General features: G+C 39.4%; 1 long non-coding RNA gene across 3 annotated transcripts; it reads right to left on the reverse strand.

Annotated features, from left to right (window-relative positions):
- Nucleotides 1–30,717: 30,717 nt before the first annotated feature.
- Nucleotides 30,718–94,688, reverse strand: LOC126065176 (uncharacterized). 3 transcript variants are annotated; one of them, XR_007514740.1, is made up of 7 exons: nucleotides 94,039–94,688; nucleotides 92,130–92,285; nucleotides 72,825–73,181; nucleotides 64,285–64,421; nucleotides 61,865–62,005; nucleotides 60,988–61,089; nucleotides 30,718–30,899 (listed from the first exon to the last, which is right to left on the reverse strand). It is a non-coding gene; the product is annotated as an uncharacterized LOC126065176 (long non-coding RNA). The 3 variants fall into 3 exon arrangements; XR_007514738.1 differs by lacking the exon at nucleotides 30,718–30,899 and adding an exon at nucleotides 58,230–60,225; XR_007514739.1 differs by lacking the exons at nucleotides 30,718–30,899; nucleotides 64,285–64,421 and adding an exon at nucleotides 58,230–60,225.
- Between the last annotated feature and the right edge of the window lie 49,491 nt (nucleotides 94,689–144,179).

Consider the following 144,179-nt stretch of genomic DNA (forward strand, 5'->3'; position numbering starts at 1 on the left):
AGACAAATTAAAAATCAAGAAAAAAAAATTTTTTTAAGCTTGCTTTTTGGAGGTAGCCTGCATTGTAATTATGATTCTGACAATCTTAGACAAACCACATAATCTCTCTAGATACATTTTTCCTTAATTTAAAAAAAAAGTGTATATTTGATGTAGGAAGATAAACCAGATGACCTTAAATGTTCATCCAATTTACTGCTGATTTATAATTGCACAGAATTAATAAATGCATAGAATTAATACTCTACTCCCCTTCCTGGACTTCTAACAGACGCTCCTACCATATGCTCCCCCTGTGCTTTGTGCAGTGATCCATTGTAGCAATTATTTGATTGTATTGGGATTTTGTTTTGTATATTTGTCATCCTAGGAGCTTGGTAACTTCTTAAGGCAAAGGTCCAAGTCTGTTGTTTTCATCTTCACATTCCAAGTTCCAAACATATAGTTAGCACAAAGTAGTTCTAAATATGGATTTATTAAGTGAACTGAAGAAACAAATAAATGCATTGGTGAAATTAAGCCATTAGAATTTAGTTAATCATGATTCTTAATTTGAATTTTAGAAAAAAACTTGTATCAGGTTTAGCCTTACCAATAAGCAGCCACCTGGTAGAATGGTCAATGATTCCTATATTAATATACACTCTCCAAAATCCTGGAATTCTCCAACACACTAATCTAGATGTTACTTAAAACCTTTTTGTCCTCAAGAGTAATTTGTGAAAATATAAATTCCTAGGACAGAGTAGAAAGCAATTATCAGAAAGTGCTGAGTGCAAGGCAGGAAGGGAGTAACAGTGAGAAGAGTGTGGGTGAAAGGTGCCCGGGAGAAGGAAGGGCAGAGAACAGGATCCTTCTCTTCCTTTTATTCCTTGTTTGTCTGTTTGAGTGTCTACTACGTGCCTGACATCATGTTAAATCCTGGCCCACACGAATCTTACGGATTAGTGGGGAAGGCGATTATTAAGCAGGAAAATACACCACAGAATGATCAGTGATGTGCTAGGTAAAACATGGAGGAGGGTAGCTTAGAGGTCAGGGCAAGCTTCTCAGAGGCAGTGTCATCCTAGCTGAGATCTGAAGAACTAGAAGAAGTTAATGATATGAAGAGACGGGGAGAGAGGGTCCCATTCAGGACAAAAATATACAGAGAAGATGGAGAGTGAAGTGTAGTCTAAAAATGTACAATCCATGTGAGGAAATTTAGAAAATTGGGCAGGGGTGCAGAGAGAGAGAGAGAATAGAGAATGAGTCTGGAGAAGTGAACAGGAAATGTAGGCCCCTGATATAATATGTTACCTAAAATCACAAATACAGGAATTCCTGTATGCCTTTCACCTAGCTTCCCCTCATAGTAACATTTTACATTACCAAAAAACAACCATCAAAACCAAGAAAAAATGATCAAAATCAGGCTTACTAGTGCTAACTAAACTACCTATCTTATTTGAATTTTGCAATACTATAGACCTTCTTTAAGCCACAGACTTTATATAAATTTGAATAATTTTTCCACTAATGTCCTTTTTGGTTCCAGGATCCAATCCAGGATTCTACATTCTATTTGATTGTCATGTCTCCTTACTCATGGCCATTGAGTTGATTCTGACTTCTAGCAACCCTATAGGACAGAGTAGAACTGCCCCTATAGGGTTTCCAAGACTGTAATCTTTATGGAAGCAGACTGACACATCTTTCTCGTGCAGAGCAGCTGGTGGATTTAAACTGGCTGATCTTTCAGTTAGCAGCTGAGCACTTAACCACTGTGCCACCAGGGCTCCTTCATGTCTCCTTAGTCTCCTCAAATCTGTGACATTCCTCAGTCTTTCCTTTTCTTTCATAACCTTAACATATTGAAGAGTTGTTGTACTCCATGGAGTAGATTCCGCCTCATAGCAACCCCATGTGACAGAGTAAACTGCCCCAAAGCATTTCCTAGGCTGTAATCTTTAGGGAAGAAGATCAACCAGGCTTTTTATTCTGCGGAGCTGCTGGTGGGTTTGAACTGCTGACCTTTCACCATCATACCGCCAGGGCTCCTTTGTTGAAGAGTGCTGGTCTGTTATTTTGTACAATGCCCCTCAATTTGGGCTTATCTGATGTTTTCATAAGATTATATTGAGGTTCTATGTTTTAGGGCAAGACAACCCAGAAGTAATGCTGCGTCCTTCGCAGTGTATCACATCAGGGGTACACGATGCAAATATGACTTATTAATAGTGATGTTAACCTTGATCACTTGGCTAAAGTAAGTTTCTCCACTGTAAATTTATTACTGTTCACTTTGTAATTAATATCTTGAGATACTTTGAAATTATGCAAACATCCTGTTTCCTCTCAAACTTTTGCCCACCAATTTTAACATCCATGGGTCAATCTTGCCTGTGACAAAAAGACTGTTGCCTACAACTACGATTGTGGTGTTTGCAACTTTTCTCTAGGTCTAAAATTTTTCCAAAAAAAAAATACTAGGGCTTATGGGAAAAATAAGGTCCCCATATCTATACAACCTTGTCGTTGAAATAAGAACAAAAAATATAATTGTTTCCTATGGAGATTAAGTTTTAATGCCCAGGCAAGCAGGCAGTCAGAAGCTGCCACAGCAGATATTAACAATTGTTTGAAATTGCCAGAAACTCTTTGCTTAGAGCAGGGATGGCAGATGCTGAAACAATGCAGGTGAAGATGTTATTTCTAAGGCATCCCAGGAGGCAGGGCAAGCTGCCACAGGCAGAGAGCTCCACAAGGCTGCCTTTGGCAAAGGTCATTTATAAACCTAAATAAAAAAGATTCAAGGGAGGACATGCCTTTCTTTTGTACTCATTGTTATCTTGTCCAGGTGCTACCTTGAATCACTACAGCTATCCTGAGACCAAAAGGGGAGGTAGTACTGGAAAGTGGAAGACAGAGTAGAGAGATGGACAGCTTTAAAGTCTTTGAAGATGGCAGTGAGAGGCCGAACCATCCAAACCTGAAGCCAGCTACTCCCTTGATTGATTGTTACATCAAAAATAAACTTTCCACTGTATTGGATATTTGGTCAAGATATTTTTTTAGTTGTGGCCAAAATCATCCTAACCGACAAAATCTATGATGACCTTAGTGAATGGTGTTTCAGGGAGGTTGCACAGGAGGTTAGGTGTGCCAACTGCCAAGATCTGGTCCAGACGGCTCAGAAAGTATCTGGTCTAATGTATCTTAGGCTCTTTTAACTTCTTTCAAGCCAGAGAGAGAGACAGATTGATTCAAAGAAAAAGGAAAACTTACCGTGATATTATACATGAGAATAAATGTAGGAACAACACAGCTAATAAAACTGAATTCCATTTTCACAGATTCCCTTAAATTTTATAAAATATTTATAGATAAATATATATGGAATGTATATTAAATTACACATAACTTTGAAGGATATAACATCTTTTACTGGTTAAACATGAAGTTTTAAACAATAAAAGTGAAAGTCCTGCTTTGCTCAAGTATGGGTAAAATTTCATCCCTTCATGCTCAACCCAATAGCACAGTGTGCCCCAGTTCTTCTTTAGGAGAATCACATTCTAGTATCTGTGCTTCAGCAGCTGTGTCTGTTGTCTGTAGGACACAGAGTAAAAGGTGAAGCTGGGCTGAACCCATCTGTGTGAATTAACACGTAAAATAGGATCTCTGCTTACGGGGACATCAGAGAAGTACCCTGTTTATTCCACAATTATTCTTTCCTCCTTCTAGATCCTAAACTTTTTTTCCCGTATATATGTGTATATTACAATTTGGTGAGTTGGGGATTATGTGGAGAAAGCTTTAGAGTCTTGATAGTGCAAGAACTTTCCTTTAAGTAGCTGTTATTTTTGTTTTCGTTGATGAAGAAAGTTGATAAAAGAAGTAGGTAAAAGGAGAAAAATAAAGGCTTGTTATTGAGAAACTGATGAAAATCAGAAAAAAGCACAGCTCTTATTCCAACCATCCATTTCCTGCAAGTTAGAACAGCAAACTGTCCAATTATTTTGGAGGTAAAAATGTCAGTTAGATGATAAAATTCCAAGAAAGCAAAGTATAAACAGGGTTTGGTTCCTATACAGTCGATTGTCACGTAAATGCTACAGCTAGTTCTTCTGGAGGACGCGTGAGGGTGTGGAGGACATTTTGCTATCAGTAACTTTTATAAGGATCTGAGGGGTCATGTAGCACAACCGTCTTTTGATGTTTCTGTGTACTCCACAGTAAATCTTCCAAGAGGGCATTTAGCCTTTACCAAACAAAAGGAATTATAAGAGTGAAAAGAAAACTAGCAGTTTCTAAGCCTGGTTTCTAAGAAGAATCCCATCAAACAGTGATGACTCATGATTGCACTTTCAGATACACCTGCTCTTTGACTAACGTTATTTTTACCTCTATATCAATGGAATTATTAATAGCATTTTTTTTAAATCGCTATGATATTTAAATCTTGAATGAAATGGATCACACTCAGGATGAGCATACATAAAACTGTTTAGAATTAGGAAAATGGGAAAAATAATAATGACTGATCTTGGCAGAGCATTTAAGTTTATAAACCATTTTCTCAAAGATTTTATTCATCTAGGAAACCTTATGAAAAGAAGACAGTGAAGACCGATGACGTAGATTTTTAAATGGCGGAGTTGGAACTCAAACGCCATATTCAGAACCGTACTGGAGTACTAGACACTCCCAGTGCACTGCCCTGGCTCTCACGGTATAGACACTGCTGGTGCTTCATTAAGTCTAAGATAGAGTTTCTCCCTTTTGTAACTTGCCAAAGACTAAAACGATAAGATTGAACTATCTCAAACTTCAGAAGCAGGCCGAAACATTTATTTTTGTTTGTTTTCTCTAAACTGTGCTTTCAGGGTTCATTTCTGATTATGTGAGATTTGTGTGGGATTTGAAGAACTCAGCCAAAAACGGGGTCCCTAGTAATTTAAATGTGCCATCGAGTCAATTCTGACTCATAGTGACCCTATAGGACAGAGTAGAAATGCTCCATAGCGTTTCCAAGGAATGTCTGGTGTACTCAAACTGCTCACCCTTTGGTTAGCAGCCACAGCACTTAACCACTACACCACCAGGGTTCCCCCATGGACTGAGAACCAGAGGGTGAGTTAGTGAAACAAGTGTTCTCCTTGTCCTTTGGTTTGGTGACTTCATTTGTGTCTTTATTGTATTTGCTGTGACTATTGCATTTGCAATGGCACCGGGCTGGTGGTATTGCATTTGCACTGGGCGTGGTGTGTGTATTGCATTTGCTGAACGTGTGGCCACTAAAAATTATTCTGTTCCTGTTGTTACAGGTGGAGGTTCTTTACAGACAAAATGCCACTGGGCGGGGGGGGGGAGGGGGACTGAAACAACGTGGCCAGAAAGATTCAATAACTTAAAAATGTCAATCTTACGGTGTTGGGGTGTCCTAAATAATTATACAGTAAAGCCCGTGAAAGCTAGAACCTATGTCTTAGTTATCCAGTGCTTCTATAACAGAAATACTACAAGTGGATGGCTTTAACAAAGAGAAATTTATTTCTTCACAGTAAACTAGCCTAGAAGTCCAAATTCAGGGCGTCTGCTCCAGGGGAAGGCTTCCTCTCTCTATCAGCCTTCTCATCAATGTTACCCCAGACTAGGAGATTCTCCATGCAAGGACTCCGGGTCCAAAGGACGCGCTCTGCTCCCGGCACTGCTTTCTTGGTGGTATGAGGTTCCCCTGTCCCTCTGCTCGCTTCTTTCTTTTATATCTCAAGAGATTGCCTCAAGACAGAATCCAGCCCTGTAGATTGAGTCCTGCCTTGCTAACACACCTACTGCCCATTCTCCCTCATTAACATCATAGAGGTAGGATTTACAATTTATAGGAAAATCACTCAGTACCAGGAATCATGGCCCAGCCAGATTGATACAAACATTTTTGGGGTGACATAATTCAATTCATGACATTGTGTAAGGTGGAAGCCTGTCAGTGAAGGAAAACTCAAATATCTTCCACTAATAGAGTGATAGACAAGTAAGACTGCACCCTGTCAAAGGCAGAAAACTTGTGAGATCCGGAAAAACAAGGCAGTCCTGTCGAGCTCCGGCTCTAGAAGTTTTCACTGTATTTACCTCAGATGGGTATGGTTTCTCATGGGGTTATTTGTGCTCTTTTGGGGTTGGGAGTGGCCAAATAGGAGACGTATTTATTGCATTACTATACTGAGGATAGTACAGTACAAGGTGTTCCTGAATGGTGCAAACTGTTAAGGTGTTTGGTAGTTAAATGAAAGATTGGAGGTTTGAGTCCACCCAGAGGTGCCCGAGAAGAAGGTCCTGGCAATCTACTTTTGAAAGATCAGCCACTGAAAATCCTATGGAGCACAGTTCTACTCTGACATACATGGGGTCAGAATCAACTTGCCAGCAACTGCTTCTTGTTATAGTACATAACATACAGGTAAGTATCTAACAATATTTGAAGCAATTTGTAATTCAGAAGGATTTAGGGTACTGAGCAGATCATGCTGTCACTTAAAGAAGCACATTTTCAATGAACAAATAGTTGCCAGATACGAAAATGGGCTATTTATGTGTTTGTGTACATGTGTGTATGTAACCCTAACAATTTTGAAGGTTTCTTCATGATTTTGCAATTAGGATGCCGCAATTTCATTATTTACATTTCACTGTGGATCCCTACGTTATAGTTTTAGGAAATACTATATCCAGTTAAAGGATGCACGTGTCCTCAGAAACCAAAGGTAGCGGGCTTCTCGTTGGCATGTACAACTTTATTCAAAGGGAATTCAAAGGCAGTTTTCATCTTTGGATCAGTTTCCATAGAGTACGTTAGAATATTTTAAAATTCATGGGAATAATCAACACCCAGAAGAATTACCTTTGGCAATGAAAAATACATTGAGAGGTTTTAGAGCCTTTGCAAACTGCCACTCGAGCTTATTATTTATGAACTCTTTGCTCTTTAAAATTGAGAACAAAGCAATTAACTACAATTTCACACCTTCGAGAAGACTAAGAACGCAGTCTGCCATCTATTGTAAATTCCAAAGTCTATTCTTTCACTTAAATTTATAGTTCCATTGTGTGGAAATTTTCTTCTTATTTAGAAGAAAGTTCGAAAGTGAGTCTTTTATTTTGTTCGCTGAAAATGGGGAATGCATGGCAATTATGTTCTTAAGAAAATAATTTTAATAGTCCCCATTGGAAAAATAATCGCAAAGCCAATATTTAAGATGATGATACACACAGGCACACCATATCAAGTGGTAAATGGACTCCTTAGTATGTCTGTCACTGAATGCACTGCTCAGAATTTTGGAAATGTGTGCATTGATGTGTGGGTGTAGTAAGTGCTCACGCGCACTAACTAGTATGCAACTATCAATGCATACTCCATCAATGATATCAGTGATGTACTATATCAATGATATCATACTATATCAATACTAGCATGATAGCTTGCATACTAGTTAGCGAGTATGAGCACTTACTATGGGTCAGGCACTGTTTAGTGCTTCATGGATATTCCTTAATCTTCACAGGAACCACACTACAAATACCCTCATCTTCATGCACTTGAGTCAGCTGATATAATGGGAGATAGAGAGATTAAAAAAAAAATTATGCTCTCAGATTATGTGTATGTCTTTATTTAGGAATTTGAAATGTAAGAATCAACAGCTTTCATGAGCCTTTTTTTTTTTTCTGATTTCTTTCTGGAGAATATAATAAAAATCATGTGTGCTAACCAAAAATAGCCTGATAGCCTTATACATGATGAAGCCTGCAATGAAGAAAAAAGAATGAGTCCACAATTAATTAAATCTTATTCCAGAGCCAACATCCATATTTGAATGTTGGGACTTGAGAACAGAGTAAATTTTTAGGGGAAGGACACTGTCTTTATCATATGTCCTGCAGAACAGGTATTACAGAAAAAAAAAAAAAAGGGAGAATTATAGAGTGAAGGGGAATATATTAGACAGAACACTGTTAGAAGAACTCAAAACAAGGAAAAGCCTGAGGAATAGGAAGACATGAAGGGCTAACTGGCCAAAAGAAAACTATATTTCAAGATTGACAATACAGTAAACAAATAACTCTAGAAAGATATTTTTGATGACAACTCCTGTTTCTGCACAATATTGATCCAGCCTACATGTCTGTCTCCCCAGGCATTCTGAGGCAAGTGAATGCTTTACATAACTGGGGACATCTCATGGTTTCGCTCTTAATCTTAACATTCTTGACACTTATTTGGGTTTTCCTATTTGCATTTTTGCTACATTTTAAGTTTCTGTTCATTTCCATCTCCTTATGAAATAGCACATCATGTCATATCATATCAATAAGTTCAAGATTTATTTTGCAATCCCCTAAAGTTCAACAGAATCATGTTAATGATTAAACATAAATTGAGATCTAAATCTGCTTTCAACACTTAACCTTAGTGTATGTCATTTCAAAGGCATTTCTATTTCCTTCAGCGTGTCAGACCTATCACAATGCCTGTTCTTTTCCATGGATGGTCTGAGATTATTTGCTTTCAGGATGAAAGTAGATATGTATATATTAATTTGTACCAAATATTGGAGGTTAATATTTGAAGCAAGTAATACCAATTAGTAAAGAAGAAATGAAATTACCATATATACATTATTCTGTATATTTTCCAAACTACTTCTTATGATTTAGAAGGGCCCTGGTGGTACAGTGGTTAAGCACTTGGCTGATAACTGAAAGGTCAGCTGTTCGAACCCACAAGTTGCTACACAGGAGAAAGATGTGGCAGTCTGCTTCCACAAAGATTTACAGCCTTGGAAACCCTATAGGGCAGTTCTACTCTGTTTTATAGGGTCACTATGAGTAGGAATTGACTCGACAGCAACAGGTTTTTGGTTTTTTAAATAATCCAAACTTCACCTTCCCCCACTTCATTTGCACCCCTCCCTTAGTACCCCAGCTCCCTTTCCATTTCTCAAACATGCTAACCTTTGATCATATCCAGATGACTGCTTATATTTCTTCCCTTCCCCGAAATGAAAGTGCCAGATTTTCACATGGTGGGCTACTTAGATCTAGAGCCTTGGTCTAAATACTACCTCCTTGAAGCACTTCCCATGACTACACTTTCTAAAGAGGATTCCAACTGGAGTATTCTCTAGCATAAGACTCATCACATATAATTGTATTACAACGTGAACTTTAATTTTTATCTGTTCATTTATCTACATTAGACTTTGAGCTTCCCAGGCAGCAGTCATATACTTGTTTTATTTACCAATATATGTTTGATTATAACATCATGTCTGGAGCATAGAAGCCATTAAGAAATATTTTTGAATAAAATGAATAAACCCAGCAAACCAGTGCCGTCGAGTCAATTCTGACTCATAGCAACCCTATAGGACAGAGTAGAACTGCCCCATAGAGTTTCCAGATTTGAACTGCTGACCCTTGGGTTAGCAGCTGTAGCACTTAACCACTACGCACATCTCTTCAATCAAAACCAATATTTTACTAATAACCCTTTATAAAATCTCACTTGTTTTTTCTTTTGAAAATCAGAGAATATTTTAAGTCAGTTTTACAGAGGTTTTCTCTTATCACCTCCCTGAATGATCAGCTTGCCTAAAGCACATTTTAGGGATGGAAGTCAAAGCATCCCCAGCAGGGGACTCATCATATATGACCTCCATGGACACACTGGGGAACAACATGTCATCATAGGTCTAGTACGGCAGATACCACACACTGAAATAATTTCCTGAAAAAGGAATGGAAAAACAAAAAAACACTAAGAGTATGTTCCTTTTAAAGAAATAAGAGAGTGAAACTTCCAGCCAAACACCTATTTCAATAGACAGCCATGTACTGGAATGCCAAAGATATTTCTTATTTTCATTAAATCACATGGGAAAGGCCATAAAGAATCAAAAATGGTTCTTTTATATTAAATATTTTACATAGTTTGCTATATAGCAACAGAACCCTGGTGGCATAGTGCTTAAGAACTCAGCTGCTAATCAAATGTTTGGCAGTTCAAATCCACCAGTCACTCCCTGGGAACCCTATGGAGCACCTCTACTCTGTCCGGTAGGGTTGCTATGAGGCAGAATCAACTCGACAGCAACAGTTTTTTTTTTTTTTTTTTTTAATATGTAGCAAGAGTGACTGGACTAGGCTTAGTAGCCTCATTGTTCTGTCCTCTCATTTTTACTGTTTTTACTGTTTCTACTCTTCTGCCATCACAGAAACTCTTCTTGCCATCATCATCAGTGATTTATATTTATGGTGATTACTCCGCCAGCTCACACACATAGCCACTACTGTCCATTTGTAGCAAAAACCAGTGAATAACCAATGGTCATTTCATTTTCTTTCCCCCAATACGTTGCAAACTCCTAGGAGAAGCTCACTGGATACTGTCAATTACTTTAACAACTAAATCTGAAAAACTTCTAATTATATAAATATTAATCAAAATGTACATTTTGTGGTGCTTTCCTATAATATTCTCCTATGTATAGGAAAGGCATTAATTCAGACATCATTCATATTATTTTTTAAAAAATTGTGGAAAGTAAAGTTCAAACCTGAGAAACTTTGTTCCAGCCTAAGAATTCTTAATTTTCTTCAACCAGAGAAAAACAAGAATCAGACTAGTTATAACACCTGTCCCACAGGTTCAGAGATTAATTAACTGCTACTTAGAGATCACGGAAAAGACAAAAAAACAGCAAGGGCATTTCTTTGTAATGACATTATATAATAAAAATATATAATACTTGGGATAAAATTGACATAAATGTAATTCATTTGGAAGGATAGATCTAAAAAATAAAGTTCTCATAGATATATAGAAATATATATAGATATATAGAAATAAGAAAATACTCATAAGAGACTTTGGGGAATTCAAAAGCTTATTTTGAAACTTAACAACTATCGGCTCTTATTTATGTCACACTTCTGTTTAAAAGTAACATTGACATACTCATGTTTATTATTAACAGTCTCCTTTTCTTTGTTCCTATGATGATCCAGTAAACATAAATTTCTGATCTGCCTAAATGGAATATAATAACAGATTAATTGTGAAATCCCAATTTTACAAATGAAAGAAGTAAATATGCATTTTGTTTTCAATTTTTACACAGCCAGGACCAGTCTCGGATTTCTGTGAATTCTGGCACATAGAATAAAATGAGTACATACCATTTCAGACAACCCTACAAGTCACAGTCTGAGTGTGATTTATGGGTTGTGAATTGCTTTGCCAGAATGACTTATGTGAAAAGCCAAAGGAATCCAAATCTCGCCCCAGGGTCTCAAATGAAATGCTGGCTCACAGATTTATCTGACTTTTGACCTGATGCCTATGTGAGGAAACAGACATGATCACGCCTACCCAAGTAGTCTGCAGGGAAATTTTAGGATTTTTCTACTGGAAATTTCCTGTTTCCATTTTCTTACGCAAGAAAAAATATCCCATCCCCCTACACTGGTGGTTACAAGTATAATTGCTAACAGTGCTGTCTTGGTTTCTCTAAAGAAAGTACAGTGTCATTCATGCTAGCATTACACTGTAAAAAAGTACTGGGTCTGAAATCAGTATACTAGAATTCCTATTTTAGCACCTAAACTAAAGTGAGGTTCAAGTCACTCACTTCTCTGAGCTTCAATTTTCTTTATCTGTAAAATGTAGCTAAAATATGTCTGTATTATATGTGAACAAGTATAATATCACTTAAATAAATTGAGATGGCTTAAAGATCTACATATATGCACTAATATAAAAATGATAACATTATATACAATATAGTATATATTATATAATGTTATATATATAATACATTATAATACCCTAAAAAAAAAAGCAATCTCTAAATAAAACAATGAATAATTATAGCTAAAAAACCAACAAAAGAGGTAACATGGAACAAAAAAATACACACTCAATACAAAGGGAAGAAAAAATGAACAAAGAACAGACAAGACTAGCAGAAAACAAATAGCAAGATGGTAGATTTAAACCCAACCATACAAATAATCATATTAACTGTGAATAGTCTAAACATGTCCATTGAAAGCAGAGACTGTCAGACTGCATAAAAAGGTAAGACTCAACTATTGGTGGCCTGCAAGAAACCCACATTAAGTATAAAGATGCAAATAGGTTAAAAGTAAAATGATGATGACACCAATCAAAAGTCAGTGTGTCCATAGTAACATCAGACAAAGGAGATTTTAGAGAGAAGAGCACATCTAGGGACAAAAAAGGGTCAATTCATAATGATAATATGATCAATTCATCAAAAGGACATAATCCTAAAGCTTTACCCAATTAATAACAGAGCTTCAAAATAGATGAAGGTAAAAGTGAGAACTGCAAGAATAGAGAAACTTACAATTATAGTCATGTATCTAAATAGTCCTCTCTCAATAACTGATGGAATAGTCCTCTCTCAATAACTGATGGAAGCACAAAGAAAATCAGGAAGATGTAGAAGACTTAAACAGCATTACTAACCAACTTGATCTAATAGATATTCATAAAACACTGCACCCCCAAAAAAGCAGAACACACATTTTTATGAAATGCACATGTTTATGTAGAAAATTTTATGAAATATACAAAGAAGCTGCAAAAATTACTGAGTTTAATGAAGTTGATGCAGGATCACAATTTAAAAAAATCAATTGCATTTCTATGTGCTAACAACTAAAATTTAGAAATTGATATTAAAAATAAAACAGTATCATGTATAACAACATCAAAAATATGTAATACTTATGGATAAACTGACACAAGGTATCATTAGTCATGAGACAAATGCAAACTAAATCCACTAGATAGTACCGCACATCTATTAGAATATCTAGATTTAAAAAGATTGATCGTGCCAAGTATTGGTGAGAATATGGAGCAACTGGAACTATCATACACTGCTGGGGGCAATTTAAAATAGTGCAGCCACTTTGGAAAACAGTTAATAGTTTAGCATTTTCTTAAAAAGTTAAACATGCACCTATTATGTAACTAGGCATTCTACTCCTAAATATTTAACCAAAAGAAATTAAACATATTTCCATCCAGATACTTGCATATGAAGGTTCATAGTAGCTTTATTTATAGTAGTCAAAAACTGAAAACAATACAAATTTTTATCAACTGGTCATCGATAAATAAACTTTGGTATGTGTATACACTGGACTACTACTTAGCAATAAAAGGAGTGAACTATAGATATGTGCAATGCCACGGATCAATCTCAAAATGATTATATTACTAAATGAAGAAGCCAGACAAAAAAAGAGTACATACCATATGGTTGCCTTCATATAGAATTCTATAAAGTACACACTATTTTATAATTACAGAAATTAGATGAGAGTTTGCTTGGGGATGGGGGCAAGGGGAGTGAAGGTGGGGGGGTTAGTAGGAAAGGATTACAAAGGATCATAAAACACTTTTAGGGGTAATGGATATGTTCATGATCCTGGTTGTGGTGATGGTTTCACGGGTATATATAACTATTTCAAAGTTTATCAAACTGTGCTCTTTAACCACGTGTGGTTTGGTGTATGTCAATTATATCTCTTTAGGGTTTTTTAGAAAAACTGAGAAGTGCAATCATAGCAAAGCTTAAAAGGAAATTTACGGCTTTGAATGTATACAGGAAAAAAGAAAGCATATATTCTCCCAAAAGTTTAATAAACTGCATTTCTTAAATGTGATTAAAGACAGGTCCTGCCCACAGGCACCTCACAAACCTCCTCTGTTTTGAAATACGGTGGTTGTTTTTTCATCTGAACAAAAACACCAGTCAAATTCTTAAAGGGCATAACAGAAGTCTGGCCTAGCCTACAGCTCATCTGGCTTTTAAATTCTTTCTTTAATCAATAAGACAGGAAATCGGGACTTCAGGCACTTCTCACAGAACTCAACCTTTAATTGATTGTTGCCATTGCTGAGCAGAAAAGGAGCTAACGACATTAGAAAGCACCCATCTAAACAGCATCGCAATGATCCACTTGCCCGGATTCCAGGAACCCGGTATTTTGTCCACCCAGTTCTGGGATGCATTTCTAGGGTTTTTATCATAAATAATCTCTCTTAAGTGAACACCAGAAGTGAACTATCAGGCACATGTGGTTAATAATACATATTTTATGTAGCTCTGTGTGGCTTCTCATGGCCAGGGGCCACATGCTTAGATTCCACATGCTCAAACTGATATTGCACAGAGATGATGAAACATCTCCTGGGGAAAAGTATCTTAACTAAATGTGACTGGAAAATGCTGGATTAAACAAATTTAACCAGCTTCTTCACAGTAGCACTTCTTAGATCCTTTAAATAGCTGCAAAGTCAACATGAGCGGTACAAAATAGGAAGAACATTCTCAGGCTTATTTGAACAGAGAACACTTTTACAGAAAATAACCATTAGCAAATTTTATAAGACTTCTCAGTACACAGGGTGGAAATGTTTAATGGATTATTACTGATAACCCTTGAAGGCTGTGATAATTAGGGCATTTGAGCCACTGAAATGTATTCACTAGAAAATTAAAATACTAGGGCATTCTAATAGATAAAAGATGATTGTCAACAGAGAAAAATATGAGGGGATATTTATTTGTCATTGTATCATGTTTAAATCATAGCCAATATCCAATCATCACAAAGCCCCCCCCCCCCCACACCCATAGTATTACAAAATAAAGGGCTATGGAGGTTTCTAATGTGAGATGGAAGTTTGGGCTCAATAAAATGACAACAGAGGAATTAAAAGTAAGTAGACTTGTGAGAGCAAACACAATGGGATAAAGATACTGATTGTTTAATTACAGAAACCGAAGAACCAAGTACCATTAGGTGCAGATAAAATGATCAAAATGGAAGAGAAAGACCAAGGAAAATGAGCAGAACATGTCATTCCTGAGGAGCCAGATTAAATTCTGGGGATAAAAATAACCTACATAAAAAAATTAACCTCTGAGATATTTGGGAGGATATTGCATCTATAAAACAAGAAGAAAAATGTATGAAAAATAAACCATCACAGTAGAGAAAGAGTTCTTATAAGCTAAACATACTGTCCAAAAAAAAAAAGAAAACAAATATCAGTTTAAAAAACTGTTTGAAAAGCAAAGAATATATCTCAGAATGTAAAATGGAAAGAGAAAAAGATAGATAATATGAAAGAAATGACAAGAAACAGCAAATCATTTCAAATGGTTCAAATTCCCATTAACAGTACTTCTAGAAAGATAGAAAAAGGAAAACGAAAAGTAAAGGCTATAAAAATTAACACAAGAAAATACCCCAGGCTGAAAACAGACATGAGTATTTAGATTGAAAGAATCTACTCAGTATGAAAAATACTGCTGTACAGACAGTCTTGTCACAGTTGACAGAGCAAGAGAAGAGCCTAAAAAACTGTACAAGTAAAACGGGACACACACAAATGAGACTCAGAACGGTGTTAGACTCACCACCAGCAGCACTGGCTGTTAGAAGATAGCGAAACTATTTCTTAAATGTTCTCAAGGGAAATTATTTTCAACACAGAATTTTATACCCAACCGTCTTAGTTGTCTGGAAACCCTGGTGGCATAGTGGTTAAGTGCTACAGCTAACCAAGAGGTCAGCAGTTCAAATCCACCAGGCGCTCCTTGGAAACTCTATGGGGCAGTTCTACTCTGTCCTATAGGATCGCTATGAGTCAGAATTGATTCGACGGCAGTGGGTTTGGTTTGGTTTTGGTCTTAGTTGTCTAGTACTTCTATAACAGAAATACAAGTGGATGGCTTTAACGAAGAGAAATATACTATCTCATAGTGTAGGAAGCTAGAAGTCCAAATTCTGGGTACCAGCTCCAGGGGAAGGTTTTCTCTCTCTGTGGGCTCTGGGGGAAGGTTAATGTCATCAACTTCCCCTGGACTAGGAGCTTCTCTGCCCAGCGACCATGAGTCCAAAGGACCGGCTATTCTCCTGGGTCTTGTTTCTTGGTGGTATGAGGTCCCCTTTGTCTCTCTGCTCACTTCTCTTTTATATATAGCAAAAGAAATTGACTTTAAACACACCTAATCTTGTAGATTGAGTCCTGCCTCATTAACATAACTGCTGCTAATCCCACATCATTAACATCATAGAGGTAGGATTTACAGCAGATAGGAAAATCACAAAAATTGACAAAATGGTGGACAATCACACAATACTGGGACTCATGGCCTAGCCAAGTTGACACACATTTTTGGGGGACACAATTCAATCCATAACACTGAACAACAAAAAAAACTAGTGCGATAAAATAAAGATATTTTAGGACACACAAGGACTCATAACTCACTCTGCACCCACTCTAAGAAAATGAATAGAAACACACACATGCACATACACACAAGAGAAAGCATGAAAATGAGAAAGTGAAGCTAGCCTACGCACTCACTGAAAGGAGATTCCAAGAAGACAAGCACCTGAATAAAATCAAACAGGAAATCTGGGGGTGGTAGTAACAATGACCTTGAGAACAATAGAATCTGTTGCTTTCAATAGACAGAATCAGTGAAAAGACAAAGGATCTAAGTACAGTGGTGAACACAGCATGTGTTTCTTTTTCTTTAGAAAAAGAAAGGTCAACTTGAATTTCTGGGAAGGAAGATAACAAGTACAACAATGTCCAAACATAAAGCAAACAAAACACGTTATGAATTTTAAAAACTGATACAGTGAAAAGAGAGAGTTTCTTTGAATTTGATTTTAGGCATATTCTACTTTAAGTGGTGCAGGGGCCATAAATTGGATTTTTAAAGAAGAAAAGTAAATCCAAACACTTTAATTAGCATGTCGTGAACAATGTTTACATAGTCATAGAGTGTAAATGATGTTTATTGATCTATAATATTTAGAATGCACTGATAGACAAAGCAGAGATGATAAATACTGTTATAGAATATAATACTGTCAACTGTGAAATACCAACAACTATAAAAGTAAAGTTTGGCTAATATTGTCAGGAGCCGTCAAGTTGATTACAACTCACAGTGACCCATACGACAGTAGATGTGTCCCACAGGGTTTTCTACCACACCGAAATCTTTACAGGAGTAGATCACCTGAGAAGCCGCTGGATGGGTTTGAACCACGAACCTTTTGATTAGCAGCCCAGCGCTTAACCATTGCACCACCAAAACCAAACTAAATCCATTGCCATCAAGTCGATTCTGACTCATAGCGACTATATAGGACAGAGTAGAACTGCCCCATAGGGTTCCCAAGGCTGTAATCCTTATAGAAGTAGACTGCACACCTTTCTCCTGTGGAGCAGCTGGTGGGCTCAAACTGCTGACCTTACCGTTAGCAGCTGATGGCTTAATCACTGCACCACCAGAGCTCCTATTGCAAACCAAAACCATTTGCAATATTGCTATCAAGTCGATGCTGACTCCAGGACTCCTTAAAGTCTAGATAGTAGAAGATGTGAAAGTAACGAGATGTGGAGAGAAAGGGAAAGGTGCTAATTTTCTCATTTTACGCCATGGGTTGACCAAAATATGCAATAAAACATATTATTTAGAATGACTAGAAACAGAAACGATAACGAGTATATGCTCTGCTGACCTGGAAGAAGGGAAGGGCTAGTTTTTTATTACTGTTGTATTTTGTTTGTTTGATGTTTTAAATAAACCCTCTGCACTATTTGCTTTGTTATCATACACAAGTACTGGTCGGATAGGAAGACTCATATTTTGGGAATGATTATTTTGCTTTCCTCAGTTGTTTTCCTGATTTATGATACAGGCATATTTGTTTTTGGGGCCTGATCTGCCTATCTCTTCCAAACAAATGCCATATATGAGGATTGACTAAGGAAGGTTGATTAAGAAAGCAGCCATATGAACATGCATTAGGCCTTTTTGTTAAAACTGTTGAATAAAGCATTGTCTATTATGTAGTGTAATAACTCTCAAATAAGGGTTTTTGTAAGAAATTAATTTAGTACCAGAAAAGGTTTCTCCTTATTTGTAAAATGGCATGCTTCCTTTTATTGACTAATTAAGAAATATATGATTCATTTTATTTCCCTTTCTGTCATTCCTGAAAGAAAATTTTCTGCTACACTTTGTAGTAAATTATAGAGGAAATAAGTGCCTCTTTTACTGGAAAAATTATCTACCCCCTTCAAGCAAATGCTTTTGATAATTTATCTTGTCTGTTATTTAACTCACTGACATTTAATCTAAAAAAACCCACTCTGTTAAAGAAGTAGCTGGGGAATTTAACAGGTAAATAGAGCAAGTGAGAGGCACTGATAGCAGGGGACATATAAATGAAGGGCTGATGTAAGAAACATTTCAGAAACAGAACTGGTGGGACTTTGGGAATGAGGTAGAGAAACAGGACAGGGTGAAAGCAACGCTGGGGTTTATTGCTTTGGGCAGCTGAGACGGTGGCAGTATGATGATAGAGCCAGGAAAGAGAAGTAGAAGCATATTTGGGTAACAAGAGAATGAACCCAGCTTGCTCCTAGACTCCTGACTTTCTGACCATGGAATAGAGGCAGGCAGAGTATCCCCACCAAATAAGCATTCATTAATTAATACATTAATTCACTCATCTGTGCATTCGTTCAACAAAAAATACCTATCTTCCAGTCACTTTGCTTTTCTAGATACCAACATAAACAAACAACAACAAAAAAACAGTTGCCATGGAGTCTATTTCAACTCATGGTAACTGAATGTGTGTCAGAGTAGAACTATGCTCCACAGCATTTTCAATGGCTGATTTTTCAGAAGTAGATCACCAGGCCTTTATTCCAAGGCACCTCTAGGTGGACTCAACCTGCCAACCTTCCAGTCAGTAGCTGAGTGTGTTAACCACTTGCACCACCCAGGCACTCCTTTCTGGATGCCAAGCAGACCAAGAAAGACTCCTCTTCTTGTAGATCTTACATTTTAATGGGGGCAAGACAATAAATAGCCAACTAAATATATAATGTAATAGGAACTAGTGACAGGGACTTTGAAGAAAAATGAAAGCAGATTAGGAAGATGAAGAATAACAGGGGCTCCGATCTTAGCTTCTGTTACCAGGGAAGGCCTTTCAGGGAAGCTAGACCTTGGACAAACGCCTGAAAGAAGTGAGACAGAAAAAATATGGTACCTGGAAGAAAGAGCATTTCCAGCAGAGGGAAGAACAAGCACAAAGGCCCTGAGGCAGGTACCTTGTTGGCCTCAAGGGAGTAACAGGAGTTGAATGGATAGAAGGAAAGTGGTTAGAAAAGGTGTCAAGTAGGCAGGGAGGTGGCAGGTGTTGTAGGGTCTTGAAGACCATGGGAAGGACTGTAGATTTCATTCTTAGTAATTTTTTCTTCTGAGTGAGCTTGTGTCCCTTTTCCAAAATTGTAACATCTTGCAGAAAATAATTTTCTCCAAATTCTAGGCATTAAAATCCACCTGCTTTCTAGGGATCGCTTATAAAAACAAAAAATACTACTCACATATTCATAAGGATTCTTGTTTTGCTTTTCCCTCTCCCCACTTCATTCCTAGCCCCAATCCAGTAACCTCTCTAAGAGTAGGCATGCTTTTGCATGTGTCTACATGCTCTTGACAGCAGTACTGCAGTCAGACTCGAAGTACAGCTGTTTCTGATGAGCGCCTTCCTTAAGATGCGTGTTACGTGGAAGGAATCTGCTGTCTAGAATTCTGATTCTGAAATCTCAAAACATAAGTGTGACTAAGAAAATGTTTAGGGAAATGTTTGGAGTCAAAGAGAACTTACTGTAAATCCTGACTGCACAGGCTAAAGGACTGTGAACAACTTACCTTATTGCCCTGCATTTCACATTCACATGTGTCAAAAAGAGGAGTGCAGCAAATACCTTCCATGGTTGTTGTGGAGATGAAAGGAAAGCTGGCACAGATTCTGATACAAGGTTCTCGATGAACATTAACGACTTGTTAGGAGTGTATTCAGAATAAGAATATAAGTAATGCCAGTATCCACACTGTTTTGAAATTTTAATTTGACATTCTTAAACTCTATTCTAGAATCCTAAAAAAAAAAAATTACTCTTGTTTGTATTATTTACAAATTTGTTTGCATTTTATCTGACTTTGTGTGCTTATAATGATAACCCTTTCAAATATAAGTTGCCTTATATTTTATTTTTTGAGTCTTTTTCACAATAAAATTCCTTAAGTAGCTGATAATTAATTATTTTTGTTGCCATAAATAGTAGTCTGCAGTCTTTTTCAATTATATCTTTAGTGTTTTTAGTGACTAGTTACCTAAGGTGATAAGCAAAAGCTTCACAACAAAAGCATCAAGGCCTTTCTTTTTTGGGCAAGTTGATTCTCGTTGGGCAACATCTATATACCCACTATGGACAATTATCTCATACATCTGGGCCCTGAGTCATCGTAAATCAGAGTGGATGGAAGAATGTGAATAACAGATGCAAATCTGCCTCTACTTCAAGAAACCAATTCAGAAAACATTACCTATTTCTGGAAAATCAACAGTGGTCAAGTATATTTAAAAGTGGTTTAATCATGGCCTTCCAAGTAATTGAGTCAGATGAGGATGGGGATAAAAAGAGGAAAGTCAATCCCTGCCCTGAATCAACTCATCATCTAACCATGGCAGAACAGACGCAGTTACTAAACTGTAATATTGTGGTAACAGTGAGCAGTGGAAGACAAATACATGGGATTTTTTCAAAGGAGGGCTTCCAAAAAAGGGATGGGTAATATGCTATGGACTGCCAGAAGAACAAATCAGTCTTAAAAGAAATACAACCAGGATGTTCCTTAGAAGTAAGGGCAGAGAGACTTCATCTCACTTACCTTGAACATATCATCAGGAAAGACCAGTTGCTAGAAAGGGACATTATGGTTGGTAAAGGGTCAGCAGAAATGAGGGAAACCGTCAATGAGATGGATTGACACAATGGCCACGACCATGGGCTCAAACATACTAATGATCATGAAGATGAGGCAGGACCAGCAATGTTTTATTCTGTTATCCATAAGGTCACCATGAGTTGAAGTTCACTCAGCAGCAACTAACGACAACTTACCCATGCCAGAGGCTCAGGAAATGTTTTCATAGGGAGGAAACATGTGAATTAAAGCCTGAAGGATGGTGATGCATCAGCAGCTAGGGATGGCTGTGTAGGCAGGTGAGGAAAGGGCTTCATTTGCCATTCTGAAGGGTTTTGAAGTTTTTTAGAAGGTTGAGAAGCTAAATGCTAGCAGTAGAGGAAAGTAGGAAAAGAGCAATGATTAGATTCTAATATAAATATACTGACACAGCAGTGTGGAGAATAAATTTTGTAGGAGTGAGTTTAAAGATGAGAGAACAGTAAGAATGATTTTAGCAACACAGCCTGGTGGGTAGAAGTGGGGGCATGAGCAAAAAGAGAGCTTTGTGTCCTCTTACACACATATATATATGGAGCCCTGGTGGTGCAGTGGTTAAGAGCTTGCCTGCTAAACAAATGTCGGCGGTTTGAATCCACCAGCTGCTCCCTAGAAACCCTATGGGACAGTTCTATTCTGTTCTACAGGGTCACTATGAGTCGGAATTGACTTGACAGCAATGGGTTTGGTTTATATATGTGTGTGTGTGTGTTGTTGTTGTTAGGTGCCTTGGAGTCGATTCGGACAAATACTGACTCTTACATACAACAGAACAAAACATTGCCTAGTCCTGCACCATCCTCACAATGGTTATGTTTGAGCCCATTGTTGTGTCAATCCATCTTGTTGAGGGTCTTCCACTTTTTCACTGGCCCTCTACTTTACCAAGCATGATGTCCTTCTCCAGGGGCTGGTCTCTCCTGATAACATGTCCCAAGCAAGTGAAACAAAGTTTTGCCATTTAAACAAATAATTTCTTTTATAAGGATCAACACAAAGCTGGTTCCTATGAGGCAGAGGTTAAAAATGTTCCAAAAGTCCAACTTTTCCAAGCCCCTCTACCACTCCATCATCTCTAACATCAACCACTCCCTCCTCCTTTAGTACTCTCCCCCTCATCTTTGGGTTCCTGAATTTGCTGCAACGTCTCACAGAACTCACGAACTGTATAAGGGAGATGGCTCACGCAGTTGTGGGGGCTGGCAAATCCCAAACTCCTTGGTCAGGCATAGGCTTCTCCCAACCTACAGGGCTGCAGGGGCTGATGCACCCAAACCTGCAGTTCAGACCATAGGCTGCTGGCTCATGAGGCTGTGGAAGCTGGTGAATCAGGTCACACGATAGGCTGCCGACCCAAGGGGCTGTGGAGGCCAGTGAATTCCAGAATCAACAGGTCAGACAGCAGGCCTCTGGGGAGGTCAACTGATCACAACCTGGAACTGGATGCAGGATCCAGATGCAGAGAGAGAGGGCCTCGCCAGGACACGCACATATATATCTTAGATGCAGGCTGCACTCCAGAGAAAGGTGTAAGTTTAGTAAGGGTGGGGCTTGAGTCACGCTCTCCTGCAAGACTGTGACCTAAGACACGCCTTATACCAACCCTGCCTCATCAACATGTAGAGGTCAGGATCTACAACACATAAAACGGAAGACAACCACACAAAACTGGGAATCATGGCCTAGCCAAGTTGACACATAACCCCAACCATCATAGGTTCCATATACCTTATTTGCATAGTCCCACTCAATCACTGTGTGTGAGTCACAAAGACCATGGCTAATCCAAAAAAAAAAAAAACCCGTTGCTGTTGAGTCGATTCCGACTCATAGCGACCCTACAGGACAGAGTAGAACTGCCCCATAGAGGTTCCAAGGAATGCCTGGTGGATTCAAACCGCCGACTTTTTGGTTAGGAGCTGTAGCTCTTAACCACTACGCCACCAGTATTTCCAGACCATGGCTAGAAGGGCCAATATTAAGTAATTCATTGCACTGTACCATCATTGCTTCTAAGGAGCATTCTGGCAATACTTCTTCTAAGACAGATTTGTCTGTTCTTCTGGCAGTTCATGGTATATTCAATATTCTTTGCTAACACCATAATTCAAAGGTATCAATTCTTCTTCAGTCTTCCTTATTCATTGTCCAACTTTTGCATGCATACGAGGTGATTGAAATACCACGACTTGGGTCAGGCACATCTTAGTCCTCAAATTGACATCTTTGCTTTTCAATACGTTAAGGAAGTCTTTTGCACAGGTAGATAAATACATAGACAGCTAGATAGATATAGATGCTTCCTTAATCCTATGAGGCATGTGTTCTTATTTTTACATCATAACTAAAGAAAATAAGGCTAGGGCATTAGGCAACCTCTGAAAGGTGACACGTAAATTGCAGAGGCAGGTAATAAATACATCTGACTGATTCCACAAACCATGCTTTTTTCACACACAATGTGATTTCCAGCAGGTAAGTACAACAGAATTTGGTAGAAACTGGATGTGGAAAGGAGAGAAGTTAAAGATGTTTCTCATGCTCAAGTGCCCAGCTGGTAGTATTTGCAAAGTTTGGAAAAGCAAGAGAAGCAGTTGTAGAAGGGAGGCCCTGATAAAGATTTCATTTGAGGGGCTCAAGGTGCCTGGGGATATCAAGGTAAGATTTAGAGAGTGACAGATAAATACTTGAAGCTGAGGAGTAAACCTGAACTAGAAACCTATGTGTAAGAGTCATCAGTGGCTACATGGTAGCTGAAGACATGGGCAAGGATCATTTGTGAATTAACAAGAAAAGGAGGCTAAGGGTGGTTTCCAGAAGGGTGACACCATTCAGAGAATGGAGAGGAAGAGGAAAATCCAAAGGAGAGAGCAGCTGGAGATGTAGAAGAGTAATATTTGTAAAATGTCTTTGTAAGGCTAAGTACTGTTAAGTGAATTCCCAGCATTAACTCATTTAACTTGAGAGCAAAAAAAAAATTTTTTTTTTTTTACATTCACCTGGAATAACAGAGAAAGAGAGTCAGGAATAGGAGGATATGGTATGTGTGGGTAATTGTCTCTATGAACAACAGCCTCCTTTGCCATGAGACCAGAAGAGCTAGATGGTGACCAGCTACCATTATTGAACATTTTGGTCAAAGATTCCAAAGAAAAATCCTGATCAAAAGGGGAAAATGCAGAGCAAAATTCCAAATTCTCATGGACTATAGACATCCTGAAGCTCCTGAAACTATTTCCCTGAGATAATCTTTAAACCTTAAACCTAAAGTATTCTTAAAACCAAACAATAGCTTAACTATTTTAAAAGAGCACTATGCTCTTTTAAAACTATCTACGTGGGATCAAATTGACAATAAAAACTCAAGATTAGATAAGAACCTCAAGGGGCAGTGAATTTATGTTACTAGGGGAGGAACAATGCAGAAAAGGAGGTTGAGAATGATTATACAACTCAAAGAATGTAATCAATGTCACTAAATGTAGAAATTGTTGAATTACTGTGTGTTTTGCTGTGTACGTTCTCAACAACAACAACAAAATAAATCAAATTATTTTTCAAAAATGTAAAAGGAATATAAAGTGATGGGGTCCTGGGGAGGGGGAACAGTTGTCTCAAGTCGATTCTAACTCATGGTGATCCCACGTGTGTCAGAGTAAAATTGTGCTTCATAGGTTTTCAATGGTTGATTTTTCAGTAGTAGATCTCTAGGCCTTTCTTCTGAGGCACCTCTGGGTGGATTTGAATCCTTACCCTTTCAGTCAACAGCCAAGCACTTAACCATTTCCACCACCCAAGGACTCCAGTTGTAAGTGCTTAAAAAAATAAAACAATGCAAGGGGGATAGAAAAGGATGGGGTTCTGGGGAAGAGAGGCTAAATGATAAAGAGTTGTTTTTGTTGTTAGGTGTCATTGAGCTGGTTGTAACTCATAGCAACCCCACACACAAAACAACAAAACACTGCCTGGTTCTGCACCATCCTCACAATCGTTACTATGCTGGAGCCCATTGTTGCAGCCATTGCATCAATACATCTCATTGAGGGTCTTCCTCTTTTTCACTGACCCTCTACTTTACCAAGCATGATGTCCTTCTCCAGGGAATGTTCCCTCCCGATAATATGTCTGAAGGATGTGAGAGAAAGTCTCACCATCCTTGCTTCTAAGGAGCATTCTGGCTATACTTCTTCCAAGACAGGTTTGTTCATTCTTCTGGCAGTCCATGGTATACTCAATATTCTTCACCAACACTGTAACTCAAAGGCATCAATTCTTCTTCAGTCTTCCTTATTCATTGTCCAGCTTTTGCATGCATACAAGATGATTGAAAATACCATGGCTTGAGTCAGGTGCACCTTAGTCCTCAAAGGGACACCTTTGCTTTTTAACACTTTAAAGAGGTCTTTTGCAGCAGCCATGCCCAATGCAATCTGTTGTTTGATTTTTTGACCGCTGCTTCTGTGGGCATTGATTGCAGATTCAAGTAAAATAAATAGTTACAAGGTTATAATGCTATGAAATGGCAAAATGATCCTTTGGACCAGGTGTGACTTGGGACCCCTGATTATTAAGCACCAGGTAATAGCACCACCAACAATTCATTTTAAATGACAAAGCTCCAGGTGAATGGATCAACCTGATGCTGCTGCTTCCCCATTGGCACTGGAGAGAGGTGTGACATGAGAGACATCATGATGTAGGTGGTAGCTGCAGCCATGTCACAGGTGAGTATAAGAGACACAGATAGACATGTGGAGGGACAACTGAAGAGGACCTGGGATAGAATCCAGGAAAAACTATTTTACGCACGTGCTGAACAGTGTGGGGTGATTCAGACACTGACTCAAAGAGCTTAACTTCTGATGAGAACGATGAGATATAGATATGCTCATAATTTTTTTAAAGTAGAAACTGACAAATGCTTATGAAGAGTATACATAAAATATTATAAAACAGAGAAGGAAACACTTACTTTCAGGTGGAGAGATAAAGGAAGACTAGCATAGAGGTGACACCTGAACTGGTCCTTGTTGAATTGGAAGGCCATGCACTGTGTTGATGGACGTGCCATTTAAGATTCTCCTATGTGTGTGGGTGAGCATTTAACAACTGACTGTTAGGGAAAAAAAGACCAGGCTTGTAGTGTCTGCAAATTCCCATGGTGTAAATACTTCCATCATGAGCCGATTTCAATATGCAGTTGGGAGGAGATGGTAACAATCAGGAACTTGTGATCAAAAAAAAAAAAAGGTCAGCTCCAGCACATCCGTGTATCCCCAATACCATTATCACAAAAAAGAAAATTAATGACACTTTCCTAATATTATCTAACCAGTTCACATCCAAATTTCCAATTGAGCCAAAGTATCTTTTAAAACTGATTGTGAATTGCTTTTAAACATGAGAAGACATTTAAAAAATTTAAAGTATAGATACTGAATTTGAGAATTGGAGTTCTTTTATTTTCATTTCTAATACAGTTTTAGTCAATCATATATTCTCCATTTGTTTGGAAAAGTGAATGAACGTTAGCTGTAGAATAAATAAATTTGTGCCTTGTTGGAAACAAGAGATTCAAACCACTGAGTTAGTGGGTCTCACACCTAAACTGGTCATGTACGGTGTTTAAAATAAATTTCCTAATTAATTTAATAGCTAATTTTTGAGCACTTTTGATGGGCAAGCTGGATGCTATATAAATACTGGAAGCAATCATTCCAGGTAGTAAGGTACTGTCCAACCTTTCCCAAAGCACCACGAGTACACCATGCACAAAAAGTCCATATGAAAGCAGGCATTTGTCCACAGGTGAATACAGTTCTGTCGGGGAGAGGCTAAACCACACTCCCCCCAAATCGATTTGGCTTACCATGCTTCTGCATGCACACACATACACAATCTATTCAGTTAATCAATCTGAAAGGAACATTCTGGACCTTTTCGGATTTCACTGCATCTTGAAAAAGTGGTAAGAACCACGGTAATTCAGTTGTGAAAGTGAATTTTGGAAAGGTCATAATGACTTTCCCCACCCTTAGGCCCAGGGCACCGAATGGGCATGCTCTGAAGAGTGCCTTTGGGGGAATTTATTCGACTTGGGCAATTTTTCCTTCCAAGTACATGCAAATCAGCCTATCTAAAAACGAAACAAAACAAAACAGGCCCAGAGCCCAAGAGCACTCTGTCACCTACGAGGACTCAGATGGCAGAGCCAAGAGATGGATTACTTTGCTCTCCTCTCAGTGAAGAAGACCTATGTGCTTCCTCCAATGCACCTGGGTGTGCTTACTGACCTCTATTCTTTCTTGTCATAAGCAGACAATGATTAATTATGTCCATAGCCCATCAAGTTTCATGGTGCATCCCTGACACTGCCACCATACTCTGCAGATGACCCAGTTCCAACCAGCTCAGAGGTTCTGTGTCTTGCCATCAAAGTAGGCTCCTCCACCACACACACACGCCCTCACACACGCTAACATAAACACACAGGCAACAGACTGGGAAAAGTAGGAAATAGGGAAGACAAAAGTCAAAGGTAGCATTTTATAAATATCTTTGATTTGACCACTATTAATACATGGCTTCAAAATTTTTTTGTTCATATACCTATTTCTGTTCATATCAGAATTTTGTTTTTGTTTTTTGAAGCCCAATAGTGAAATATTCACTATTAGGCTTTATACACAAAGCTCATAAAACAGTGCCTGCCATGTAAATATTTCGTACGTGTGTGGTGAGTGAACAAATGGTATGGAATATATATAGAATGGGTGGTTGCCTGGGACTGCAGGAGTCAAACAGAAGAAGGTGAAGTACAGTTTGCAGCAGGAGTTCTTTATGGTCCTGTGTGAGAAAGGCTGGGAGTAGAGTGTGAGGCTGGAGAGGCTTGGAAAAGGAAGACAGATGAACAGGAGCAGTAGGAGAGGTCAAGGAAAATGTCAGTGTGAGGACAAGTTCACCTGAAATGCAGATATCAACTCAATAGAGTGGAAAGGTGGGTCACAGAGTGATGGCTCAAGTAGAGCAGAAACAACCAGAGACTGCAACCAAAGTCTCTCCCCTCCTCATACTGAAGGTAAACAAAGTCCCTCATGCAGGACTTTGTGGCACATGTGGCAGCAAGAAGGGGAAAAGCCAAGTGAAATCAGGTATCTTCATGAATTTTAAGGGCTTAGGGAGCAAGAATTCCATGAGGCTCACCAGATAATAGGTAACCAGAGGAAGTTGATAATGTCACAAGAAAGAATCTGATCACAAATATGTTGTTGTTGTTCTTAGCTGTCTTTTTTCTATGAGTATATGCATTTCCACTTTAAAAAACCAAGAATCTTATATAGTATGTGTGATTTGCATCCTCTCTTTTTAAGTTATTAGACTCCACACATTTCCATAACAGTCTGTACTATTGTTAACTCCATGATTTTTTAACAGTGTGTAAAATTTTGGCTTTATATTATGCTATATTAATTTAAACATTTTCAAATTATGGAAATTTCTTACACACAACATTATTTCCTTAGGAGAGTTGATGTAGAGTGGAAATTATTGGGTCACTTATTCTTAAGTTTCTCGACACCAAAATCGCTTTTCAAAATATTTGTTCTAATTCTCATTATCATTTACAAATGCACTATGCCTTCTCCAACAAGGTGTATTATCAGGTTTTATTAATATTTGATAATGTTGTTGTTGTTAGGTGTGTCCAGTCAGTTCTGACTCACAGTTCTGACCCTATGTACAACAGAATGAAACACTGCCTGGTCCTGCACCATCCTCACAACTGTTGCTATGTTTGAGCCCATTGTTGTAGTCACTGTGTCAATCTATCTCATTGAGGGTCTTCCTCTCTTTTGCTGACCATCTACTTTACCAAGCATAATGTCCTTCTTCAGGAACTGGTCTCTCCCTCCTGATAACATGCCTAAAGAATGTAAGATGAAGTCTTGCCAATAGATAGGTGGTAAATTTGGGGGAGGGTAAGACAATACACAATACTGGGGAAGCCAGCACAACTTGTCCAAGGCAAAGTCATGGAAGCTCCACAGACACATCCAAACACCCTGAGGGACTGAATTACTGAGCTGAGAGCTGTGGGGGCCGTGGTCTCTGGGAACATCTAATTCAATTGGCATAATATAGTTTATAAAGAAAATGTCCTACATTCTACTTTGGTGAGTAGCATCTGGGGTCTTAAAAGCTTGTGAGCAGGCATCTAAGATACTCCACTGGACCCACACCATCTGGAACAAGTAAGAATGAAGAAAACCAAAGACACAAGGGAAAGATTAGTCCAAAGGATGAATAGACCACAACTACCACAGCCTCTACCAGATTGAGTCCAGTACAACTAGATGTTGCCCAGCTACCACCACTGACTGCTGTGACAGTGATCACAATAGAGGGTCCTGGACAGAGCTGGAGAAAAATGTAGAACAAAATTCTAACTCACAAAAAAAAACCCAAACTTACTGGCCTGACAGAGACTGCAGAAATCCCGAGTATATGGCCCGTGACACCCTTTTAACTCAGTACTGAAGTCACTCCTGAGGTTCACCCTTCAGCCAAATATTAGACAGGCCCATAAAACAAAACAAGACTCAAGGAGCACACCAGCAAAGGGGCAAGGATTAGAAGGCAGGAGGGGATAGGAGAGCTGGTAATAGGGAACCAAAGGTAGAGAAGGGGAGAGTGTTGACATGCCGTAGGATTGTTAACCAATGTCACAAAACAATATGTGTACTAATTGTTTAATGAGAATCTAGTTTGTTCCATAAACCATCATCCAAAGTACAAAAAAAAAAAATTGTGCATGTAGAAACCGTGGAATTGGTGAATATTTTGTTGGGCATATTTTCACCACACACACATAATCAAAAGATGGAGTCTCTCCATCCTTCCTTTTAAGGAACATTCTGTTTGTTCTCCTTCCAAAACAGATTTGTTTGTTCTTCTGGCAGTCCATGGTATATTCAATATTTTTTGCCAACACTGTAATTCAATTCTTCTTTGGGTCTTACTTATACATTGTCTGGCTTTCACATGCACATGAGGCGATGGAAATCCCATGGATTGGGTAAGTGCACCTTAGTCCTCAGAATGACACGTTTGTTTTTTCATGCTTTAAAGAGATCTTTTGCAGCAGATTTGCTTAGTACAATATATCACTTCATTTTTTGATTGCTCTTCCCAAGAACTTTGATTATGGAGCCAAGTAAAATGAAATCCTTGACATCGTCAATACTTTCTGCATTTGTTATGATATTGCTTATTGGTCCAGTTGTGAAGTATTTTGTTTTCTTTATGTTGAGGTGTAATCCCTACTGAAGGCTATATAGTCTTTGATCTTTATCTGTAAGTGCTTCAAGTCCTCTTCCCTTTCAGCAAGCAAGGTTGTGTCACATGCGTATTGCAGGTTTTTAATAATTCTTTGTCCAATCCTGATACCAAGTACTTTTTTATATAGTCCAGATTTTCAGATTATTTGCTCAGCATACAGATTGAATAAGAATGGTGAAAGGATACAATCCTGACACACACCTTTCCTGATTTTAAACCACACAGTAAGTATCCCCTTGCTCTGTCTAAATGACTGCCTCTTGGTCTCTATACAGGTTACGTGAGCAGATATTCGATAACAGGAAGAATAAACACACCTACCTCATAGAACTCTTGTCAGTATTCAATAAATTAATCCATACAAAGCTCACAGAACAATGTTACACATTATTTAAGCTCTTAATAAAATGTTGGTGAAATTATTACTTTTAGTATGAAAATTTGCCTCTACTTGATTATTCATGATTAAATTTAAATATTTTCTTTTTCTATATCTTTCTGTAAGTCACCTCTTCAGTTGCCTTTGTCCTCTCCTTTTTTCCATCTTGTTATTTTCTTTCACCTGGTTTTCTTCTTCCTCTCGCTTTTCCCACCAGTTTCTATTTTCACTGTTTTCTATTAAAAAAAAAAAAAAATTGAGTTTAAAACTCTTTCATAAAGTTCTTTAGAGAATTGAATACATAAAACAAACTAAACAGCTTCCATATTTCAGGTTTCCACATTAATACCCAATCATATAGTATGTATGGTTTGTGTCCTCCCTTTTCAGTTATTATACTCCACACATTTTCACAACAGTCTTTCCTGTTTCTGAAACAGTACATTTTTTGATAAAAGACAATTGGAAGAGAAAAACCAGAACCAGAAGACAAAAATAAGCCTAGAAATGCCTTCGATACTATTAAAATGTGTTCATTTTCTTACGCTTCCCCTAAATAGCTGAAATGTACCCAATTTCCTCAATTTCCAAAGATACAGTTTGCCCAGGCTGGTCTTGAAGACAACACTATCAGGCTTTCTCATTCCGTGGCTGTGCTGGCTTTGCAGGGGTTGGGTGGCTTCTCCTGGATTAATAAGAAGCTATAATTGTTTGCTTCACCAGTAGTGTCACAAAACACTAGAATTATTCTTTGTGAGGAAGACAAATGTCTTCTCCCCTCACTTTATTTTATTGGCAACAATTAAGTTGATTTAAAAATAAAATCCAAGCTGCCTCTCTGCACACTTCACACTCAAACATTCATAATTGCTCCCTGAGTGTAATGGCCTAGATGTTAATTTTAGATAGTGGAAATGGCAAGTCGTATATTTTTAAACCATAAAGTCATTTTTAATTAATGTCTATTTGTTTTCATGTTGAAGCTCTGCTGAAATAATCAATAACGAGAGTTGAAAGCATGGGCCAGAGCTGCAAAGCTACATGAATTCTTATAGGCTATAAATGACTTGTGGAATCTTTATAATTTTATGATAGAAATATTCCCTTAAATTGGTCTGAGATCTTTCCACAGATGACCAAAGTTACGGCTCTACTTGAATTTTCGATGAAAAGAGTGGGCAGGGGCAATTTGAAAAATCAAATAAAAGGGAAATGTGAGTGCTGATGAGTGCTGAGGTCCCACTTGAGATCAGCAGTCATTAATTAAAGTGAGACTAGTCAGCACGGTCCAGGTATTTTCTTCAGCCATAAGTTGCTCAGTTAAAGGCATACAGTAGGAGGAGCATTTGTTTTAACCAAGAAGGGGTCTTGCCAGTGACCCCAATGGCAGGCATCCCTGGGTGGTGCAAAAGGCTAACACGTTCTAGGGCTAACCGAAAGGTTAGAGATTCAAATCCATCCAGAGATGCCTTAGAAGAAAGGCCTGGCGATATACGTCCAAAAAAGCAGCCACTGAAAACCCAATGGAGCACCTTTTACGCTGACACACGAGGTTGCCATGAGTTGTAATGGGCTCAGCAGCATTTGGTTTCAGTGAAGGTAGAAAACGGCAAGGGAGTTGAGAGAACACAAGCATAATTATAACAATGAACTATGGAATCTAAACCACTTAAGGAGAGAGCTGAGAACTTGAGGAGAATGTGGACAGTGAAACGATGCCGAACTCCTAAGATGGGAGATGCCTGAGTGGGGGGAGTATTAATGGGGTAGAGGTACCAGTGGAAGCCAGAAAGATAGGTGGGATGGTCAGAGAGATTTTTGAGAGAGCATAGTCATTGGTAATAAAAAAACCTAAGGCCTAATTCTGGGACAGCGTGACTGAATGAAATGAGAACAAGATCTTTGGAAGATAGAAAGACTGCATATTGCATGGAACATCTATGTAGACGATAAAACCACCATGAAAGATATCACAGTTGGTGGTGGAGAGAAAATCATTAAGCCAAGTGCTATAATGCTCAATAAATCAAGGGAGTCAGAAAATGGTAAATGAATACTGCGTACATTAAGTCAGAAGACTTGTACTTCAAAGGAGTTGGCAGGGTGAAAATGTTAACTGTCCCATGAAAGGAAAGATATGATTTAACAAACTCAAAAGGATACCCTTTTTCCAGATATTTGACAGCAGTAGGGTACATTTGCAACACTGAAGAACTAAATGTATTAAATAAAAGAATTGGAAAATAATCTTTTTAAAATGGAAAAAAAATAAGTGAATACCTTTTCTCAGCAAAACTAGAAAACAAAATTGAAAGTTGAAATTTTAAAAATGACTCTAAGCGTTTATTTGCTGAATATAGTATGGTTAGAAATGTGGAAGAAAAAAACTAGACAGAAGAATATTTTCTGGGACATGAGTTCTATGAACAGACAGTATGGCTGGCTATACTTGCCTTTTTGCTCATCTAGCTAGATGACTGCTCCACCACAGAATCACAGCTATCTGCTTGCTCACTTTGCTACCTACGTGCTCACTTTACCACCCATATGCTCACTTAGCTACCTGATCTCACTTAGCTACCCATACACTCACTTTGCTACCACTGCAGAGAAGGCTGACACTGAGGCACCAACAGCGCTCTCATGCCCAGGCAATCAATCTCCACCAACATGAAGGACACAGGTTTAGGTGTCATGTAGGCTCACTGTACAATATGTTAATAACAAATCAATATCATTTAGCAAATACTAGCTGTGTAGATTTTATCGATTTCTTTCCTAGGAAGATTGTGAAAATACCATACTGTCTCATGAGAAAATAGACACGTGGCAAATTGAAAAACGCTCTAACTTTTAAATTGAGCAACTGCCTAATGGGATTCTATCATCCCAATACCACCATGTTGCTTCCTAAAAACCTCTTGAATCCATTGGGTTTTCTTTATGATTATCAAAACTTTCCTGAAAGGTTCAGTGGCTCCACAGGAGAAAGACCTGGCAATTTGCTTCTGTAAATATTAAAGCCAAGAAAAGCCTATGGGGTGGTTCTACTCTGGCACATGGGGTTGCTATGAGTTGGAATCAACTCAATGGCACACAAGAACAACAAAAGGTGACGGGTATATGAAGAGGTGGAGGAGCTGGATTCCTATAAGTGCCCCCAAAACAATTACAGTTTTCAACACTGTGATATGGACAATAGATGGAAAAATCAACACTGACCGTTCACCACAAACAATCCTGAGGAGAAAAATCTGAGGTAGAAAACATGTCTTGAAAGTCCTTCTATCATCAATTTATTACAGTACTGACAGGTTGCACGTGCCCATCAATATGTCACCTGCTCACTCCACAAATCAGGCATTATGAAGGAGATGTTTAGTAATACCCTTCAATTTAAGTAGTGAGACTGCTACTTTGCTGCAAGGTACTATGTTCAACAACATAGAAAAAAAAATATATATGTACTAAAAAAAAAAACTAGATACCATATAAGCTAATGTCCACTCCATCTGACCTGAGAGCAGGCCCATTACTTTTTACCACTCTCTATCAGATTCTTGTTGTTGTGTGCCATATAGTCAATTCCAATTTACAGTAATCTTATAAGACAGGGGAGAATTGCCCCTAGAGTTTCTTAATCTTTACACCAGGTCTTTTTTCCCGTGGAGCCACTGGTGGGTTTGAACCACCAGCCTTTTAGTTAGCAACCAAGTTCTTAACCACTGCACCACTGGGGCTCCTTATCAGATCTATAAGCCAAAAAAAAAAAAAAAAACACCAGCTGCCATCAAGACGATTCTGACTCATAGCAAACCTACAGGAAATAGGAAATTCTTTAATAATAGTAACACTTATTATTTAGTGAGAATCTACTATGAAATATCATATACTGTTGGTTAAAGTGTAAGTTGGTACAATCACTCTGGGAAACTGTTGGACAGTATCTACTAAAACTGAACACATCCACAGCTTCTGATCCAGCAATTCTACCCTTAGGGCTGTAGAAGTACAGGCGTGTGTGAGAGTGTGTGTGTGTGTGTGTGTGTGTGTGTGTGTGTAATCTCCAACACAAAATCATGCATACAGTCATGAAAGACATCTCCAAGAATCTTGATATTATTGGCACTACTAATAATGGCCAAAAAAAAGATGCAACCCAAATGTCCTTCAAGAGTAGAACAGGGTAAATAAATTTTCCTTATTAATATAATGGAATGCTAGCCAGAGATGAGAGTGAACAAACTACAACTACTTGAAACAACAAAGATTATTCTCACAAACATAATGTTGAGAGGCGAGGTGCAAATTTTTCTACTAGAAATAAGGCAAAACCAATCTATGGCATTAGAAGTCAAGATAGTGATTACCCAGTGTCTATGCTAGAAGGATAGGAGACGCATGGGTTCTTGTGGTATCCTGGTGATGATTTCTTTCTTCATCTGAAAGCTGATCACACTAGTTTCCTTTGTCAAAACATTTTGAGCTATACACTTAAGATTTTTTGCACTTTTCTGTATGCATGTTATACTTCAATAATATTTTCCCCAAAAAGAAGAAAAAAATCACTGTAATTCACCAAATTAACAAAATATTGGAGAAAATAATAAAAATAATTTCCTTTAATGTGGAAAAAGCAATTTACAAAATTCAGTTTTCATTAATGAAAATGATCTTAGCAAACTTGGAATGAGAGAACTTCATTAATCTGACAGAGATTATCTCAAAAAAATCTTTTAGGAAACCTCACATTTCATTGTGAAATATCAAAAGCTTTTCCCTGAGATCAGGAGTAAGACAAGGATACCTGTTCTCACCAATTCTCTTTGACATTTCACTGAAAGCCCTAGATAGTGTAGTAAGGCAAGCTTAGGAAATAAATAAAACTGTCATTATTCAGACATGACTTGATTGTGCGTATTGAACACCCAAAAGAATCCAGAGACAAACTGCTATAATTAGTAGATGAGTTTATCAAAGTCATTGGATATTAGGTAACTATACTGCAATACTTGTTACTTCTAGATACCTATAATTAAAATATAAAATGTATAAATACATACGATCAAAATACATCAAATTTAGGCATTAATCTAATACAAAGTCTCAAAGAAATTCTACACAGAACACTAACACCCACAATTTTAAGAAATAAGAAAACATTTTAAGAAACATTATACTTAAAGACTATCAAGACCTTCTAAGTAGTAATGCATGGAGGTTGGACCCTTATTTTAACAATGCTCATCAATGCATTTTGAACTCTGTTTCCTAACTTCATTCAGAGGTAGTTATGATTCATTGCCCGATAGTTCTACTTTGGGATTAATAAAGCATAGTCTTTATTTTTAATAATAAAAGAACCTTCAGCTTCTTATGAGACACCAATCTTACTCTTTTAGGAAGAAAAAAAGAAAAGATAATTCCATAATTGGGAATATTAACAACAACAAAAAAAGGCTCTCAAATTTTAAGTGAAATTTAAGATATCCAAAAAGATTTTGGTTTTGGGGCATCATCATCACAGCAGTGGATGGGATGGACTCATTTGGCCAGTCATCTGGTGGGTTAGGAATATTCAGTCTTCATTTATAGTTACCCTAGATCACTGATGTTCTCTCGAAACTTACTCATCTTTCAGTCATGCATTTATCCCATACAAATTTGGTGCACGCTTACTCTGTGACAGCCATTGTGTTAGGAGCTAAGGATACGATTGTGAGCACGGTCTTGGCTAGAATCTCTCCTCTTTGCCCCTCCATTTTAACTGATTCTTTTTCCCTCTCAAATATATTCAGTTTTCCATAAAGGTAATCTGTTGTCACACAGCAGTGTTGTTTAGCCACTGAAATCACTTGTGAGTTCCTATGTTTTGCTTCTAGATCAAATAAGGTATTCAGATTTAATGTCTACTAAAGATCTGACAGGATAACTAAAAACATGAAGAGGCTTACTCCAACAGATTCAAATAGAACAGGTACTGTCTTATTTTCATGGAGTGGTTGGTGGTTAGCCACATACCATAAATATGCTTTATGACTGGTTACCATAGATCACACTATGTCTCCCAAATAGAGAAATAGAAGTTTTCTAAGATGCAGTTTTTCTTATACTGAAAATTACTGATTATCATACTTTTTGATCTGACCTGCAATTTTTATTTTTTAAAACATTGAATGTGAAGGCTCTATAAAGCAGTGAATTTGGGCCTAGTATGTAATAACTTTCAGGTCACAGTCTTAAATGATTAGAATCTTTTTGTAGAAATTGGCCTTCCCATATATAACACCTATCTACATGGTGGTGCATTTACCCAGGGTACAGAATACGTATCCCAAAACCCCAAAAACCCAGTGCTGTCAATTCCGACTCATAGCGATCCTATAGGACAGAGTAGAACTGCCCCATAGAGTTTCCAAGGAGCACCTGGCAGATTTGAACTGCTGACCATTTGGTTAGCAGCCGTAGGACTTAACCACTACGCTGCCAGGCTTCCCAGAACACGTATCAGCCTCCCTTAAATTGCCTTTCTGATATTTATGTATAAATGTTAGAAAGGTTAAAAAAAAAAAAAAAAGAATGAAACAAAAAGAGATTAAAGTGCCAAGGGCAACTCCTTTGTTTTCAGGCTGCGTACTTGGCTGGATGGGGGTGACATTCCCTGAGACAGAAAACACATAGGACCAGGTTTTATGGTAAGCTGGGAATAGGATGGGGTCCAAGAACATGATTCCTATTCTGGACAAGTTGAATTTGTGGTGTCTTTGAGGTGTCCAGAAGAAGTCAAGTAAACAGTTAGCTATGTGTGTTTGGAGCCCACACAACAGTCTGAGCTGGAGGTAAGAGTCTGTGAGCTACATGTGTCTAGATGGTACTGAAGCTACAACAGTGGAGGAGGGGGCCCAGCAAGAGATTTAGAGAAGCCTACTTCAGTTAATTTAAATCTTGCATGGCTGCGGGGAATGGGTATAGCAAAAGTGGGTGAATATGCAAATAACAGAGAATTATCAGTTAATCCAATAATGCTAATCTTTTCCACAAAATCCTCTCATAGTTACAGCAAACACTACAATTGACTGAGTTTCCTACATGTTCCTACGTGTTGATACCAACGACGTAATGTTGTGTGCCATAGGGTCAACTACAACTCATAGGGAACCCATGTGACAGAATATAACTGTTCATAGGGTTTTCTAGGCTGTAACGTCCACCAGGCGCTCCTTGGAAACTCTATGGGGCAGTTCTACTCTGTCCTATAGGGTCGCTATGAGTCGGAATCGACTCGACGGCACTGGATTTATTTAAACGTTTATAGGGGCAGATCTCCAGGTCTTTCTCCCACACTGCCATTGGGTGGGTTCTAACCATCACCTTTCAGTTAGCAGCAGAGCGCTTAACCATTGTGCCAGCAGGTAAAAAAAAAAAAAGCTGTTGCCATCTAGGTGATTCCGACTCATAGCAACGCTATAGGACAGAGTAGAGCTGCCCCATAGGGTTTCCAAGGAGCAGTTGGTGGATTCAAACTGCTGATCTTCTGGTTAGGAGTCAAGCTCTTAACCACTGTGCCACCAGAGCTCCACCACCAAGTAATAGGTGTATAAAAACCAGTGACAAGCAAACCAGAACACAGTTACTGTGTAATAAAAACTTTTATATAGATATACAATACTGTTTTCCTAAAATCTTGCCTTGATAGGAAACGTGTCCAGTAGCTTTTGAGTTTGGCCAAAAAAGAAAAAAAAAAAAAAAAATGAAGTTAACATCAATACTGGTAAAATTAAGCTCATCAAACAATTGAATAATTGTTATGGATTGAATTGTGTCCCCCCAAAAATATGTATCAATTTAGTTAGGCCATGATTCCCAGTATTGTATGGTTTTCCTCCATTTTCGGATTGTAATTTTATGTTGAGAGAATTAGGGTGGGATTGTACCACCCTCACTCAGGTCACCTCCCCAATCCAAGGTAAAGGGAGTTTCCCTGGGGTGTGGCCTGCACCATTATCTCTCAAGAGGTGTGAAAGGGAAGCAAGCAGAGAGTTGGGGGCCTCACACTACCAAGAAAGCAGCACCAGGAGCAGAGTGCATCCTTTGGACACAGGGTCCCTGTGCCTGAGAAGCTCCTCGACCAGGGGAAGATTGAGGGCAAGGACCTTCCTCCAGAGCTGACAGAGAGAGAAAGAAAGCCTTCCCCGGAAGCCGACACCCTGACTTTGGACTTGTAACCTGCTAGACTGTGAGAAAATAAATTTCCGTTTGTTAAAGCCATCCACTTGTGGTATTTCTATTATGGCAGCACTAGATGACTAAGACAAGAGTATTCTATGGTTGTCAAAAAACTGTTACAACCAGTATTACAGTCAAAGCTTATACTTTTTGATGGATACCTCCCCCACAAAAAATAATTATTTACATTTTACAGGTGAAAAAAATTGAGACACAATTTTATAGGATTGGCAATATTCCCAGTGAGGCAGTGAGCCAGATTTAGAATCCAGAGCCTTGGGGTGCCTTGCTGAGTTCATTTCTATAACGACCAATTGACAGAGTCCATCTTTTACAGAAAAGGATTTTTATTCACTAACAAAAATCATTTTTTTCATGAAGTCAAGTAGCCCTTGATTCCAGTATCTCTTCAAATATGTCTTGTACATTTTTTCTCTGATGAGCCTGGAAGTCATGATTAATCCAAAACATTCATAGCGTTTAGATTAATTCACTATTTCCCACTTGTAGCTGCAGCAACTAATGCTATGGTTGCTTATATTTGAGGTATGGGGAATCCTTCCAAATTTCCCTTATGACCTCCTATTCTTCACTCTGCCCCAGATTTTACTTTTTCTTATATTTCTATCCAAATTTTCTTCCTTTGTCAAAAAAATTGAGTTGTAAATTCACTGAGGGAAAACACCATGTTTATACACATTTACTTATTACCTGTTGAATGGACCAATTGAGATACCCTTCATTGCTTTTCCTCCAAACCAAATCCCTGAAGCAATTTATGTTACTCCATTTATCTCTAATTTTCTGAACCTTATATAGAAAGAAGCCCTGATGGCACAGTGGCTTGACTGCTAAATGAAAGGTTGGTGGTTCAAATCCCCCAGCCACTCTGTGGGAGAAAGATGTGGCAGTCTGCTTCTGTAAAGATTTACAGCCTTGGAAACCCTATGGGGCAGTTTGACTCTGTCTTATAGGGTCGCTGTGAGTCGGAATCTACTCCATGACAGTGGTTTGGCTTGGTTTTATACAGAAAACCGTAAAAGAAACTTTTCTATAGTAAGGAAAATAACAATAATATTGAATTTTTTAAATATTGCAAATGCAGTGCAATGTGCTGTCAATACGTTTTACCCTATGCAACGGGTATGCCTTAATGTTTCTTTTGAAAATAGTTTGTCCTTTATCTTGCCGATCGTGCTGTTATTGTAACATGCAGGATGGCATTCACCCTAGCCATCCTCTCCTCTTTTCACCTGCCTCTCCAATCTTACCCACTCCTTCCTTTTGATTGAAAATCACATCAAGATTACTTATTCTTGAAACTCATTTTTAACAAAAATCTAGGACATCTCTCTCTAGACAAATACTAATTAAACATAGGCTAGTATCCCCAACACCAGTTTTTAAAGTCAGTTCTTCTGTAGAGTACTTAAATGCAATACCATTTTGTCCTTGCTGCATACCAGCACTCACTCTGGGGGGCCCAGATAGCCTGCAGCGCTATTAGATGAAGTGGCAGTGGGCATGGGGGCAGCACCAGCTGAAACTCCCTCCATAAACAAGCAGCCAAAAGCCCAGGACACAATGAGGCCAAGAGAAATATGACCAATACAGGCTAACCATGGAAAAAAAAAACCATGAAGACACCAACAAAATTAACACAATGTTATTGTTGTTGTTAGATGTCATCGAGTCAGTTCCGACTCATAGCTACCCTATGTACAACAGAATGAAACACTGCCCAATCCTGCGCCATCCTCACAATCTTGCTATGTTTCAGCCCATTGTTGCAGCAGTTGTGTCAATCCATCTCAAGGGTCTTCTTCTTTTTTGCTGACCTTCTATCTTAAAAGCATGAAGTCCTTCTCCAGGGAAAGGTTCCTCCTGATAACATGTTCAAAGTCCATGACACAAAGACTCATCATATTCCTTTCTAAAGAGTATTCTGGCTGCATTTCTTCCAAGACAGATTTGTTCGTTCTTCTGGCAGTTCATGGTATATTCATTATTCTTCCCCAACACCATAATTCAAAGGCGTAAATTCCTCAGTCTTCCTTATTCATTGTCTAGCTTTTGCATGCACAGGAGGCAACTGAAAACACCATGGCTTGAGTCAGCTGCATCTTAGTCCTCAAAGGGACATCTTTGCTTTTTCAACACTTCAAAGAGGTCTTTTGCAGCAGATTTGTATAATGCAATACATCACTTGATTTCCTGACTGCCACTTCCATGGGTGTTGATTGTGTATCTAAGTAAAATGAAATCTTTGATAACTTCAATATTTTCTTTATTTATCATGATCTTGCTTATTGGTCCAGTTGTGAGGATTTTTGTTTTATGTTGCAGCATAATCCATACTGAAGATCTTTGATCTTCCTTCATCAGTAAGTGCTTCAAGTCCTCTTCATTTTCGGCAAGCAAGATTGTATCATCTGCATATCGTGGGTTGATAAAGAGTCTTCCTCCAATTGTGATGCCTAGTTCTTTTTCATATAGTCTGGCTTCTTGGATTATTTGCTCATCATACAGATTAAGTATGGTCAAAGGATACAACCATGATGTACTCCTTTCCTGATTTTAAACCATGCTGTGGTGGTGCAGTGGTTAAGCTTTTGGCTGCTAACCAAAAGGTCAGAAGTTTGAATCCACCACCTGCTCCTTGGAAACTCTACGGAGCAGTTCTACTTTGTTCTATAGGGCCGCTATGAGTTGGAATTGATTCGATGGCAATGGGTAGCATCCCCTTGTTCTGATCAAACAGCCACTTGGTCTATGTACAGGTTCTGCATGAGCACAATTAAGTGCTTTGGAATTTCCATTCATCACAACATTATCCAAATTATAATTTGTTATAATCCACACAGTTGAACGCCTTTGCATAGTCAATAAAACACAGGTAAACATGTTTCTGGTATTCTCTGATTTCAGCCAAGATCCATCTGGCATCAGCAATGATATCCCTTGTTCCATGTCCTCTTTTAATTCGGACTTGATTTTCCAGCAGTTCCCTGTCAATATACTGCTACAATTGCTTTTGAATTATCTTCAGCAAAATTTCACTTGCATGTGTCATTAATGATATTGCTCAATAATTTCTACATTCTGTTGGATCACCTTTCTTGAGAAAGGGCATAAATATGGATCTCTTCCAGTCGGTTGGCCAGATAGCTGTCTTCCAAATCTCTTGGCATAGACAAGTGACCGCTTCCAGCATTGCATCTGTTTGTTGAAACATCTCATTTGGTATTCTGTCAGTTCCTGGAGCCTTGTTTTATGCCAATGCCTTCAGCGTAGCTTGTACTTCTTCCTTCAGTATCACTGGCTTGTGATCATATACTACCTCCTGAAATGGTTGAATGTTGACCAATTCTTTTTGTTACAGTGACTCTGTATATTCCTTCCATCTGCCTGTGATTCTTTCTGCGTCTTTTAATATTTTTCCCTGTAGAATCCTTCAATATTGCAAATCAAGGCTTGTATTTTTTTTTTCAGTTCTTTCAGTTTGAGAATGCTGAGTGTGTTTTTCCCTTTTGATTTTCTAACTCCAGGTCTTTGCACATTTCATTATAATGCTTTACTTTGTCTTCCCCAGCCGTCCTTTGAAATCTTCTCTTCAGCTCTTTTACTTCTTCATTTCTCCCTTTTACTTTAGTTGTTCTATGATCAAGAGCAAGTTTCAGAGTCTCATCTGGTCTTTTCTTTCTTTCCCGTCTTACTAATGACCTCTTGCTTTCTTCAGGTATGATGTCATTCCACAACTTCTCTGGTCCTTGGTCATTAGTGTTCAATGTGTCAAATCTATTCTTGAGATGGTCTCTAAATTAAGGCAGGACATACTCAAGGTCGTGCTTTGGCTCTCGTGGACTTGCTCTAATTTTCTTTAGCTTCTACTTGAACTTGCATATGAGCAACTGATAGGTCTGTTCCACTGTCAGCCCCTGGCCTTTTCTGACTGAAGATCTTCAGCTCTTTCCAGAGATGTAGTCACTTTGATTCCTGTGTGTTCTATACGGTCAGGTCCATGTGTGTAGTCACCATTTATGTTGTTGAAAAAAATTATTTCCAATAAATAAGTTGTTGGTTTTGCAAAATTCTATCATGTGATCTCCTGTGTGGCTTCTATCACCAAGGCCATGTTTTCCAACTAATGATCCTTCTTTGTTTCCAGCTTTCACACCCCAATCACCAGTAATTATCATCTTAATTATATGTTTGATCAACTTCTGACTGTAGAAGTTGGTAAAAATCTTCAATTTTTTCATCTTTGGTATTAGTGGTTGGTGCATAAATTTGAATAATAGTCGTATTAACAGGTCTTCCTTGTAGGTGTATGGATATTATCCTATCACTGACACGATAAAGCAACCTGAAAAAAGAAAATTCCACAAAAAGGTGGAAGCAGAAATCTATAGAATGCAAGAATTTATGTTACTGGGATAGGGAGCCATCTGTCCTACCAAAGGAGTCCCTGGGCAGTACATACGGTTAATGTGCTCAGCTGTTAACCAAAAGGTTGGAGGTTTAAGTAAGTCCACCCAGAGGTGTCTTGAAAGGCCTGGTGATCTCCTTCCAAAAAATTAGTCATTGAAAATCCTATGGAGCACAGTTCTAATTTGATACACATGGGCTCACCCGGAGTCAGGGCTGCTGTGAGCTGAAGTTGACTCAATAGCAACTGGGTTTTGTCTTCCCAACAGGTGAGCAAAATAAATCATAATAATTAAAAATGAAATCGATTCCCAAGGCAACCCCCAGCCCATTTGTCTTCAGCTGGTGTGAGTATAGAGATTCAGTGTCAAAATTAAATAAAGATTTCAGTTAAGCTAAGCAGCTCCAGTACAAAATACAAAAAAATAATAATAATAAAAATGTTTTTATGCTTGAAAGTAGTTATTCTGAGGGAAAAGATCAATATTTCTTTGATATATAAATGCATTCCTACACACATAAAAACTAGGAAAGAAAATTACTTCAAGGAAAAACCATACCTAATGAGATGCCACCATGTTTTCAATTGTTATTATTTTCATTGGGAAAAGGAATGCTAGGTAAAACAAGAAACACTAATTGCATAATCAGGAAAATATAACTATCATTATTTTAATTAATATGTGTTTATATTGGAAGAACTTAGAAAACATCAGTTCAGAAATGAGTATAAAGCATGTTCTATATGTCAACCTGAGTTATGAATGAAGCTCAGCCTCTGTCTTCAGGGCACACATGGTTTTGTAAAATTGTAATCATCAAAATGGTCTTGAAGCATATTAATACGAGAAAATTAAGGCTAATACATGGGGGACATGCAAACATCTGAATATTACTGTTTCCCCCTGCGCTTCTGTAACCCCCACAGCATATAGCACAGTGGTGAGTTTATTGTTTGTGTTCTGTAAAGTCTCAGAGTACATTTGAATTATGGTGTTGGCAAAGAATACTGAATATACATACCACGGACTGCCAGAAGAACAAACAACTCTGTCTTGGAAGAGCTACAGCCAGAATACTCCATAGAAGCAACAATGGGGAAACATCATCTCACGTACGTTGGACATGTTATCAGGAAGGACCAATCCCTGGAGAAGGACATCATGCTTGGTAAAGTAGAGCGTCGGCAAAAATGAGGAAGACCCTCCATGAGATGGTCTGACATAGTGGCTGCAACAATGGGCTCAAACATAGCGATGACTGTATGGATGGCTCAGGACCAGGCAATATTTTGTTCTGTTTATATATGGTCGCTATGAGTCACAATCGAATTGATAGCACCTAATTTTTTTTTTTTTAAGAACAACAATAAAGTTTCAGAAAGGAATGAGGAGGCTTCCATCTTTCCTCCTTGATCAATGCCCAAGCAGTGTTCCTTCCTTTGTTGTCCCTTCAGGCTTTGCATCTTTTATGCCAAGAAAAGTACAGTCCCTTTAAGATTTCACCTGAACAGTTCAGATCCACTAAGGGTAATCTCCCTTATTTAAGGACAACTGTGCCATATATCATAGGTCCCTGGGTGGCACACACTGTTTGTTCTTGGCTGCTAGCCTAAAGGTTGGCTGTTTGAATACACTCAGTGGTGCCTTGGAAGATAGGCCTGGCAATCTGCTTCCATAAAGATTACAGCTAAGAAAACCCCATGGAGCAGTTCTATTCTACAACACACGGGGTTGACATGAGTTGGAAGTGACTTGATGGAAATGAGTACAGATGCCATATATCATAACATGATTATGGGAGTGAGATCCTATCGTATTCACTGGTTGTTCCCGCACTCAAGGGGATGGATTATACAAGGGTCAATCATTGAGACACATCTTAGAATTTTTCCTGCCACAAGAGGTAATTCAAAATGTTATCATTATTGATCTCTACTATTTCTCATGTTAATATTTCTGAATTTTTGAAAACAGAGTTCCTCTTTGTTTTCTATTTTGAAACCCATGATGGAAGTACCTCTTTGACTCTACTTTGGTTTTGCAGTTCCCTCCAAGTTCCCTTAAAGATCTTCAGGTTTTAGTGATTCCAGACACAGAAAACCTGAGAATCATATGATCTACATCAACAAGCTCATATTACTGAATGACCCTCCATTTAGTATCCCAAAAGCAAGTCTTTTCTTCCTTTCTTACTCCTTTCTGCCTTCCTCCCTCCCTCTCTACCTCTTCCTTCCCCCCTCTCACCCACGCCCTCTCTTCCTTCCTTTCTTCATTTCTCTTTCCTTCCTTCCTTTTTTCTTTCTTCCATTCACTAACTCACTTAGAAAAATGCATAAGAAGCAAAGCTATGTAGAGTTTAGCAATAGGAAATTAGTGTATCTTTAATTCATTCCTAAACCCGGTTTTTTTGGCCAGAGGCCAAGAGACAATAATTACAGCTTTTTAAAGTCATCTCTATAATGTGCATCTGTTGTCCATGGTATACATTCATAAGCCATTCATAAATTTTGTAAGGAAATGAGGATGGAACTGTAGCAAATCCTGGCTCCTAGCTGAGTGGGAGCCAGCCTTTCAGTGAGATGCACTTATGTGTCCATGAGCATAAGACTCACTAATGCTTCTTTCAACAGAAACAGTGACAACATTTGATTTGAGCTTCTTTTTAAATGAAAGCAGTATTTTATGTACTGATGGCTAACAAGAATTTACTTCAGGTGCAGAAATAAAGCAACAACCAACAAGCTGCGGTGCTCTACTTTTTCACAAAGTCTGTGGAAGCGCTTGGCACTCACATGCATATAGATGCATCTATAAAGAAATAGCTTTTGCCATTTCAAATGCTCAGGAGGGTACACCACCCTGCCTTTAAACTTGACAGCTCTTGTCTCTCAAGATGAACAGATATGGATGAAACATCTCAATAATATATAAAGAACAGAGGCGTTTTGTACCTATAAAAGCTATCTATTTTTACTTTCTTATCTCACAGGCCATCTTAGGATGCCACAATGGCAAAAGGCCATAGTTACACTCCCAAAGCTTCCCTACTGCCAGAAACCCAACCAATATCTGACTTTCCCACCCTCTGTTTGCTCCAAGTAATTAGAGGATACTGTATAGTATAATTAAAGCCCTCCGGGACTTCATCAATGATTGAACTGTCATACGAATAAAAAATGAAGAAATTGTGTACAGGGATCATAAACCTCAACATTTCCTACCAGCAGACATCAGCTTATGAAACTCATTCTCCTAATCACATTCATCCTGGATGAGAAAATGGGGTCATATATCTGATCCACTGTTGACTATGCAGGAAACGAGGGAAAAAAAAAAAAAAACAGAAAAAGTGGTAGGTGATAGGACAATGGCAGTATCCAGCCAACACAGACTCTGGCCTGTTTCTCCTGACATATTTAGTTTCTCCATTGCATTCTGTAGCCTTTTGACTAAGAGTGACACACTATTTACCATGTTAGTTACTGGTAGTTGTGATTAGTTTTGTTTTAGCAAAACTATAAGAAAAAAAAGAAAACATGAATCTACATGATCTGCAGATGAGATAGCTGGTCGATATTAATGTGAGACTTAATCTCTCAGAAGCCTGACGATCATCTAAGCCAGAAGCCACATAGGAACTGTGGCTATGGCCAGGAGGCTGATAAATTTGCAGCATTTTCTCTGAGACTCTGAAGCAAGGTGAGTACCATTTGCCAGCAGAACTCATCACACCAGTAAGAAAATGTCCTGGATCTGAGCTCTCAAAAAGAGTACCATTTGGGCCACCATGAGAAACAAGAGTTTCCTTTGACTACTCAAGACAATAACTTATAAATACAGTGTAAGGAGCTGTAATGTTTAATTAGTCCTTTTAGTGAAGGTTAGCTTGGATGACCAGAGAATGGTGCCCATGGAGCAAATACCCTTGATCCAGTTTTCACAGAATCCTTGGAACATCACATAAAATATCCTATGACCTTAAGCCCTACCACATGTCAACTCCACACCTTGCCTGTACTAGATATTGCTTTGGCAACCAGCATCTATTCAACTACGTTATTTTGCTCTTGCCGGTGTTACAGAGGAGCTACATTTCTCAGAATCTCTTGATCCCAAGTTCTGGAATCAATTTCAGTTCTGCCAATACATGCATTCTCATGAGATTTTGGAAATGCAAGGACGACAGAAGCCATATTATCTTTCCTATATAGCTGGTGAGCAAAGGCATGTGTTGGCAGATATGAGGTTTTGCACCCACTCCGTGCGTTACCCTGATTCACTCACTTTAACTTCCTTGCCTAGGCAGCACCATCACCCTCCTGATTCTCTGGACCGGAAAGGTGGTGATAAACCTGAAAACTAGCTTCAGCTTCTGCTGCCTTACTCAATCTTTCAAAAAATATTTAAGCACTTGATTCCCTATACTAAATCTCTTTCTGCTACAAATACCTAAAGTAGTATCTGCATTACTGAGTAATACACTCCTAATCCCCTGACTCAGAGAATAAGCAAAGGAATACAGATGTCCATTTGCAAAATGATATTTTCATTGGAAAAATTGTGCAACTGTCCAAATAAGCTAGGTTAACTGGGTCATGATGATAGCACATCTTGCCAGACTGATACTATTTTAAAGGGAAGACATCTATCAAGAACCTACTTTTTTCAGGATTTGAACTCTCATATTATAGGATATCCACTATTGAATGAACATACTGCTATAAAACTTGAACAACATATAGAATTCAATTACAACCTATACAAAACAGTGTTAACTGTATCTAGGTGGTAGATATCTTTAAATTTTCTTTGTGATAATCAAACCTAAGGAGATCAGGAAACAGAGCAAGTCTTGACTTATAATTTTATAATAAAACAATAACACGTGACATCATTATTAATCACCCTGTCCGATCATTAACTGTGACCTGTGCAAATCATTTATTTTGTGATATTACCAAGTTTTATATCATTAAGCAAGATAAAACAGTTTAGTCAGTAGGAAATAGGTCCCTGGTTTCTAATGGTTAATTTGAGAATAAACAAGTGAACAAGTCCTTTTTTCTGATGCAGCAAGCTTGAGCTACAGAGATAGGGAAGAGCAGGCCTTCCTTCTGATGACAGGAAGAGGAAGACACTGTAAAATGTATGCGGTCTAGTCATAACACCATGGCTACTATGAACTACATTCTGTTTGTTAGCAAGATGCTCTGAATTTGATTCAACTCTCTACTGTGTTCTTCCCCTCAAACAAAAAATCAGCTCAGGAGCACCCAAGAGACAGCCAAACCGTAATGCAAGAAAGATCTCAACCATTTCTCCAGCCATCTTAAGTCAGGAAGTGTAGATCATGGGGACTGCCACACGGAGAAGAAGAATGGGAGATCAGACGACTGTGTCGCTGTTGTTGTTGTTGTTAGGTGCCACTGAGTCAGTTCCAACTCATAGCAATCCTGTGTACAACAGAATGACACACTGCCTGTCCTGTACCACCCTCACTGTTGCTATATTTGAGTCCATTGTTTCAGCCACTGTGTCAGTCCATCTCAGAGAGGATCTTCCTCTTTTGCGCTGACCCTCTACTTTACCAAGCATGATGTTTTTCTCCTGGGACTGATCCCTTCTGATAACATGTCCAAAGTATGTGAGACATAAGTCTTGTCATCCTTGCTTCTATTGTGCCATTAGTTAGTGTTAAAAAAAATACTAATTAAAAAACTTCTCACACCAGATTTACTGAATCAGAATCTGCCTTTTAATGAGATCCCCAAGTGATTCAACTGCAAATTGAATCTTGAGAAGCACAGATCCATGATTCATTGGCAATTACCTGTTGTACTCTCAGAAGAACTAGGCAAAGGGAATAGTACTCCTGGCTTTATAATGGAGAAATGTACTGCCAGCCCCAAGAAGGAACATTCTGAAAAATGAATACAAACATATGCCAAGGATATAGGAAGCAAACCAAAAATAGTTTGGTAAAATCAGTCCTGGATTGAGGATCCTGCTTTATGGAATAGTGAGGTGAAGATTATCAGTCCCACATCTTATAGTTAAATAGCCTTGAAACGTGTCCTATTAGGGAAGAACAGCACTATTGTTCTATGAGCCAATTCAGGTACAGTTTAATTAAGTAATATGCAAAGTCATGGAGCATGACAGGCAATGTGATTTAGAACAGAATTAACTACTCTTTTTCACTGAGGCCACTCCTGGCTGTCATTGTCCTCTAACTCTGCAGCATTGTTAGATGCCCCTAAGAAAGCTTCTGGTGTCACAGATTTGTCCCTGTAGCCAGGGGAATTGCATTCTCTCTCTCCAAAGCCACAGAAGCCCATTCCCTCTTTCTATTTTTAATCCTTTGCTGATTCTAGTGCTTTACACCAAGCAATTTGTTGCCAAACAGTTGTTCTCCTTGCAGCTGCCAAACACGCCGGCATTTGCAGCCTCGGGCTGTGCCCCACATTGGCTCTTTCCCAAATGTCATTCCCTACAAGGTTCTTCTTTCAGCTGATGCATTAGGGCCTTTGAATGACAACATGAAATTAAATGGAGACTGACATTCATGAGGAAAGATGTTCCTTTCCAATAACTGAGGCTCTCTTCCCATCTGTCATTGCTTCTTTTTCTGCCTGTCTCATGACTTTTCACAAATCCCAAGCAGCTTGATACAAATATGATCACTGGAGGATTTTCATCTGTTAATGCGAATTATGCATTGGCAACACTTACAACATTCTGCCCGGTGCAGTTGATGTTCTCCCACAGAAGAGTGTGTGTTAAGAGAGCCCAGCACCAAGCCAGTCTTCTTTGAATCAGCCCATCACTAAAATTGTCATTAAACATTTCCAATAAAATTATCAGAATCACATGGTTCCCTCAATAATGTTGAAGACATTTGTTAACTATAAAATTAATTCAAAAGTTCGTTACCTACAGAAAAAATGTATTAACGCCCATTAAGCAGAGAGAGAGAGAGAAAGAAAAGACAGAGAGATTATATGGATAGATAGAGGTGACAAATGTTGAGCTCTTAACAAAAGACTAAGAAATAGTTAACGGTACTAGTTATGATTCAAGATCCACAAAAAGGAGAAATGCTGTTTTCAAGGACTTAAAATTTGTTTCAAGAATAAATATTTGAGCCCCCCACAAAACACACACACACACACACTGGCAAAATATGTGGCAGGAATTTGAAGAGAGGAATCATCAGTATAGGTATGAATTGATACCAAAAAAAAAAAAAAACCCTAAACCCATTGCCATCAAGTCAATTCTGACTCATAATAGTTCAAGATTGAGGCGAAAATATCCACTTTGCAGTGAGCAGGAGGGAAGTAAATAGTTAAAGGAAGCCACACGAAAGAAACCAAGGTGATGAAGCAGAAAATACCACCGAGTATTTTTAGCCATTCATTAATTCAGTCAGCAAACTATCATTAATCCCCTTCTCCTAGAAGAAAGACTGAGACAGATCCAGGTCACTCCATCCCTACTCTGCAAGTGCTTATGTTATTTCTGCTGGGGAAAATAAACTCATGCACTGATGAATGAAAAGGGCATGCAGTTCTGCTGGCTTCCCCTCTAAAAAATAAATTTTTTTTTAAATAAAAAAAAAATCCCTTCTAGACTATTTTAAATAGGAGGCAATACAGAAAATGCTGGCAAGTTGATTTAAAGTGAGAGCCAACAAACATTTTAAAAGTAAGGATGCCTACTCATTCTGCCCTTGGATTTTTCCTTTGACCAAATAATTCTGTGCCCTAGATTGACCTAAAATTTCTGGTTCCAACAATGCTCTCAAAAATGCCCAATTCAAACAACAGAGCCTAGGCAACAAAACGTTGTCAAAATTATTTTCATTAATGTGAATGAACAACCAAGCCAAACCATGGCCATTGTTATGGATTGAATTGTGTCCCCCCAAAATATGTGTTATAAATCCTAACCTCTATGTTTATGGTTGTAATCCCATCTGGGAATGGGTTATCCTTGTTGTTAATAAGGCAGGATTAGTGTAGTGTGTATCTTGAGTCAATCTCTTTGAGATATAAAAGAGATAAAACAAGTGAGCAGAACAGAGCAGAGACCAGGGGAGAAAAATGTCAAGCCATATGAAGATTGCCCAGCAGCAGAAGCTCAGAAAAGACAAGGACTTTTCTATAGAACCGACAGAGAAAGAAAGCCTTCCCTGAATTCAGGCTTTTAGCCTACCAAACTGTGAGAGAATAAGTTTGTTACCATTCCCAAAGCCAATTCTTCAGACAAAGATTAGACTGGACTATTTTTTTTATAGGTCTATAGGACAGGATGATGCTTGTGGGGAGGGTGCTTCTTGGCTTGGGTGGATGCATGGGACTGGGTGGGCAGCTCCTGTCTGGAAGCAGAGTAAGAGGGCAGAGGGGGACGGGAACTGGCTGAATGAATGTGGGAGGTCCAGGGTGGAGCGGAGGAGTGTGTTGTCACATTGTGGGGGGGTGGGGGGGGCACGACTGGGGTCATATAGCAATGGGTGTATGGGTTTTTGTATGGGCGACTAACTTGAACTGTAGGCTTTCTTTCACTTGAGGCATGGTAGAGAAAAAGAAAAAAAAGAAAAGAATACAAACTTAAAAAAAAATTTCCTGTTTGTTAAAGCCATCCACTTGTGGTATTTCTGTTATAGCAGCACAAGATAACTAAGACAGCCATCAAGTCAATTCTGACTCATAGCAACTCTATAGGACAGAGTAGAACTGCCTCATAGGGTTTCCTGGGCTATAATCTTTACAGGAGCAGATAACCAGGTCTTTTCTCCTGAGCAGTCGCTGGTGGGTTCTAACTGCCGACCTTTCAGTTAGCAGCCAAGCCCTTAACCACTGCACCACCAAGGCTCCTTGGTGGGAGTATAACTTGGTGCAATCACTGTGGTAAATTGTTACCCTAGTGGCTACCAATGAATCACCTCTCCCATTTACTTGGGTATGGTTGTGTGACTTGTTTTGGCCAATGCGAAGAAGACCAGTTTAGTCCCTCGGGGTATGGAAGACCACATGAAGAAAGAGTGGTAGATATCCATGTCTGCTGTTTCAGCTAAGCCCCAGCCTAGCCAACCATCCACTGATACGCAAAACCAGCAGAAGAGCACACAGCCTGCCCAGAGAATTGTGAGAAATAATACACCGTTGTGAGCTGTGAGAAATGAGGCCAAAGGCTAGTTTGTACTTCAGAATCCTAGGAAGCTGAGGCAAGAGAAGCACCAGGAACATCCACAGGATACTGTGTAGGCTGAGAGGCATCAGACACTCCAGATGGCCTCCATAACCCCAGGCATCTGACTGACTACCCCCAAGTGAAGGGTCTGATTTTTACTTTTGAACTAGCGCTTGAGTAGCATTTCGACTAGTATTTGCAAATAACAAAGGCAACTACCTACTCTGCATTGTCAGTGAACAGGCCATGTAAAACCTTCACCACATCTAAGAATGCCCATGTATGTCTCCCGAGATGTGCGCTAATTTCCTGATTAACATACCTAATTTGATTTGTAACTCATGCTTTCTAAAAAAAAAAGTGGGGGGGGAGGCCATTGCACCAAGAAGACCAATGATCCACAACAGAATGTTCTGTACTCTAAAACTGAGTGTTCATTGGGACTGTGAAGCAGGCCTATTCTGAATAATACCAGTCAGATGAAATCCTCAAAAGACTATCTTTCCTTAACAGACGCAAAACAGCATTAATGTATTTAACAGTAATTAGGCATCTGCACATACCAATTCTTTTAAAGGCCAATACATGCTTCCTCAGTAAGAAATGATAAAAGTAGTGGTAGATATTTGTCTTGCACTGTGACATTATATTTCCTTCATTTATCAAACTCAAACCTGTTACCACCTAGTCAATTTCGACTCACAGAGACCCTATGGGACAGAGTAGAATTGTCCCACAGGGTTTCCAAGGAGTGGCTGGTGGATTTGAACTGCTGACCTTTTGGTTAGCAGCCAAGCTCTTAACCACTGCACCACGAGGGCTCCATTTATCAAATTAAATAAAAAATATATACATTATCTTTCAGTTTTGTGGTGAAAAACATACCGTTAGTTGTATAATCTGGATAGATTTAAATAGGGTACTATACTGAAATAGTTACTGGGTGGTGCAAATGGTTAAATGCTCAACTACTAGCTAAAAGGTTGGCAGTTCAAACCCACCGAGAGGTGCCTTGGCAATCTGCTTCCAAAAGGTCACAGACTTGAAAACTCTATGGAGCAGTTCTACTCTGTACACATGGGATTGCCATGAGTTGGAATTGACCTGACTGCCACTAGTAACAACAACACTGAAATACTCTGGAGGCAACATCCCTACCTTACTTTTTCCTCTGTTACTCAAAACCCCTAATGTAACTCGTTCAGCGTGAACAGAAAGTGCTCCTTAAATATATACTGAATGTAATAAAAAAAATTAAAAAGTATTTTTCCATGTAATATACTTGACAAAGTATCATTATAGATACTTGGCTAGAAGGTTAAATAGGGTGAATTCTATTTAGCCTCCTATTTAACAGACCTAAGTTTTCAAACATTTCTATTCTACTGGAATTCTACAACAATCAAGTTTGGTATCACAAAAATACCTAGACGATGCTTACAATCCATAAGGTCCTGACAGATATGGAGAGAAGCCTGAGCAAGAAACGAAATTTATCAAGTCTACCAAATTTGAAGTATACCACCATAGCCCTTTGCAATCTGCCAACAAAATTTTAGGTTCTCCATTCACTTCGTTCCAACTTTAAATATAACCACCAGCAAGGGAACAGTGTAGCATGTCTGTGCGCACGAAAAAAAATGGCCATATCTCCTTTCTTATGCATCCCAAAGCTCTACCACCTAAGAGTTATTCCTTTATTACTAATTCTGAGTCTCTGGTTGCCAACCATGCAGTGGAATGGGAGCTAATAAGCCAGTATATGCTCTTGACCTGAATGCCTTCTTGTAAGGGGGAGACTGTGGTCTTCCTTCTGCTCTTTTCTTTCCCACTGCACAGTGGAGGACGCTGCATTGAAAAAGAAAATGTATCGCTTATATTATACCTCTTCGAATGTCCAGAAATAGACTCCTAGAACAATCCCCCACCCCCATTTTTTTTTTTTTTTTTTTGGAGGCAGCTCTGAAAATATGAATAGAAGTGGGAGAAAGAGGAAAAGATAAACTAAGATTCAGGTTCTGCCATAGTGCAGGTGCTAGTCTGGATGCTTTGTAATGTGTTCGGTTTGGTCCATATTCTTGAGTAAAGAGAGGATTATTATTTCATTGCCTTGTTGTAGGTGAGTCAATCATGGCTCAGAATTTAAATCACTTCCCCAGTTCACATAGCTGGCAATTGGCAAGGCCAGGATTTACAAACCAGATCACTGGCTCCCCAAGCATTAGCCCTTATTTCCCCATTACCTGCTTTTGCTCTGTTGTCCACCAGTTAACCAGTTATGGTCTCCAATTTCCTTTTTACGTGGTTTACAATATAGAATTATCGCTTCTGATGATAAACAGAAATCCATTTTACACAGCATGCTCTGAACAACAATCTCCAAGCTTAAAGCTTTAGAACCTCAACACATCTACAATGATCACAAAGGTAACTTTATAAATAATTTTAAAAGTCAAAATACAATTATTTTAATTTGCTGACTCCATTTCCCTATAGTGCTTTTAGAAAAACAGTGAAATTATTATAAAGTCCTAATTATATGGCATTTAACAAATACAGTACTCTCAGAAACATGTAAGATAATTAAAGTATTCATCATATTCATTTCCTCCTACTTCCAAGAAAGAATAAACTAGGTGTCCTGGTTAATCTCCATTTTCCCTCTTCTTCCTATCTGCTCTGCTCTTTGTCCTGGGAAACAGGAATATACAAACTATAATTCTCAGACTCCCTTATACTCTGGCTATCAGATTTATCCAAGAGACTGATGAAAAAGCGTAGACTGTAGCAGAAAGAAAAAGTGGAAGGGTTTCTATTCCTATCCTTGCCTGAAGATGGTTCTGGCAGTGGCTGTATTCTTTTACCTAAAGCCACTGCCTCTGTTAGGCAGCTGCTTTCCCTCACTTATAGCTTCCATCTGATTCCAGTAACTGCTTCCTCTCCACAGCCCTTCAGACCTAAGGGAGGTAACAGCTTTTTACTGTTTCCAGTCCCTTGGCGATTCACTATCACATCATTAAATTCTCTTCAATTGACTCTCTGACTGTGACAAGTGTCTCAGGACAGGAGCCCCTGACTGTTAGAGTAATGAGTATTAGAGGCATTCCCAAAGCACTCTGTCAAGATGGAACAATGTGTATTTCATAAATGCAGAGAACTCTTCCTTGAAGGGGAAAACAGACTTCTGGAAATCTACTGCTACACTGCTGGTAGCATAGGGAGGAGGGTTAAGTGTCCCCAGATAGTGAAAACAGTTAACGTTCTTGGCTACTAACTAAAAGGCTGGAGGTTCAAGTCCACCCAGAGCCACCTCGGAAGAATAGCCTGGTGATCTACTATGGAGCACAGGCCTACTCTGACACACATGTAGTCACCATGAGTCAGAGTCAACTCGAGCGCAACTTTTTTTTTTTTTTAATGTAGACATATTCAAACCTGGAAGTTAAACTGCAACTTTAATCACTACCCCCAAAACAAAACAAACCTTTTGCTCTTGAGTCAATTTCACCTCATAGCAACCCTATAGGACAGAGTAGAATGGCTCCATAGGATTTCCAAGGAGGGGCTGGTGGATTCAAACTGCCAGCCTTTTGGTTAGCAACTGTAGCTCTTAACCTTTGTGCCATCAGGGCTCCTAATTACTACCAGTCCTCTTTATTTAAGGTAGCAGGAAAATACAGAAAAATAAATAATTAACATATGACTCAGCTGCTATGGGTCCTGCTTCTATTATGCTATTTACATTAACAATTATAATCACCTTCATTAAACTCTCTTCAATTGACTCTCTGACTGTGACAACTGTCTCAGGACAGGAGCCCCTGACTGTCATAGTAATGAGTATTAGATGCATTACCAAAGCATTCAAAATGGAATAATGTGTATTTCATTGATTTCACGTTCCCTTTATCTTCAGCCAGCACCTAGGCCTTCACATGAAATGCAAATCTTAAGTGATCCTTTCTTTATTGGTTTGTTGCAGTTTCCCACTGAAAATTATTATTGACATGTGAGTACTTACTGTGGACACATTATCAAGAGGGACCAATCCCTAGAGAAGGACATCATGCTTAGTAAAGGATCAGCGAAAAAGAGGAAGACCCTCAACAAGAATGAACTGACATAGTCAGTGGCTGCAACAATATTCTCAAGCATAGCAACAATTATGAAGATTGGACTGGTCAATGTTTCATTCTATTATACATAAGGTCTTTCTGAGTTAGGTCCAACTCGAGGGCACCTAACAATGAGAAGATTCTCCCCAGTAAATACCTGGGTTCCCTTGCTTATTTTCTTAGCTCCCACCTGATCTTTTCATTGAAGTCTCTCCCATTAACTCAAATTGCACCATCGATTTCTTGCCAGAAGTCTGACTAAGACACAGGTGTTTTATCTGTGAATATCAGGTCAGCTGTACGCACTGAGTCAAGATCTCAGAAACAAAACACCCCTAATAGGATACCATAACACAAGGTTTCTTCTACGAGTTAGAAACATTTTAGGTCTTGTATAAGGGAAGGTTTCATCTGTAAAGAGGTTAATGCTTGATGAACTTGTTATCTGTACAAGTATTTTATTGTAATTATTAATCTCATAAAAATATTTACTAATCATCTCCACTATGCTTGGTGCTAAGGATATAGCAGGGAACAAAATACCTGCTTTTGTGTAATATCCATTATTGTGGGGGTCATTTAAAAATAAGCAATTCATCAAAAAAATAAAATAACTACAGATAATTCCTGGTGCTAGGAAGGAATAAGATGATGGGACAGCGAGTAAACGGAGAAGCCTGTTCTATAAGCAAGTTCAGGGAAGGCTGGGGAGGGAGTTTTGGCAGCCTCCCACATCCCCCTTGTGTTCTTTGGTTCCGGTGTTTACTTCCCCATATGCTCAAGGGAAATTGTTCCTCCCCAGTACCAGGAGATGAATGTTGACGACTCTAAGCCAATCATAGTAATTCCATCCCCTCGACAGTGTATCAATTCAGGTCTGGGTATGAGACACAACTCATCCAGTGGGCCACACAGGGATACCTCCATTGACATGTTTTTCTAAGAAAAAGAGACACTCAGAAGAAAATGCTCCTTTTTCTTTTCTTTTTGTGAAGGTCACCAACAACATCTGTGATGCTTGAAAACTGTGGCAGGCAACCTGCGATTGTGAGTCCACAAGGCTGTGTCCAGCCATATGCTGAGGATGGCACAGCAGAAAGATGGCACAGCTGATCTGATAAGCCCAGGACTCACCTTCCCTTTAATTACATAAGCCACTCTTTGCGTAAAAACACTCAGGTAGACAAGACCTCAGTGGAGCAGGGACATTCAAGCAGAGACCTGAAGGATGAGAAGGGGCCAGCAACTGAAGAAGTAGAGGCCAGAGTGTCAGGTGGAGGGAAAAACAAGGATAAAGACCTAGTAGTGGGGCAGGACAAGGGCACCAGCTGCTACATAGCACTAACCCAAATGTGTGCACCAATTGTGTTGATTAGTATTATCCTTGGCTTTTTCTTATTTTCACATTATGTTTGCCAAAAGTTCCTCTTTAATATGTATTCTACATGTAATTTTGTAAGTCTTCTTAAATAATATTTGGAAAGTGAGGAAGAAGTATAAAAAGAAATTCTAAAAATGTCATCACTGTCTCAAGTTCAAATATTTTATGCTATTTTTTCCATTATCTCTCACAGAACCGGAATTCCAATATTTGTTAGGAAAATGTGATCAGTAAAATCATTATTCCTCTTGAACACCCAACCCATATTTGAGTTCAGTTTGACCCACTAGGACATAGTTCATTAGATATCAGCCATAATTTACTCTGATAACTTAATTTAGGCCATTGTAAAAGGTAAATGAATTCAGAGACCTGAGCTATGCTTCCTGATTCAACCATCTGGAGTGTGCCATTACATAATTTCCCCTATTATTTATTTTTACAGTGCCCTTGGGTTTGGCTGAGCCTGTGGAGGAAGCCACCCAGGCATCATTAAATGTGCTTATATAATCCTTTTATTAACGGACTACGTAGCCCCTTTAATAACTGCTAAACTTCGCAGCTGATAATTTGTTGTTTGTGACATTAAGGAACGTAGGGCCTTTAATAGTCAAGCAAGTAGAAAGTTCTTTGAACTCTGTCTATGCATTCAAGATTAACTCCATTCCCTGATTTTGTTCAAGATTACTCTATTTAAAAATGTCAGGAAAAAACACCACATGCCAAAGGAAGTTTCACCATCTTGCAGTCCCAAAAAAGATCCATGGTTTTACAGTTGTGACCCACAGTCCTAAGGCTGTGACTTCATGTGTTCTCCTGTTGTCTTTGTTTCTCTTTCCTTCACTTTTCTCTTTATCTTGTACTCAAGTAATTCCAGGAATGGTGCTTTGTTTTGAACCTCCAGTGACGCATGCCTCCTGAAGTTTATTATAAATTCAATACAATCCTGCAGTTGCACAGTGGGCATTTGATTTATGGATTTCAGCTTAAGAAATACACAAAAGAAGTAGTTCTTCCCTGTGTATGCAGCAAAAACTTGATAAGTCACTGTTTAAATCAGGTTGGATAGCAAATGAGCTATAAGCAGATTACAACAATTTTAAACAAACTATTCCAGAATGTACGAAGGCCCAGTAAGTGCGAAGTTACAGCACTGCTCACCATATTATGCAGTTAAGAGCCTGCGAGTGTCTCCATTAAAAATCCTATTTTCAGTGCTTTATAGCAGTTGTATAAAAATTCTTATGTGAACCGAGATTAAGGATACAAGACCACAGTGAAAGAACACAGTATTATCATTTGTTTAAAGCTTTGGGATTTTTTTCCTTTGCAACTGTTCAGTTAATATAAACCAACAATCTACACGTTATATTCATTTGTATTTTGTTCCTTTATTTATGACAACATGAAGGCTTCGGTTTTGCTGATGCAAATTGACAGGGCTCTAGATAATAATTATAAGCACTTTATTCTTATGGCATTATTTTTTATTCTAAATCACTACTTATGAATTGGTTTGTCACTGATCAAAAGTCAACACTACTTTTCAAAATTTTCTCCCCAGCAGCTTACAATTTGTACTGCATATCCATTTCAGCAAATGGCTAATGTCTAATGTATGCAATAGATGTACTTTCCTGTTTTTCCCCTAGATAAATAATAACATCTCTAATCATTCATGTTCAACTGAGGCCAAATAGCAAAACTTTTAAAAGTCTAGGGTATAAGTCCACGCTTAGATTTTTAATTACCTGTGAAACTCACAAAACAACTCCCTTATTTACAAAGAAAAGGTGAACAGAAAGACAGGAAGAAGGCTATGTTTGAGAGGTTACATGGGCAGAGGTCCCTGTTCTGTGTGGTTCTACATGAATAGCCACGCCAGGTATCACAGGGTTTCAGTCAATGGTTTCTTGTAACTTTGGACTGTTGATAGAAGCATATCTTCTTTATTACCTGTTTGAATCAATTACTACTCTCATCTCATTATTTTGGTGATTATTATTAAACCTTATTATTCTGTGTCAAAGGAGTATGTAATATTAAATTATTTAAAAGTTGCAAAGGGGATGGAAGGAAGGGCATGAGCCATACCCAGGGGGAAGAGGCAGGATTCTTGCTTCCTGCTGGATCAAGAATCTTCTTGAATCTATCTTCTGGCCAGAGCAAGGCAGAAGCACAGAAGGACACTGTAGGAGCCAGCTGCAGTGGGTACCTGGAAGCAGTACCAGAAGGTTCTGAGCACAGGGATAGGTGTCCTGGGCATCCAAGAAAGCCCAGATGACCTTGCAGACCCTCGGGGTATACATGGGAAAGGCTCACTATCACCCCAAATCTAGCCAGGAACTCCCTTTCTACGTCAACCTTGGCTGGAAGTCTGGAAGGTAAGCTTCACTCTCAAGGTAAGCAAGATGGTGTTTGCTGCTGCCAAACCAAATGGGAACTCTTTGTCACAGAACATGGGTCTCGACCCCAAAACTGGGACTTGCCCTGCCATCGTCCACCCCCACCCAGGCAGGATATTACTTTCCATAGAATGACCACATCCTCTGTAAGAAAGTGGAAGGAGGAGACTCGGCTGATCTTGTGTGGGCAGTCCAGTTCTCCACTCCTGAGAAGAGTGGATCTTTAAACAATCAGCTACGTTTGGTCCTCACAGAACTGTGTAAGAAGAGTGTTCTCTTGCTAAAAGTCTAGAAGCTGCCTGAAACCTTGAGCAGCCAAATTCCCAGAGATAGCGGAGGTAGTCTGGACAGGCGAAAGTGAAAGGGATGCTTGAAAGGGAAGTCAGGAAAAGTCATTTTTGAGGAACAGACATTTTGTGAAGACTGGAAGATTCCCCATTCTCCTTACAGCTGCCCACCACACATAATTAGAAACAGACTTTCACTTCCAGCCTCGTCCCATCCCTTGCTTTATTTCCCTGGTTGCTAGGAAGAGTCCATTGTAATGAAGTATTGCCCTAAATTGTTCTTACCTTGTTTTCTGGGTAAAAATGTTGTCTCCATGATTAATTGACATCTCCTTGAGGACAGCCACTGTCTTGGTCATCTCTTGCATCCCCCAGTGTTTAGCAATGCTGAAAACAGCAAATTTAATTAATCAACTTTTGTTACTGGAATGATTAATTCACATTTTGTAAAACTACTGTTTGCTAATATTTTGGAAATGTTGACATCCCCGCCATCCTGAGACAAGAAAAACTCTTAAAATTGGGACTTGTGTACTGCTTTTTAGACTCATTTATCATTTTTATCTTTTCTTTGAAAGCATTTTAATTATGGATATAATCTTAGAGCACTCTTGATCATCACCCAAACCTAACGGAGATTTCTAGGGAACTGATTTTCCACAAGGCTGTTGTTAACTGTCATGGTGCCATTGAGAACCAGGGCTTTGAAGTGGTTCAGAACAGTTCAGTAACTGCCAAAGCAAAGGAGGGCAGCCTATACATAGCAACCCAATCTGTTGCCCGTGTTATTTTGACCCAAGTGGGAAACAACCAGCAGTGCCCTGCTCCAAGATGGCGGCAGACCATGCGCCTTTGAGTCTGTGTTGCTCCCCACTGCCCTACTAACAATCCCATCTCCTGCATCAGGCACCTGAAACTTTTGGGAGGACAGCGGGGCGACACACATTCAAAGCGGCGTGGTCGGCCACCATCTTTGAGCGAGCACACCTGTTTGTTTTCCACGCGGGTCGAAATCCTACGGGCGACAGATTTAGTTGCCATGCAAAGCGAACGCTTCCCTCGTTGACGTCAGCAATGAACTGATTCCAAATCAGTTCAAAGCTCTGGAATTGACATGATTGGTATTAAAATGGTAAAATACATAAACCATAGCTTGCATTACCTGCATGACAGAAAGCTGCCTTCTTGGGTCTTGTAGAAAACTGTCACTGAACACTGTTCTTTTTCAACTCCCTTCTGTTCCCAAAGTAGAACATATTTTTCCACAGAAGATGTTAGTCAACAGCATAGACTAAAGAGAGTCCTAAAAGTGGCCAAATCAATATAAACAAAATTTATTTAGCAGCAGAAAATTGCTTCTGTGCGATTACCTTGCACACTGTGTTTTAAGATAAAGGGGGTGTTTTACAATTACAAACACCTGCTGACAGATTCCACACTCTGTTGGTGACAGCAGATGCTACTAAATTACTGTTCTGTTTTTGAATTTAATAGTTTCTCTTAAAGGCAGTAATTACGATTGTTTAAAAACATGGTCCTAAAATAAAATACAGACCCATATGAGAAAGCATATTGTCTGAAAATAATATAAAACTAATTAGAATTTATTTCATAAACAAAGGATTGTTTGATTTGCTATTTCTGCTGAGAAAATTATTCCTGGGACTTGATATGGCCAAGAAGTAAAATCTTTGAAAAATTTTAATATAAGGAAAATATTTTATTCTGAGCTTCACAAAAACGTTTCAAGCTTTTATAATATTTTATATGTATATCTATACTTACATTATTCAACTTAAATATTTATAATAACTTTCCCATAACCCCCAGATCGTGTTATATGGCTTACTGAGAAAGGGCACAAGTCCTGGGGACAGACACATCCCCCTTCTCTTCTATCTGTGAGCCTGGAAAACTCTGGACAAGTTAATATATCAGTGCCTCAGTGCCTTGTCTATAAGACAAGAACAACAGCACTCAGGCCAGGTGGGCTGGGACTCTGTAAACCATATTTCCCTCATCCAAACAAAAAAACCAAACCAGTGGCTGTGAATCGATTCTGACTCATGGCGACCCCATGTGTGTCAGAGTAGAACTGTTTTAATGGATGTTTTATTTGTTTTGTTTTGAAGTAGATCTGCCAGGCCTTCCTTCTGAGGCACCCCTGGGTGGACTTAAACCTCCAGCTTTCTGGTTAGTAGCTGAGTGTGTTAAATTGTTTTCATCCCTCATCCAGCTTCTCCTTGTTAGGCAATGCCAATGGTAGCCACTAGAGGGAGACTCCAAGGCTGGAGTAAAAAGCAGGGGCCTGTTTTCCTCCTGTTTGCTTCCTGTCACATCCTCAGGCATGCCAGTCTCTGTTCCTGTGAGTTATCACCCTGGCCTTGATTCTTCACCCTGGCATCAGGATTTCACCCCTATAGCAGCAACTGAATCCAGGCTGAAGTTTTTCCAGTGCTTGCAGGGTTGCTTACAACCCTCTCCCTCAGAGACACCTGCACCAAGTAATGCCTCATCTCAAAGCTCAGCATCCTAGTGCCTGGGACTCCTTCTATGGGATCAGGCACAGCAGCATCAGCTGGGCAATGACTCCTCCTCGGAGGCTTGCGTGTCAGTCTCACAAGGCTGTCCTCCAAGCTTCTAGTTTTAATAATTCCAAATTCAGTCTTAGTGATGATAGCTGCTTTCTGTAAATGCTGTCTGTGATAGCTCAGTGTTCTGTTGTCTTTTTCAGCTACCTGGCAAACAATTTTTATACCTACGTAACATTTATTTTAGGTCCTTGGGTAGTACAAATCATTTGCGCTTGATTACTAACCTAAAACTTGACAATTCAAACCCACTCAGTGGTTTTGCAAGAGAAAAAATCTGGTGATCTGCTTCCACAAAGACTACAGCCAAGAAAACTCTATGGAGCAGCTCTAGTCTTTAACACATGGGGTCGCCATCAACTCGACAGCAAGGGGTTAATAGCTATTTAAATAAAATTTTCTCTACTAAAGTAACTGGTGCGGCTTCGGTCTCCTTACTGGATCCTAACTGGCATAACACTAATCACTACATCCCATCCCTGCTGTAAAGATCACATTCACTCATTCACTATGCAGCATTATTCAGTATTAATGGACACCTTTATGTCAGATACTGTCAGGCGGTAGAGGCAGAATGGAGAACAAGGCAATCAGGATTACACTGAAGAATCAAATTTAATTTAACAATGTTGGTCACCATACCCAAAACCAAACCCATTGCTGTCAAGTCGCTTCTAACTCATAGGACCCTATAGGACAAAGCAGAGCTGCCCAACAGAGTTTCCAAGGCTGTCATTTTTATGAAGGCAGGCTGCCACATCTTTCCCCTGCAGAGCTGCTGGTGGGTTCAAATCGCTAACAGCCAAGCCCTTAACCACTGTACCACCAGGGCTCCGGACACCACACAGAATCCTGAAATGTAGAGAATCTCTTGGTTCTGACTCCAGTTTGAACACTTACAGTCAAGTCCACCGGAAATAAAGCAGATTATACATGTGGGGTGGCCAGCCCCTAGGCTTTGAAAACAGAGAGACACAAGTAAATGGGGTACCTGCCACCAAGAAATGTCGGTGCGAATTAACCTTCCATTCCAGAGCAGTGAGATTCTGCCTTTCTTTGCAGAGGCTGCCCCTGGCTTGTAGTTTAGCTCATCGAAGTGACACAGTAGTTTAGCTCATCGAAATGATACTAAAGAAGGTGACAAATGGGAAGCAGTTCCAAAAAGTTCACACACACACAAAAAAAAAAAAAATTAAAAAAAAGATTCAGAGCAGTCGAAGGGCAGAGTAATGAGGCAAGATTGCAATAACTAAATGTATTTTTATCTAGTATCCAAATAAATGCAATTGTGACATCTAAAAATAAGTGATGCAGAAAAAGAAAAAATAATTATAGGGAAGATAATATATAATCATTAACTACTGAAAAAGAGCACGCTTTAAATAATGGGATACAAGTCAAGTAGGAAGAGCTTGAGCTGACTATAGAGACTCAATTTCTCACACTGAGGTGAGAGAAGTGTTATTTAAAATTCACAGCCCTTAAAAAAAGAACAGACAAAACATGTAATTATTAACTGCCAATGGTGTAGTCTAAAATGATCTAGTATTATTCATCTGTTCCTAATTTACAAAGTCCTATATGCTTCCCAAGTTATCCAACCCATTCATTTCTGCTTAATTAAAGATTTCAGGAAATTTCTGTATATCTTGGAAATTCCTGTAATGTTCTTTTTCTAACAGGCACTAGTAAAGTAAGCATAAAAATTTGCAATTACAAAAAGTAAAATTAGGGATCTCCACAGGTATTGCCTTTGCTGTTTCTTTAATTACCATTTAACATGCAAGCCTTAACGGACTATAAATTTGAAGTATAATTAGCTCTGGTTTTAAAAATACACAATTTAACATGGATATGGTCCACAATCAACTAATAAAAGCCAATACAATATTTTATAGGAATTGGGCAAAAAATGGCAAATGTTAGAAATGATCCAAAAAAGTATTTTACCCAGATATTATCAATAGTAAGCACTTCTCTCATTTTTAAGAGCTATAATTAATAATCCATGATGGTTCTCACTATAGACATTGTCTTTATATGTGAAATAACCTTTGAGAAATATGTCTTCAGTGCCCTCTGTCATGTTCAGCATTCAAGGTCCTCTTTGTTATTGAGAAAAATGAGCCTACGACTGGTTTGAGTTAAATATCAGGTCACTGTATTTGATTGATAACACACTTTCTCAGCGGTTTTGGAGGATGTCTGTTTATTTGCTCTTTGTACATCAGCCAGATTTTTGTCCATTTTTCGAAAGGTCCTGGGTATGAAGTTTTATTTTTTCCTTGGTAACTAAAGGCTGAAAAAGAAAGTTTTCCAAAAGCAGTGAAATATAATGATAATACCACTTTGTGATATTTAAGATTTACACATATTTTTAAATAAAAACCTCTCCGTGTAACATAATATTCGTTGAAAATGGTATTTTAAAAACAGAATTATCATGTGGAATAAAAATTAAATGAATCTGACTCTAAATTTATAACTTTCTCACCTAAAGATTTCTCAAGAATTTGGGGAACAAACTACCATAGAATATTTTTTATGGTTAGATACCTTCTGGAGTCCTTGAGTGGTGCAAACACTTAACATGCGCAGCTGCTAACCAAAAGATTGGAGGGGCCCAAAAGAAAACCATGAAGATCTACTTTAAAAAAAAAAAAAAAGAAAAACAGCCACTGAAAACTCTAAGGAGCGCAGCTCTACCCTGACACACATGGGGTCTTCCTGAGGTGAAATCAACTCAAAAGCTAGAAACCTTCCAGGTCATGAATGGCCATCTGACCCTGCATTGGCTGAGCTGTGGACTATAAGGGTTTTAACATAAAGTATAAAGGCTATTTTTTCATCAGTGACTCCTTTTTGGCTCAGAGGGACATATGGATCCTGCGGTTGAGCCCACAGCACCTGTTGACCGAGCTGATGTCACTCTCCTTCCTCACTACTCCTAACGAAACCCTGCTAAAGCTCAGTGATGTGCTGAGAACCAAATGTGAAATCATATAATCATAAAGTCATAGAAGTGTAAGGGCACTTAGTAAACTAACCCCTCCACTTTAGGAGACCATAGTGAAGCTCAGAGTACTTAAATTAATTCTTAAATCCCTATAGCATGTTATGAACTACGTGTAATACTAATAAGAACAACATAAAATTCAGTATTTGATACATGTCAGCCACTAAGTTAAGAGCTACCTATATACTATATAAGAGCTCTTGGGTGATGCAATGGTTAACATGTTTGGCTACTAGCCAAAAGGTTGGAAGTTCAAGTCTACCCAGAGGTGCCTTGGAAGAAAGGCCTGGTGATCCATGTCTGGAAAATCACCCACTGAAAACCCTATGGAGTACAGTTCTGCTGTGATACACATGGGGTTGCCATGAGTCAGAATCGACTCAATGCCAACTGGTTTGGTTTGGTTTTACGTAAGATTTAATCCTCACAATAGTCTTGTGATATAGGTGTCATTAGTATCCTCATCTTATAAGGGAAAACAAACAGAGTCACAGATAAATGGTACAACTTACTTTAGGTCTCACATCTAGTACATGGAAAGATTAGAACTGAGCCTCAGAAATCATACTCTTAACCACTGTAATATACTTATCATAGCAGCAACAAATAATTATGAGCTGGGGGCAGTCCAAGGCAAAGTGTCAGGGGCCCAGATGTAATCCATCTCTATTCTTGCTCTCCTACAGGGGTTGGCAAACCTTTTCTGCCAAGGCCCAGAGAGTAAATATTTTAGGCTTCATGGGTCATATCATCTCTATCACAACTACTCGCCATTGTCCTTGTGGTACAAAAGCAACCAGAGACAACAGGTCAATGAATGCACATGGCTGTACTCCAATAAAACTTTATTTACAAAACCAGGCTGAGGGCTGGATTGAGTTTGACAGCCCCTGATCAAGTAGGATAACCAATCATATAAATGTATTACAACAAGATATACGTCCTAAGAGTGGGATATACAAACCACTGCACAATCAGAGAGAGGCAGGTGATTTACCTTGCCCGAGATGTTCAGGGAAAGTAACCCTTGAGTGAATACCGAAGAACTTGTAAAACAATATGAAGTGAGCAAGAAAGAAAGGACACTCCAGGTGGAGGTGACAGCATAAGCAAAAGCTTGAAAGCACAGCGTTTGGGAAACTGTAGGTAGAATTTGGCAAGAATGAAGTGTAGGCATGTGTTTTGAAATAGTGGAAGAGGGCAAAGAGTTAGGTGAGGAAGGGGAGCAGCCTCAATAGTGCTAGGGAATTTGAATTTTAGACAGTTAAGATGAAGAAACATTAAAAGCTCTTTAGAAGGGAAATAACATCATTAACCACGAAGCCAGTAGCTGTTGAGATGACTTCGACTTACGGTGACCCCATGAGTATCAGTAGGATTGCGCTTCATAGTGTTCTCTGTGGCTGATTTTTCAGAAGTAGGCTGCCAGGCCTTCTTCTGAGGCACCTCTGGGTGGACTAGAGCCTCCAGACTTTTAATGAGTAGCCGAGCATGTTAACCATTTTTGCCATCCAGGGACTCCTATCGTTAGACTTGCATTTTAAAATAATAATACTGATTCTGCAGGATTTCCTTCAAAGGTGAAAAGGTGATAGAACATATTTGAAAAATGCCTTCTTTGTATTGCATCTATCTGTTATAGATTGAATTGTGTCCCCCCCATAAAATGCGTGTCAACTTGGCTAGGCCATAATTCCCACTATTGTGTGGTCGTCCACCATTTTGTGATCTGATGTGATTATTGTATGTATTGTAAACCCTAACCTCTAGGTTAATGAGGCAGGATTAGAGGCAGTTATGTTAATAAGGCAGGACTCAATGTACATAATTAGGTTGTATCTTGTATTAACTTCTTTGGAGATATAAAAGAGAAAATAGAGCAGAGGAGAGGAACCTCATTACCACCAAGCAAGAAGAACCAGGAGTGGAGCACATTTTTTGGACCTGGAGTCCCTGTGCTGAGAAGCTCCTAGTTCAGGGGAAGACTGATGACAAGAACCTTTCCCCAGAGCTGACAGAGAGAGAAAGCCTTCTGCTGGAGCTGGCGCCCTAAATTCAGACTTCTAGCCTCCTATACTGTGAGAGAATAAATTTCTGTTTGTTAAAGCCGTCCACTTGTGGTATTTCTGTTATACCAGCACTAGATAACTAAGACATCATCCAAGTTTTACAATACAGCTTAGCTCAAGAAATACACCGTAGGGAGAAATAATGGTAAATGCAAAATTTAGTTTTTGTAACTTGTGTTGCTATTATGGTCTTTTTTTTTTTTTTTTTCCTTCTTCTTATAATGTTTCTAAGTTATGTTTTACATCCGATTAATCTTTATACTCTTGGATTCATGTATAGTTTTTATGTCATTCATGAATACGGCATGTCTGTAATATTTTTTTCTCTACTCCCATCCAAATAAAAATGTTCATTAGAAATTGATTTTTACAATAAGTTTATCATGTGCCATCCTTTAAAAACATATTTTAGACCTCATTATTATTGTCATATGGTTTGCTCTGGGTCCACCTTAAATGTGTTCCAAAATAGAACTCTGGTGGAAGAAAGACATAGGCAAAAAGCCATGGGCTAGAAGTCAGGAGGTAGGAGACTTCTTTAGATCCTGCCACCAATTAGCTATTTGACCTTGAACTTAATAATTACCAGGTCAGTGCTATAACAATCCATCAAAGTATTTTAAAGAGCAAAGAGCTTTTGTTAAAATATGGTAACTGGCAAACTGAATCATATTTTTATGGCTTCAAATGTTCCATTTTCCTAACTTTTCCCTTCACTAACAGGCAAAGTCTTGCCAAGCACTCTCTCAGACTCAGAAAATTATTTTCAGTGTTTTTCATTCCTTCCTAGAGTTATTGGTCTCCATCGGCTATCTCTTTCCTTTAATGAGAATGTCAGCATTTCTTGTAGTGTTAATCTAACAAATTCCATTTGTTTTCATTTATTTGAAAATATCATTTTTGAAGGAGATTTTTGATAGCTGTAAAATTTAGATTGTCATTTTCTTTTAAGCCCTTTAAGGGCGTCACCTTGCTTTCTGGCTTCTTTTGATGAAAAATCAGTCATCAATTGCATTTTTGCTCCCCTATGCAATGTGTGGTGCAGTGGTTAAGAGCTCGGCTGCTAATCAAAAGGTCATCAGTTTGAATCCACCAGCCACTCCTTGGAAACCCTACAGGGCAGTTCTACTCTGTCCTGTAGGGTTGTTATGCGTCAGAAACAACTCAATAGCAACAAGTCTGGTTTGGTTTTTGGTATGCAATGTGTAACGAACCCTGGTGGTGCAGTGGTTAAAGTGTTTGGCCGCCAACTGAACAGTCGGCAGTTAGAACTCACAGGCAGCTCTGTGGGAGTAAGATATGGCAGTCTAGTCCCGTAGAGATGATAACATCGGAAACCCTACGGGGTAGTTCTACTCTGTCCTGTAGAGTTGCTATGAGTCAAAATCAACTCGACAGCAACCATTTTTTTGCTTTTTTTTTTTAAAGCAATGTGTCATTTTTCTTTGGTTGATTTTATCATTTCCTCTATACCTTTTGTGTTTAGCAGTATGAACCTTATGTGCTTAGTTGAGTTTTTCTTTGCATTCATTCTGTTTGGCGTTTGCTGAGCATGATGGATTTAAACGTTTGTGTTTTTGCCAAATTTCAGAAATTCAGCCATTGTTTCCTCAAATATTTTTTGTTCCATCTTTCTTCCGTTTCTGGGTCCCAAAATACACATGTATTATGTTGTTTGATATGTCACGTGAGTTACAGAGGTGCTGCCCATTCCTTTAATCTTTCTTCCTTCTGTTCTTCAGAGCAGATAATTTCTACGTTAGATCTACAAATTTTCCCTGACCCCTTCTTCTGCCATCTTCAATCTGCTATTAAGTAAATTCAGCAAATTTTCAGTTCATGTATTTTACTTTTCAAAGTTCTATAATTACTATTTGATTCTAATTTATACTTTGCAATTCTCTGCTTAAATTCTTCTTGTCCCTCAGTATGGCCACACTCTCCTTTAAGTTTTTGAAAATATGTTTATAATATACAATAGTTCTTATCTGCTAATTATTATATCTGAGTCATCTCAGGGTAGGTCTCTATACTATTTTTTCTTTTGATTCTGGGTTACATTTTCCTATTTCTTCACACATCTAGTAATGTTTTTATTATATCCATGATATTGTGGATGATGTATTACAGCAACTACAGAATGTTATCTTCTCTTGACATGCTGATTTTTGTTTTAGCAGACAGTTAACTTGACTGAACTCAAACTTCAAACTCTGTCTCCCTGAGATAAATAGTAACTAATATCTCTGCTCTGCTCTTTTAGCCTTTCATCTATTATTTTTCAGTGGTGATTTTTCTTTCTTTGTTTTGTAAAGTTCCCAGGGTCAGCTAAGGATTTGTATGAAGTTTATACACAGATTTTGGGGCTTCCTCTTTTGCAGTTTCTTTCTTTCTGGGATTTCTCACCTCACATTGTACCCACTAACGAAGTCCCAAACTCCAATCCTCTGACTTTATAAGGCAGTAAAGCTGTGGTTTTCTGTTTGAGGTCTTGGATCCATTCCACACAGAATAAAACCAAAAAATAGGTAGAGAAAATCATACCCAGGGCATTTCTTTCTCTTTTTTTTTTTTTCCAAAGATAATTATGTTGAAGATTCTGATTGCTTTTGGTCATTCTCCAGTGCAATCAAATATTTGGGTTTTTTTTTAATTGGCTCAGAGTAAGACTTGCTATCTGTTGGAAAGCTAGTCTAATACAAGCTACTTGGCCATTACTAGGAGTCATTCCTATTTTTTGTTATCACCAACTGTAATGTGAAGAGGTTGAAGGACACAGAGCCCCTTTTTTATGGCAAATGGCACAATGCCTTGCATATATGAGGAATTCAGAAGATATATTGTTGAATGAATATAGGTCCTCCCATACAAAACCCCTCCCAATTTCCTGATTAAAAAATAAGAGACACTTTCTACCTTAAACTCCAAACTTACCAGCACATACCCAGTCAAGGAAGGTTACACTCCTCCTTCTCTATTCTGTCCCTTTTCTCTTGCCTGCATTATTTTAATAACCTTCCACCTCATCATTCTTCTTCTAAACTCACATCTCTCCAATGTGTCTTTCACAATGACTAATTTACCTCTCTAAAAACCACAAAGATAATGACTCCCAACTTCCTTGACCCCAAACTAATAAAAAAAAAAAAAAAATCTCTGGTAACATTGCCAGAATAAAAAGTCTGAGTTTTAAAGTGAACAAGTCATTTGTTACCTTCCAAATTCTGAGTTGTACTATTTTTTACTTTTTTATGCCTTATACATCCTGAATTCAAGTCTCACCATACTACTTCATTCCATATCTCCTGTGTCCTCCTCACTCCACACATTCGCTCATTATTTCCTACTTGGAAAGTATGCCAATCTTTTCAGTTAAAAATAGCATTTCCCTTAGAATTAATCACACTAGAGAGTGAATAAGCACTTTTGAGCCATGATTATAGTCTCTTATCATATCTATCTTCTGTCTTGTAATTCAGTAAAATTATCCCCCTACCTGCTACAAGCATTTCATAGGAACAATCTATGTTTTATTCATTTGTGTTTCAAGTCTAGAGCTAAGTGCATGGCACTAGTAATTCTCTGTTGCAAGTTCAAAGTAGCACCATTCACATGGTGAGCTCCAGGTGGTATCATCCATAGAGCAAAGTGTGAGTATGACCCCCACAATGAGCTGGAGAAGTCAGCTAGCCCTTCATGTTGTGCACTTAGCAAATGCCTGCAGAATATAATTAAAGCTACTTAAATCATATTTTACTAGAGTTGAAAAGAATGTGATGACCTACCTCCATGTCCCTCATCTATCGTATTCTCAGGTCCTACATATCTAATAGGTTTTCTATGAATTGCTAATGTACTCTTTACCATTTCATGGTTTATTAGGTTCACAGTTCCCCAAATATGAAAGTTCAAATAGCAGAGGTTCTCTACTGGTTTCTGCCACTTTCATGACAAGCATCACCTTGGCTAAAGGAAGAATTGGGCTTCCTGTCTGGGTCTGGTCCTACCTGGATAAACAGTTCAGACAATTTTCTCAGCTACTAAGTCTAGAGAAAAAAAAGCCAAAGTTGGAATTTTGAAAGCGGAAGACGTGGAACTGTGGAAGAAACTAACGCCTCATTAAAAACATGAAAATGAAAAAGTTACCTCTAACTCCCTTCATCCTTCTGCCTCTTACAATAGAGACTGGAGAGGAGCCTAAAAATGCATTTTCCCACCCTCCTTTGCATGAATCCAGTTCTTGTCCATAGGATATAGCTCAGAAGATATAACTCATCTTCTTGAAAAGAGGGAGAAAGAATACTGGTGTGCCACTTCTGCACTCTTTCATCTCTGAAGACAGATATAATATCTACAATGGAAGTGTCTTAGACTGGGTTCTCTAGAGAAGCAAAACAGTAAAGCATATAAATACAGAGAGAGATTTATATCAAGGAAACAACTCACATGATTGTAGAGGTTGGAATGTCCAAGTCCATGGATCAGGATTGAGGTCTTTCCCAGTTTACCGAGCCACAGAAGCTGGTGAACCCAAGATTAGCAGGTCAGAGAGCAGAGCTCCTGCTCACAGGCTGTGAAGGTCGAGGAATCCCAAGGTCAGCAGGAAAGACCGTACGGTTTCTCCTGATTCACATAGCTGCAGGAGCTGGCAAACCCAAGACTGGCAGGTCATGGAGCAGGAGTCTTGCTCACAGACTGTGAAGACTGACGAATCCCAAGATGGACACATAAGCTGCTAGTTGAAGTCCCAAGAACCAGAGGTCAGACAAGAGACAGTTGCTGGATCCAGAACAAGCCGACAACCTTGGCAAGGCAAGCAGGAAGGAGGTAGATGGTGGAAGGTGGAGAGATGAAGGTTGAGGGGGCGGTGAGCCTTTACAGGACCCACCCCCACCGGTACCCTCAGCAGATTCCGTCATGGGGGTGATCACAACATTATACAACTGCCAAAGCACTGAGAATCATGGCCCAGCCAAGTTGATACACAATCTTAACCATCACAGGCAGTAACTACTTTGCAAGCATAAGACAACACCAAACAAATCATAGAAATATCAGCTTTTACATGATTGAACTGCTGGCTACTTAATTCTGGACCATTTTGCTATATAAGAAAGTTAAACCTCTATTTGCTTAACCAATTCAGGTTTGCTGTCACTTGCAGTAATATCTATTTCTAAGTGAATTGTGGCCTACTAGTACATAAGTTGTCTTATGCCACAAACACTGCGTTAGCCCTTTAGTTAATTTTTTTTTCATTTAATATTTATGGCAAACCTCACATGGCATGTCGATTTTTTGGTTGGGTACAATGAAATTTAGGAAAGGCAGTAATAGAGTGGCTAAGAGCACAGACGTGGGTAGCTAACACAACTAGGCTCTATCCCTGGCACTTGCCATTTCCTAATTAAATGATATTAGGCATGCTGCCTCTTTAAGCTTTAGCTTCCTACACTGAAAAGTAAAGCTAAAATAAGTTCCTATTTATAGGGTGGTATCTAGGTGCCTTGAAAAGGTCTAGCAAGCCACTTCCAAAAAAATTAGCCATTGAAAACCGTACGGCGCACAGTTCTGCTGACACACATGGGGTCACTATGAGTCAGAGTCAACTCAACACCAATTTTTTGTTTGTTCATTTGTTTTGTTTCTAAAAATAAATGAGATAATATATGTAAAGTACTAAACGAAGGGCCTGTTCTTAGGTGTCATCAAGTTGGTTCCGACTCATAGCAACCCTATGGACAACAGAACGAAACACTGCCCAGTCCAGTGCCATCCTCACAATCACTGTTATGCTTGGGCCCACTGTTGCTGCCATTGTGTAAATCCATCTTGTTGAAATGCAGGGCCTAGCAAATAGTCAATGATAAATATTAACCACTATCGTTATTTTTGTTATTATTTTAAATATTGTAATACTACCCCAGGTCACAGAAACAAGAAGTGATAAAGAGTTACTGATCAAATATGATAAAATCAATCAATAAATAATTGATGACACAGCATTCAAACCTAAGCTTTTTTAATCCCTACACTTACTTTTTTTCTTCTATATCATGGTAAAAAAAATGTATTTAAAGAGTTGTAAATTTCACAAAGAAATCATAGGGACCTAATTTACACTCTGCTGTGACATTTTATATTCCTAAAACCATGATTTTATGTATTCAGAAAGTGGTAGAAAGTCACCCTCGATATATAAGTATGTGCGTATTTAGTATTTTATGATTTTTTTTCTCTACCAAGAAATAAAAAATCAGTGTGATCCTTAAACAACCTGAAAATTACCCTTTGCATGCCTGAATGCAAGAAGCCCTGGTGAGCAGTGGTTAAGTGCTCGGCTGCTAACCAAAAGGTCAGCAGTTCAAACACATCAGCCACTCCATGGGAGAAAAGACCTGGCAATCTGCTCCCATAAAGATTACAGCCTTGGAAACCCTATGGGGCAGTTATACTCTATCCTACAGGGTCACTGTGAGTCAGAACTGACTCAGAGGCACACAGCAACAACATGCCTTAATACAGAAATTAGGTACAAGCATGTATCTACCAGGCCAACGTCTGGGTGGATGGTGACAAGTGCCATAAATGTCCGGGTGATGAATACACTCACTTCAATGAGAATATGATGAAGCTGAGTCTACAATGTTGGCAGGCATGGGACAGGATGATAGTGACAGCACCTCTTCTCTTGTTTACAAGGGAGGATGTTAGACAAAGCTGCCTACAAGTTTACTATGAAAACTTTGAGAAGCATATACTAAAAATATTTCATGTCACTCAGCATGGAAATGACAACCAAACTAGAGTTCAACTCGAATTTCAAATAATATTACAGACCTTTCCATAAGACCTCACCCAATGCATTCTAACAAGTGCTTTCCGTGAGAAAGCTTCCTGTGTTGTGCTTGTTAAATTGAGTGAGGCCTGAGAAGAGAACAAAGCTTCTTCAGTAGAAGATTCTGGAGTTTTTTGAATTAAAATATTTGAGCATCTCTTTCCCTTCACATTCCTACAAAGATGATTCATAGAGGAATACAGTAAATTATATCAATAAATTGTGATGCCTCTCTGCCCAATTAAAGTTGCCATCTGCTTAGCTTCTTAGAGAGTTCTCAAAAAGAAGTCACCTTACAGTTGATTTATGTTATCATGGGAGCTTTATACTAAACAGAAATTACAAGTTTCTTTTCTTCTGATTTAAGAAATCTTTTCAATGTAAAAGGCACACTTCTTAAAGGTAGAAGGTATGATATAACACTTTTTGTAAACTCTAATTTCTAAAAGATCTCTAAGGTCTAATCCCTAAAGAAAAAGGTTTAACTTAATTTTATATACTAAAAAGAAAATCTAAGTCAGGACAGACCTAATCTATACAAAGAATAAATATCACCTGACAGGCTTATAAGATGAGTTAAAGGGAAAAGAGGGGCACCTGGCTGAGACTCTTAACTGGAAAATTAGTTCTTGGCTTTGGAGCACAATGTATTTGGGTTTACATTCTAACTGCCACTAATCAGCCATAATGACCTTGGCAAGTCCTTAATGTTCAATAGGGAGAAAACATCTACTTCCTGTCACAGAAGGGCTGAATGAGATTCCTCAGCATAGGGTCTGGCCTATAGTACGGTTAAACAGAAGCCCATAGAAAACTATTAATCTATTCACATAAATCCTTTTGTAAATAAAGATTGCCAAAATACGTGATGCAGAAAATAAATTATAATTCTTAGCAAAAACTATCTGGTCTGTCCAAATGAATGGATAAAAATAATAAATTTTATTAATGTGAACCAATTGGTGCCCTCCTACAGAATGTCTCGCGTGGCAGGGAATAGATGGGTCCTTATTATGGTCCATTATTGATGGTTTGAATATGTTTTTGCTTTTCTTCTTACAAATACAAACAACTACTGAAAAAAAAAACTCACAAGTGTTGTTTATCTACTTTTTCTTAGTTTATAATGAATATGTCACAAAAATGAAAGTTAATGGTGAAAATGGCCTGCAAAAACTTAATAATAACAATGTTGTTAGGTACCTTTGAGTTGATTGTGACTTACAGTGACCCCATATGACAGAGTAGAACTGACCAACAGAGGGCTTTCTTGGCTGTAATCTTCATGGGAATAGATCACCAGGTCTTTCTCCCAAGGAGCAGTCGGGTGGGTTTGAACTGCCAACCTTTCAGTTAGCATCTGAGCACTTAACCATTTGTGACACCAGGGCTCCTAATCATAACAATAAAATCATAACAATAGCTAACATTTATTTAGCGTTGGTTGAGCAAATATTCTATCATTTAATACTCAAAATCCCTATGAGTGTTCATTACAAATGAGCACTTGACAGATGGGGAGCCTGAGGAATAGATGAGTTAATGTTGTTTACCAAAGTCACATGACTAGTAGAGAAGTCAGGTTTCAAAGCCTGGCAGTTTGGCTCCATGATGCTACCCTGAAAACAGCTTTGCTGAAACCGGCTAGACTGATGGACTCTCATCCCTATTCCTCATGCTCTCCTTTCAAACCTAGCATATTTGTGGAGGGGCTAGGCATGCTTGACTCACTCACTCCCCTGGATCTACCAGCCTGTAACAGGACATTCTCATCTGCTCACCGCCATATCCTAAGAGGTCACAGCTTGACCAGTTGCCTGTGCCTAGTTGTGTCATAGTACAACATTCTGAGGGAAGTACAAGGATGCCCACTTGTCCCAGAACTGGAAAAATTTGATCTAGAAGGTTTTTATCAGTAACTAAGCACATGTGTTGATTTCCACCTGTCTTACTCCTGCTTCTATCTTTGAACAGTTTCCAAACTCAGATGGGAGGAACCCATTAATCCGCTGCTGTTGAGTCCATTCCAACTGATACCAAGCCCACAGAACAGAGTAGAACTGACCTATTGGGTTTCCAAGGTTGTAATCTTTATGGAAGCAAGCTGCTTTCTCCCATGGAGCAGCTGGTTCAAACCGATGACTTTTCAGTTAGCAGCCAAGCAACTCAATGCTTTAACTCCTGCACCACCAGGGCTCCTTGATGGGAGGACAGAGTATACAATTTACCATTTAAGAACTCTATCATGTGTCAGGAGGCAATTAGGTGGGACGCTCCTTAGTTTAAATGAGATCCTGCTCCTTTCTCTCTGTCCTTTACAAAGCTAAAACTTTGTCTTCAGAACCACAAGCCCATCATATACTACTCTATCGCTCACAAGGATTATAAATCAAGAAAACAGTACTACAGGCTGTATAATTCTGGGGGAGCCTTGGTGGTGCACTGGTTAAGCACTCAGCTGCTAACCAAATTGTTGGCAGTTTGAACCCACCAGCCACTCTGTGGGAGAAAGATGTGGCAATCTGCTTCCATAAAGAATAAAAAAAAAATCAAACCCATTGCCATCAAGTCAATCTTGACTCATAGTGACCCTACACAACAGAGCAGAACAGGTCCGTAGGCTTTCCAAGGAGCAGCTGGTAGATTTGAACAGCTGACCTTTTGGTTAGCAGCTGAGTTCTTAGCCACTGTACCACCAGGGCTAACCGTAAAGATTATAGCCTTAAAAATCCCATGGGGCAGTTCTACTCTGTCCTATAGGGTTGCTATGAGTTAGAATCGACTTGAGGGCAAAGGATTTTATAATTCTGGGAAGAGATCTGACAAGGTACTAAAAACCTGTTGCCATTGAGTTGATTCCGACTCATAGCAACTCCATAGGACAGAGTAGAACTGCCCTATAGGGTTTCCAAGGAGTGCCTGGTAGATTTGAACTGCCAACCTTTTGGTTAGCAGCCGTAGTACTTAACCGTATGCCACCAGGGCTTCCAAATGACCACCAAACACATGAAAAGATGCTCTTTAAAAATCTTAGCCATCCACAAAAAAGAAAAAGAAAAAAAAAACCTCGTTGCCACTGAGTTGATTCTAACTCATAACAATCCTACAGGACAGAGTAGAACTGCTCCATAAACTTTCCAAGGAGTGGCTGGTGGATTCAAACTGCTGACCTTTTGGTTAGCAGCTAAACTCTTAACCACTACGCCACCAGGGTTTCCTAGCTAGCAATAATGTGACCTATTCATCACTGGATGGGAAGTAAAAAATCTTGAAAATGAGAGGAAGTTAGTAAAAGGTGCTCTAGGTGCCTGTTTTAAACTAAACAATTAAACCATGATACCAATTCCAACTTAACTACTTAATTTTCTGGGTAACATTAGGCAACTTAAGCTCTCTGATGCTTAGTTTTCTCTTCTCTAAAACAACAGTCATGCCATCTGTCTCTTACAATTGTTGCAAGCATTAAGTGTTGTGTGTAAATCTCTTAGCCTGGTATTGGGCACATAGTAAGTGCTTAATAAATGTTATTTCCCCTTCCCCTTCTTCAATTCGCCTGGCCTTACCAAATGTAAATAAAAATATATCCTAGTGAAGGGTGAAAAATGCATAACAGAATTATCCTCTTTTCTTGACAAGTTAACATTCTAGATTTAGAGGACAACATTAATGCTGAAAACAATTTTGAAATAATATAAATAATATAAAGCCAAAGTATATAATTGTTTTTTATAAAAATAATTTTGAATTTTAGACAAAGAGAAAGGCAATTAACATTTGTATTTGATAGTACAGGATGGGACCTTCGAAAAAAGTGAAGAGTTTGGAATTGTGGAGAGGAGGGATGTGATGGTCACAGCTGGAAGAGAAAGAATAAAGGACGACACAAAGCCAGGAATAAGTGTGGATTTGTTTAATCCATGACCCACGTGGTTCAGCATCAGAGTAGAATCCCAGTCCAAAAAATACAACCTATGAATCTGTAGTTACTTGAAATTAATTTAACTTTTTTGCCCCCTACACAAGTCTTGACTATTTAGTTTTTAAAAATATGATTAGAATGCAGAAGGAAAGGAATCCTAAGGTTTCAGACTGAAGTTAGTACAAGGGTGGTTGGGAGGATGAAGAGGTTGGTTTAGACATGAGTATGGTCCTGACACATCACACACTATGCAGGGGAGGAGGCAAGACTGTTTCTTTACATTCCTATGTTTAAATGTCTATGAACGGAAATTGTCCTAGTGGCATGAAGAATAATTTTTCCAACTCTAGGCTCCAAAGAAGGAGTCCTGGTGGCACAACCGCTTAAGCTGTCGGCTGCTAACCCAAAGGTTGGCAGTTGGAACCCAGCCATCAGCTTCACAGGGGAAAGGCCTGGTGATCTGCTTTGGTAAAGATTACACTCAAGAAAACCCTACGGGGCAGTTCTACTCTGTTACAGGGGGTCATTTTGGGTTGAAAACAACTTGACAGCACCTAGACAGCGAGCTCCAAAGTAATCCTTTCCAGAATAATAAAAAAAAAAAAAAATGGACCATTTATTTACTGAAGAAAAGAAATAGTAAGAACAGCTTTGTTATAGCAAGATCATCACTGAAGTGACTACAGTAGATGAAATCAACCTAGGTGGCAGATAAGCTCCGGTACTGACAATCATTTTTCTTGGTTGACTACTTAATCTTAACCCTACTAGCACTGTGGAAAACTTGAAACCGTCCCAAATACTTAGAGTCCAAGCAGGGAAATGTGCATTTGCAAAACTAATTTCACAAAGAAATGTGGCACAACAATACAGAAAAGCTATTGCAGCTACCTCATCCAGCTGAAGTCAGTTTAGCGAATACGGGGAGAGCAGGACCTTTGCCCACTGAGGAATGAAAAGGTGCACACGCTCTTGTTTGTAAAACTGGCTGGTGCAGAGTTCTTTTCAGAAGGCTGGTAATAAAACCATCTTCTGAAAGTGTGTGAACACCATGCATATTTTCTTCAAAGGCTAAATGCTTTCCCTTTTTCTGAGCTGATTTTCTCAACTTGAAACTTTTTGTCTTCTGCCAAGAGCCAGAGAGGTCTTGGAAGGAGAACAAAGCAAAGGAGCTGCAACCAGTCGCCATTGCAAGCTGTCTGGTCAGCTGGGCAGTGGCATCTGTGGCTTTAAATTCCTAGTGAGATTCGTATGTGAATGAGGGATGGCTTCCAAGATTGTTTGCTTCATTATAACTCATTTCAATAAAATTTTCAAAATTGAGATTTCCCCTTCTAGAAATCTCTTATGTTTTACTGCCTCCATGATGAGTAGAGATTAGTTTTGCATTTACAAAATTAAATTACCTTCGCAAAGTATTTCTTAATTTTCATGCAGATGCTACGGAAATTTCCAAGAGAGAGAAAGTTGTTAGCTGCACTTTAAATACCAGAAAATCTCTGTGTGGGAAGGAGAAGGGAAGAGGGTGAAATTACATTTATTTTAAAATTGAACATAGGAGCGTTCGTTCTGGAGAACACACATCTGGAGAATAAGTACCTAAGGGGAAAACAATTTCATAGTTCAAATTTTGAACATTTTTAGTGTCAAACTTTTGGATCAATACCATCTACTAAGGCAAAATAAAAATGGAATTAAAAGTGAAATGTGAACAGTCGGCAGCCTGAGAATAGGTTCCTGGGACTGTCTCAAGCTTGATTCACAGAAAGAGACTTCTCAACAATTTAATCGGTGAGCTGAGACTTTTCAGGAAAGCACCCTCTCTGATGCCCTTCTGATTTTATACCCCTTTCCCATCGCCAGACCATTACTTGTCAAGTGTATAATTCATATACCATTGTTAGTTCAGTTGCCATGAAGTGGAATCCAATTGATGGCGACCCCAGGTGTGCAGAGTAGACCTGCTCCATAGGGTTTTCAAGGCTGTGACCTTTTGGTGGCAGATTGCCAGGACTGTCTTCTGAGGTGCCTCTGGGTGGGTTCAAACCACCAAACTTTCAGCTAGTAGTCGAGAACTCAACCATTCGTGCCAATTAGGGACTCCCATACATCATTTAGACTATATAGAAAATGTCCTAAAAATTAGCAACAAAAAGCACAACATAGAAGGGCAGGCAGAGAATATGAATACACATTTCACAGAAAAAAAGAAAAACGGCAAATAACAGAAAGAGGTTTCAAAACTTCACTAGTAGTCAATGACATGAAGCTAGTGAAACACCACATTTCCTGCACCATAACTTTAAATAGCACTTAGTATTGCTAAGGCTTTGGGAAATAAAGGTCCTGACACACTGTGCTCTGGAAGGTGAATAAGTACTGACACTGTGTAAGGTATTAACGGCAGCAATTGAAAATGCACATATCCATACAACTCTGTACATTTTAGCCTTGTTTCTCATAGCTAGAAGTTGGAAACAAACTAAAAGGCCATCAAAGTGGAATAAAGAAATTAAATACGCCAAATTCATGAAGCAGAATACTGTATAGCAGTAAAAGCAATGAAATAAATCTACCTTTATTAACGAAGATAGGCCTCAAGCACATGACGTTGAGTAAAACAAGCAAGATTCTCAATGAGACCTACACTAGGATATGCTTAGGGATATCATAAAAGCAACAAAAAACTATGCATGCATATTCAAACCAAAAAACCAAGCCTGTTGCTATCCGGTAGATTCCGACTCATAGTAATCCTATAGGAAGGAGTAGAGCTTCCTCGTAGGGTTTCCAAGGCTGTAAATCTTTATGGAAGTAGGCTGCCATATCTTCTCCTGCAGAGCAGCTGGTGAGTTCAAATGTGCATATTAAAAGGCTATTAAACCATGAATTGGAAGGCATAAGGCAGGAAGAGGAGGAGAGAACTGGCAATAAGAATAAAGACATCAAAACCAGCTGCCCTGAATCAACTCAGACTCCTGGAGACCACACGTGTGTCAGAGTAGAACTGTGCTCCTTAGGGTTTTCTTTCTTTCTTTCTTTCTTTTTTTTTTAATAATTTTTATTGTGCTTTAAGTGACAGTTTACAAATCAAGTCAGTCTGTCACATATAAGCTTATATATACCTTACTACACATTCCCATTTACTCTCCCCCTAATGAGTCAGCCCGCTCCCTCTTTCCAGTCTCTCCTTTCGTGACCGTATTGCCAGTTTCTAACCGCCTCTACCCTCCCATCTCCCCTCCAGGCAGGAGACGCCAACACAGTCTCAAGTGTCCACATGATACAAGTAGCTCACTCTTCATCAGCATCTCTCTCCAACCCATTGTCCAGTCCCTTCCATGTCTGATGAGTTGTCTTTGGGAATGGTTCCTGTCCTGGGCCAACAGAAGGTTTGGGAACCATGACCGCCGGGATTCTTCTAGTCTCAGTCAGACCATTAAGTCTGGTCTTTTTATGAGAATTTGGGGTCTGCATCCCACTGTTCTCCTGCTTCCTCTGGGGTACTCTGTTGTGCTCCCTGTCAGGGCAGTCATCGGTTGTGGCCAGGCACCATCTAGTTCTTCTGGTCTCAGGATGATGTAAGTCTCTAGTTCATGTGGCCCTTTCTGTCTCTTGGGCTCATAGTTATAATGTGACCTTGGTGTTCTTCATTCTCCTTTGATCCAGGTGGGTTGAGACCAATTGATGCATCTTAGATGGCCGCTTGTTAGCATTTAAGACCCCAGATGCCTCATTTCAAAGTGGGATGCAGAATGTTTTCATAACAGAATTTATTTTGCCAATTGACTTAGAAGTCCCCTTAAGCCATAGTCCCGAAACCCCCGCCCTTGCTCCGCTGACCTTTGAAGCATTCAGTTTATCCCGGAAACTTCTTTGCTTTTGGTCCAGTCCAGCTGAGCTGACCTTCCCTGTATTCAGTGTTGTCCTTCCCTTCACCTAAAGTAGTTCTTATCTACTAACTAATCAGTAAATAACCCTCTCCCACCTTCCCTCCCTCCCCCCCTCGTAACCACAAAAGAATGTGTTTTTCTCAGTTTGTACTATTTCTCAAGATCTTATAATAGTGGTCTTATACAATATTTGTCCTTTTGCATCTAACTGATTTCACTCAGCATAATGCCTTCCAGATTCCTCCATGTTATGAAATGTTTCACAGATTCGTCACTGTTCTTTATGGATGCGTAGTATACCATTGTGTGAATATACCATAATTTATTTAACCATTCATCCGTTGATGGACACCTTGGTTGCTTCCAGCTTTTTGCTATTGTAAACGGTGCTGCAATAAACATGGGTGTGCATATATCTGTTCGTGTAAAGGCTCTTATTTCTCCAGGGTATATTCCGAGGAGTGGGATTTCTGGGTTGTATGGTAGTTCTATTTCTAACTTTTTAAGAAAACGCCAGATAGATTTCCAAAGTGGTTGCGCCATTTTACATTCCCACCAGCAGGGTATAAGAGTTCCAATCTCTCCGCAGCCTCTCCAACATTTATTATTTTGTGTTTTTTGGATTAATGCCAGCCTTGTTGGAGTGAGATGGAATCTCATCGTAGTTTTAATTTGCATTTCTCTAATGGCTAATGATCGAGGGCCTTTTCTCATGTATCTGTTAGCTGCCTGAACATCCTCTTTAGTGAAGTGCATGTTCATATCCTTTGCCCACTTCTTGATTGGGTTGTTTGTCTTTTTGTGGCTGAGTTTTAAAAGAATCATATAGATTTTAGAGATCAGGTGCTGGTCGGAGACGTCACAGCTGAAAATTTTTTCCCAATCTGTAGGTAGTCTTTTTACTCTTTTGGTGAAGTCTTTTAGATGAGCATAGGTGTTTGATTTTTAGGAGCTCCCAGTTATCTGGTTTCTCTTCATCATTTCTAGTAATGTTTTGTATTCAGTTTATGCCTTGTATTAGGGCTCCTAATGTTGTCCCTATTTTTTCTTCCATGATCTTTATCGTTTCAGTCTTTATGTTTAGGTCTTTGATCCACTTGGAGTTAGTTTTTGTGCATGGTGTGAGGCATGGGTCCTGTTTCACTTTTTTTTTGCAAATGGATATCCAGTTATGCCACAACCATTTATTAAAAAGACTATCTTTTCCCCAATTAACTGACACTGGGCCTTTGTCAAATATCAGCTGCTCATTCATATATGGATGGATTTATATCTGGGTTCTCAATTCTGTTCCATTGGTCTATGTGCCTGTTGTACCAGTACCAGGCTGTTTTGACTACTGTGGCTGTATAATAGGTTCTGAAATCAGGTAGAGTGAGGCCTCCCACTTTCTTCTTCTTTTTCAGTAGTGCTTTACTTATCCGGAGCTTCTTTTCCTTCCATATGAAGTTGGTGATTTGTTTCTCCATGACGTTAAAAAATGTCATTGGAATTTGGATCGGAAGTGCATTGTATGTATAGATGGCTTTTGGTAGAATAGATATTTTTACTATGTTAAGTCTTCCTATCCATGAGCAAGGTATGTTTTTCCACTTATGTAGGTCCCTTTTAATTTCTTGCACTAGTACTTTGTAGTTTTCTTTGTATAGGTCTTTTACATCTTTGGTAGGATTTATTCCTAAGTATTTTATCTTCTTGGGGCTACTGTGAATGGTATTGATTTGGTGATTTCCTCTTCGATGTTCTTTTTGTTGATGTAGAGGAATCCAAGTGATTTTTCTATGTTTATCTTATAACCTGAGACTCTGCCAAACTCTTCTATTAGTTTCAGTAGTTTTCGGGAGGATTCCTTAGGGTTTTCTGTGTATAAGATCATGTCATCTGCAAATAGAGATAATTTACTTCTTCCTTGCCAATCCAGATGCCCTTTATTTCTTTGTCTAGCCTAATTGCTTTGGCTAGGACCTCTAGCACAATGTTGAATAAGAGCGGTGATAAAGGGCATCCTTGTCTGGTTCCCGTTCTCAAGGGAAATACTTTCAGGCTGTCTCCATTTAGAATGATGTTGGCTGTTGCCCTTTATTATGTTGAGGAATTTTCCTTCAATTCCTAGTTTGCTGAGAGTTTTTATCATGAATGGGTGTTGGACTTTGTCAAATGCCTTTTCTGCATCAATTGATAAGATCATGTGGTTTTTGTCTTTTCTTTTATTTATATGGTGGATTACATTTATGGTGTTTCTAATATTAAACCAGCCTTGCATACCTGGTATAAATCCCACTTGGTCGTGGTGAATTATTTTTTTGATATGTTGTTGAATTCTATTGGCTAGAATTTTGTTGAGGATTTTTGCATCTGTGTTCATGAGGGATATAGGTCTGTAATTTTCTTTTTTTGTCGTGTCTTTACCTGGTTTTGGTATCAGGGATATGGTGGCTTCATAGAATGAGTTAGGTAGTATTGCATCATTTTTTATGCTTTGAAATACCTTCAGTAGTAGTGGTGTTAACTCTTCTCTGAAAGTTTGGTAGAACTCTGCAGTGAAGCCATCGGGCCAGGGCTTTTTTTTGGTGGGAGTTTTTTTATTACTGTTTCAATCTCTTTTTTTGTTATGGGTCTATTTAGTTGTTCTACTTCTGATTGTGTTAGTTTAGATAGGTAGTGTTTTTCTAGGAATTCATCCATTTCTTCTAGGTTTGCAAATTTGTCAGAGTACAATTTTTCATAATAATCTGATATGATTCTTTTCATTTCAGTTGGGTCTGTTGTGATATGGCCCATCTCATTTCTTATTCAGGTTGTTTCCTTTCTTGTATTTCTTTAGTCAGTCTAGCCAATGGTTTATCAATTTTGTTAATTTTTTCATAGAACCAGCTTTTGGCTTTGTTAATTCTTTCAATTGTTTTTCTGTTCTCTAATTCATTTAGTTCAGCTCTATTTTTTATTATTTGTTTTCTTCTGGTGCCTGACGGATTCTTTTGTTGCTCGCTTTCTATTTGTTCAAGTTGTAGGGGCAGTTCTCTGATTTTGGCTCTTTCTTCTCTGTGTATATGTGCATTTATTGCTATAAATTGACCTCTGACCGCTGCTTTTTCTGTGTCCCCAGAGGTTTTGATAGGAAGTGTTTTCATTCTCGTTGCATTCTATGAATTTCTTTATTCCCTCCTTAATGTCTTCTATAACCCAGTCTTTTTTCAGCAGGGTATTGTTCAGTTTCCAAGTATTTGATTTCTTTTCCCTGATTTTTCTGTTATTGATTTGCACTTTTACGGCCTTGTGGTCTGAGAAGATGTTTTGTAATATTTTGATGTTTTGGATTCTGCAAATGTTTTTTTTATGACCTAATATGTGATCTAGTCTAGAAAATGTTCCATGTGCACTAGAAAAAAAAGTATACTTTGCAGCTGTTGGGTGGAGTGTTCTGTATAAGTCTGTGAGGTCAAGTTGGTCGATTGCAGCAATTAGGTCTTCCGTGTCTCTACTGAGCTTCTTACTGGAAGTCCTGACCTTCTACGAAAGTGGTGTGTTGAAGTCTCCTACTATAATTGTGGAGGTGTCTATCTCACTTTTCAGTTCTGTTAAAGTTTGTTTTATGTATCTTCCAGCCCTGTCATTGGGTGCATAAATATTTAATATGGTTATATCTTCCTGATCAATTGTCCCTTTAATCATTATGTAGTGTCCTTCTTTATCCTTTGTGGTGGATTTAACTTTAAAGTCTATTTTGTCAGAAATTAATATTGCTACTTCTGCTCTTTTTTCTTGTTGTTTGCTTGATATATTTTTTTCCATCCTTTGAGTTTTAGTTTGTTTGTGTCTCTAAGTCTAAGGTGTGTCTCTTGTGGGCAGCATATAGACAGATCGTGTTTCTTTATCCAGTCTGAGACTCTCTGTCTCTTTATTGGTGCATTTGGTCCATTTACATTCAGCGTAATTATAGATAAGTATGTGTTTAGTGCTGTCATTTTGATGCCTTTTTATGTGTGTTGTTGACAATTTCATTTTTCCACTTACTTTTTTCTGCTGAGATGTTTTTCTTTGTAAATTGTGTGTTCCTCATTTTCATAGTAGTCAAATTTATGTTTGCTGAGTCGTTATGTTTTTCTTGGTTTTTATTTTGAGTTATGGAATTGTTAGACCTCTTTGTGGTTACCTTAATATTTACCCCTATTTTTCTAAGTAAAAACCTAACTTGTATTGTCCTATATCGCCTTGTTTCCCTCTCCATATGGCAGTTCTATGCCTCCTGTATTTAGTCCCTGTTTTTGATTATTGTGATCTTTTACATACTGACTTCAATGATTCCCTGTTTTGAGCATTTTTTTCTTTTTAAAATTAATCTTAATTTGTTTTTGTGATTTCCCTATTTGAGTTGATATCAGGATGTTCTGTTCTGTGACCTTGTGTTTTGTTTGTATCTGATATTATTGATTTTCTGACCAATTTCCTTTAGTATTTCTTGTAGCTTTGGTTTGGTTTTTGCAAATTCTCTAAACTTGTGTTCATCTGTAAATATCTTAATTTCACCTTCATATTTCAGAGAGAGTTTTGCTGGATATATGATCCTTGGCTGACAGTTTTTCTCCTTCAGTGCTCTATATATGTCATCCCATTGCCTTCTTGACTACATGGTTTCTGCTGAGTAGTCTGAACTTATTCTTATTGATTCTCCTTTGTAGGAGACCTTTCTTTTATCCCTGGCTGCTTTTAGAATTTTCTCTTTATCTTTGGCTTTGGCAAGTTTGATGATAATATGTCTTGGTGATTTTATTTTTGGATCAGTCTTAAATGGGGTTCGATGAGCATCTTGGATAGATATCCTTTTATCTTTCATGATGTCAGGGCAGTTTTCTGCCAACAGATCTTCAACTATTCTCTCTGCATTTTCTGTTATCCCTCCCTGCTCTGGAACTCCAATCACACACAAGTTATTCTTCTTAATAGAGTCCCCCATGATTCTTAGGGTTTCTTCATTTTTTTTTAATTCTTTTATCTGATTTTTCTTCAACTATATTGGTGTCAATTGCCTTATCCTCCAGCTCCCCCACTCTGCATTCCAATTGCTTGCTTCTGCCTCTCTCACTTCCTATTGAGTTTTCTAATTCTGTAATTTTACTGTTAATCTTTTGGATTTCTGAATGCCATCTCTCTATGGATTCTTGCAATTTATTAATTTTTCCACTATGTTCTTGAATAATCTTTTTGAGTTCTTCAACTGCTTTATCAGTGTGTTCCTTGGCTTTTTCTGTAGATTACCTTATTTCATTTCTGAGGTCATCCCTGATGTCTTGAAGCATTCTGTAAATTAGTTTTTTATATTCTGCATCTGCCAATTCCAGAATTGTATCTTCATTTGGGAAAGATTTTGATTCTTTAATTTGGGGAGTTGTAGAAGCAATCATGGTCTGCTTCTTTATGTGGTTTGATATCAACTGCTGTCTCCGAGCCATCTATAAGATATTGTAATGATTTATTTTATATTTGCTCACTGAGTCTTATCTTGTTTTGTTTTCTTTCAATATACGTAGATGGGCTACTAGATTGCGCTGTCTTGATTGTTGTAGACTTTGAATCACTTATGTCCTATTACCAGCTGGTTTGGGCTGTTGCCAGATACATAAGCCTAAGAGTTCATTCACTATTCTTGAGTAGAATCTGATTTTGGGTCACCAAGTATGTGGTGTAGACTGTCACCTGTTCACTTAGAGGAGTAGTGATGATAGTTGTGTGCACCAGATTCTAGTAGCAGCAGGGGTTCACACTCCGGGGGGGCAGGATGCTGACAGGCTTCCCCCAAGTGCCAGTCAGGTAGATGTGTCTCTATTCCTAAAGCACTTTGGTGGGTGGGCTCTGCAGCTGTACCTTAGGCACCCAATGCATGTACCTCTACAGATTGGTAAGTGTCACTATCCTCAGGCCCCTATGGCAGGAGATTAGGTGGTCTGGGTGGAGCTTCAGCCCTCAGTTCACCGTTGTGGGTCAGTGAGGGCTCTGTTTAATAGGTAGAGATATCAGACCTGGGAAACTTGTCTTTCCAGTAATCCGCTAAAACAATTACAGTCAGATCACTATCAGAATTGCCTTTGCATTATAATAGTCACCTTGTTCCCTGTAGGGATGAAAGCCCAAGACCATGGATCTCATATACTTGGCTGGAGCTGGTTCTGTATTTTTAGTCCAATTTCAGGAAGTCAGGGAAGGATTTTTGGTCCCTGGGTTTTTTGTAGCTGCTTCTCTCAGGCCAGGAGAACAGGTTACGAAAAGATAAAAAACAAAACAAACAAACAAAAAACGCAGAGCACTTCACTTTCTGGCCCAGGAAATTCCAATGTTAATGAAGCCACCTGGGAAGGGGACGGGAGGGATCAGATAGATAGGAGAGAGTAGCACCTGAGAATATAGACAAAGTTGCTTATCTTGTTTGGTGATGACAGTTTTATCTGAGATTCCTGAGGGGTGTGTAGTCTGTGTGTTGGCTGGGTCGAGATTGCCCCCGAGGGCCAGGCCCGCGTCCTGTGCTTGTGCTGTCTCAGAAGCCATGGTCAGTTTCTCCACTCCCAGTCCAAAGCCCAGTGCCAAGGTTCCCCAGCTGGGACGCCACACCCCAGGCTCCGAAACCAGTTGCTGCCTCCCGGTGACTTCTCCTCCTGTCAGCATGTCACTGCATTGCCTGCGTGCACTGGCTGGGCTTCCTCCAAGGTCACTTCTGGGGGCTAGGGCTGCGTCCCGTGTTTGCGCTGTCTCAGGATGCCATGTTCAAAGCCCGGCGCCAAGGTTTTCTGACTGGGATGCTGGCTCCAGGCTCCGAAAACAGTCGCTGCTTCCCCATGGTTGCTCGTTCTCTCATTAGCCGCGTCAGTGTGCAGCCTGCTTGTGCTGGCTGAATCTGTAACTCAGGTCAACTCTTTAGATCTGTGTTTGATGGTCAGGGTTCGTAGATTGCCATGTATGTGATCGATTCACTTGTTTTTACGAGTCTTTGTTGCAAGAGGGATCCGAGGTAGCTTCTACCTAGTCAGCCATCTTGGCCCCGCCTCCCTTTCTCCTCCTTAGGGTTTTCAATGGCTGATTATTTAGAAGTAGATGGCCAGGCTTTTCTTCTGAGGCACCTCTGAGTGGACTTGAATCTCCAACCTCTCAGCAGACAAGCGTGTTAAGCATTTGTACCACCCAAAGGATCCCAAAGACATCAAAGAGGGAGATAAAAAAAAAAAAAAAAAAACCTGGACCAATGCTAATCCTATTTGTCTAACTGGGGGACAGAGTAGATTGAATCAATCCTATTCAGAGTACTGAGATCAAGCAAAAAGAAATTAAATAATTAAGACACAAAGGCAAAGGGTGAATAGAAACTGTTAAGTATAGGAGAATGCAGAAGGGAAATCTATTGTATAGAAGGAAGGAAAGGCATTCGGATATAAAGGCAAGTAAATACATAAAGGCAAGTAAACCTGTGTGGCAGAAACGGTTAAGTGCTCGACAACTAGCAGAAAGGCTGGCAGTTCAAACGCACCGCGAGGCACCTCGGAAGACGGGCCTAGTGATTTGCTTTCAAAAGGTCACAGCCCTGGAAGCCTATGGAGCACAATTCTCTGCACATGGGGTCACCCGGGAGGCAACTGGGAAGTAACTAACAACAACAAAAAATAAAGAAGCCAAATCTTTTCATTCTTAAGGAGAGAGAAACTAAAAATAACAATATGCCTGTATCGGGATGCTGGCGGTAGAGGACAAAGGTGTGTAACTGAGTTATATCCTTAACTACTTGAGTTAGTTTTCCATTGCTTTGTAACAAACTGCCAAAAACTTACTTAAAGCAATACAAATATCTTACAATTCTGTAGGGTACAATTCCAAAGTGGTTTCACTGGGATAAAGCCAGGGTTGATGGCAAGGCTGCATTTCTCATGGAGGCTCTCAGGGAGAATCTGTCCCGTTCCCTTTCCCAGTTTCCACACTGCTTACATGCCTTGGCTCAGGACCCGTTTCCTCCGTCTTCAAAGACAGCAACACTGCATCTGACCTTCCTTCTGTAGACATCTCTCTCTCTCTCTGTCTCCTCTTCTGCCTTTCTCTTTCACTTTTAAGGACCCTATACAGGCAGGTCCGGATTACAAATGTCTGTCTTATGGATTTACAGACTACTCACACTTGCCCTTTAATGTTATGTAAATTTACCCTCACTTTGAAACGACTGAACCAACTCCTACTTAACAAATTCTTCATCACAATCATCTTCGCTTGCTGCACGTGCACCTTTTAAATCACTGAAAAGGCTTCGAGCCTTTTCTTGCACTAAGGTAAGGCTAAGTAAGAAGCATATGCACCTGTTCTGATTTACCTGCACATTCTTAAAGACATACTCAGGAACGGATCCCCGCCGGGGACTGCCTGTAATTAGACTGAGCCCACCCAGGTAAGTTAGGATCATCTCCCCATTTTAAGGCCATCTGATTTACAACTTTCATGCCATCTGTAACCTTAATCCTCTTTTTGCCATTATTTTAACATATTCACAGGTACTGGGGATTAAGACGTGAACGTCTTTGGGGGGTCAATTATTCTGCCTACCACATTACTCTAGAAGAAAATTGATAGATTTGATATGAACTTAATCAAGAAATAGCACAAAATGCATATTAATTAATTACAGGAAGGCAATCTCTAGAACACACACAAACTAAAAAAACAAAACACAAAAAGCAAAACAAAGTTCACAATTATTTTTCTCTGGGCAGCAGGACTGGGTAAAAAGGGGTGGGGCAGGGATTCTTGCTTCCATTAAAACCCCCTGTGTTTTTCACATTTTAACCATGCCCACATAATAACTTGTTTTCTTTTCATTTAAATTATCTACTGTGGTCCTCAAAGCCTTTCTCCAAAACCTCATTTTCATCACTCTCACCTTTGCTACCAAGCCCCAGTCACTCCGGTTTTATTTCAGCTCCTCAACCACACTGAGGTTCCCACTTTCCACTCTTGGTTTGCCATCCTCTCTGCCTGAAACACTTGCCCCATTGTCTGCATGGATAAGCTTCTTCCCATCATTTCAGTCTAAGCTTGCATGCTGCCTCCCAAGCAGACTATCTCACATCACTTACCCATTCAGTCTGTTATGCCCCTTGTTCATTTCCATCATAACGTATAGTGATACATGCTTCTTTCACTTAACACCACATTATTTTTTTCAGCCTCTGTAAGAATTTAAATCCTTGATGACAGGTTGTATGTCTTGTTTCCAGACTATGAGGCAGGGCCTAGAACAGTGACAGACACATAGCAAGTTCTCAATGCATGTTTGATGAAGAAAATGAAGGCTTGACTTGCTTATACATCATGACGGCCACATATGCTTGAATACTCCTGGAGATGGGAACTTATCACCTCGAAGGGCTGTTCATTCCTTCTTTAGACAGCCGTCTTATAGAGTAGATAATAAGTGCTAAACATTCGTCTCCTTTCATATTACTTCATTTTATTTCCTTATAATTTATGCAGAAACTAATTCAATTGTGAATAATTAATAACAGCTTCCAATATTCATGAATTATAAGTCAATGAGGAAACAAAGAGAAAATGAGCTTGCAAGATTATAATCACGTATCTTTATCCTATCCCTCCTCCATCCTCACTTTGTTCAGCACTTATGATAAATATAAGAGTCACACTTTTGCCTTGGGCTTATTAGCATTTTCCTATCTGAATACACTGAAAGTGCAAATTGTTCCATTTATCACTGATATCCTATTTATTTAAGAATTTGGCAAATATCAAATATAACCTGAACATCACAAACATCAGGGTTTTAAGAAGTAAAAAAAAAAAAAAAATTGCTATAAACTAATTTTCAAACAATTAGTGAAGTTAAACCATTAATGGTTCACAATTACACCTGCTGACAGTTTAGCGCAGAATGAAACTGGATTAGGCATATTGTTAATTTCAGAGTTATACGCTACTGTTCTATACAAGTAGTATAACCAGTTCCAAATATAATAAATAAATTTAGTCATGTCACACTTGGGTTACCAATCTAATTAAGAATCAGTTATAGTTAAATGCTGACGGTGAGTCTACAGAGTGCATTCTTTGAACACACACAGTGGGAAACTTCGAGTTCCCACGGGAAGGCAGGGGCAGTCACTCCAGCAGCTCTTGGAGCACAAGGCTCAGCATTTCCCACTGAAGCAGAGAATAGCCTGAAGGTTAAGGATGACTATGAAGCAATACATATGGACAATGATGACCTGGCCTCCCTAGTCGTTTTGCACAGCCACAGCTACTTTTGAAATCCCGTCCACAAAAGTCCCCAGAGCAATTCTTAAACGACACAGAAGTAGCATCTGCAGAACTAGCTTGGATGGTTGGGTGCCAAGACCAGCACAGCAGGAATTGATGTGAAAGATAGGCTGATGAATTTAGCCCCTAGTTCAGTAAGTGAGCTAAAAAAAATATTTGATTAGCTGTTTTACTTTTAATGCACTATTTGGTATTTGCAGACATTTTAATCCTGCCTGAAGTTTATTAAACTCTTTCTAGCTTATTATTGCACATATCCTGCTCCAGAGCGCCATCTTCCTCTCTCTTCTGGAACCTGCATCTCGCTGGCATTTAATAAACTTTGTTTAAGCAAATAAATAATTGATGCTAAGAATCTGGAGCACTGACCAGACACAAGCCTGAGGATGGTACAAATTCAAAATAAATCTGTGTGACAAGTGGATGTGGCCAAATATGGAAAGAAAGGTTCTCAGGATAAAAATAAGTATGAAAAAAATATGGCCAACACCAGCCATCACCACAACCTGCATATTTATCGAGGGCTTACCATACTAAGTGTTTTATGTACATTATCTTTTTTACTTACCACTTTTGCTCCAGGTGACAAAGACTACCAGTATCAACATTTTAGAGAACATGAAGCCAACGTTCAGAGGTTAGCTACCCTGCCCAAGATCAGCCTTCTAGGAGTAACCCATCCTTGAATCCAGATCTGTCCCCAAAACTCACCTTCTCAGCCACTATGAACATTCTACGGCCTGCTTCTGTTGTTTTCTGTCATTTTACATGAAAAAACATTCTGGTGAACTCAGTAGGAATTCAGCCACGATACCCCATACATGGTCTTTACTGAACAACTTCATAGAAAGGTATAGTGAAGATTGTTTCCTAGTTCTATGAGACAGAGGAAACAAGGCACACACAGAGTGAAGTTCAGCTAGATATAAAAAAAAAATTTAGCCAACATTATCTGGCTAGAAAAGAGCCACTCAACTCACTTTTAAACAATCACTTGCCTGCTTCCTCTGGATGATCTGACCATGAACTGATCTTTTGAAATACCTGTACAGTGTAATTGTTATTCTTATTTTTACTTTCTCCCCACTTACTACAATGAAATTTCCAGGAGGTTAACGATTTTTTGTCTATTCTGATCACTGGTGTTTTCCAAATGCCTAGAAGAGGCCTGGTACTTAGTAGACACTCAATAACATTTTCTGGGAGGAAGGGAGGAACGGCAAAGGGAGGAAAGAGGGAGATAATTTCAGGAAGCAAACACATTACTGACTTCAGCCTCATTGATATCACTATGGAGGGAAATAGGTTGGAAAGAAGTTTGTACCATTTGCTTAATTTTCCTAAATCCAAGTCTATATTTAGAAAACTAGATTTTAAGAAAGGCTAAAAAACAAAACAAAACAAAAAAACCTTTCTGGCAGAATGGATTATCAATTTTATGATATGCATCAGGTGTATGTCAATCTTAGGATTGGATACTAATTATCAAAATTACTTCCAGGATCCAGACATCATTTTATTCATTAAAAAAAAAACCTACAGAAATGCTGATACTCATTTCTAACTGCTACTTAAATGTGGAAGATAGAACAATGAAAAGCAGGTGTTTCAGCTGCAGAACTTCAATGTGCTCTTCTTTTCCCGAACCTGAAAAGAACTTCCAGGCACAAATCAACTGGTGTTCTTCTAAAAGGTAAAAATAGTTTTGAATCACTTTCTTTGGAGCTGGTTGGTGATACAAAGGACTATTTTGCCAAATTTCCACCCATTGCTGTGTTTCTCTTTCATGCATAAAAAGGTGATTTAATACTCAAGCAAAATCTTTTGAAGGTCTTCTCTTTTATATGGTCATTAAAGCACTGTAATCTGTTCTGCATTTCTCATTAGAGTTAAGGATCTTTCTTGGACGTCATTTATTGTAAATATGAACATCAAAAGAAGCCAATTTTCATAAAAGTCTCCCTCCAAAAAGATACTAGAAGCTTCCTCCTTCTGCTGTGATAAATACTTCCAGGTGGTATTTGATGGACAATAAGAAGTCTGTGCATCTGGGCTGGCATTCATAGCAGAGTTTGGGATTGAATTTTAGATCATGCTGGCAAGCCTGAGCATTTTGCTAATTCTTCAAATGGAAAACGATTTGTTCAATCTTACACAACGTACTTATTTTAATTAGAATAAACTGTACAATACAGAAATACATCAACTTGTGAATCCTTACTTGATAGAAGGGGCTTCATCAAACATCTGCTATTTAATTATTTGTATTATGCTCTGCCAAAAGAATCAAGCATCACCCCAGAGACCATAACCAGTTATATACAGAATGTATGGAAGCTAAGCCTTTCAATCACCTCATAGGCATGTGAAAGCTAGACAATGAAAAGGGAAGACCGAAAAAGAGTTGATGCATTTGAATTGTGGTGTTGGCAAAAAATACTGAATATACCATGAATCATTAGAACAAACAAATCAGTGTTGGAGGAAATACAACCAGAATGTTCCTTAGAATTGAGGATTGCAAGACTTCATCTTACTTACTCTGGACATGTCATCAGACAGGATCAGTCACTAAAGAAGGACATCATGCTTGTTAAAGTAGAGGTTCAACAGAAAAGAGAGAAACCCTTAATGAGATGGATTGACACAGTGGTTCCAACAATGGGCTCAAATATACCAATGATGGTGAGGATGATGCAGGACCTGGCAACACTTCATTCTGTCATACCTAAGGCCATTATGAGCTGGAGGCGGCTCCATAGCAACTGACAACAACAAGCCCTCCAAAAGGATGTGACAGTGCTGCAAACCTGAGGTAAGCAGTCTTCATTGTGATAGAAAAGTTTCACACATAAATAGAGATCTATTTCTTGAGTGACTAATTCACCCCCAATTTTCTTCCAGTCTTCTGCTGTGAATGGCATTTTCAGGAATAGCCACCTGGGAAGAACAGTGCCAAATTTAACAGGAGACAGGTACTCATTGTTTTAAATTAATGATTCAGTTTTATCAGTGGGAACATTTAGGCAGGAGGTGGTGTGAGCTGTTAATCGCCAGCCTTTGAAATCTTGGGCATGTATCAGAAAATGCTTCATCTAACTGAAGAGAAGAATCGTGGATAACAATGGAAGCTCTATCACGCCCGCCTATCCCTTGGAAAGGGAATGAGACTGAGAATTGTGTCTTCAGTGCTGGGACTGCAGAAATCTGAGAGTTCCTGAACGACAGATATGGTGCTTCGTACTGGTAGATAAACCTTAGTATTGGATTTTTAAGTGCCTCAGAGTGATTTTTATTCATGTTTAGAATACAGAATGGCTTTGTGGGCTTTTTAAACAGAAAAGGTTGTATACATTGAGCTCTCAGACACCTGTAAGAAATTTCTGGTTGAGTCTATAAAAATGTATTAAAGACATTCACATCTCTATTTGGAGAATTTTACCAAGGGACAGGAACATCCCCAGACTGGAGCCTTCATAGGTTTTGTACCTTTCTGAATTCATAAATGAATTATAGCCTACATAACCAGCCAGAGTGTATAAATCTTCAAGACAACCACTTCCAGGAATTTGGTTCAGGGCTATGACAACAAATCTCTTTTGGTTTTGTCATTGAACTGTGCAAAAATTTTGGATTTAGTTTCCAAATTACTGTATAATAAAGTAACTCTAAAAAACCAGTTGCCATCAAGTCAACTCTGACTCATAGTGATCCCATGTGTGTCAGAGCAGAACTGTGTTCCGCAGAGTTTTCAATAGCTAGTTTTTCAGAAGTAGATAGCCAGGCCTTTCTTCTGAGGAGCCTCTGGGTAGACTCAAGCCTCCAACCTTTTGGTTAGCAGCTGAATGTGTTAATCATTTACATCATCCAGAGACTCCCAAATCAGTTCTATCCACCCTAAATTCTATAATCCCCAGAACTCAAGCTATGCTGAGAGTAAGTATGAGCATAATTGTGACAAAGAGTATTGTTTCCAATTGGTTACTCACCTCCCTAGGAGATAATTTTACTTCCCTCACCAATGCCACGTGACTTATGGTGCCTCCTAGTGATAAGCTTGATCATGTGATTTCCATCCACCAATGGAACACAGCAGAAGTCATGCATACTACATCTGATTGGAAGTCTTAAAAGTCATTCTTAGTTTTCCCATTGCTACTTTTCTCCCTCCACCATGAGTAAAGCATGTCTCAAATAGTGGTCACTCCTTTAGCCTGGATCCTGGCTGGAAAAAGACACATAGGGCAGAGACTGCAGCTGAAATGTAACGAGAAAGAAATATATTCATTGTTCTACGCTACTGAGATTTTGTTATTCCACCAAAACCTTAGTAAAAAATGACTTATGAACTGTTTTATTGTTATTCCACGATGAATTGAAAGTTACTGAGTTACATCTATATGACAATATTTTGCTAGATGCATTCACAAATATAATATTATTTTCCAAGGCTGTGTAATTTAGAATTCAGAGAATCCAAGACTACAAAATCAGTGACGTGCAATCTATGGCCCTACCTAGGTTTTACATAAAAAACAACATCTTGATGTTGTCTGGGAAGTCAAAGTGATTAATTCTTCAATCTGCAGTTTTCTGAAGGCATCTTAGATTTTCATACTTGGGAAGTTTTGTTTGAACATTTGGAAAGCTCCTAATCCTCCATAAAACTCCTCATTTCCCTCTATAAATGTTCTCCATGTCATGAATTTGGGCTTAAATGCCACACTCTGCTTAAAATCCCTGATCCTTCCGGTGGAGTCAATTACACCACCTCCTCAATTTTTAGGCTACTTATCTTTTCACTTCAGAAGACACTAGACTGTAAGCTCCATAAGGGCAGGGACATTTGCTGTTTAGTTCACTCCTCTTTCCTCAGTGCCTAAAATTGCTCATGGCCCAGAGTAAGTGCTCATTACATGCTGTGGGTAAATGAATTACACTGCTTTTCACAACCTGCTTTCACATCTGACTGTTACTCACCATAAAGCAAATATTACAAGGGAAAGTTTTCATCTTGGTCAACTTTTCATCTCCATAGCACCTCACACATTGATTTCAACAAAAAAACCGATTACATAATCTGAACTTAATACAAAAATCTGTAGTCAGATATAATCAGTCTGTTTATATCAAAATGTATTTTTTCTATTAATGACCAGTTTTCAAGACCATACTGCCAGTTCAACTGTCTGACAATCAATTGGCCTATGATATTGCTAGAACATTACTGAAAGATCACAAATCACTTTTAAGGCAGTCATTTTAGATAAATACTTTTACTGTTTCTAAGAAATGAGCATTGATTGTCACTATTTTTTTCTATTTGACAATGGCTATCCACAGCACTGGAAACTCTGGTGGTCTAGTGGTTAAGTGCTACGGCTGCTAACCAAGAGGTCGGCAGTTCGAATTCACCAGGTGCTCCTTGGAAACTCTATGGGGCAGTTCCACTCTGTCCTATAGGGTCGCTATGAGTTGGAAATGACTTGATGGCAGTGGGTTTGGTTTTTTTGATCCACAGTACTGTTTGAATTTGAAACATTTTAGCTGTATCTATAATTATCATAGTATTCTCTTGGCTACCTTAATACCTCTCACTTTTTGAGTTAGACTTTTTCACCCTGACTCACAAGGAAAAGTTTTGTAATGTTGCACTAGAATGATAAGATACTGTACCCAAATCAGCTAAAACCTGAGAAGGTGCATTTGCCCAGTCCTGGTGTCTATGGGAAACCCTGCTGGCATAGTGGTTAAGTGCTACGGCTGCTAACCAAAGGGTAGGCAGTTTGAATCCACCAGGCACTCCTTGGAAACTCCCTGGGGCAGTTCTACTCTGTCCTATAGGGTTGCTATGAGTCAGAATCGACTCGATGGCACTGGGTTTGGTTTGTTTTTTTTTTTTTCTTTTTTTTATTATGAGGACCCCTGGTGGAGCAGTGGTTAAGGGCTTGGCTGTTAACCAAAAGGTCAGCAGTTGGAATCCACCAGCTGCTCCTTGGAAACTGTATGGGGCAGTTGTACTCTGTTTTACAGGGTCACTATAACTCGATGGCAAAGGGTTTAGTTTGGTTTGGTTTACATGGTCTATGATCTGCCTACCCTTCAATTTGGTCACTTAATTTGATTTACTCATTCAACAAGTTGTTACTATAGAGGTATGACATCCTGAGTGCCAAATTCAGAGTGAAGAAGAGTTTTGTTTGAACATGGGCAGTGTTTTAAATTAAACTAGAACATTTTAAAAATCTGAAAATTTTACATAAAAAAACCAAGCTTCTGGGGCTGCTCGATAACTTTTACACAAGCAAAGCAGTCCTGAGACCAAGACTGAGGTTTGTTGCTCTAGCACCACTCTGATAATCTCATTTATCTTAATGAAACACACATTATTAAAAACAAAACAAAACAAAACACCAAACTTGTTGCTGTCGAGTTGACTCTGACTCATAGAGTAGAACTGCCCCATAGGGTTTCTAAGGAGCAGCTGGTAGATTAAAACTGCCAACCTTTTGGTTAGCAGCCCAATGCTTAACCACTGCACCACCAGGGCTCCAAATTTAATTGTCATTTCTGAAAAGGAAAGAAGAAAAATGTGTATTTTCTGAATCAGAATCAACAGCATTCAAAGTTTTCACCTTTCAAAGGTGCTGATAATAACCAGGTGGATGCCATATATAACTAATATACTATTGATCAATATTCAGAAAGACTAGTTTTTTAATAGTTGCTGCTCATAGATGAGAGAACTACTTCAATTTTACTCCTTTTATATTTTACTATATGCAATCCCTCTACTGAGAAAGCAATTCAATAGAAATCTCTAATTTGAACAAGTAGAAATTATATAAATATTATCAATACATACACACACACATGTGTGTACATACAAATCATCATATATACCATCAGTTTTTTGGGCAAGTCCTTCCCTGGGCTCCTAACAATCAATAATGAATTTGAGGTTCCATTCCCAGAAGCTGAGATACACAGTCTGTATCAGTTTCCTGCTGTTGCTGTACACATATCCACAAACTTAGTGGCTTAAAACAACACAGATTATCTTAAAGCTTTTAGGTCAGAAGTCTGACATGGGCCTCAATGGGCTAAAATCAAGGTATCAGCAAGGCCGTGTTCCTTTCTGGAGGCTCTAGGGAGAATCCGTTTCCTTGGTTTTCCCAGCTGCTTCTTCATCTTCAAAGCCAGCAATGCCGCATCTGTCTGTGCCTTTCTTCAGCAGCCACATAACCCTCTGATCACAGTCGGGGCGGAATTTACGGACCCATGTGATTAGATTAGGTCTACCCAGTTAATCCAGGATAATCTCCCCATCTCGAGATCTTTAACTTAATCGCATCTGCATAGTCCTTTCTGCCCTGTCAGGTAACATATTTGCAGGTTCCAGGGATTAGTATGTGGTCTTCTTTGGGGGCCATTATTATGCCTACCACACAGTCAAATGAAGTAAGTGAACTGTTTCTTCATAAATCCCATCTGTGCACCCACATATTAAATCACAGTGGCCCTGCTTAATGACAAATAATGATTTGTAGTAAACTGCCATTTTCTCTGTTACTCTAAATCTCGTGAGACTTACATCAAAGAAAAGCACTGCCACTATGAAAACCAGCTGTTATGGAAAAGCCAAGTCATCTGGTCCTTGAAATAACTAGTCATCTACTGGGGAAAACTATCTCATGAACATCAAGGTTCCCACTGACCTCTCCTGTTGCTCTTGTGGTCGTTGGTAACCACAGAAAGAATTCACCTCCCACTGACATATATATAGCTTTCAGCCTTGCGTGGTGAAAGTCAACAAAAAAGAAGGAAATTCTCAACGAGATAGATTGACACAATAGTGCAACAATGGCTCAAACCTACCAATGATTATGAGGATGGCACAGGACTGGGCAACATTCCATTCTGTTATACATAAGGTCACCTTGAGTTAGAGCAACTTGACAGAAACTAAATGCAACATCCTTAGACCGCACAATGCAAAAAATAAAATGATAGGGGAAAAAAAAAAAGAAGCACATACATCAAACCTGTATATATACACCCACATGCCCATGCATGCTCACGCACACACACACATTTGTTTTCAACTAACTGGTATCTTTCCTTATTTTTGAGCGAAATTTGACTCTATAAAAATGTCAATCTTTTTCATTGCAACTGAGCTGCATTTAATGTTCATTGCATGTTTTTAACCAAGTTGGTTAATTATGGCAAATCCTATTGCAAGCCACTAAAAGCCAGCCCCATTCTCCATTCTGGACAGGGCTATGACCTCAGGGAGCTGGGTAGTGGCAAAATCATGATGATGGCCTGCCATCTTTCGGGTTCACTCAATTTGGTACGGACCAGCAGTCATTTGAACCATAGGAAAATACCACCTGGTACAGTGAGGACGCAATTGGAGATGCTTTTTATTACATTAAAGAAAAGACTCAGAGTTTTGGTACCAACTCCAAGTGTTGGGCTGGTTTCCCACTGCAAACTGCTGGACGCCACTATTTGTAGTCACCTTAAGACATAAACTATACACTGCCCCTTGCCAGTGGTATTTGAGCCTCCTTAGTGGATGTCATGGTCCCAGCTGAGGATAAACAATCAGAGCCAAAAGGTCTGATGGTCGAAACTATGTGATTTTCATCATCTAATGCAGAATTTTTTTTTTTTTTTTTTAATGTAGAACTACAAATGGAAGCGATTTTCACAAAAGGTGCTTCTTTCTTTTCCTTCTGCATGGCAGGTCTGAGAATCCAAAGGCTTTACTCAGACCCCATAAAGAATCTCATGGGGCCTGCGTTCCTTTGATAGTGACAATATTACTAACACAGAACGAGATCTCTCAGAGGATGAGTTTCATGTCACTGGAGATACACAAGATGAAGATGAAAGACCACTTTTCTGGATGTTGTTTGGGGGCTTCTACATAAGATGACTTTTGTATACAATCTAGCTTTAATGAAGACTCTTACCTACAAGCTAGTTTTAACAACAACAGTAACAAAATGCTATGCAAGTTCAATTGATTTCAATTGTGAAAGAAAAGTCTTTAAAAAAAGATATCAAATCAACTTGGCAAATAAAAATTATCTGAAACATACAAAAACTAAAAAATTCCAAGAAGAAATTATAGGAGAAAGTTTTTGTGATCTTGGAATAGACAAAGATTTCTTGGATAGGACACACACATTGATGTGCCAGATTTTAACAAAATTAAAAGCCTTTCCCCTTCATAAGATACCATTAAGAAAATAATAAGGCAAAACACAGAATGGGAGAACATATTTGTAATATATGTATCTGACAACGTACCCGTGTTCAGATCCTATAAAGATTTCTTACAACTGAATAAGAAAACAAAAGATAAATAAAAACTGTCAAGAAATTGAATAGTTACTCACCAAAGAAGACAGAAGAATGGCCAATAAGCACATGAAAAGATGGTCAACTTCATTAGTCATTGTTGTTGTTAGGTGCCATTGAGTACATTCTGACTCAAGGAGATCCCATCTGACAGAGTAGAATGACCCATAGGGTTTCCTAGGCTGTAATCTTTACAGGAGCAGATCGCCACGTCTTTCTTCCGAGAAGCCCCTGTGTGGGTTTGAACCACCAATCTTTCTGTTAGCAGCCAAGCACTTAACTGGCTGTGCCACCAGGGCTCCTTCATTAATCATCAGGGAACTATAAATTAAAATCACAATGAGATACCACTATTCACTTAAAAGAACAGCTGAAATTAAAAAGCTGACAATACAAGCTTTGGGGTAAAAATGCGATGAGTGTGGTTAGAACAATGATAGCCCATAAGAAAAGGTCAGAAAAAGTAACATGGGGAAGGAAATACAGAAAATACATTCAAAACATAAAACAACTCGGATTATCATTCTTAATCCAGGAGTAAAAACTGAAGAATCTAATAGCATTCTTATCCTATTTTGGGTCCTAAACCTTTTTTCGAGAATCCTATAAACCTATGTACACTTTCTCTAAAAAGTGCACCAATGTACAAAATGGTTTTCCTAACCCCACTTCCCTTTTGCCCAAATTTATAACTTACTTAAATTCTGGAATTTTACAAAATGTTTGTAATCTGCATGAGAAGTGTTTTTGAAATGAAGCGGGCATAAATAAATATATAGACAAATGCATTTTAATATACTGTCAGGCAGCATATCATTGATTTCTACAGATTTATCTGAATTTGAGAAGTGGATTTAAAAATAGCTTACTCAAAAAAATCCACTCCTGGAGAATGAAGAACACCAAGGACACAAGATTATGGGCCCAAGAGACAGAAAGGGCCACATGAACCAGAGACTGCATCATCCTGAGACCAGAGGAACTAGATGGTGCCTGGCTATAACCAATGACTCTCCTGACAGGGAACACCTCACAGAACCCCTGAGGGAGCAGGGGAGCAGTGGGATGCAGACCCCGAATTCTCATAACACCAGACTCAATGGTCTGACTGAGACTGGAACGACCCCAGTGGTCATGGCCCCCAGACCTTCTGTTGGCCCAGGACAGGAACCATTCCCGAAGCCAACTCTTCAGGACTGGACTGGACAATGGGTTGGAGAGGGATACTAGTGAGGAGTGAGGAGTGAGCTTCTTTGATCAGGTGGGCACTTGAGACTATGTTGGCATCTCCTGCCTGGAGGGGAGATGAGAGGGTGGAGGGGGTTAGAAGCTGGCAAAATGGACATGAAAAGACAGAGTGGAGGGAGAGAGTGGGCTGTCTCATTAGGGGGAGAGTAATTGGGAGCGTGTAGCAAGGTGTACATGGGTTTTTGTGTGAGAGACTGGCTTGATTTGTAAACTTTCACTTAAAGCACAATAAAAATTATGTATAAAAAAAAAATCCACTCCTGGGTATTTACCCAAGAGAAACGAAAATATATGTCCATTAAAATGCTTGTACAAGACTGTTCACATCATCTTTATACATAAAAGCCAAAAAACTAAAAACAATCCAAAGGTCTATAAATAGGTGAACAGGTAACAAATGCAGCAGATTAACACAATGAAATACTGATAAAAACTATGGATAATACATAGCAAAATGGATAAACCTCAAAAGTATTATGTGTGTGAAAGAAGTCTGAAAAATAAACCAAAAATCCTGTTGCCATCTAGTCAATTCCACTTATAGCCACCCTACAGGACAGAGTAGAACTGCCCAATAGAGTTTCCAAGGAGCAACTGCTGGATTCGAACGGCCAACCTTTTGATTAGCAGCCTGAGCTCTTAACCGCTGTGCCATGAGGGCTCCAAAATAAAGTGCAAACTATATGAAATTCTAAAATAAGCAAAATTAATCTATAGTGACAGGCAGCAAGCAGAACAGTGATTGCCTGGGTCTGGAGATTTTAAAGGGGCACAAGGGAACTTTTGAGGTGATGGAAAAATTCTATATCTTAATTATGGTGGTGGTTATGTAGGCTTATCGTGAGTCAAAACTCATTGAAGTGTACACTTATGGTGCATTTTATTGTACGTAAATTATGCCCCAATGAAGCTGATTTGAAAATTAAAAAATATCCCCTGAAGTCTTCTTAAAAACTAAACACTAGTTTAGCTTAACTAGTAAAGAATGTCTGCCTTGAGCATTATGCCCTTTTAAGATCTGTCTATATGGGATCAAACTGACAACAGCAACTCTAAGGATTAGATGGGAACCTTAGGGGGCACTGAATTTATGTTAATACAGAAGGAACTACTCAGAAAAGGAGGATGAGAATGCTTGTACAGCTTGAAGAATGTAATTAGTGTCACCATATTATACATGTATAAACTGGTGAACTGGCATATGTTTTCCTGGGTATATTCTCAATGACAAAAACAATAAATTATAAAAAATTTTTTTTAATATTATAAGCGAATTTACCTCCACATTCATGATATCAAGGGTGATTACCCCAACTTACATTAAACATGCCGTTACTAAACGTACTTTCCTAAACACACAGCATACGATAGGGCTGATTTTGCACTAACATGTACAATGCATAATTATTCACTTCCCTATATATGAATAATCATAATATTTATCACATAGTTACACAGGTAAATTTTGCTCCTTTGGGTATCTACCATCCACATCTATGTTATTTCTGAATTGTGCTGTATATACATAAAATAATAATAATATTTATATTTAAGAAAAAACAACTTAGCCTTAATCTTCTCAACAAAATGAAAGAGAATAAAACAGCAGCTAATTTTTAATTTCCAGTTCACATCTAGAGAAACTGAATACAGTCTTGTACCACATAATGTCTATTTGTGCAGTATCTGACCACATATACCTCTGCGGTCCCACAAGGTTATAATAAAGTTCAGAAATCCCAGTTGGAGAATGGGACATGGTGGGTGTAACCAGACGTAGCCAACGCAACAGCTTCCCACATGCAACATGTGTATCTCATGTCTGTATACAAAGCGATAGCGCTACCAGCCATATAATGGCACAGTACATATACACTCACTCCTCACCAACATGGTTACGTTCCAAAGACCAGGCCATTATGTGAATATGGCATTATGTGAAAATGGAGGATGACCACATTAGATCACAAAACGGAAGATGACTACATCATTACATACCTACCAAATTATATCATTACAAAACTGCCAAACTACTGAGAATCATGGCCTAACCAAGATGACACATAACCTTAACCATGACAGCCAGTGTTACCCTCATCTCCCACCTCAGCATTCATTACTGCCAGACGTATGTCGTTAATGCACAGAATAGTTGGATAGTAGATTTTTTACTATTTTCATAAATGTGAAATGTTGGATAATGAGATAGTCGATAAGTGAATAGTAGGTGTATAACAGATAATACCTAAGCCTTGATAGTCATAACAAATGCCTATGTTACTTGCTTATGTATGTACTATGCTGTACTTTCTACCATTATTTTAACAGGAACTTTCCCAACTTACAAATAAAAAGCTTACTCTATAACAATGTACGCTTTAACTCATAGGCAGCAGCATCCTATCTTGTGCGTCATGCATCTCTTGAGTGTTGTAGCATTATCTCTGTTTAATTTTCTTTTGAAAATAATTACCGTGAAGTGCATCATGGCTCCCAAACACAGCAAAGCCAGTGCTAGTGAAAGCAGCAGCAAAAGGCAAAGGAGGAGTATTGCTCTGGAAGTGGAACAAAAGGTTATTAAACAGGAAAGTGGAATATCAGTGAATGCCACTGGTTGAGATTTAGGAATCTTACACTCGACAATCACAAAGATCCTCAAAAACAAAGAAAAAATTCTCCAAGCTTTTAAAGGAGTTACTCCACTGAAAGCTACAAGGCTAACAAAAATGTGAGAGAGACCTATATCAGATACAGAGAAATTGCTAAGGACATGGATTGAGGACCAAGCATAAAAGCAGTCCCTCTTAGCACGTTGATGGTCACTGTTAAATCATGAAGCTTGTTCAAGATGCTTAAAGAAAAAGCAGGACCAGACTACAATATTGAGTTCAGTGCTAGCTGTGGGTGGTTCAAATGCTCCAAACCATGATTTTTGCTTTATAACGTGAAAAGTGAGTGGTGAGTCTGTGAGTGCTGATGTGAAGGCATCAGAAGGATTTGTTGAAATCTTAAATAAACTAATTGTAGAGGAGGTTATTTGCCCCCAGAAAATTTTTAATATGGACAAAACCTCCTTATTCTGGTAGCGAATGCCTGAAAGGACCTTCATCAATAACAAGGCCAAACCAATGCCAGGTTCTAGGCTTTTAAAGACAGAGTAACAGTATCATTAGGAGGCAATGTTGCATGTAATATGGTGTTCACATAACGTCCAAATCACATAACATCCTATTTCACGAACGTATCATGGACATTAAGCGACACATTACTGTATAACATTAATCTAGTGGGTGCCCCTAGGTTGTCAGAAACTTAATCTCCATTCTGCTGATTTTCACGCCATTGTGCCTAATTCCCAAAGACTTAATAATAAAAAATCAACAAAATCTCTGGTAAGTCATGATGTTTTTTCAATATTTCTAAGTGGTTTCCTCTGGTGATAAATAGGCATGCTATTTAATAATAATTCTAAATTGTGCAAAGGAAATAGCCTTGAAATGACTATTTTTGAGCTCAATAAAGACTCTGACATTTATTTCACATTTAACATTTGTGTGCAAGTTGGTTCTATCAACACAGACATTGGTCCCAAATCAGGATTTAAATTAATATCACATCTTACATTTTTATGAGGAGCTAGTCAACCATGAAGCTGCAGTGACCTCATTACAGGCAGGTATATATTTATATCTTCATTGCTGCCTTAAGCAGTTTAACAGCAAATAACTCCATAAATATTAAAATTAAAACTTATTTCAATTGTTTCAAATTAAACTGTCAGATCTGTTAATATGCATATTATATACCTTTCAATCCTAATCATTGTATGCACACTATTTTTTAAACTTTTTAATTTAATTTTTAAATTTTTTTATGAAGCTAACATGGTGCTATAGACAGAAGCACCACATTGTCCTGCCATAGCAAAGATCAGAAAAAACTAAGTAAAACAGAGACAATCCTGGAACTGTAAGCATCAAATGAAGAGATGAAGAACTCAGCCAAGCACCAACTGGAATAAGAAACTGACAGAACAAAGAGCAAGGAAAGATAAGAGCCGGAGTCTCCTATCAGCTAACACAGCACAAATTCACCATCTTTGATTCCTGTTGGAGATAGGTGGACGGGGAGTTCAAGAAAACAGCTTCATGGAGCTCCCAGGAGGAGACAGGTCACCTGGTAACCAGTGATACATGCTTTCTCATCCCCTAACCTTCTTCCTTCTGCTTGGCTTCCACCGCTTCCTAGCTAGTAGTGGTTGCTCGGCCAGCCAGGAGGTGCCAGCTCCGTGCCACTTTGATTCACCCCGCCCACACCAGCCAGCTCCTTCAGTGCTATTTCTTTGTTGTTGATGTTGCTTTTTTCCACTTCTTCTGGTTTCTTCCCTGCCTCTCACCTCCTCCCCCTCCTTTCTCTCGAACACCTGGCTCCGTATGCCATCTTTGCTTCTTCTTGAAGGCTGTGAAGTGCCGCTTGGCAGGGGAACTGCTTCTCCGGTCTGCATCGCCACACTGGTGGAATCCCCAGGGACTTATTATTTTGTATTTTTCTTTTTGCAGCTTGGGAGACCCTTCTAGCCAGGCTGTACTGCATGGCTTGGGAGCCACTTTCCCAGTATGCACAGCCATGTCGGTGGGATCCCTAGGAGCATTTTTTTTTCTTTTTATTATTATTTATTTTTCTTTTTTCCTTTTTGTCTTTCTCCTTTTCTTAGTTTCTCATCTCTCTCTACCTTCTTTTCCTGTCTCCTGAATACCTGGCACTGTGTACCATCCCTGCACCTTCTGGCTGGGCTGTACTGCACAGTTTGGGAGCCATTTCCCCAGTCTGTGCAGCTGTGCTGGTGGGATCTCTGGGGACATTTTCCTTTAATTTTTTTAATTTACTTTTTCTCTTTTCCTTTTTTCCTTTTTATTTTTCTCCATTTCTTGGTTTCTTATCTCCCCCCTCCAATGGCAAGCTCCCTCAGCCCTTTTTTGTTTATTTGTTTTGGCTCCTGTTTCTCTGTCCTCTCTCTCTTCTTTTCCATACCCATCTTAGCTCCACACATCACAACCTCCCTCCTCCTTTCTGCCTACCTGTACCATGCACTGAACATCACACCCCTGAGCAGCACAGGCATGGCCTATTAGAACCTGCCCTGCACTGACCCCAGCCCACCCTGTCGGACCTAGTACGTGCCAAAAACAACCCATCCCAGCCCCTCCCCTTCAGAGGGACCTGTCCTTCTGCACCATAGCTGAGTGACTGGCCCTCCTCCTTGAACAAGGAGGTGAAAAGTATCATGCCCACAGATGAGTAAACAACAAAGAATGCACAGCCCGCCTGCTCAGACATAACCAAATAAAACAAAAAAATGGAATCAATAAACAATCAATAAACAAAGAAAATAACTCCTGAATGTCCTGAAGACAGCAGACAATATCAAAACATATTAAAAAACCAGGAAGGATGGTTCCAGTAGGCATCCAAAATAAAACATCAGATGACTTTCCAGTAGAAGAAAAGGCACTAGAACTACCTGACAGGGAATTCAAATCTCTAATATTCAGAGCTACCCAAGAGTTGAAGCAAAAAGCAGACAAAAATGAGAAAAAATAGACAAATTCATGGAAAAGGCAGACAAATTCATGGAAAATACAGAAAAAAATGGAAGAATTCAGGAAAATAGTGGTTGTTATTTTTAGGAGTGCTTATGGTGTTTTATAATCAAACCATAGTTTACTAGGCTATTCTACTCTTGGTCATTTTCAATTAAAAGGAAAAAATATATATATGCACTGAACCCATTTTTTTTAATTCCTTGTTTCTTTTTAGAGTTATATACTTGAGCTATAACACCCCTCTTAAAAAAAAAAATCAATAGAAATGTCTGCACACTTAAGTTCTTGTCATATTATACGAGATTAAGGAAGTTAAAACAATTTATTAGTAGTAAACTACCATTTAATACAAGGCTTTACAGCTAAATAGCTTTCCTGCTAGATAGCTCTTTAGAGAAATATATATAATTTATATAGCCCATATATATTCACATAAACATATATATGTACATATTTCTCTGCGCAATGTTTAACAGATCTTACTTTGTAAAAGGAAAGCTGACTACCTCTTCATAATCCCCATTACACAAATCTCAGGCATCTCTTGGGGTGCTCCTTTCTAAAATACAAAAATGTGGAGGCTCCCAGCTCCTGGGGCTCTGCTCCTCCTGCTGCTCGCTTCCTGGATCCTTGGGATCGGGCTGGTCCTAAATTCAGGAAGAAGGGAGGTTGGAAGCTCCACCCCAGGGTACTCCAAAAATAGAGGCTTCTGTTCTAGACCACAGAGGATACAGCTGGGGACCCAAATCCACCCTTGCCACCTGTCTACAGTACCCACAGCTCATCCTCACCCCAAATCCCTCCTGAAGAGGAAGGGGAGCCCTTCCCTGATAGGAGAAAGCAAAAGCCAAACTGGAGAGGTACTGGGTCCCCACAGAGCTGGAGCAAGACACTTAGTACAGGGCAGGAGGCCCTACCCCAAGCACCTGCTCTCCAGCCAAGAGACAGCACAGGGCTTATGCGATCTGCCCTCATCTCTCACCATACCCCACCCCAAACTGAACTAGACTGAAGACAGCTATGTGCCTGGACACCATCATGGTATCTATCTTAGTTATCTATTGCTGCTACAACAGAAATACCCCAAATGGATGGCTTTAACAAACAGAAATTTATTCTCTCACAGTCTAGGAGGCTAGAAGTCCAAATTCAGGGTTCTGGCTTCAAGGGAAGGCTTTCTGTTTCTGTTGGCTCTGGCGGAAGGTCCTTGTCATCAATCTTCCCTTGGTCTAGAAGTGTCTTAGCACAGGGACCCCAAATCCAAAGGATGTGCTCTGCTCCCAGCTCTGCTTTCTTGGTGGTAGGACATTCCTCTCCTCTCTGCTCAATTCTCTCTTATATCTCAAAAGAGACTGACTCAAGATACAGCTGAATCCTGTAAATTGAGTCCTGCCTCATTAACATAATTGTCTCTAATCCTGCCTCATTAACATCATAAAGGTTAGGATTTACAGCACATAGGATAATCACATTAGATCACAAAATGGTGGACAACCACACAATACTGGGAATCATAGGCTAGCCAAGTTGACGCACATTTTGGGGAGACACAATTCAATCCATAACAGTATCTGTCCACTCTAGGCCTTCACACAAGCCATTCCCTTTGCCTAAACCCTCTCCCTCACCACCGCTGCCACCCTCACTTGAGTGAAACAACTCTTATTCTGAGCTTAGATGTCCCTTCCTAATCCTGACCTCAATCGTCCCAGTATAGCACCTTGTTCTTACCTGTCCATAGCAGCCTGTACTGTAACTGCCTAGCCATGTGTCTATGCACTCACCTGTGCAGGAGCTCTGTGAGGACAGGCAGGAAGGGTATCCATTCTGGAAATCACTCAGCTGGCTCCAGTACCCAGGAATGTGGTCACTGCCCAGTAAGTGCTGTTGGTGAATAAAGGAATGAAAAGTGTTTGCAGATGACCATAACTGCATGGTTCATAGCACTTTTTTTTTTTTATCTTAATTTCCTGTATTCCCACAATTTTGTTCAAACACTTGGATTGACAAAGCCTCTCTTCACACAGTCCAAAGGAGAATGTCAGCCCACAATTAATTCCAGGACATCAGAGCTGGCCTTAGCCATCATGTATCTGCCCCCTCCCCACCACCTCCACCTCCGACTTATTTTGCTGCTGAGGGAAATGAAGGGGCCTGTCCAAGACCAGCCAGTTCCTGGATGACAAAGTGAAACTAAACATCTTAGTTTCTCCACTCAAGCCTGTGCTCTTCCTAGTCAGTGAGGTCTCACTGTTTTTCAGGAATCCGGAATGTGTGTCTGCCTTACCAAGTCCACATCATATTTTGTGAGGTCCAGGACAGAATGATGCCATTGGTTCCTGCTGATCCTGTCTTGTATTCCACAGGCTACATTTCCTTAAAATAAACTACTCAAAAAGGCTTCCAGGGCACATACGCTTCTAACATTCATATAGTGCAATTCAGGCTGTTTTCTCAATCCTCAATCCTCTTGCTTTCACTGCCTTAGGCTCCCTTTAAATGTATCTATTTTTCTGTGATTTCAATAGGAATTTTCCCATCTCTTGCCTGCAGAGCTAGCCCCATGTGCATTGTTTATATTAATGTGCAATTAATCATAGTGTGTTCTTTTTAAAACAGTTTTCTTTTTAAAGTCCAAAAGCAATTTTGGACATTTTTTCTTCTAAGACTCAAGTTTTGAATTGCTGCTTCAAATCAATTGGTCACTTAGGAAGGAAATTAACAATCTTTCTGATTGCAGATCAAGATTTCCTTCTTTCATTATAATTGCTATTATTTCATCCTGAATACAAAAATACTCCAGGGCTACAGAATTAAAAAACAAACAGTTGGGGAACGATTTTTGTGTGAATTGTTGATATACAGTGTGGGGAAGGGACATCTGAGAAAATAGCCCTTCTAAAAGAGTAAAAATTAACAGAACCCTACAATAAAAAGGAGTCATGACTAGAAATACATTATGCTTCTGCAATACCATGAACAGAATATTCTGCATTCTTTATGCCACATAAATGAAGGCCTAATATCTAACAACAATATAAATCAATAAAAATATCACTGATGTTCCTTGGCAGGGGAAGCCGTGAAATAGTAGCTCCTAAAACCTTTGAGGAGTCCTTACGTGGTACAAATAGTAAACACACTCGGCCGCTAACTGAAAGGGTGGAGGTTCGAGTGTACCCAGAGGTGTCTCAAAAGTAAGGCTCGGTGATCTCCTTCTGAAAAATCAGCCACTGAAAACCTGATGGGGCACAGTTCTACTCTGACACACACTGAGTTGCCACAAGTCAGAACTGACTCAACGGTAACTGCAAAAAAAAAAAAAAAAAAAAAAAAAACTTTGAATTAGAATTCAAGAATTTTTCTTGTTTATAGTTACACTTCTATGGCTCATCTCCTTGATTTTGACTTTTAAAAAACTGTGTCAGTAAATAGGTATTCAAGTCATAGTGGTATGAAGAATGCCCTGTTACCTGATAAACCAGAATAGAGAAGCCGTAGGAATGGAGGATTCATAAGTACAAGTCAGGTTAGCAAAAGAGAAACAACTTACTAACTAACACCACTTCCTATCTGAAATTATTAAGAGAAACTCAATTTGTGGTGAATGTGTTGGAATCACTGAATTACAGTTAAATTCTCAGGTTTGCATTAAGGAATTCCATGAATATAGAACTTTTCTCTGAACTTACAAATTCTAACGTTTACCTTTGTTTTCCTACCACCCATGCCATCGAGTCAGTTCCGCCTCATAGCAACTGCATGTGTTACAGAGTAGAACAGTTCCATAGAGTTTTCTTGGGTGTAATTGTTACAGAATCAGATTGCCAGGAGTTTCTTCCACGGCACTGCCACTGCAGGGTGGGTTCAAACTGCCAACCTTTAGGTTAGTTGTCAAGCACAAACTGTTTGCACCAGCCAAGGAACCTTATTTTCCTACTAGAAAATTTAAGATATTTTTGAAATATATTCAAGTACCAAAGATATAATACAGTTCCCTTGCATTTATGTGTGGTGAAATTAACACATATTTTATCTATATTTCTAAGTCTCCTATTCCTATCGTTAAAAGCCAATAATTTTAACTAAAAAAAAAAATAATACATAACGAAGGCTAGTTGTTTCAATCTCTCTGGTACAACTGACTATAAAAGCAACAAATTGTTGGTTCCTTTGTATTTTATGAAACAGATATCATTTAAGACATTCCTGAAACAAATCGCCTATCATGATAGTAAAAGACAGTAAATTAAACAGTCTCTTGGATAAAGTTTATAAAGTTTGGTGGCCAAGTAGGAGATTCCATCCAATAAGTGACAATTCACCCGGCACCACAGAATGTATTTTGAAAATACGATTTGGAGCTGTGAACTATAGATTTCCTTGACTAAATTATCTTCAGGCTACTATAGTAGTGCTGATACTTATCTACTCACCTACTTACTGATTACTCCATGTTCTGCAGCACAAACTGAAATTGAGCTCCAGAGATTCCAAATCCTGCTCTCAGAACCCCTGGGTATAGGCACCTGGGATGTTGTCTTAGCTATCTAGTGCTGCTGTAACAGAAATACCACAAGTGGGTGGCTGAAATAGAGGTTTATTCTCTCACAGTCTGGTAAGCTAGAAGTCCGAATCCAGGGCATCGGCTCCAGGCAAAGGCTTTTTCTGTCAGCTCTGGAGGAAGGTCCTTGTCATTAGTCTTCCCCTGGACTAGGAGCTTCTCCGCGCAAGAACCCTGGGTCGAAAGGATGCACTCTGCAACTCTGCTCCAGTGCTGCTTTCTTGGTGGTATGAAATCCATTACTCTTTGCTTGCATCCTTTTCCTTTTATCTTTTTTTTAAGATAAAAGGTGGTACAGGCCACACCCCAGGGAAACTCCCTTTGCATTGGATCAGGGATGTGACCTGAGCAAGGGTGTTATAGCCCGCCCTAATCCTCTTTAACATAATCTGATCTTGCCTCATTAACCACAGGGAGAGATTAGGATTTACAACAACAGGAAAATTATATCAATCACAAAATGGAGGACAATCATACAATACTGGGACTCACGGCCTAACCAAGTTGACATACATTTTTGGGGGGACACAATTCAATTCATGACACTCCACCCTTTGGTCCCCCAAAATTCATGTCCTTGACGCATGTAAAACACATTCACCCCCATCATATCACAGCAAAACTAAATCAACTCCAAGTCCAAAACCCAAAAGTTCCTCTTCATCTGTGAAATCTAGAATACAAGTTATCTGCTTCCAAAGTACAGTGGCAGAACAGGCACAAGCTATACATTTCCATTACAAATGGGAGAAACTGGAGGGAAAGAAGGGATAACAGGCATCGAGTAAATCAGCAGAACACATTACACCAGCCCTCAAGGCTTGAAAATAATTCTCTGTTCTCTGAGACCATTCACACAACAGCCCTGCCCTCCAGGCTCTCGGTATTGGCCACACTCTTTGGATTCTGAGTGGAGGCCCTCAGCCCTGGGCTTCAGCTCCACCTTTCAGGTCCACTGGGACAGCAACTCAGCTCCCTTGGCTTCAGGTGGCTCCAATCTAGTCCATCTGAGTGGCAACTCCACCCTTAGAAATACCAGAGGTCATGGCTCTACCTTTTGAAACTCCAGAGGTCAAAGCCATGCCTTTTGAGACTGAGGCAGCTCAGCTTCCTGGTTCCTTGTCTCTTCAGCTTCTGCTTCCTGGTCCCTTGGCCTCTTGGCTCCTCGGGCCTCACGCCCACATCTCCCCTGCTGCAGAAGTATTCCAAAGCTCTGTAACTCCACTTGTAAGTGCCTGGAGACACCCCACTCTGCCAGTAAACTTCGGTCAGAGGCATTCAGCAATCTCGCTCCATGGGTCAGCAAGCCTGCTCCACCGATAAGTGCCAGGAAACCTCTTGAGCAAAGGTACTCAGCTCTCTTGCTCTGTGGGTTGGCTGCAGCAGTGTCTCGTGCTGGTTTCCTGGTTCTGCTGCTTCTGATCCTCTGCTGCTGCTTCTCACTGTTTGCACCATCTCCAGTGTAACTGCTCTCCTCATTTTGTTCTGAGTCCTCTATCTATTCACAGTTTCAAAACAGCTTCCATATTATAGATATCTGTTAGAGCAGCACCCCACTCCCAGTACCAAATTCTGTCTTAATTATCTATTGCTGCTGTAACAGAAGTACCACAAGTGGATGACTTTAACAAACAGAATTTTATTCTCTCACAGTCTAGTAGGCTAGAAGTCCAAATTCAGGGTATCAGCTCCAGGGGAAGGCTTTCTCTACCAGCTCTAGAAGAAGGTCTTTGTCATCAATCTTCTCCTGGACCAGGAGGTTCTCCATGCAGGTACTCCAGGTCCAAAGGACACACTCTGCTCCTGGCACTGCTTACTTGGTCATATGAGGTCCCCCACTCTCTGCTCGCTTTCACTCCCCAAGGAAACTTCCTTTACATTTGATCAGGGGTGTGACCTGAGCAACGGTGTTACAGCCCACCCTAATCCTATTCAACATAATCTAATCTTGCCTCATTAACCACAGGCAGAGATTAGGATTTACAACACATAGGAAAATTATAGCTATCATTAAATGGAGGACAACCACACAATACTGGGAATCAGGGCTTAACCAAATTGACATATACTTTGAGGCAGGGGGCACAATTCAGTCCATGACAGGTGCAAACTCAGTACATCTATTGCCATATTCATGTAGCTTACACGTCTCTCCCCTTTTCCCGCATTCCCTGTCTTGGTGCATGACACTTGCATTCACTTGGATAGCTAAACACACTTGGCTCCTCACCAAAAGGTTGGCAGCTCAAGTCCACCCAGAGATGCCTGGGAAGAAAGGCCCTGGTGATCTACTTCCAAAAAATCAGCCATTTAAAACCCTTTGTATTCTCATGGAATTGAGGCTTTCTGGGACCACTGAGCTGGATGAACCCCTGCAACTATTACCTGAGAACATCTTTAAACCTTAAACCAAAAATACCCCCTGAAGTCTTCTTGAAACTAAACAATAAAAAAAAAAAAAATACTTCGGCTTAATTAATAAAGAAAGTCTGCCTTGAGAATTATTCTCTTTTGTAAACTATCTATACAGGATCAAATTGAAAACAGCAACTTGAAAGGTTAGATAGCTTAGGGGGCAGTAAAATTATGTTAATGGGGAGGAGTGATTTGGAAAAGGAGAATGAAAATGATTATACAATTTGAAGAATGTAATCATCGTACATGTAGAAATGGTTGAATTGGTGCATGTTTTGTTGTGTATATTTTTGACAATAATAAAAATAAATAAAGCCCTGTAGAGCAGTTCTACTCTGACACACATCTGGGTCTCCATGAGTCACCTGGGAGTCATCTTAGTCTCTTTTCTTTCCCCCTGCCATGGACAATCAATCCATATGTCCCCATAATTGTCCCTACTAACAGATCTTGTGATCTCAGTGGAAAATTGATCTTGGGTCACCACTTCAGACTTCCCAGGGAACTGCAGGAAGCTCTATTATGGAGTGCTTCTTTTCTATCCAGATGTACTTCTGTTCTCATAAGGAAATAAATCTCTTCACTTAATTGGGTTTTTAAAAATATAAATATGTTACTGGACATTTTTCCTCTGAGGATACCTATGCAGGTTTTAAAAAATGCATGCCTTTCTGTCTTTGGGGTTTTTTTATCCTCTCTTAACTCCATTAGAATCATCAACTCAAAGACTGCCAGAACCTCAAACTACCTTCTGCCCCCTTCTAGTCATTATCCCCCTAAAAGTATCCCCATCTTGACTTCTAACACAGTGAATGATGTTCGCCCATTTTTGAACTTTATATAAACAGAATCGTACAATATATACTCTTTTTGATTTTGTTTGTTTTGGTCTGGCTTCTCTCACTCATCATAACGTATGTGAAATTCATCCATATCATTGTAGCAGAAGTAGCTGTTTTTCATTGCTGTGTAACATCCCATCAAATAAATATACCACAATTTATCCATTATAGTAGTGAAGGACATTTGGGTGGTTTTCAGACTGTTTCAGTTTGGAGCTATCACGAATAATGCTGCTATGCACATTCTTATCCTTGCCTTTTGGTGAAGATACGTATATACTTCTAGAGAGAAATTACTAGATAATGTTGTTGTTCTTATTGTTGTTGTTAGTTGCCATCAAGTTGATTTCAACTCAAGGCGACTCCATATGTGCAGAACAGTACTGGTCCATAGGGTTTTTAAGACTGTGACCCTTTGGAAACAGATCACCAGGACTGTCTTCTGAGGTCCTCTGGGTGGGTTTGAATCACTAACCTTTGGGTTTGTAGTCTAGGGTTTAACAGTCTGTGCTACCCAGGGACTACTAGGCCATACCAAAAAAATAGAAAGAAAACAAACAAACAACATTGCCTTGGAGTGGATTCCAACTCATAGTGACCCTCTACAACACAGTAGAACTGCCGCATAGGGTTTCCAAGGAGTGGCTGGTGGATTTGAACTGCCAACCTTTTGATTAGCAATTAAGCTCTTATCCACTTTGCCACTAAGGCCTCCACTAGGCCATATGGCATGTAAATATTTAGCTTTAATAGACAGTAATAGATCATTAGTTTTCTAGACAGTCCCTCTAGCAGTGTGTGAGAAGACCAGTTGCTCCATTTCTTCACCAGCATTTGGTATTTTTGGTTATTTTTTCATTTTAGCTATTACATTATAGTTATATTTTGTATTGCCTTACCGAGTTTAAAAAAATAAATAAACACATTCTCACATGCTTATTCACCATTTGGATAGCCTCTTTTAAGAAGTGCCTGCTTAAGCTTATTGCACGTTTTTTCAGGGGCTATCTTCTTTTCACTGACTTGTAGCAATTCTTTATGTAGCTTGAATACAAGTCCTTCGGCAGATATATGCACGCATGCATGCTTTGCCTTTCACTTTCTCAATGATGCCTTTTGATGAACAGAAGTCCTAAATGTTAATGTAGTTCAATTTACCAACCTTTTCTTTTAAGGTCATGAAAATATTATCCTATGCTTTCGTTTATAAGCTTTTTTGTTTTATGTTTCAAAAGCCCAGTTTATCTGTAGGTTTAGTTGTGGGAAAGATGTTTTAACAATAATTCCAAAAACACCCAAACCCATTGCTGCTGAGTCAATTCCAACTCATAGCAACCCTATAGGACAGAGTAGAATTGCCCCACAGAGTTTCCAAGGAGCGCCTGGTGGATTCAAACCACTGACCTTTGGTTAGCAGCCGCAGCACTTAACCCTATACCACCAGGGTTTCCTTAACAATAATAAGCACTAATAAATGCCAGAACTTTATAGTCATTGGGTGAAAGCCATAGAGAAGAGACAAAGGCAAATATTCTTCCCCTTGCTTTTCTTTATGCAAAAATAAGGAAAAACAGCTTGGGAAAAAGAGACAAAGAGAAGGTTAACCTTGAATAGACTCAAGTGGTATGATCCCAAAGTGCTTGCCAATGCTTCTTTCCCATAGAAACCTCCTGGAGATCCCCATGCCCAGATTCTCTGGAGGCTCATACCTCCTCCTCCCAGAGGTGCTGACGCATGCATCTAAGAAGCTCCAGATCAATTAGGTGGCAATGGTGAAAAAAGGCAAGACTAAGAGTGATGTGACATCAAGGTCTTTGCTAAACAAAATAGTGCTTTCTGACTGACTGAGCAATGTGACTTCTTGTGAACTGCTGAGTCATTCTTACCTCTTCAGAGAAAGAATGTAAAGACTTTTAAAGGTGAACCTGTTAAATTATAACCGAAACATCCTGCTACCCTGCCTATTTTTTGCAACAACATATATTTTAAACAAAGACAGGTCAGATATATAACCCTGTGAGTTACTAAAAAATAGTTCCTGAAATAAACTACCCAGGATTTAAAAACCGAGAGTAGGAAAAATGGTGAGAAGAGTCCTTGGCATGTCTCAGAACTCTTACAGAACTTAGCTCTGCGATACACAGAATTTTTTGCACAAATGTGGCTGGTCCTGATTCTGCATTTGGTTCCTTTCAGATAAGAGTTTGCTCCTTAGACTTTTTTCCCCCCTGCAATCACATTTCAAAAACTATTTATTTTCATGAGCTGAAAAATGGAAATGTGGCCAAGTTAGTCCTCTATTTGTGTTTGCAAGAAATGGAATGAGACTATTATAAAGTGTGGAAGGGGAATTATTTGCCTGTGATAACATGAATAAATTTAGTCAATTTTTGATTGATAACAATGTCCTGCCTGGTGAGGAAGGAGCACAAGGGAAATGCATGCAGCTGGGCCCTGGCACGTACAGTACTATGTCCAGCTACATAATCCTAGCTAATCATGGTGTCAAATGGAAAAACCTGTTGTCAGAGAGTCCTAATACAGACACTAAATCAAACAAATTTCACCATCTTGGTATAACTATGAAAGGGAAATAGTCCCCGAAATATAAGGAAAGTGATTAGTCATACAATACAGGCTCAACTATGCCTGATAAACTACCTGATATTAGATCTCCCAAAACTGCAGCATTAACAGGAGGAAAAATTAGGCTAAGTAAAGAATCGAATCACAAACAGGCCTTCATTTTATGGCCCTTCAGTCTGCATGTTTTCAACTTCTCTGTTAAGCGTTTTTCTCAGTTGCTGGGGAAAAGAACTCAATACTGAGACCCACCCTGTTCCTTAGTCCTTCTGCCTGGGGGTGTTATCTCAAAAGGGGGATAATGCAAAACGGAATTTCAAATTCTCATGGAACCCAGACTTCCTGGAGCCATTGAGGCTGGAAAAGCCCTGGAAACTGTTACGCTGAGATCTTTAAACCTTAAACCAATAATATCCCCTGAAGTCTTCTTGAAACCAAAAAATAGTTTAGCTTAATTAGTAAAGAATGTCTGCCTTCAGCATTATGCTTTTTGAAAGAACTATCTATATGGGATCAAATTTACAGGAGCAACTCCAAAGGTTAGATAGGAAGTTTAGGGGGCAGTTTATGTTAATGCAGGACAAATAATTCAGAAAAGGAGGGCGAGAACGGTTGCACAACTTGAAGAATGTAATCAGTGTCATGGAATTAATTGCACATGTAGAAATTGTTGAACTGGTTTAAGTTCTGTGCATGTTTTCAATAACTAAAAAAAAATAAATTATTAAAAAAAAAAATGTTCAGCCTCAACCACAAATGCAGAGTGGCCAGCTCCGTGGACTCTGCATGAAAACTGCCATTGAAGGGCAGACCTCAAATGCCAGGCTCATGGGATAGACCATACCTGTGTGCTCTGTCCACTGCTGTGTGTCCTACTTCTAACTTCACACAACAGGAAATGGCAGGACTTGCTTTGAGGCTTGATACCTGACCTACAAGATGGGCTCTCTAGACCCTGAGCATCTTGAACAAACAGGTCCACTGATTCACTACTCTGAAGTATTAATTTGAAGCAGGGAAGAAAAACTCAGAAGCAAAGGCAAACCATTCCTATGATTTTAAACTGTTGTTCCTATATCAGTTTTAAGGCTATTCATTAGAATCCTCTTTCATAAGACTTGACTCTAAAAAAATCAGCTGATTCGCAAAGACTTTCAAGTTAAAGCTTTCCAAAGTTTTAAAATGGCCTTTAATGTCCTGGTTGTCGGAATTTCAAGCATGGATTGAGACTAAAGTGTTAGAATAAGCTTAGCATTCCAATGCTGTTCACACATGCATTATCTTGTTTGGGACCTGCTTTCTTCCTCTCATACCAAGTTGAGCGTCTTCACCAAGGCAAGTCCTCCTTAAACTTTTCTCACTTTTTTAAATGAATCTCACTAATCACCATTATTCAGATAAAACCTCTTTCCTCACCATGATCTAGAAACAATCTCCAAGTACCTCTCTCCTCTCATGACTACCTCCTCTGGGAAACCTCCCCTCACCCCCAAGTCATCTATAGATAGGCCTCCTCTCAGCTCTCACAGCCCCAAGGCCTCTGGCCCTGATCCTTCTGCATTGTCATTGTACGTTTACTTGTCTGTCTCCCCTACTCAGCTCCATGAATATTGGAAGTGAGTCCTACTGGATTTTGTCTGTATGTTTCATGTCTAGCAAATGCCAAGTTTATTAAAATACCAAGATTTAGCTACATCTGATGATTCAGCATTTTAGGCTGTGAGCGCTGACCTGTTTTCTGAGAATCAGACACAGAGAGCCCACTACCTACTTGTCATCACCATCTGATGCCTCAAAACCCCTCAGACTTACCATGTCCCAAACAAACAGAACTCCTGACCTCCCTCATGGAGGGCTTCCTCCTCCAGGAACGGCTTCACTGCATACTCACTCTCACCAGCCTGGAACAGGGAGCCCTCTCTGACTTGCCCATCCCTACCTCTCGTCTACCCCAAGTCCTCCATGTTGCCTCCTAAATGCCTCTTGAATCCAGTGGGTTTTCTTTATGGTTGTCAAAACTTTCCTGACCCTCAAACTGACAACAGCAACACGGAAGGTTTTAGATAGGAAACCCAGAGGACAGCGAGTTAATGTTAATGAAGGATGAACAATTCAGAGAGTGAGAATGGTTGCACGACTTGAAGAATGTAATTAATGTCACTGAGTTGTACATGTAAAAATTATTGAATTGGTGTATGTTCTGCTGTGTATACACCTACTCCTCACTTATCACCATGGTTAGGTTCCAAAGACCAGGTTATTAAGCGGAAATCAGCAAAATGCAAAATACTCACAATTTCCTGTCCCAGCTTCCCCTCCTCCCCAGTCCCAGCCCTCCCAACTGGGCAGCCGTGACCCCTCTGTACCTGTGGTGGAAAAAGGCTCTCCCTCCCTCTGCTCGCTGGCATCTGAATCCATGCCGCGGGCTGCTGGCCAGGGAACCTTAGTTGCTCAGTATCCCAGCTCAGGCTCCAAGGTGCACTTGGTGTGGGAAATGGGGCAGCATGGGCTAGGAAGTACACAGTGGCCTGGGCCAGGGAGCGGCTCCACAGAGGTGAGCATCACCGGCCACCTGCACCCTGCTCCTGGCACCCACCCATGGTGCCACTATGGGAGGTGAGCATGGGCAGGAAGGAGAGAGCCAGGAGAGGGGAGGAGAGGTGAGAGCTGGGAGGAGCCAGAGAGTTGGGCACCCTACAGGTTCCAGAATGGAGTAAAATACTCCAGGGGTACACCGTTCCTCCCTCCGTGCACCCTGGACGAGCTGAGTCCGGCAATGGTGTGCAGGTCTACAGGGTTGTTAATGCACAAAATAGTTGAATAGAAGATTCTTTTACTATTGTCGTAAATGCAAAATGTTGGATAATGAGATAGTTGTTAAATGAGGAGTACATGCATTTTCCACAACAAGAAGATAAGTAAAATACATTATTTTAAAAAATACCTTTCCTGATCCAAACTATTATTAACTCCCTTCTGCACCCTGGTGGTGCAGTGGTTGAAAGCTTGGCTGCCAACCTAAAGGTAAGCAGTTTGAAACCACCAGCTGCTCCTTGGAAACACTACAGGGCAGTTCTACAGGGTCACTGTGAGTCGCAATTGACTCACACACAATGGGTTTGGTTTCTGGAAACCTTGGGGAGTAATGGTTAAGAGCTACAGCTGTTAATCAAGTTCGAATCCACCAGGCGTTTCTTGGAAACCCTATGGGGCACTTCTACTTTGCCCAATAGGGTCACTATCAGTCAGAATCGACTCAATGGCAACAGGTTTGGTTTTGATTTTAGAGAACTTTGGTGACCTCCCAGCGTGGGTTCTCTGCATCTGGACTTCTCCACCTCCTCACGCTCCCATTCTCTACAACCCAGTCAGAGTGTGCGTCTCTCAAAGTTACCCTACCCATGCCATGCTCTTGCTAGTCTCAGGGCAAGGATCGAAGTTACGACAATGGCTTCTACAGACAAATGGAAGGGTCTGGCTCCCACCTACCTCCCCAATTTTGTCTCAATCTATGTTCTCTTCCATCTCTATCACCCTTGCTTAGTCCCTGTAGGTGAGATAAATTTCTTTTCACTTTCTATGTTTTTTGTTGTTATAAACTTTCCTGGCTCACTTCCCCACCCCCCACCTTATTAGAAGATTTCATCTCAAATATCATGTCCTCAAACCCTCCTGTTATGTGTCCCATGTGCCATTCCTTCCCATCACCAGAGCTGTAATTTTATAGCCATTCATTGAATAATTTGATTATTCCCTTTCTCCCCTCATTACATTTTAAACTCCATGATAGCAAGGATTGTATCTGCTTTTCCTCATCATTTTTATCCTGAGTACCTAGCACAACTGATAAGATGAGGGTTATTCTACCCACTTCATAGATAAGAAAACTGAGGCTCACGTGGTTAACTTACATAGCCAGGGCAAAGCTTGTACATGAACACAGGCCTTTTGGTTCCAAATGAGTGCTCACTCTATTGTGCCTCACTGCCTCCTCAATTTTGATATAGTGGGTATGTGATATACTGAGTGTGATGGTTAATGTCATGTGGCTACTTGCCTAGGCTGTGATTCTCAATGATTTGGCAAACACTATGTAATTACCTTCCATTTTGTGATCTAATGTGAGCAGTCAATCAGCTGAAAGTGGAGTTTCTCTGGGAATGTGGCCTACCTCCAGTATATAAATGGATTTTCTGGCAAATCTCCCTCTCTTTCTCAACCCTGCACTTTTCTCCTGCCTGACCTCCAGTTCTTGGGATGTAAGTCTGTAGAAGTCTCTGGCCTACCACCTGGCCTGCAGATTTTGGATTCATCAATACCCGAAACCCTGTGAGCCAGAAGAGGCCTCCAGCCAGCCGCCAGACCCAAAGATTTTGGCTTTGCCAGTCTCAGTCTACGTGAGAGAGTAGGGCTTTTTAGTCTGTCACCTGACCAACAGATTTGGGACTTACTAGCTCCCACAATTGCATGACCCATTTCCTTGAAGTGATTTCTCTCTATATATATTTATACATGCTTCTCTGGTTTTGCTCCTCTAGAGAACAGAGACTAAGACAGTGGGTTTCACTTTTAAAAACACTGCATCTATTCTTACATATTGTATCCAAGTATTATTAATCATGCATGTGGATAGTATTCATCTATTAATTAAAATATTAAATTCTGCTATTCATATAAAAACATCAATTCAGTTTTTTCCAATTATCCAATTTTTTCTCCATGGTGTTGTTGTTAGGTACCACCAAGTTGGTTCCAACTCATAGCAACCCTATGTGCAACAGAATGAAACACTGCCCTGTCCTGCACCATCCTCATAATAGTTTCTATGTTTGAGCCTGTTGTTGTAGCCAAAGTGTCAATTCACCTCATTGAGAGTCTTCTTCCTTTTCACTGACCCTTTATTTTACCAAGCATGATGTCCTTCTCCAGGGATTAGTCCCTCCTGATAACATGTCCAAAGTACATGAGATGAAGTCTCACCATCCTCTCTTCTAAGGAGCATTCTGGCTGTACCTCTCCCAAGACAGATTTGTTCATTCTTCTGGCAGTCCATGGTATATTTCATATTCTTCACCAACACCATAATTCAAATCCATCAATTCTTATTCAGTCTTCCTTACTCATTGTCCAGTTTTTGCATGCATATGAGGTGATTGAAAATATCATGGCTTGGGTCAGGTGCACCTTAGTCCTCAAAGGGACATCTTTGCTTTTTAATACTTTAAACAGGTCTTTTACAGATTTGCCCAATGCAATATGTCACATGATTTCTTGACTGCTGCTCCCATTAGTGCTGATTTTGGATCCAAATAAAATGAAATCTTTGACAACTTCAATATTTTCTTTGCTTATCGTGATGTTGTTTATTGGTCTAGTTGTGAGGATTTTTGTTTTATGTTGAGGTGTAAGCCATACGGAAGTCTGTAGTCTTTGATCTTCATCAGTAAGTGCTTCAAGTCCTCTTCACTTCAGCAAACAAAGCTGTGTCATCTACATATCTCAGCTTTTTAATGAGTCTTCCTCCAATTCTGATGCTGCACTCTTCTTCATATAGTCCAGCTTCTTGGATTATTTGCTCAGCATACAGATTGGTGAAGGGATACAACCCTGTCAAACACCTTTCCTGATTTTAAACCACACAGTATCCCTTTGTTCTGTTCAAACGGCTACCTCTTGGTATATGTACAGATTCTGCATAAGCACAGTTAACTGTTTTGGAATTCCCATTCTTCACAATATTATGCATAATTTGTTATGATTCACACAGTCAAATGCCTTTGCATAGTGGTTTAGTGGTAGAATCCTCACCTTTCACGTAGGATACCCAGGTTCAATTCCTGATCAATGTTTAACTCAGCACAACCACCACCAATTTGTCATTGGGGGCTTCCATGTTGTTATGATGCTGAATGAGTTTCTGTGGAGCTTCTAGACTAAGACACACTAGGAAGAAAGGCCTGGTGATCTACTTCCAAAAATCAGCCAATGAAAACCTATGGATTACTACACTCCAATCCTGTTGTGCACGGGATCAACATGAGTTGGGGGCCCACTCTAGGGCAAGTAAAAACAACAACCCCGTAACCTTCCCGTGGCAATCAAACTGCTTTGCCTCCAATACTATTCTTTTTGAAGAAGCTGCAGAATACAATCACCAATATTTAGGTTTTTTAAAATCTAATCTGCTTTTCTATTCTTTAGCTACAATCTCAAATAAAGTTAAAAAGATAAAGATTTAAACAGTAAATAAATATTCTAACTCACTTCTGTGCCCTTGGATTGTTTGGTCGAAAGGGAACAGGTCACAGGCAGCCCGGGTTATGAATGTCCAACTTGTATACAACCCATAGTTAGAACCAACCCCTGTAAGGCCTATTATCTTAAAAATTCGAGGTACGTACAATGGTTCGTAATAACAAATGAGCACTACTTTGTAACATGCATCAAAAAATACTATATTATTATGTTAAAGGTGTTTTAGTGTTTTTGTAATGTTTTCTATGCATAGAAAAGTACACTGTACACTAAGACAAACATCTGACTAACTGATGTTAGGTATGAACCATACCAAACTGTTCTGACTTACGTACAAATTCAACTTAAAGACAGACTTAGGAACAGAAGTCATTCATAATCAGGGGACTGCCTGTATTTCCTTTGAAAACAACAGCAGTTCAGAAGGAAGCCCAAGACTGACGACTCTGGTGCCTGCGGGACAGCTCTCATGGAGTCAGATGGAACAGACCTGTTTCTGCATCCCCCAGGACGGCATGTGGAGTTACCAGAGAAGAATTCATTACTGTATTTGTTTTTGCACATTTAGGACAATTATTTCTATGGATCTTACAGAACTAGGACAACACAACTTATTCTCATTTATGAGATGAGGGCCATTTGTCAATGGGGGGAGCCTGCTGTTTCACACAGGCCCTCATCTCTGACAGGCTCTTCTGTTGGTTCACTATCTGGGCCATCTATCTTCATTGCCACATGACGGCGGGATCCCACAAGCTCAATTTTCACTCCTTCTTAACACTTCCGAGTAGAGTCTTCTTCATTCATGGGACTGCTCACCACCTTAAAAAACTCTCCCATTTTTCAATATTGTGCCTTTTCCCAGCATAAACAACCTCTGTTTTTAGCCATATCTCTATGCCCTGGATGACTCCTTGTTCTCTCCAGATTTCATTACCAAGAGGAGGTAAAACAATATTCTAAATACATTTGAGTTGGCAGTATCTATTGGCCACCTGTCAGTTTGTCACACTGTGATGGCTTGCATGTTGCTATGATTCTGGAAGCTATGCCATCAGTATTTCAAATACCAGCAGGGTCACACATGGTAGACAGATTTCAGCAGAGCTTCCAGACTAATACAGACTAGGAAGAAAGGCCTGACAATCTACTTCCAAAAATCAACCAATGAAAACCTTATGGGTCACCACAGAATGTTGTCCAACTGGACTCAAATATGCAAACAATTGTGAAGACGGCATAGGACTGGTCAACGTTTTTTTCTGTCATGCACAGGGTCACCGTGAGTCTGAACTGACTTGATATACCTAACAACAGCAATACCTATTGGAAATAATATCTTGGAGAAGTGCAATATTTTAAAGCTTCAAACGTTAGATTCACTAAAAATTTCACAAACCTAAAAATATCCCTTTTCTCCCTAGGCCAAATGGGTCCCATGCTGTTGATCAGGTCGTGAGGCATGGTGATGACAGAAGGGAGCTCAGGAGCATTGGGTAGTTGAAGCTCAACACCGCAGCCTCCCTCATACCTCGCCTAGTTTTACTGACTCATTAAGCAAATTAACACAATCATATAGGAAAGTGTGTTCCACAGGGGAGAAGAGGTAGAATATTACATTTACTTAAGGTCTATTAGGAAACCCTGGTGGTGTAGTGGTTAAGAGTTCGGCTGCTAACCATAAGGTCGGCAGTTTGAATCCCCGCAGGCTCTCTTTGGAAACCCTACTGGGCAATTTTACTCTGTCCTTTAGGGTCACTATGAGTAGGAATTGACTTGATGGCAACGGGTTTGGTTTTTTGGAAGGTCTGTTAACCAGTTGTAATTAAGGGTATTTGAGACCTACTTGTGTATTAACATATCTGTAAGAAAGACAAAGGAAAAGAAAGAAGTAGTACACCTAGTTCATGGGAAAGCTAGGCTGCTCTTCAGGAGTGGTGTGTCTCTGTATGTTACATGCACTGTCCAATGTAGTGGCTGCTAACCACATGTGGCTACTAAATTTAAATGACATAGCAAATTCACTTCCTCAGTCACACTAGCCACATTTCAAGTACTTAGCAGCCCTGTGGAGATAGGGGGCACCACACTGGACAGCAAAGATCTAGAACATTTCCATCATCACACAAAGTTCCCTAGCAAAGCACTGTTAAGTCTCCAAGTTTTTAAAAGGAACAATTCCTCTGATCTTTTCAAAACATGTTTATTCAAATGAACACATAGTCAATAATCCCCTCTGTCTGTCAAGCATAGTACTCCCAATTTAAGGAGGAATGGAATTTAGGCCACAGAGCAGAAAGGGAGGGAGTCAGACCTGTTAACAGGTGGCCACTATTCTTCACACTGTGGCAGAGTTTAGGACAGCAGGAGTGGAGTCTTATAAAGTTTGGTCTTAATAAGAAGGGAAAGAGATCAATTAAGGGAAGAACCCTCAACTGCCATCAAGTCGATTCTGACTCCTTAATGACACTGTAGGACAGAGTAGAACTGCCCCATAGGGTTTACCAAGACTGTAAATCTTTATGGAAGCAGATGCCATACCTTTCTCCCATGGAAGGAAGAAGAGTCAAACAAACAAGCAAAAAAAAAAAAAGCCAGGGTTTGAGCTGGGAAATTCTCAGGCAATCCAGATGGCAAAAGATACTAAAATTGAGAGATTGCTTCTGAAAGCATGGCACGGAGAGAAGACTGAGGCAACGGCCTGATTGGACACCCCTCTCCCTTGGCCAGGATTCCATCTCTTGAAATCTGGAGCCAAGTCCTAAAACAAGGACGGGATGGAGCAGTAAGCGGAGGATCCTGACACCACATACTCTGGCTGGAGGAGGCCTCAGAGCCGGCACCCTGCTTCAGCCACAAGCTGGGAAAGGCTTTTGAGTGAAGAAAGAAAAGAGAGGAGGGAATCGTAGAGAAAGGAGGTGGAGAACCTAAGAAATTTTCCCTTAGGATTTTCGGTTTCTTTCCATGAGAATGAAACAGCTGATAAATTGAATTGAGCAAGTTATTTCACAATTTTGTTTTAAAGAAAACAGGCTCGATGGCCATGGTTAAATTTATTTATATCAAATTGGCTTAAATAAATTTTTAAGAACAATTTAATCTCTCCACTCTCATAAGAATATTTATTTATGGTTCTCTTACTTTAATATAAATTCCATAGCATGTAGTTTCACACACACACACACACACACACACACACACATACACATATGCATAAGGAGCCCTGGTGGCACAAAGGTTAAGCATTCAGCAGCTAACAAAAGGTTGGCAATTTGAATCCACCAGCCACTCCATGGGAGAAAAGACTTGGTGATCTGCTCCCATAAAGATTATAGCCTTGGAAACCCTATAGGGCAGTTCTACTCCGTCCTATAGGGTTACTATGAGCTGGAATTGAGTAGGCAGCATACAATAACATACATATATGTAAACATATAAAAAACAAAAAACATATACATACAATGAAACCTGTAAGAGCCGAAACTCAACGGGACTGCCTTGTTTTTCTGGGTCTCACAAGTTTTCTGCCTTTGACAGGGTACAGTCTCACCACTTGTCTATCAGTCATTTTAGTGGAAAGTGAGTTTTCCTTCTCTGACAGGTTTCTGCTTTACACAGGTTCCAGCTTTTGCAGGTTTTACTGTATATAAAAACATATGTATCATTTTTGAAAACACAGTATTGATTTTAAAGCAATCGTGGTTTTAAAAGGTAAGATAAAATTTGTAATCATAAGAAATGACTGATAAATGTTTACTAAAGCAGGTGAACGTGTCCTGTCTTATCAAACTAAAAATAAGCATCCTTTAGCATAGCCACGCCATCGGTCTCTAGTGGGCATATCCCCAGTTCACTTTATCCCCATATCAATTAGAGCCAAGCAGATGCCAGTTATCCTGACTGCTTTTGTTTCCCTGACTTGTCCTTTACTTTTCGTTTTGGTAATGATCTTCTTTGACACAATGAAGTATGAAAAGGCAGTCAAATCTGTTGAGATGTTCCTTTATGGTTTTCACCTTTAATAACATGCTTGGAAAGGTCTTTCCCATCCCTCAAATATACAGCCAACTCTATTTAATTTCAGAGCACTGTCTAGTTCTGTGTTCCTGCCTTTATTTTATACGTTTTTTTCCAAAAAGGTTCCCTTTGTGACAATATTTCAATGTAGTGTGGGTCTAGAAACACAGTGGCTTTGGAAAATACTGCTAGCTCCACTTCTCCTCCCAGTCTTAGCAAGTCTTAGAAGGGTCAGTATGTCATGGCGAAGAGACAGTCACCCAGTTAATCAGCAGATGTTTATTGAGCAGCTACTATTTAGAGACACTGGGGCAGAGGAAAGTGGACTAGAGAAGGGATAATTGGGTCAATCCTCATACCATGAAAGCAAAATTAAAATAAGGAAATAAAATGCTAATATATGAAATATTTTTTTAAATACATCCATTGCTCCTATTTGAGAATTTGCCAAGTACTTCAACTTTTTCTAAGGATGTATTCAAGTGCTCCATGCTGAGCCACTATTAGAATTTAGAGGACTTCCATATCAAGATGTCAAGGCAACTTCATTATTGGTCTCATGTTGGTCTCTGGGGGTGAAAGCAGCTGATGGGACCCAGGGGACCAGCATTGCTCCTCATGACATCAGTGACTGGATCCAGGCACACAGATTGAGCCCAGGAACAAGTGTGGAAACCTCCATTTCTACCCCTATACCTCAGTGTGGTATCCCTTGTTGTTGTCGTTAGGTGCCGTCTAATCGGTTCTGACTCACAGCGACCCTATGTACAACAGAACTAAATGCTGCCTGATTCTGCACCATCCTCACAATCGTTGCTATGCTTCAGCCCATTATTGCAGCCACTGTGTAAATCTATCTTGTTGAGGGTCTTCCTCTTTTCTGCTAACCCTCCACTTTACCAAGCATGATGTCCTTCTCCAGGGACTGATCCCTCCTGATAGCATGTCCGAAGTATGTGAGATGTAGCCTCGCCATCTGTGCTTTTAAGGTGCATTCTGGTTGTACTTCTTCTAAGACAGATTTGTTGGTTCTTTTGGCAGTCCGTGGTATATTCAATATTGTTTGCCAACACCACAATTCAAAGGTGTAAATTCTTCATTGGTATTCTTTATTCATCCTCCAGCTTTTGCATGCATATGAGGCAATTGAAAATATCATGGCCTGGGTCAGATGCACCTTAGTTGTCAAGCTGACATCTTTTTTTTTTTTTTTTTTTTAACACTTTAAAAAGGTCTTTTGCAGATTTTCCCAATGCAATGTGCCTTTTGATTTCTTGACTGCTGCTTCCATGGGTGTTGACTGTGGAACTAAGTAAAATGAAATCATTGACATCTTCAATCTTTTCTCCGTTTATCATGATGTTGCTCACTGGTCCAGTTCTGAGCACTTTTCTTTATGTTGAGGTGTAATCCATACTGAAGGCTGTGGTCTTTGATCTTCATCAGTAAGTGGTTCAAGTCCTCTTCACTTTCAGTAAGCAAGGGTGTGTCATCTGGATAATGAAGGTTGTTAATGAGTCTTCCTCCAATCCTGATGCCTCTTCATACAGTCTATCTTCTCAGATTATTTGATCAGCGTACAGATTGAATAAGTATGGTGAATGCAAACAACCCTGACACACACCATTCCTACCTTTAAACCACGTAGTATCCCCTTGTTCTATTCAAACAACTGCCTGTTGATCTATGTACAGTTTCCTCATGAGCACAATTAAGTGTTCTGGAATTCCTGTTCTTCTCAATGTTATCCATAATTTGTTATGATCCAAACAGTTGAGTGCCTTTGCATAGTCAAAAAAAAAAACAGGTGAATATGGGGAATTAAGGTTATAAATGAGATTAAGGTTGCTAATCAGTGCACCTTAAAAGATGGAGATTATCCTGGATTATCTGGGTGGACCTGATACAAAGCTCATTATATACAAACTTGAGAGGTGGAGGGGGTCTGCGTCAGAATGATGCAATATGGGAAAGACATGACTGGCCATTGTTGGCTTTGGATGCAGAAGGAGGCCACAAGGTGGGAAATGTGGGTGGCCTCTAGAACCTGGACAAGGAAAAGAAACAGATTCTCCCCTAGAGCCTCCAGAAAGGAACACAGTCCTGCTGACACCATGACTGCAGCCCAGGGAGACCTGTGTTGAGTTTCTGACATTCGTAACTGTAAGATAATAAATCTGTGTTGTTTTAAGCTACTAAGTTTGTGGTGATTTGTTACAGCAGCAGTAGAAAACTAATACACCAGCACTTGTGAAAGGAGACAATACAACTGCACCTGGGAACACCAACTAGGACTGGAACCCCAGGCAGGTGGCAGTCCCGAAGAGGAGAGGACATAGGGATAGCTTGAGTGAAGCCCCTCCCAGTCTCTGAGCACTGATTTGCCATGAGCCCACCATCTTCTGAAGCAATAGCTCCACATGGCCATTAAAACACCTGAATTTAGAAAGGGGGCCTGCAGGGCCTGGCAGAGGCAGCCGTAAAACTGCAGACAAGTAGCGTGAGTGGCACAGAAGACAGGAAATGAGAGAAAAAACAAAAGTCAACACAAAACAAAAAATCCTGCACAAATGTGCTCCCAAACACAGATTCTAAAACCACATGAACAAATCTAATGCTAAGAAAGACAGACAACACAACCGGCACTGTGAACAAGAATTCACTCCTGTTGGCAGTCATTTTATAGATCTATCAAAGACTTTAAAATAAATATGTCAAAATAGTTCAAAGCGATAGAAGCTCTTTTTTGTTTTGTTTTGTTTTAAGAAAAAAAATAAAGTATAACAAATCCAAAATAAAATAGTCATTAATATGAAAAGCGCAATATACAAGATGAACTCAAGAATGGTCAGAAGTCAAAAGTAACTCTCGAAAATAGTAGGGGAGGAATTTCTATGTGGTATAGGAGAGCAACACAGAGATACACAGCCTCTTAATACAAATTCGGTCCTTAAGATCAATACGTATGGATGCATTTATATATGCATATATTTGTGTATATTCTCTATAATTTCCCAAAAGCCCATGAGATTGATGTTTACATGATAATACACATCTTCCTTATGGAAGAAAACACTGTTTCCTTATATAAGAACTTATTATTTACTCACAAGTAGACATTGCAGCCGGGGGCGGGGGGGGGCTGTAGTCATGATGGACCCTAAATTTGAAGGTTCTTAACTCTAACACAAGGGCAGAGATGGTTCAGTGGCAGAAGTCTCTCGTCTTCCACGCAGACATCCTGGTTTGGTTCCCAGCCAACACACCCCATGCGCAGCACCACCCATCTGTCATTGGAGACTTATGCGTTGCTGTGATACTGAACACAAGGACAGACTAGGAAGAAAGGCCTGAGGATCTACTTCCTAAAAAATCACCCAATGAACACCCTATGGAGTACAATGGTTGGATTCCATTGTACATGGGTTTGCCATGAGTCAAGAGCTGACTTAATAGCAGCTAACAACAACAACAACTAATGTATAGCAAAGAAGATCACATTATTTTGAAAGTTAAAAGCCAAGAAAAGGATCCTATTTTCCTGCCTTCTACATCTTCCCTGAGACAGGAGCACCCTAACTTCTAAAAAGCTGGGAGGTATGGACAGTGTTGGACACAAAGAAAGGAAAGATCATAAGCCATAGCAAAACCAAAGGGGAAAAAAAAAACAGCATTTCACAAAATAGTCTTCAGCCTCACTAGCAATATGAGCACAGAGACACATTCATTTAAAAAACACATTTTTTCTAGACATCTAATTAATTATGTCATGGCTTCTCTTGAGAACTCAGTAAACAAATTATCTTGAAAAGAATTTTTCTTGTTGGGTTTTGCAACTTAATAAAGAAGCAGGGCCATCAGCACACCCAGAGTCCTAGCATGCCTCACAGGGACACGTTGCGGACACCCTCAAATAAATGCAGTTTCTAATTCTGGCTCTGTCACCAGGTAATTGTGTTTCCTTGGATTAATGATGTCGCTTCTAAAAATGTTCGTATTAGACTAGATGCTCCCTTGCATCTCTTTTAATTCTATAATTTTTATTATTCTGTTTTCACAGTGATATTAAAATATTCTAAATCCTTGAAGCCTTCTTATGCATGATTTATAAGAGGGTGAATTGAAAAGGAAGGATACAGCAGAATTCTCAAAATAAACTCCAACTAAAATAAAGGGTTATTAAATGTTCTCCCCATACCAAACAATCCAGTCTCAGACAAGGCAGGGGAAATGCAAGTTTTCAATTGTTATTAATGACTGAGGACTACATACATAAAAAATTTTCAAAAGCTGAAGAAATATATCATAAGCTATATATTACGTTACACCAAAGAATAGGAAAACATGTTTTAGTTTGTGTTAAGTTTTAAATATTGTTCCATTATTTCTCCTTAATCAATACAAATGGAAAACAGATTCGTCTAATTCATTTCAAGAACCTAGTAATAGATTTGGAAGGCCAACTCCATGTCTCCCGGGCATTGAACAAAAAACAGGGCATGAATGGTTTTCTGTCAATGAACCTGAGCCATGAAACAATAGGGTCGCTATGAGTCGGAATCAACTCGACGGCAACGGGTTTTTTTCATATGAAGACTGAAAGCATGCACAGCTCCAGGGGCAAACGGACTCCAGAGAGTGTGTGGCTGGGCACAAAAAAAAAGTGAGAAATCAGGAAAGGTTCTCTACACAGTGTCATGACAATGAGGAAGGAAGACTATGGAATAACTGAGAACAAAACTGGCTAGTATTGTTTGGTAAGTGAACTGCCATCTTAAAGTTAAATACAGTGGACATACTGACTAAATACAGACCCCTGGTGGCACAGTGGTTAACAGCTCAGCTGCTAACCAAAAGGTCAGTAGTTTGAACCTAGTTCTGGGAGAAAGATATGGCAATCCACTTCCATAAAAAATTACCAACCAAAACTAAATCTACCGCCCTTGAGTCGATTTCGACTCAGAGTGACCCTATAGAATGGAGTAGAACTGCCCCATAGGGTTTCCAAGGCTGTAAATCTTTACAGGAGCAGACTGCCATATCTTTCTCCCGTGGAGTGGTTGGTAGGTTCAAACCATTGACCTTTTTGTTAGCGCCGAGTGCTTAACCACTCTGCCACCAGTACTCCCCCTGTAACAGATTACAGCCTTGGAAGCCCTGTGGGAAAGTTTGATTCTGTTCTATAGTGTCACTATGAGTCAGAATCAACTCATTGGCAACAGGTTTTGTTTTGTTTTTTACTGACTAAATGATGGCCATGTGGATGCTCTTCCATCTTGTATTACAGACAGCTCTGCAAAAATTCAAAACCACATTTATAGCCCAAAACATATATTTTCTGATTATTTTACTGTTGTATAACAAATTATCCCATAACAGCAAAGGAGATTTCATTATCTTGAAAGTTAAAAGCCAGGAAGAGGGTCCTATTTCCTGCCTTCTGCTGTTTATCCTCCCTGAGTCAGTGAGCCTGGAGCACCCTTAAAGAGATAATAATCATTTATGTTGCTCACGAATCTGGTATTGACTGGAATTATCTAGAAAGTCTCAGCTCAGGTTCTCTCCATGGCCACAGGCTGGGACTGGGGTTGTCCCAAATGCTTCACTCACATGCCTGGTGCCTGGGAAGTGAAGCATTTGGGAAGACCTAACCAGCTGGGGACTGGCATCCCTGGGACTATGGGAATCTCTCTCTATCTTAATGTGGTTTCTCCAAGTGTCCTCTCCACATGGCTGCCTCACGGTAGCTTCTTACATGGTGGTTGAACACTCCCAGAGTGAGTGTCCCAGTAGAACATAGCAGAAAAGGCATGTCCTTTTCTAACCTAGTTTTAAAGATTATGCAGCATCATTTTTGCCAGGTTCCATTCATGGAAGCACTCACAAAGGCCTACCCAGGTGCAAGGAGCAGAAATCCATTTCCATCTTGCAGAAGTATGGAAAATTCTGGAAGAGCATGGGGGAAGAGAAATACTGTTGCAGGCATCTTTTGAAAATACAATTTGCCAGCAGCTGGCTGGGATGAGAAGATGTCAACGATTTTAAGAACTCAGTTTGTTGGGAGAAAATAAAACCTTGGGCATTGTATTAGTTTTCTTTTGCTGATGTAAAAAAATTGCCACAAACGTAGTAGCTTCAAACAATAAAAATTTAATATGTTAGAGTTCTGGAGATCAGGAGTAGGATATGGTTCTCACTGGGCTAAAATCAAGGTGTCAGCAGGGCTGGGTTCTCTTCTAGAAGCTCTAGGGAAGAATCCACCCCCTGGCTCATTCAGGTTGTTCGCAGAATTCGGTTCCTTGCAGTTGTAGGACTGAAATCCCCATTTCTTTGCTGGCTGCCAGCTGAAGTCCATTCCCAGATTCTAGAGGATGCCCACATTCCTTAGCTCAGGGCACCCTTCCTCCATCTTCAAATCCAGGAAAGGCGAGTACTCTCCAACTCACATCTCATCTTTCCTGCCTTCATTCTATCTCATCTCCTTGACTTACCCTCCTTGCTGTTAGGTGCAGTCAAGTCAATTTTGACACATACTGACCCTATATACAACAAAACGAAACACTGCTCAACCCTGTGCCATCTTCACAATCATTCTATGTTTGAACCCATTGTTGCAGCCACTGTGTCAATCCATCTTGTTAAGGGTCTTCCTCCTTTCCCTTGACCTTCTATTTACCAAGCATGATGTCCTTCTCCAGGGACTGGTCCCTCCTGATAACATGTCAGAAGTCTATGAGATGAAGTCTTACCATCTGCCCTTCTAAGGAGCATTCTGGCTGTACTTCTTCCAAGACAGATTTGTTCATTCTTCTGGCAGTCCATGGTATTCAATATTCACTGCCAACACCCAAATTCAAAGACATCGATTCTTTTCTGTTCTTCCTTACTCATTGTCCATCTTTCACACAGATATGAGGCGATTGAAAATACCATGGCTTGGGTCAGGCACACCTTAGGTGTCACAGTGACATCTTTGCTATTCAACACTTTAAAGAGTTCTTTCGCAGCAGATTTGTCCAGTGCAAAATGCCATTTGATATCTTGACTGCTGCCTCCCTGGATGTTGATTGTGGATTGAAGTAAAATGAAATTTTTGACAACTTCAATATTTTCTCCATTTATCATGGTATTACTTATTGGTCCAGTTGTGAAGATTTTTGTTTTATGTTGAGGTGTAATCCATACTGGAGGCTGTAGTCATTGATCTTCACCAGTAAGTGCTTCAAGTCTTCTTCACTTTCAATAAGCAACATTGTGTCTCTGCATATCACACGTTGTTAATGAGTCTTTCTCCAATCCATAAACATCTTTCCGGTATTCTCTGCTTTCAGCCAAGATTCATCTGACATCAGCAATAATATCCCTCATTCCATGTCCCCTTCTGAGTCTGGCTTCAATTTCCAGCAGTTCCCCATCGAGGTACTGCTGCAGCCTTTTACTTGAGTGCGATAGTAATGACATTGTTCAATAATTTCCACATTCTGTTGGATCATCTTTCTTTGGAATAGGCACAAATACGGATCTCTTTCAGTTGGTTGGCCATGTAGCTGTTTTCCAAATTTCTTGGCATAGATGAGTGAGCACCTCCAGGCCTGCATCCATTTGTTGAAAGATCTCAATAGGTATTCCATCAATTCCTGGAGCCTTGTTTTTCACCAATGCCTTCAGTGCAGCTTGGACTTCTTCCTTCAATACCATCGTTCTGGATCATATGCTGAAACAGTTGAATGCTGACCAATTCTTTTTGGTACAATGACTCTGTGTACTCCTTCCATCTTCTTTTGATGCTTCTGGCACTGTTCGGTATTTTGCTCATAGAATCTTTCAAAATTACAACTCGAGGCTTGAATTTTTTCTGTAGTTCTTTCAGCTTGAAAAATGCTGAGCGTGTTCTTTCCTTTTGGTTGTCTAATTCCAGGTCTTTGTACATTTCATTTTAATACACTGTCTTCTTGAGCCACCCTTTGTAATCTTCTGTTCAGCTCTTTTACGTCATCATTTGTTCCATTTGCTTTAGCAGCTCTACATTCAACAGCAAGTTTCATAGTCTCTTCTGACATCCATTTTGGTCTTTTCTTTTTTCCTGTCTTTTTAATGACCTTTTGCTTTCTTTACGTATGATGTCCTTGATGTCATCCCACAACTCATCTGGCCTTCGGTCATTAATGTTTAATGAGTCAAATCTATTTTTGAAATGGTCTCCAAATTCAGGTGGTATATACTCAAGGTCATATTTTGGCTCTTAAGGACTCATTTTAATTTTCTTCACCTTTTAAATTTTCTTACCTTAGATGAAGAAAATTCTTGGTTTTTAAGAGCTCGTGTGATTAGATTAGGCCCACCTGGATAACACAGTAATCTCCCCATCAGATGAGCCCTGGTGGTACAGTAGTTAAGCACTCAGCTGCTCATCAAAAGGTTGGCGGTTCCAATCCACCAGCCATTCTGCAGAAGAAGATGCAGCAGTCTTTTCCTGTAAATACTTACAGCCTTGGAAACGCTATGAGGCAGTTCTAATCTGTCCTATATGATCGCTATGAGTCAAAATCAACTCAATGGCAATAGATATAGGAATCTCCCCATCTCAAGATCTGCAATCTTAGTCACATCTACCAAGTCCTTTTGCCATGTAAGGTGACATATTTCAGGGATTAAGATTTGAGCATCTTTCGGAGCCATAAATCTTCCTACCACAAGCATATGTTTGATTAAAATGAAAACCTGGCAATAGAATTAAAGAAATAAAATTTAAACTACAATGATTCTGGCAACTTTATTAAGTGATTTCACACCATTAAGCACATATTTTCAAACAAGTGATTTCTACTCTCACATCTGGTCAAAAGTACACGATTACGAAGTACATGTCATTTTATGGGTTTTCTTCCTCCCAACAGAAAGCAAGCCCTTCTCACTAAATTATAATTAACTATTTTAGATGCAATTATAATATAGATTACTTGGTTTCTAAGACCTAGCCAACCCACCAGTAACAAATTCAAGTGACAGATAACAACCAAAAATGAGAAGTGACATGTGGCAACAAAGCAGACATTAAAAAACTATACAACACAAATACAACATCTAACACACATAAAGATCAGTTGCTGTGGGGTCAACTCCAGCTCATGGCAACACCATCTGTGTCAGAGGAGAAATGAACTCTGTAAGGTTTTCAATGGCTGACTTTTTGGAAGTAGATCACCAAGTCTTTCTTCTGAAGTGCTTCTGGGTGGACTCAAACCTCCAACCTTTTGGCAGCAGTTCTAACATACATACACAAACACAAATAGAAGTCTAAAGACATTTGTTATGTGGGCAGACATTGCTAGACTGCTGAATGTCTATATATTCCCATTGAGAAATGGGTGTGTTATATGCAGAACATTCTGCTTATGAGTTTATAACATATAAACTCTTCACATCATCAAAAAAGATTTTTTTTTTAAAACAGGACTGGGAGCACATGTGGTATAGTGGACAAGCTGGCAAATCTGGATTGCCTTCCTCAAAGATCTGCTCCGGTAGTCCTTGCTGAGTAGGAAATGAGCCATGAGCCCACACTAAACACATGTTCTGGAACCGTGGGATGCGTAGCCCAGGCTGGGCGACTTAGCAGCTCTCTCCCTGGGCCAGGAACATAGGCATGGAGAGAAGAATGAAGAAGTCCCTCAAAAAAAGCCAAGAGGTGAGACACTGGCCTGAATCCCAACAGCTTCCAGGTTCCAATGTTCCCTCCTTCCAGAGGCCCGGTAGCACTTCCTGCCCTTGAGTTCCTGAGTGTCCTTCCAGTAATTTATTTATGCATTTTGGGCTGAGCCGGTTGCAGTGAATTTCTCTTCCTTGCTACCAAACAATTCTTCCCTAAGACAAATGGGAAAAATCTTAGTCAACTGAAAAGCAGTCCAGCTATCCAAAAGGATTCACTCTCAAACGGCTCCAGATGGCTATCAAGTTTTGTATCTTGTGCGGTTTACCAAAGGTCTTTTTGTTCGATTTAACTGTGTCTCAATAAACTATCCAAGCCTTGGGTAGGAAGAATATGGTTTCCCACCTCAATAACCGGCTTTTAATAAAACAGATGTCTGCAATTTTAATTCAACTATGACATAATAGTGGAATTCTATCAAAGTGAGTTGAAATATAGTGTTTTTCAAATAATGTGCTTATAATTGGTTTTGATAATCTCAACACACACCATTTTGAAGTTAAGGAGTTACATCAGCACAGGGATAATAAGTTTCAGAGAAAGCCCCTGTCTTTTTTTTTTTTTGCCAAGAAATTTATATTTTTAGAAAAGTAAATCACATCACCATCAAGACAATATGAGTTACTCCTGGAAAAAGTCATTATTAAGGTTAGAATTTCAGGATTTTGAAGCTGAATGACTTTTATCACTCAGGTAAAGGCAGGAATACAGAAGCCACTACAGGTAATCCAATAGAAGAAATTGAGTCTGGTGTACCAACTGATAATAATGTTGAGTGATTTGAAATGCCACACAGGGGACAAACGCAAGCCAGAGATTAACAACAGCAGCTGGTCCTGCCCTGCCCTGCACACCACGGGAATAGCGAGGAAGTGTGTGACCAGCACCCAGGAGCCAGAACTGCCACGCAGGAGCTAGAAGCTTACAGGAGACTGCAGCTGAAGACCCAACATAAAGTGGAGAGAGCGAGGAAAGGACAGCTGGCTTTCCTCATCCTCATACCCTCCAATCTCTTGCCGGCAGTTCCCATTGGCTCAGCTTAACTGGCAGCCAATTAGCAACAGGGCTTGAGCGAGATAATTTGTAGGAATCAAACCCCAGCACAATGAACAGATGACAGAAGAGCTGGAAAAGGTCCTGAGTGCCAACAGCCAAATAAGCATCAGATATGCACACCTTACAAAACACATTATAATATGTGAGATGGCAGAGGCAACTGCTTCCAACACAGTATAGTATTCCAGCTAAAAACCTCGTAACTACCTTCTCCTCTAAATCTCTCATTTATCACTCCAAAAACTAGGGTGGTTTCACACTCCGCTCACCCTTACCCTGCCTGAGTGGTGTCCTCCAGGAGGGAGAGGCACACTGACTGTGAGCTTCTCCTTGTGTTCAGAGAGTCTAGATATAAGTCAGACTTTGTTCCAGTTATGTTTTAAAATTCCTCCAGGTCTATTTTCTGTATTCTCTCTGCTAGTTACGCATTTTTCACGGAGCTTCTTGGATTAGGTTTCATCCCCATACCTTCTGTCAGTAGTACCCTGAGATACTTTGACATTGATTATCAACATCAATTTTAGTTGGACACCATCTGTTATGCACTGTGGGACTCCAGCATGTCTTTTATTTTTGTTTAAGCTCATTCGAATTCATGTATCTTCTGACATGTAGGAACATTATGATATTACATAGCATTTTCAAAATGAAGAAATTCAGACTTTCTTTGAAATTCACCACTGTTCTGTCCATGGAAAATCATCTCCTTTGCTTATAATAACACACCAGTGGCCAAAAGACTAAAACCTGGGACTCAGTGACTCCCCACTGGCCCCCTTTAGGCCTGCAACTAAAGATATTGCAGTGAAAGCCTCAGCCCTTCTCCCAAGAGAGCGTTTTCCATTTTTGCACAGTGATAATGATTTGTTAGAAAATTTATTCCCGTGCAGATGCAAAACATCTATCTCTGTGATTTCTAATAATCACTGTTCCTTCTTTAGCCCTTATGTCCACATGGGTTAAATTTAATCCCTCTCCCAGATAACTGTTCTTCTAACACGTGAAGACATTCTGCTTCTCCCAGCCCCTGGCTCCTTCCTTCTCCGGGTGAACCACTCTAGAGTTTTACTAAGACTCACCTGTGGGTCCCTCACACCTGGCTGTCCTCCTCTGGACTAGCTTCATCTGGTGAGCAGCATTCCGAGGGCAGCCTGCACAACACCCTCTTCTTAGCTCTAGCTGACATACAACATTAGAATGGAGTGAGGTATATATATTATTTTTGGTAGCCTAATGTCCTGGAGGAGCCCTGGTGGTGCAGTGGTTAAGAGCTATGGCTGCTAACCAAAAGACTGGCAGTTTGAATCCACTAGGCACTCCTTAGAAACCCTACAGGGCAGTTCTACTCTGTCCTGTAGGGTCGCTATGAGTCCGAATCGACTCGACGGCAACGGGTTTGGTTTTGGGTTGGTTTAATGTTCTGGAAAGGAGCCCTGGTGGCACAGTGTTTAAGTGCTCAGCTGCTAACCAGAAGGTTGGAGGTTCGAACTCACCAGCCACTCTGCAGGAGAAAAATGTGGCAGTCAGCTTCTCTAAAGATTACAGCCTAGGAAACTCTATGGGCTAGTTTTATTCTATCCCACAGGGTCACTATGAGTCGAAATTGACTCAGTGACAACGGGTATGTTCTGCAGTATAATAAAACTCCAGAAAAAGGAATAGAGCTATCATTATCTTGCCAATTATTATTATTTATTTCTTCCTATGATTGAGTTTTCTCTGTCTTTTATAATAATCAGTCAAGCACATGCTTCAAGCTTTATATTATGTTAATGGAATAATATGTGGGCTGTGTGTGTGTGTTGTTTTGGGAGGTATATTTTCTGTGAAAGTGTTATTCCATCTGATAATTGCAAGACTCTATAAATATTCAAAGGCCAGTAGAGAAGACTTCAAATTTGAATTTAACTGAAGAAACTAATACTCTATAACCACTAATTTTATAGTTGCTAAGTTTGATCAGATATTCATATAAAACAATTGCTTCATTATAAATTGTTGTTGTTAGGTGCCATCGAGTCAGTTCTGACTACAGCGACCCTATGCACAACAGAACGAAACACTGCCTGGTCCTGTGCCATCCTCACAATCATTGTTACGCTTCAGCCCATCATTGCAGCTGCTGTGTCAATCCATTTCTTCAAGGGTCTTCCTCTTTTTCACTGACCCTTTACTTCACCTGGCATGATGTCCTTCTCCGAGGACTGGTCCCTCCTGATAACATATCCAAAGTATGTGAGAAAAAGTTTCACCATCGTTGCTTCTAATAAGCATTCTGGCTGTATTTCTTCCAAGACAGATTTGTTCATTCTTCGGGCAGTCCGTGGTATATTCCGTATTCTTCACAAACACCATAATTCACCTGCATCAATTCTTTTTCAGTCTTCATTACCCGTTGTCCAGCTTTCACACGCATATGAGGCAACTGAAAACACCATGGCTTGGGTCAGGTGCACCTTAGTCCTTAAAGTGACATCTTGGCTTTTTACAACTTTGAAGAGGTCTCTTGCAGCAGATTTGCCCGATGCAATGGGTCGTTTGATTTCTTGACTGCTGCTTCCACGGGTGTTGACTGTGGATTCAAGTAAAATGAAATCCTTGACAACTTCAATCTTTTCTGTGTTTATCACGATGTTGCTTATTGGCGCAGTTAGAAGGATTTTTGTTTTCTTTATGTTGAGGTGTAATCCATTCCAAAGGCTGTGGTCTTTGATCTTCGTCAGTAAGTGCTTCAAGTCCTCTACACTTTTAGCAATGTTCATTGAGTAGAATTGGAATTTTTAACTTAGTATGAGCTGCTTTTACACTTTGAAAAAATGAACAATTTTGTTTTAGATACCACTGCCCTTCCTCACTTTCTGAATGAGAGCATTCATAGACTTTGCAATTGTAAGACACAAGGTGTCCTTGAAGATTTAAAATTGTGATATGGTTGATACATAGAAAAATAAATGTGCCTACCAAATACAAATGTTCTTCACCTACTGCAGAAGTAAAATCATATTCCAGCTAGTTCTGCTTATAAGCGCCATTCATTTTCAGAAGTTGTTGATTCCTTCCTAAAGTCTCTCTGTGGTTCTGACCAGCTGTTCTTGCTTCTTAAATGCTTCATAGGAAAATACCTGGAAACCAATGGCTCCCATGGGAAAACGTGTTGCAGCTTTAGCCAAAAAGGAAGGAGGGCA

This window comes from Elephas maximus, chromosome 21, assembly GCF_024166365.1.
Source record: "Elephas maximus indicus isolate mEleMax1 chromosome 21, mEleMax1 primary haplotype, whole genome shotgun sequence".
Lineage (NCBI taxonomy): Eukaryota > Metazoa > Chordata > Mammalia > Proboscidea > Elephantidae > Elephas > Elephas maximus.